The 144,179-nt window shown below is 44.6% G+C and overlaps 1 protein-coding gene across 1 annotated transcript; it reads left to right on the forward strand.

Moving 5' to 3' along the window:
• The first annotated feature begins 31,036 nt into the window (after window positions 1–31,036).
• On the forward strand, window positions 31,037–97,865 carry GCLC (glutamate-cysteine ligase catalytic subunit). Its single transcript, XM_038762233.1, has 16 exons — window positions 31,037–31,268; window positions 67,323–67,435; window positions 68,098–68,280; window positions 69,873–69,986; window positions 71,728–71,786; window positions 71,886–72,019; window positions 80,946–81,020; window positions 81,689–81,805; window positions 83,037–83,175; window positions 84,839–84,951; window positions 86,447–86,539; window positions 86,870–86,974; window positions 91,733–91,814; window positions 91,907–92,010; window positions 92,340–92,460; window positions 96,124–97,865. The coding sequence occupies exons 1-16, from the start codon at window positions 31,119–31,121 to the stop codon at window positions 96,333–96,335; spliced, it is 1,914 nt and encodes a 637-aa protein (XP_038618161.1). The 5' UTR covers window positions 31,037–31,118; the 3' UTR covers window positions 96,336–97,865.
• Window positions 97,866–144,179: the final 46,314 nt, after the last annotated feature.

A 144,179-nucleotide genomic window follows, 5' to 3' on the forward strand; every position in this document is an offset into this window, starting at 1 on the left:
AGTTTTGTCTGGCAGAAGAGAAGGCAGAGTTAAGGCAGGAAAGGATAAACTTAAAGTGAACGAGGTTGGCATGGTGTTTAGACTTTCGCCAGCAGCGTTCGGCAGCTCGAGCATAAGAGCGAAGGAGGCGGACAGTGGCAGTGATCCAGGGCTGTGGGTTAGTGGTGCGAGAGCGGCGAAGGGAAAGGGGAGCGAGTGAGTCTAGCTGAGTAGAAAGGGTAGAGTTGAGAGCAGTAATCTGATCATCAACACTGGGCAGAGAGGAGAGGGCGGCGAGGTGGGGTGTGAGGCGCTCAGAAAGATGGAAGGGGTCAAGAGAGCGGAGATCTCTGTGAGGGATTAATACGGATTTACAGGGGAAAGGAGTGTGAGTGAGGAGGCAGGTGAGAAGATTATGATCAGAGAGAGGGATTTCAGAGTTGGTGAGGGTGGACACAGTGCAGCGATAGGAGATGATGAGGTCGAGGGTATGACCAAGTTGGTGAGTGGGTGAGGTTAGGGTGGAGCAAGAGCTTGGCAGCGTCGAGGAGAGATAGAAGGCGGGTGGCAGAGGAGTCATCAGGGATATCCATGTGGATGTTGAAGTCTCCGGGGATCAGAGTGGGCATGGAGAAGGAGAGAAGGAAGGTGAGGAAGGGGTCAAAATCGTTAAAGAAGTTGGAGGTGGGGCCCGGGGGGGCGGTAGATGACGGCTACAAGAATCTGGAGGGGGTGGTAGAGGCGAATAATGGGGGCTTCAAAGGAAGGGAAGGAAAGGGAAGGGGGAGGAGGGATAGTGCGAAAGCGACATTCGGGGGCGAGAAGGAAACCGACACCTCCTACTTTTCCGGTGAGTCTGGGGGAGTGGGAGAAGAAGAGGCCTCCACTGGAGAGAGCAGCAGAAGAGACCGTGTCGTCCGGAGACAACCATGTTTCAGTTAGGGCGAGGAGGAGTAGTGCGCTGCAAAGGAATAGGTCCAGGATGAAAGGGATCTTGCTTAAAATGGACGGGAGGTTCCAGAGGCCACACTTGGCAGTAGCTGCCGAGGGAGGGGAGGGAGGGGGAAGGGTGCGAGGGGTGGGGAGGGTTTGGATTGGGATGAGTTGGCGGGGGCCTAGTCATTCATTCATTCATTCAATCGTATTTATTGAGCGCTTACTGTGTGCAGAGCACTGTACTAAGCACTTGGGAAGTACAGGTTGGCAACATATAGACACAGTCCCTACCCTACAGTGGGCTCACAGTCTAGAAGGGGGAGACAGAGAACAAAACAAAACATATTAACAAAATAAAATAAGTAGAATAAATATGCACATGCAAAATAAATAAATAAATAGGGTAATAAATGCATACAAACTGGCCTGGAATGCCCTCCCTCCACACATCCGCCAAGCTAGCTCTCTTCCTCCCTTCAAAGCCCTACTGAGAGCTCACCTCCTCCAGGAGGCCTTCCCAGACTGAGCCCCCTTTTTCCTTTCCTCCTCCCCATCCCCCCCGCCCTACCTCCTTCCCCTCCCCACAGCACTTGTATATATTTGTGCAGATTTATTACTCTATTTCTTTTACTTGTACATATTTACTATTCTATTTATTTTGTTAATGATGTGCATACACAGTAAGCGCTCAGTAAATTTGAATGAATGAATGAATCCACTTCCGCTCAAACTGATTCTTCTCACTATCAGCTTTAAAGACATACTCAGTCTATCACTAAATCCTGTCAGCTCAACCTCCATAACATCGCTAAAATCTGCCATCTCCTCCCCATCCAGACTGCTACCACATTCATCCAAGCACCTCTTCTAGACTGTGAGCCTGTTCTTGGATAGGGACCGTCTCTATATGTTGCCAACTTGTACTTCCCAAGCGCTTAGTACAGTGCTCTGCACACAGTCAGCGCTCAGTAAATATGATTGAATGAATTAATACACCTTTAATTCTATTTGTTCTGACAATTTTGACACCTGTCTCTGTGTTTTGTTGTCTGTCTCCCCACCTCTAGACTGTGAGCCCGTTGTTGGGTAGGGACCGTCTCTATTTGTTGCCTACTTGCACTTCCCAAGCACTTAGTACAGTGCTCTGCAAACAGTAGGCGCTCAATAAATACGATTGAATGAATGAATACACCTTTAATTCTATTTGTTCTGACTATTTTGACACCTGTCTCCGTGTTTTGTTGTCTGTCTCCCCCCCTCTAGACTGTGAGCCCGTTGTTGGGTAGGGACCGTCTCTATTTGTTGCCTACTTGTCCTTCCCAAGTGCTTAGTACAGTGCTCTGCACACAGTAAGCGCTCAATAAATACGATTGATGATGATGAGGAGGAGGAGGGCCTCAAGGGCAGCGTGCGCCTCTGCCCCTAAGCCCTCTCCCATCCGCCAAGCTAGCTCTCTTCCTCCCTTCAAGGCCCTACTGAGAGCTCACCTCCTCCAGGAGACCTTCCCAGACTGAGCCCCTTCCTTCCTCTCCCCCTCGTCCCCCTCTCCATCCCCCCATCTTACCTCCTTCCCTTCCCCACAGCACCTGTATATATGTATATATGTTTGTACATATTTATTACTCTATTTATTTTACTTGTACCTATCTATTCTATTCATTTTATTTTGTTAGCATGTTTGGTTTTGTTCTCCGTCTCCCCCTTCTAGACTGTGAGCCCACTGTTGGGTAGGGACTGTCTCTATATGTTGCCAGCTTGTACTTCCCAAGCGCTCAGTCCACTGCTCTGCACACAGTAAGCTCTCAATAAATACGACTGATGATGATGATGCTCTGCACACAGTCAGCGCTCAATAAATACGATTGAATGAATGAATACACGTTTAATTCTGTTTGTTCTGACGATTTGGACACCTGTCTCTCTGTTTTGTTGTCTGTCCCCCCCCACCCTCAGACTGTGAGCCCGTTGTTGGGTAGGGACCGTCTCTACTTGTTGCCTACTTGTGTTTCCCAAGCGCTTAGTACAGTGCTCTGCACACAATAAGCGCTCAATAAATACGACTGAATGAATGTGTGGGTGTGTGTGTATGTATACACTGAGGAGGGCCTCAAGGGCGGCCTGCGCCTCTGCCCCTGAGCCCTCTCCCACCCGCCAAGCTAGCTCTCTTCCTCCCTTCAAGGCCCTACTGAGAGCTCACCTCCTCCAGGAGGCCTTCCCACACTGAGCCCCTTCCTTCCTCTCCCCCTCGAACCCCTCTCCATCCCCCATCTTACCTCCTTCCCTTCCCCACAGCACCTGTATATATGTATATTTGTACATATTTAATACTCTATTTTACTTGTACCTATTTATTCTATTCATTTTATTTTGTTAACATGTTTGGTTTTGTTGTCTGTCTCCCCCTTCTAGACTGTGAGCCCACTGTTGGGTAGGGACTGTCTCTATATGTTGCCAGCTTGTACTTCCCAAGCGCTCAGTCCAGTGCTCTGCACACAGTAAGCTCTCAACAAATACGACTGATGATGATGATGCTCTGCACACAGTCAGCGCTCAATAAATACAATTGAATGAATGAATACACCTTTAATTCTATTTGTTCTGACGATTTTGACACCTGTCTCCGTGTTTTGTGTTTTGTTGTCTGTCTTCCCCCACTCTAGACTATGAGCCCGTTGTTGGGTAGGGACCGTCTCTATATGTTGCCAACTTGTACTTCCCAAGCGCTAAGTACAGTGCTCTGCACACAGTCAGCGGTCAATAAATACGATTGAATGAATGAATACACCTTTAATTCTATTTGTTCTGACGATTTTGACACCTGTCTACGTGTTTTGTTGCCTGTCTCCCCTCTCTAGACTGTGAGCCCGTTGTTGGGTAGGGACTGTCTCTATATGTTGCCAGCTTGCACTTCCCAAGCGCTTAGTCCAGTGCTCTGCACACAGTAAGCGCTCAATAAATACGATTGATTGATATTTGTTGCCTACTTGTACTTCCCAAGCGCTTACTACGGTGCTCTGCACACAGTCAGTGGTCAATAAATACGATTGATTGATATTTGTTGCCTACTTGTACTTCCCAAGCGCTTACTACAGTCCTCTGCAAACAGTAGGCACTCAATAAATACGATTGAATGAATGAATACACCTTTAATTCTATTTGTTCTGACGATTTTGACACCTGTCTCCTTGTTTTGTTGTGTGTCTCCCCCCCTCTAGACTGTGAGCCCGTTGTGGGGTAGGGACCGACTCTATATGTTGCCCACTTGTACTTCCCAAGCGCTTAGTACAGTGCCCTGCACATAGTAAGCGCTCAATAAATACGACTGAATGAAAGTGTGTGTGGGGGGTGGGGTGTGTATGTATAAACTGAGGAGGGCCTCAAGGGCGGCCGGAAAGTGCTGAGTCACGGAGAGGCGGCGAGGGGGGAGGGGCGGGGCTCCCCGGCTAGTCACGTGCGGCGGCCGCCGGCTCACCACAACCGGTGGAGTGCGGATCGGGCTAAGCCGTTTTAGCGTCCTACCGGCTCCCGCGCATGCTCCGTGGGGCCGCTCCGGACTCCGCTCCGGACGTAAATCCGTGCCGCGTTTTGACGGAGGCCGGGGAGGCGGGCCTCCCATCGACCTGTAGGGGGCGCTGCACCGGGAAACTCGCCTTTCAGAGTCATTCATTCAGTCGTGTTTATTGAGCGCTTACTGTGTGCAGAGCACTGGGCTAAGCGCTTGGGAGAGTCGAAGTTGGCAACATAGAGAGACGGCCCCTACCCAACAACGGGCTCACAGCCTAGAAGGGGGAGACAGACAACAAAACAAAACATGTTAACAAAATAAATAGAATAAATATGTACAAATAAAATAGAGTAATAAATACACACAAACATATATACATATATACAGGTGCTGTGGGGAGGGGATTCAATCGTATTTATTGAGCGCTTACTGCGTGCAGAGCACTGGACTAAGCGCTTGGGAAGTCCAATTTGGCAACATATAGAGATGGTCCCTACCCAACAACGGGCTCACAGCCTAGAAAGGGGTAGACAGAAAACAAAACAAAACATATTAACAAAATAAAATAAATAGAATAAATATGTACAAATAAAATAAATAGAGTAATAAATACGCACAAACATATATACATATATACAGGTGCAGTGGGGAGGGGGATTCAATCGTATTCACTGAGTACTTATTGTGTGCAGAGCACTGGACTAAGCGCTTGGGAAGTCCAAGTTGGCAACATATAGAGACGGTCCCTACCCAACAACAAGCTCACAGTCTAGAAGGGGGAGACAGACAACAAAACAAAACATATTAACAAACTAAAATAAATAGAATAAATATGTACAAATAAAATAGCGTAATAAATACGCACAAACATATATACATATATACAGGTGCAGTGGGGAGGGGATTCAATCATATTTATTGAGCGCTTGAGCACTGGACTAAGCGCTTGGGAAGACCAAGTTGGCAGCATATAGAGATGGTCCCTACCCAGCAACGGGCTTACAGTCTAGAAGCGGGAGACAGAGAACAAAACAAACCATATTAACAAAATAAGTAGAATAAATATGTACAAATAAAATAGAGTGATAAATACGTACAAACATATCTACATATATACAGGTGCAGTGGGGAGGGGATTCAATCGTATTTATTGAGTGCTTACTGTGTGCAGAGCACTGGACTAAGCGCTTGGGAAGTCCAAGTTGGCAACATATAGAGACGGTCCCTACCCAACAGCGGGCTCACAGTCTAGAAGGGGGAGACAGACAACAAAACAAAATATATTAACAAAATAAATAGAATAAATATGTACAAATAAAATTGAGTAATAAATACGTACAAACATATATACATATATACAGGTGCAATGGGGAGGGGATTCAATCATATTTATTGAGCGCTTACTGTGTGCAGAGCACTGGACTAAGCGCTTGGGAAGTCCAAGTTGGCAACATATAGAGACGGTCCCTACCCAACAGTGGGCTCACAGTCTAGAAGGAGGAGACAGAGAACAAAACAAAACATATTAACAAAATAAAATAGAGTAATAAATACGTACAAACATGTATACATATATGCAGGTGCTGTGGGGAGGGGGAGTCAATCGTATTTATTGAGCTGTTACTGTGTGCAGAGCACTGGACTAAGCGCTTGGGAAGTCCAAGTTGGCAACATATAGAGACGGTCCCTACCCAACAGCGGGCTCACAGTCTAGAAGGGGGAGACAGACAACAAAACAAAACATGTTAACAAAATAAATAGAATAAATATGTACAAATAAAATTGAGTAATAAATACGTACAAACATATATACATATATACAGGTGCAATGGGGAGGGGATTGAATCATATTTATTGAGCGCTTACTGTGTGCAGAGCACTGGACTAAGCGCTTGGGAAGTCCAAGTTGGCAACATATAGAGACGGTCCCTACCCAACAGTGGGCTCACAGTCTAGAAGGGGGAGATAGAGAACAAAACAAAACATATTAACAAAATAAAATAGAGTAATAAATACGTACAAACATATATACAGATATACAGGTGCTGTGGGGAGGGGGATTCAATCGTATTTATTGAGCGCTTACTGTGTACAGAGCACTGGACTAAGCGCTTGGGAAATTCAAGTTGGCAACATAAGGAGACGGTCCCTACCCAACAACGGGCTCACAGCCTAGAAGGGGGAGACAGAGAACAAAACATATGAACAAAATAGAATAAATATGTACAAATAAAATAAATAGAGTAATAAATACGTACAAACATATATACATATATGCAGGTGCAGTGGGGAGGGGGATTCAATCGTATTTATTGAGCACTTACTGTGTGCAGAGCACTGGACTAAGCGCTTGGGAAATCCAATTTGGCAACATACAGAGACGGTCCCTACCCAACAGCGGGCTCACAGCCTAGAAGGGGGAGACAGAGAACAAAACATATGAACAAAATAGAATAAAAATGTACAAATAAAATAAATAGAGTAATAAATACATACAAACATATATACATATATACAGGTGCAGTGGGGAGGGGATTCAATTGTATTTATTGAGCGCTTACTGTGTGCAGAGCACTGGACTAAACGCTTGGGAAGTCCAAGTTGGCAACATACAGAGACGGTCCCTACCCAAAAATGGGCTCACAGCCTAGAAGGGGGAGACCAAAATGAAACAAATAATAGACAGATGAATTACAGTGCCTGACATAGAGTTAGCACTTAAACACCACAATTATTATCATTATTGTTACAAGGAATGAAGGAATTTTAGTGTTAATCCAATTAATACAACACAGGCATAAACTCACAAGGAGTAACCGATGGAGTGGTCACCTCCCCTTCGAAGAAAGGTATAACAGATCTGGGGAAGGTAATGAGGTCTGGATTATAGAGCAGATCCGCACGGGATCAACTGAAAAGATTAGGCCCCATTATTTCAAATGCAGCCGGGAAACTTGGGCTAAAGGGACTCAAACTCAGCACTGGACTAAGCGCTTGGGAAAGTACAAGTTGGCAACATATAGAGACGGTCCCTACCCAACAGCGGGCTCACAGTCTAGAAGGGGGAGACAGAGAACAAAACAAAACATATTAACAAAATAAAATAAATAGAATAAATATGTACAAATAAAATAGAGTAATAAATACGCACAAATATATATATATGTATATATATATATATACATATATATATATATATACAGGTGCAGTGGGGAGGGGGATTCAATCGTATTTATTGAGCTCTTACTGTGTGCAGAGCACTGGACTAAGCATTTGGGAAGTCCAAGTTGGCAACATATAGAGACGGTCCCTACCCAACAACGGGCTCACGGTCTAGAAGGGGGAAACAGAGAGCAAAACAAAACATATTAACAAAATAGAATAAATATGTACAAATAAAATAAATAGAGCAATAAATACGCACAAACATATACATATATACAGGCGCAGAGGGGAGGGGGATTTAGTATTTATTGAGCGCTTACTGTGTGCAGAGCACTGTACTAAGCGCTTGGGAAGTACAAGTTGGCAACATATAGAGACAGTCCCTACCCAACAGTGGGCTCACAGTCTAGAAGGGGGAGACAGAGAACAAAACAAAACATATTAACGAAATAAAATAAATAGAATAAATATGTACAAATAAAATAAATAGATTAATAAATATGTACAAACATATATACATATATACAGGTGCTGTGGGGAGGGGGATTCAACTGTATTGAGCGCTTACTGTGTGCAGAGCACTGGACTAAGCGCTTGGGAAGTCCAAGTTGGCAACATACAGAGACGGTCCCTACCCAACAACAGGCTCACAGCCTAGAAAGGGGGAGACAGAGAACAAAACAAAACATATTAACAAAATAAAATAGAGTAATAAATACGTACAAACATATATACAGATATACAGGTGCTGTGGGGAGGGGGATTTATTTATTGAGCTCTTACTCTGTGCGGAGCTCTGGACTAAGCGCTTGGGAAGTTCAAGTTGGCAACATATAGAGATGGTCCCTACCCAACAGTGGGCTCACAGTCTAGAAGGGGGAGACAGAGAACAAAGGACTGTAATAGTAACATAATAATAATAATGATGACTTGTTAAGCGCTTACTGTGTGCCAAACAGTGTTCTAAGGCTGGGATACATACAAGGTGATCAGGTTGTCTCACGTGGGGTTCACAGTCTTAATTCCCCTTTCACAGATGAGGGAACTGAGGCCCAGAGAAGTTAAGTGAAGTTAGAGTTCACTTAACTTAGAAGTTAGAGAAGCAGCGTCGCTCAGTGGAAAGAGCACGGGCTTTGGAGTCCGAGGTCATGGGTTCAAATCCCTGCTCTGCCACTTGTCAGCTGTGTGACTTTGGGCAAGTCACTTAACTTCTCTGGGCCTCAGTTACCTCATCTGTAAAATGGGGATGAAGACTGTGAGCCCCCTGTGGGACAATCTGATCACCTTGTAACTTCCCCAGTATTTAGAACAGTGCTTTGCTCATAGTAAGCGCTTAATAAATGCCATTATTATTAAGTGACTTGGAAAGACCCACAGCTGACAAGTGGCAGAGCAGGGATTCGAACCCACAGTCTTAATCCCCATTTTACAGATGAGGGAACTGAGGCCCAGAGAAGTTAAGTGACTTGCCCAAAGTCCCACACTGACAAGTAGCAGAGCCAGGATTAAAACCCATGACCTCTGACTCCCAAACCAGGGCTCTTTCCACTAAGGAACGCTGCTTCTATGTGCCAAACACTGTTCTAAGTGCTGGCGGCGGATACAAGGTGATCAGGTTTTCCCACATGGGGCTCACAGTCTTCATCCCCATTTTACAGATGAGGGAACTGAGGCCCAGAGAAGTGAAGTGACTTGCCCAAAGTCACACAGCTGACAAGTGGCGGAGTCGGAATTCGAACCCACGACCTCAGACTCCCAAGCCCCAGCTCTTTCCACTGAACCACACTACTTCTCTGTAATAGTAATGATGGTATTTGTTAAGTGCTTACTATGTGCCAAGCACTGTACTAAGAGAAGGGGTGATTACAAGCAAATTCCCGCACAGTCTTCATTCATTCGGTCATATTAATTAAGTGCTTACTGTGTGCAGAGTGCTGTACTAAGCGCTTGGGAAAGTACATTACAACAATAAAGAATGACAATCCCTGCCCACAGTGAGCTCACAGTCTAGAGAGGGAGGCAGACATCAATGCAAATAATCAGACATCAATATAAATCAATAAAATTACAGATATGTACATAAGGGCTGTAGGGCTGGGTGAGGGGGGAAGAGTAAAGGGAGCAAGTCAGGGAGTGGGAGATGAGGAAAAGCGGGGCTGAGTCTGGGAAGGCCTCTTGGAGGAGGTGAGCCTTCAGTCGGGCTTGGAAGGGGGGAGAGTCATTGTAGGATTTGAGGAGGGAGGGTGTTCCAGGCCAGAGGTAGGACATGGAGCAGGGATCAGCAGGGAGACAGGCGAGATGGAAGCACAATGAGAAGGTTAGCACCAGGGGAGCGAAGTTTGCGGGCTGTGTTATAGAAGGAGAGAAGTGAGGAGAGGTAGCAGGGGGAAAGGTGATGGAGAGCTTTAAAGCTAAAAATGGCGAGGAGTTTTTGTTTGATATCATCATCATCAATCGTATTTATTGAGCGCTTACTATGTGCAGAGCACTGTACTAAGCGCTTGGGAAGTACAAATTGGCAACATATAGAGACAGTCCCTACCCAACGGCGGGCTCACAGTCTAAAAGGGGGAGACAGAGAACAAAACCAAACATACTAACAAAATAAAATAAATAGAATTGGATAGGCAACCATTGGAGATTTTTGAGGAGGGGGGTGACATCTTAACCCCCAGTTTACAAATGAGGTGCTGAGGCACAGAGAAGTGAGATGACTTTCCCAAGGCTGCCGTGCAGACAAGTGGCAGAGCCGGGATTAGGGCCCAGGATCAGCTAGAAGCAGTGTTGCTCAGTGGAAAGAGCCCGGGCTTTGGAGTTAGAGGTCAGGGGTTCAAATCCTGGCTCCACCACTTGTCAGCTGTGTGACTTTGGGCAAGTCACTTCACTTCTCTGTGCCTGTTACCTCATCTGTAAAATGGGGATTAAGACTGTGAGCCCCCCCCCGTGGGACAACCTGATCACCTTGTAACCTCCCCAGCGCTTAGAACAGTGCTTTGCACATAGTAAGCACTTAATAAATGCCATTATTATTATTATTATGACTCCCAAGTCCAAGTGCTTGGGAGAATATAGTACAACACAGTTGGTAGACCGTTCTCTGCCCTCATCTGAAATCTTGGAGGGGAAGACGGACTTTAAAATGAATTTTGGGCAATGCTGTGGGACTAAGGGTGGGGTGAATATCAAATCCGTGAGGGCAGGGATAAATGTTTGCTCCTTTCTATTGTACTATCCGAAGAGTTTATACGGTGCCCTGCCCTCAGTAGGCTCAATAAATTCGATGGATTAATGTGCCACACCATGGGAAATTATTTTTGTAAATACTACGGCATTGGTGATTTCACTGTAATCTTTATTAAGTGCTTATGGTGGGACAAGCACTGCTCAAAACTCTAAGTGATAACGCAAGATCATCGATTTAGGCATTTCAAAAAGAACTCACAATCTAAATGAAATCTGATGAAGAATCAGGGGAAACATCAAAAATCCATTAGCGCTCAATAAGGAAAAACAAAAGGAAGAAAAAAGTAATGGTAAACCCATCCCTCCAAGAAGCTAGGAACGCTTGTGAGAAACTGATAAAATGGAGCTGCCCTAACAATAATAACAATGGTATTTGTTAAGTGCTTACTGCGTGCCAAGCATTGTTACTAAGCACTGGGATAAGATACAAGATAATCAGGTCAGATCCAATCTCTGTCCCACTTGGGACTCAGTCTAAACCGGGGGATAGACTAGGTATTTAATCTCTGTTTTATAGATGAAAAAACACAGAGAAGTTAAGTGACCTGCCCTGGAGACTAATGGCAGATATAGAATCAAAACCCCATTCTTCTAACTTCTAGGCGCATGCACTTTCCACTAGCCCATCCTCAAGAAAGGATATGGAAGCGGCATGGCTCAGTGGAAAGAGCACGGGCTTTGGAGTCAGAGGTCATGGGTTCAAATCCCACTCCGCCAACTGTCAGCTGTGTGACTTTGGGCACTTTTCTGTGCTTCAGTTACCTCATCTGTAAAAAATGGGGATTAAGACTGTGAGCCCCCCGTGGGACAACCTGATCACCTTGTAACCTCCCCAGCACTTAGAACAGTGCTTTGCACATAGTAAGCACTTAATAAATGCCATTATTATTATTATTATATGGGTAAGGTCAAGGGGAAAAGTTGACAATGAGAGACAGGCCTGGGGGCTGTACATCTCTGCTCTTGGCAAAATGATTCCCCGCCTGTTCCTCCCCTCCCACATTCCTTGTAATCGATCAATCGGTAGTATTTTTTGAGCCCTTACTATGTGTGGAGCACTGTGCTAAGAGCTCACGAGAGTATAATTTAGCAGCATTAGCAGACGTACTTCCTACCCATAATGAGTTTCCATAAATATGGTATTAAGTGCCTACTTTGAGTACTGTGAGCTCACTGTGGGCAGGAATGTGTCTATTTGTTGCTATATTGTACTCTCCCAACGCTTAGTACAATGATTTGCACACTAAGAGCCCAATAAATACAATCGAATGATGGAGCGGATTCTATGTGCACTTAATACTGGGTAGATCAAGCTGGACACAGTTCTTATCCCACATAGGCTCAAAACCTATTTTATTCCTTTTAATATACGAGGAAACAGGCCCAGAGAGGTTAAACAATTTACCCGAGGTCATGCAGAAATACTGGTGGCCAACCTGGGAATAGAACTGAAAGTTGGGAGTTAGACGACCTGGATCAATCAATCAATCGTATTTATTGAACGCTTACTGTGTGCAGAGCACTGTACTAAGTGCTTGGGAAGTACAAGTTGGCAACATATAGAGACAGTCCCTACCCAACAGTGGGCTCACAGTCTAGAAGGGGGAGACACACAACAAAACCAAACATCTTAACAAAATAAAATAAATAGAATAGATATGTACAAGTAAAATAAATAAATAAATAAATAAATAAATAGAGGAATAAATATGTACAAATATATATACATATATACAGGTGCTGTGGGGAAGGGAAGAAGGTAAGACAGGGGGGATGGAGAGGGGGACGAGGCGGAGAGGAAGGAGGGAGCTCAGTGTGGGAAGTCCTCCTGGAGGAGGTGAGCTCTCAGTAGGGCCTTGAAGGGAGGAAGAGAGCTAGCTTGGCGGATAATAATAATGATGGCCTTTATTAAGCGCTTACTATGTGCAAAGCACTGTTCTAAGCGCTGGGGAGGTTACAAGGTGATCAGGTTGTCCCACGGGGGGCTCACAGTCTTAATCCCCATTTTACAGATGAGGTAACAGGCACAGAGAAGTTAAGTGACTTGCCCAAAGTCACCCAGCTGACACGTGGAGGAGCCGGGATTTGAACTCATGACCTCTGACTCCAAAGCCCAGGCTCTTTCCACTGAGCCACGCTGCTTCTCTATAATAATAATGATGGTATTTATTAAGCACTTACTATGTGCAGAGCACTGTTCTAAGCGCTGGGGGGGGATACAAGGTGATCAAGTTGTCCCACATTGGGGCTCACAGTCTCAATCCCCATTTTACAGATGAGGTAACTGAGGCTCAGAGAAGTTAAGTGACTTGCCCAAGGTCACATAGCAGACATGTGGCGGAGCCAGGATTCGAACCCATGACCTCCGACTCCAAAGCCCGTGCTCTTTCCACTGAGCCACGCTGCGGATGGGCAGAGGGAGGGCATTCCAGGCCAGGGGGATGACGTGGGCCCGGTGTCGACGGCGGGACAGATCCTAATCCAGATTCTGCCCTTGCCTGCTGTGTGACCCTGAGTGAGTTACTTCCCTGTGCCTCAGTTTCCTCAACTGTAAAATGGGGATTTCAATAGCTGTTCTCCCTCCTTCTTAACTAAGAGCCCCAGGTGTGGGACTGGGTCTATATCCAAACTGATTAATTTGTATCTACTCCAGTGCTTGCTTGGTACTTAGTAAGTGCTTAACAAATAATACAATTGTTATAGAGATTGTGTCTGATCTGATTCTCTTGCGCAGGCTCAGGAGCCAGAGGCCATGGGTTCTAATCCTGGCTCTGCCACTTGTCAACTGTGTGACTTTGCACAAGTCTCTGAGCCTCAGTTACCTCATCTGTAAAATAGGGATTAAGACTATGAGCCCCGCTTGGGACAACCTGATTACCTTGTGTCTATGCCGGTGCTTAGAACAGTGCTTGGCACATAGTAAGTGCTTAACAGATACCATCATTATTGTTCATTCATTCATTCAATTGCATTTATTGAGCGCTTACTGTGTGCAGAGCACTGTATTAAGCGCTTGAGCACGGTACTAATATTATCTTGTACATTCCCCGGCGCTTAGCCCAGTGCTTGGCACACAGTTAGTGCTTAATGTACAAGGGGATTAAGACTGTGAGCCCCACGTGGGACAACCTGATCACCTTGTATCCCCCCTCCAGCGTTTAGAACAATGCTTCGCACATAGTAAGTGCCTAATCAATCAATCAATCAATCATATTTATTGAGCGCTGACTGTGTGCAGAGCACTGTACTAAGCGCTTGGGAAGTACAAGTTGGCAACATATAGAGACAGTCCCTAACCCAACAGTGGGCTCAAAAAATACCATTATTATTATTATTATTATTATTATTATTGTTATTATTATTATTACATCAAAATTATTTCATTATTAGAACCCAGATCTCCTGACTCCCAGGTTCCAGATCTTTCCACTGTGCCATTCCTCTTACCTGAACCTACGTACCCAGGCAACAGTCACTGTGCATATCTGAACTGCAGCGATTGATGCAATTACCTCAGGTAAGTAATAACAACCATCTCACACAGCGTGGCTCAGGGGAAAGAGCCCGGACTTTGAAGTCAGGGGTCATGGGTTCAAATCCCGGCTCTGCCACCTGTCAGCTGTGTGACTTTGGGCGAGTCACTTCACTTCTCTGGGCCTCAGTTACCTGCTCTGCAAAATGGGATTAAGACTGTGAGCCCCACATGGGACAACCTGATCACCTTGTAAATTCCCCAGCGCTTAGAACAGTGCTTTGCACATAGTAAGAGCTCAATAAATGCCGTCATCATTTGGCCACACCCAGGAGGAAACAATTCAACACGGTTTGCACCTCTCATTGTTTCCATGCAGCAAACACATTCTCAAAATCTGAACGTTGTTTGCCTCCCTAAAGGCCTGAGTGAAGGCCAGTCGGCTGAAGGCCAGGGCCCCACACCTCCCTCCCCACCTTGCCCCCACCAAACTCTAGCTTGGGGGTGGTCGACCCTCAGCGTGGCTTAGTGAGCCCCCTGTAAAATGGGGATTAAGACTGTGAGCCCCCCGTGGGACAACCTGATCACCTTGTAACCTCCCCAGTGCTTAGAACAGTGCTTTGCACATAGTAAGCGCTTAATAAATGCCATTGTTATTAGAGAAACAGCGTGGCTCGGTGGAAAGAGCACGGGCTTTGGAGTCAGAGGTCATGGGTTCGAATTTCGACTCCCCCACATGTCTGCTGTGTGACCTTGGGCAAGTCGCTTAACTTCTCTGAGCCTCAGTTACCTTATCTGTAAAATGGGGATTAAGACTGTGAGCCCCACGTGGGACAACTTGATCACCTTGTATAACCACCCCCCCCCCCCAGCGCTTGGAACAGTGCTCTGCACATAGTAAGCGCTTAACAAATGCTATTACTACTACTACTACTAGTGGAAAGAGCCGGGCCTTGGGAGTCAGAGGTCATGGGTTCTAATCCCGACTCTGCCACTTGTCAGCCGTGTGACTTTGGGCAAGTCACTTCACTTCTCTGGGCCTCAGTTACCTCATCTGGAAAATGGGGATGAAGCCTGTGAACCCTACGTTGGACATCGTGATTACCTTGTCTCTACCCCAGTGCTTAGAACAGCGCTTGGCACATAGTAAAAACTTAACAAATGTGATCATTAATTCAGGCCCCGGGAGGCCAGAACGTCGGCCGGATCATGGATCTTTGTCTGGCCCTAGCATGGTCTAGTGGATTGAGCATGGCCATGGGAGTAAAGAGGACCTGGGTTCTAATCCCAGCTCTGCCGCTCACTTGTTGTGTGACCTTTGGCAAGTCACTTCACTTCTCCGGGCCTCAGTTACCTCATCTGTAAAATGGGGATTGAGACTAAACCCTAAATGGGACAGGGACTGTGCCCAACCCGATTTGCTTGTATCCACCCCCACCCTCATTACAGTACCTGGCACATAGTAAGCGCTTAAGAAGCAGCGTGGCTCAGTGGAAAAGAGCATGGGCTTCGGAGTCAGAGGTCGTGTGTTCAAATTCTGGCTCCACCAAGTGTCAGCTTTGTGACTTTGGGCAAGTCACTTCACTTCTCTGTGCCTCAGTTCCCTCATCTGTAAAATGGGGATGAAGACTGTGAGTCCCCCACGAGACAACCTGATCACCTTGTAACCTCCCCAGTGCTTAGAACAGTGCTTTGCACATAGTAAGCGCTTAATAAATGTCATTATTACAATTAATAATAAATGCCATTATTATTATTATTATTATTATTAAGCGATTAACAAATACCACAATAGACTGTAAACTCATTGTGGGCAGGGACTGTGTCTGTTGGACGAGTCACATCATTTCTCTGGACCTCAGCTTCCTCATCTGTAAAACGATGGAGACTGTGAGCCCCATGTAGTACAGGGACTGTGTCCAACCCAATTTGCTTGTATCCACCCCAGCGCTTAGTACAGTACCTGGCACATAGTAAGTGCTTAACTAATACCATCATAATAATAATTATTATTATTATTATATTGTCCTCTCCCATGTGCTTAGTACAGTGCTCTGCACCCAGTAAGCGCTCAGTAAATACTTTTGAATGAATATTATTATTTCCGTGTGACTTTGGGCAAGTCACTTAACTTCTCTGGGCCTCAGTTACCTCATCTGTAAAATGGAGATTAAGACTGTGAGCCCCCCGTGGGACAACCTGATCACCTTGTAACCTCCCCAGAAAATAGAACAGTGCTTTGCACATAGTAAGTGCTTGATAAATGCCATCATTATTATTATTATTAACTAGGCAGGCTGGCTGGGCTGGCTGCGGGCTTGGCCAGAGGGCTCCTGGACCCTGTGGGTTACTCACACACAGCCCACCTCCAGGAGCTCTGCACCCCTCCAGCCGGTGCCATCACATGCCCTGGTATTTTCGGTCCTCCAAAGTGGGTGGGAGGGTGGCATCGCCAAACCCCACAAGGAATGGGGCCGGCGAGAGATTCTGCACTGGAAACCAGATCTGCCAGAGCAGCGTGGCTCAGTGTCCAAGACTGAACTCCTTGTCTTCCCTCCCAAGCCCTGCCCTCTCCCTGACTTTCCCATCTCTGTTGACGGCACTACCATCCTTCCCGTCTCACAAGCCCGCAAACTTGGTGTCATCCTCGACTCCGCTCTCTCGTTCACCCCTCACATCTAAGCCGTCACCAAAACCTGCCGGTCTCAGCTCCGCAACATTGCCAAGATCCACCCTTTCCTCTCCATCCATACAGCTACCCTGCTCATTCAAGCTGTCATCCTATCTCGTCTGGACTACTGCATCAGCCTTCTCTCTGATCTCCCATCCTCGTGTCTCTCCCCACTTCAATCCATACTTCATGCTGCTGCCTGGATTGTCTTTGTCCAGAAACGCTCTGGGCATGTTACTCCCCTCCTCAAAAATCTCCAGTGGCTCCCAATCAATCTGCGCATCAGGCAGAAACTCCTCACCCTGGGCTTCAAGGCTGTCCATCCCCTCTCCCCCTCCTACCTCACCTCCCTTCTGTCCTTCTCCAGCCCAGCCCGCACCCTCCGCTCTTCCTCAGCTAACCTCCTCACCATGCCTCATTCTCGCCTTTCCCGCCATCGACCCCCGGCCCACGTCATCCCCCGGGCCTGGAATGCCCTCCCTCTGCCCATCCGCCAAGCTAGCTCTCTTCCTCCCTTCAAGGCCCTACTGAGAGCTCACCTCCTCCAGGAGGCCTTCCCAGACTGAGCCCCCTCCTTCCTCCCCCCCTCCTCGCCCTCCCCGTCCCCCCTGCCTTACCTCCTTCCCCTCCCCACAGCACCTATATATATGTTTGTACATCATCATCAATCGTATTTATTGAGCGCTTACTATGTGCAGAGCACTGTACAGATTTATTACTCTATTTATTTTACTTGTACAAATTTACTATTCTATTTATTTTATTTTGTCCACGTTTTGTTTTTTTGTCTGTCTCCCCCTTCTAGACTGTGAGCCCGCTGTTGGGTAGAGACCATCTGTATATGTTGCCGACTTGTACTTCCCAAGCGCTTAGTCCAGTGCTCTGCACACAGTAAGGGCTCAATATATACGATTGAATGAATGAATGAAGTGACTTGCCCAAAGTCACCCGGCTGACAAGCGGTGGAGTCGGGATTTGAACCCATGACTTCTGATTCCAAATCCCGGGCTCTTTCCACTGAGCCACACGCTTAACAAATGCCATTCTCATTAGAGCAGTGCTTTGCAAATGCCATTATTATTATGGTAGACTGTGAGCCCGTTGTTGGGTAGGGACTGTCTCTATATGTTGCCGATTTGTACTTCCCAAGCGCTTAGTCCAGTGCTCTGCACACAGTAAGCGCTCAGTAAATACGATGGAATGAATGAATGAATTATGGTAGGCTGTGATCCCGCTGTTGGTTAGGGACCGTCTCTATCTGTTGCCAACTTGTACTTCCCAAGCGCTTAGTCCAGTGCTCTGCACACAGTAAGCGCTCAATAAATATGATTGAATGAACTGGAGAAGCAGCACGGTCCAGTGAAAAGAGCCTGGGATTTGGAGTCAGAGGTCATGGGTTCAAATCCCGGCTCTGCCAACTGTCAGCTGTGTGACTTTGGGCAACTCACTTAAAGAGCCTGGGCTTTGGAGTCAGAGGTCATGGATTCAAATCCCCACTCCACCACTTGTCAGCTGTGTGACTTTGGGCACTTCTCTGTGCCTCAGTTGCCTCATCTGTAGAATGGGGATTAAGACTGTGAGCCTGATGTGGGTCAACCTGATCACCTTGTAACCTTCTCAGTGCTTAGAACAGTGCTTTGCACTTAGTAAGCGCTTAATAAATGCCATCATTATTATTATTATTCTCTGGGCCTCAGTGACCTCATCTGCAAAATGGGAATTAAAACTGTGAGCCCCCCCGTGGAACAACCTGATCACCTTGTAACCTCCCCGTTGCTTAGAACAGTGCTTTGCACATAGTAAGTGCTTAACAAATACCATTATTATTATGATAGACTGTGAGCCCGCTGTTGGGTAGGGTCCGTCTCTATCTGTTGCCGATTTGTACTTCCCAAGCGCTTAGTTCAGTGCTCTGCATGCAGTAAGCACTCAACAAATACGATTGGATGAATTGGAGAAGCAGCATGGTCCAGTGAAAAGAGCCCGGGCTTTGGAGTCAGAGGTCATAGGTTCAAATCCCAGCTCCGCCAACTGTCAGCTGTGTGACTTTGGGCAAGTCACTTAACTTCTCTGTGCCTCAGTGACCTCATCTGCAAAATGGGGATGAAGACTGTGAGCCCCCAGTGGGACAACCTGATAACCTTGTAACCTCCCCAGCACTTAGAACAGTGCTTTGCACATTGTAAGTGCTTAACAAATATTATCATTATTTATTTTACTTGTACATATTTATTCTATTTATTTTATTTTGTTAATATGTTTTGTTTTGTTGTCCGTCTCCCCCTTCTAGACTGTGAGCCCTTTGTTGGGTAGGGACCATCTCTATATGTTGCCAACTTGTACATCCCAAGGGCTTAGTACAGTGCTCTGCACACAGTAAGCGCTCAATAAATACGATTGAATGAATGAATTTTACTTGTACATATTTATTCTCTTTATTTTATTTGGTTAATATGTTTAGTTTTGTTGTCTGTCTCCCCCTTCTAGACTGTGAGCCTGCTGTTGGGTAGGGACCGTCTCTCTACGTTGCCAACTTGTATTTCCCAAGCGCTTAGTCCAGTGCTCTGCACACAGTAAGCGCTCAATAAATACGATTGAATGAATGAATTTTACTTGTACACATTTATTCTATTTATTTTCTTTGGTTAATATGTTTTGTTTTGTTGTCCTTCTCCCCCTTTTAGCTTGTGAGCCCGCTGTTCGGTAGGGACCGTCTCTAGATGTTGCCAACTTGTACTTCCCAAGCGCTTAGTCCAGTGCTCTGTACACAGTAAGCACTCAATAAATAAGATTGAATGAATGAATTTTACTTGTACACATTTATTCTATTTATTTTCTTTGGTTAATATGTTTTGTTTTGTTGTCCGTCTACCCCTTCTAGCCTGCGAGCCCACTGTTGGGTAGGGACCGTCTCTATATGAGGCCAACTTGTACTTCCCAAGCGCTTAGTCCAGTGATCTGTACACAGTAAGTGCTCAATAAATACGATTGAATGAATGAATTTTACTTGTACATATTTATTTTATTTGGTTAATATGTGTAGTTTTGTTGTCCGTCTCCCCCTTCTAGCCTGTGAGCCCGCTGTTGGGTTGGGACAGTCTCTAGATGTTGCCAACTTGTACTTCCCAAGCGCTTAGTACAGGGCTCTGCACACCGTAAGCGCTCAATAAATACGATTGAATGAATGAATTTTACTTGTACATATTTATTTTATTTGGTTAATTCGTTTAGTTTTGTTGTCCGTCTCCCCCTTCTAGCCTGTGAGCCTGCTGTTGGGTAGGGCCCGTCTCCATATGTTGCCAACTTGTACTTCCCAAGTGCTTAGTCCAGTGCTCTGCACACAGTAAGCGCTCAATAAATACGATTGAATGAATGAATTTTACTTGTACACATTTATTCTAGTTATTTTCTTTGGTTAATATGTTTTGTTTTGTTGTCTGTCTCCCCCTTCTAGACTGTGAGCCTGCCGTTGGGTAGGGACCGTCTCTAGATGTTGCCAACTTGGACTTCCCAAGCACTTAGTCCAGTGCTCTGCACCCAGTAAGCGCTCAATAAATACGATTGAATGAATGAATTTTACTTGTACATATTTATTTTATTTGGTGACTATGTTTAGTCTTGTTGCTCGTCCCCCTTCTAGCCTGTGAGCCTGCTGTTGGGTAGGGACCATCTCCATATGTTGCCAACTTGTACTTCCCAAGTGCTTCATCCAGTGCTCTGTAGACAGTAAGCGCTCACTAAATACGACTGAATGAATGCATTTTACTTGTACATATTCATTTTATTTGGTTAATATGTTTAGTCTTGTTGTCCGTCCCCCTTCTAGCCTGTGAGCCCGCTGTTGGGTAGGGACCGTCCCCATATGTTGCCAACTTGGACTTCCCAAGAGCTTAGTCCAGTGCTCTGCACACAGTAAGCGCTCAATAAATACGATTGAATGAATGAATTTTACTTGTACATATTTATTTTATTTGGTTAATATGTTTAGTTTTGTTGTCCATCTCCCCCTTCTAGTCTGTGAGCCCGCTGTTGGGTAGAGACCGTCTCTAGATGTTGCCAACTTGGACTTCCCAAGCGCTTAGTCCAGTGCTCTGCACACAGTAAGCGCTCAATAAATACTATTGAATGAATGCATTTTACTTGTACATATTCATTTTATTTGGTTAATATGTTTAGTCTTGTTGTCCATCCCCCTTCTAGCCTATGAGCCCGCTGTTGGGTAGGGACCATCTCTCTATGTGGCCAACTTGTACTTCCCAAGCGCTTCGTCCAGCGTTCTGCACCCAGTAAGCTCTCACTAAATACGATTGAATGAATGAATTTTACTTGTACATATTCATTTTATTTATTTTCTTTTGTTAATATGTTTTGTTTTGTTGTCTGTCTCCACCTTGTAGACTGTGACATTTATTTTATTTGGTTAATATGTTTAGTTTTGTTGTCCGTCTCCCCCTTCTAGCCTGTGAGCCTGCTGTTGAATAGGGACCGTCTCCATATGTTGCCAACTTGTACTTCCCAAGCGCTTCATCCAGCTCTCTGCACCCAGTAAGCGCTCACTAAATACGACTGAATGAATGCATTTCACTTGTACATATTCATTTTATTTGGTGAATATGTTTAGTCTTGTTGTCCGTCCCCCTTCTAGCCTGTGAGCCCGCTGTCGGGTAGGGACCGTCTCTCTATGTGGCCAACTTGGACTTCCCAAACGCTCTGCACACAGTAAGCGCTCAATAAATACGACTGAATGAATGCATATTACTTGTACATACTTATTTTATTTGGTGAATATGTTTAGTCTTGTTGTCCGTCCCCCTTCTAGCCTGTGAGCCCACTGTTGGGTAGGGACCGTCTCTCTATGTGGCCAACATGGACTTCCCAAGCGCTCTGCATACAGTAATTGCTCAATAAATACGACTGAATGAATGAATATTACTTGTACATACTTATTTTATTTGGTGAATATGTTTAGTCTTGTTGTTCGTCCCCCTTCTAGCCTGTGAGCCCACTGTCGGGTAGGGACCGTCTATGTGGCCAATTTGGACTTCCCAAGCGCTCTTCACACAGTAATCATTCAGTAAACACTACTGAATGAATGCATTTTACTTGTACACATTCATTTTATTTGGTTAATATGTTTAGTCTTGTTGTCCGCCCCCCTTCTAGCCTGTGAGCCTGCTGTCGGATAGGGACCGTCTCTCTATGTGGCCAACTTGGACTTCCCAAGCGCTCTGCCCACAATAATTGCTCAATAAATACGACTGAATGAATGAATATTACTCGTACATACTTATTGTATTTTGTGAATATAGTCTTGTTGTCAATATGTTGCCAATATGTGGCCATATAGACAATATGTCTATATGTTGCCAATTTGTACTTCCCAAGTGCTTAGTACAGTGCTCCGCACATAGTAAGCGCTCAATAAATATGATTGATGATTGATTGATTGATTGATTGATTGATTGATTGTCCGTCCCCCTTCTAGCCTGTGACCCCGCTGTCGGATAGGGACCGTCTCTGGATGTGGCCAACTTGGACTTCCCCAGGGCTCTGCACACAGTAATCACTCAATAATAATAATAATGGCATTTATTAAGCACTTACTATGTGCAAAGCACTGCTCTAAGCGCTGGGGAGGATACAAGGTGATCAGGTTGTCCCACGGGGGGCTCACAGTCTTCATCCCCATTTTACAGATGAGGTAACTGAGGCACAGAGAAGTTAAGTGACTTGCCCAAAGTCACACAGCTGACAATTGGCGGAGCTGGGATTTGAACCCATGACCTCTGACTCCCAAGCCCGTGCTCTTTCCACTGAGCCACACTGCTTCTCTGAATGTTGCCAACTTGTACTTCCCAAGCGCTTAGTCCAGTGCTCTGCACACAGTAAGCGCTCAATAAGTACGATTGAATGAATTCCTCTGTGCCTCAGTTACCTCGTCTGTAAAATGGGGATTGAGATTGTGAGCCCCATGTGGAAGAGGATCTTTGGGCAACTCCATTCGCTGGTATCCACCCCAGGGTTTAGTACAGTGCCTGGCACATAATAAGCGTTTCACCAATGCAAGTCCTTGTGAGAAGCAGCATGGGTTCGTGGAAAGAGCACGGGCTTGGGAGCCGGAAGATGCGGGTTCTAATCCTGACTCTGCCACTTGTCTGCTGTGTGACCTTGGACAGGTCACTTCACTTCTCCGGGGCCTCAGTGGCCTCATCTGTAAAGTGGGGATTGAGACTGTGAGCCCCACATGGGACAACCTGATTACCTGATCAATAAATACGAGCGAATGAATGGACAAATATTATTATTATCATTATTATTATCATCATTATTATTAATAATTATTATGATGATTATTATATTATTCTTATTACTCTTATTATGTATATTATTATATTATCCTTCCTCTCCCCCTCGTCCCCCTCTCCATCCCCCCATCTTACCTCCTTCCCTTTCCCACAGCACCTGTATATATGTTTGTACATATTTATTATACATATTTTTTACTCTATTTATTTATTTATTTTATTTGTACATATCTATTCTATTTATTTTATTTTGTTAGTACGTTTGGTTTTGTTCTCTGTCTCCCCCTTTTAGCCCGTGAGCCCACTGTTGAGTAGGGACTGTCTCTATATGTTGCCAATTTGTACTTCCCAAGCGCTTAGTCCAGCGCTCTGCACATAGTAAGCGCTCAATAAATACGATTGATGATGATGATGATGCTATTATCCTTCCTCTCCCCCTCATCCCCCTCTCCATCCCCCCATCTTACCTCCTTCCCTTCCCCACAGCACCTGTATATATGTATATATGTTTGTACATATTTATTACTCTATTTATTTATTTATTTATTTTACTTGTACCTATCTATTCTATTTATTTTATTTTGTTAGCACGTTTGGTTTTGTTCTCTGTCTCCCCCTTTTAGCCCGTGAGCCCACCGTTGGGTAGGGACTGTATATGTTGCCAACTTGTACTTCCCAAGCGCTTAGTCCAGTGCTCTGCACATAGTAAGCGCTCAATAAATACGATTGATGATGATGATGATGATATTATCCTTCCTCTCCCCCTCGTCCCCCTCTCCATCCCCACCATCTTACCTCCTTCCCTTCCCCACAGCACCTGTATACATGTATATATGTTTGTACATATTTAGTACTCCATTTATTTATTTACTTATTTTACTTGTACATATCTATTCTGTTTATTTTATTTTGTTAGCACGTTTGGTTTTGTTCTCTGTCTCCCCCTTTTAGACTGTGAGCCCAATATTGGGTAGGGACTGTCTCTATACGTTGCCAATTTGTACTTCCCAAGCTCTTAGTCTGGCGCTCTGCACATAGTAAGCGCTCAATAAATACGATTGATGATGATGATGATGATGATATTATCCTTCCTCTCCCCCTCGTCCCCCTCTCCATCCCCCCCATCTTACCTCCTTCCCTTCCCCACAGCACCTGTATACATGTATATATGTTTGTACATATTTAGTACTCCATTTATCTATTTATTTATTTTACTTCTACCTATCTATTCTATTTATTTTATTTTGTTAGTACGTTTGGCCCACGTCCTCCCCCGGGCCTGGAATGCCCTCCCTCTGCCCATCCGCCAAGCTAGCTCTCTTCCTCCCTTCAAGGCCCTGCTGAGAGCTCACCTCCTCCAGGAGGCCTTCCCAGACTGAGCCCCTTCTTTCCTGTCCCCCTCGTCCCCCTCTCCATCCCCCCACCTTACCTCCTTCCCTTCCCCACAGCACCTGTATATATGTATATATGTTTGTACATATTTATTACTCTATTTATTTATTTATTTATTTATTTTACTTGTACCTATCTATTCTATTTATTTTATTTTGTTAGCACGTTTGGTTTTGTTCTCTGTCTCCCCCTTTTAGCCCGTGAGCCCACTGTTGAGTAGGGACCGTCTCTATATGTTGCCAACTTGTACTTCCCAAGCGCTTAGTCCAGCGCTCTGCACACAGTAAGCGCTCAATAAATACGATTGATGATGATGAGTCACCCGGGGGCCTGTTGAGAGGCCTGGACGTTTGTATATATGTTTGTACATATTTATTACTCTATTTATTTATTTATTTATTTATTTTACTTGTACCTATCTATTCTATTTATTTTATTTTGTTAGCACATTTGGTTTTGTTCTCTGTCCCCCTTTTAGACTGTGAGCCCACCGTTGGGTAGGGACTGTCTCTCTATGTTGCCAGCTTGTACTTCCCAAGCGCTTAGTCCGGCGCTCTGCACACAGTAAGCGCTCAATAAATATGATTGATGATGATGATGATGAGTCACCCGGGGGCCTGTTGAGAGGCCTGGACGTTTGTATATATGTTTGTACATATTTATTACTCTATTTATTTATTTATTTATTTTACTTGTACCTATCTATTCTATTTATTTTACTTTGTTAGCACGTTTGGTTTTGTTCTCCGTCTCCCCCTTTCAGCCCGTGAGCCCACTGTTGGGTAGGGACTGTCTCTCTATGTTGCCAGCTTGTACTTCCCAAGCGCTTAGTCCGGCGCTCTGCACACAGTAAGCGCTCAATAAATACGATTGATGATGATGATGATGAGTCACCCTGGGGCCTGTTGAGAGGCCTGGACGTTTGTATATATGTTTGTACATATTTATTACTCTATTTATTTATTTATTTATTTATTTTACTTGTACCTATCTATTCTATTTATTTTATTTTGTTAGTACTTTTGGTTTTGTTCTCCGTCTCCCCCTTTTAGCCCGTGAGCCCACTGTTGGGTAGGGACCGTCTCTATATGTTGCCAGCTTGTACTTCCCAAGCGCTTAGTCCAGCGCTCTGCACACAGTAAGCGCTCAATAAATACGATTGATGATGATGATGATGAGTCACCCGGGGGCCTGTTGAGAGGCCTGGACGTTTGTATATATGTTTGTACATATTTATTACTCTATTTATTTATTTATTTATTTTACTTGTACCTATCTATTCTATTTATTTTACTTTGTTAGCACGTTTGGTTTTGTTCTCCGGCTCCCCCTTTCAGCCCGTGAGCCCACTGTTGGGTAGGGACTGTCTCTATATGTTGCCAGCTTGTACTTCCCAAGCGCTTAGTCCGGCGCTCTGCACACAGTAAGCGCTCAATAAATACGATTGATGATGATGATGATGAGTCACCCGGGGGCCTGTTGAGAGGCCTGGACGTTTGTATATATGTTTGTACATATTTATTACTCTATTTATTTATTTATTTATTTATTTATTTTACTTGTACATTTCTATCCTATTTATTTTATTTTGTTGGTATGTTTGGTTCTGTTCTCCGTCTCCCCCTTCCAGCCCGTGAGCCCACTGTTGGGTAGGGACCGTCTCTCTATGTTGCCAGCTTGTACTTCCCAAGCGCTTAGTCCGGCGCTCTGCACACAGTAAGCGCTCAATAAATACGATTGATGATGATGATGATGAGTCACCCTGGGGCCTGTTGAGAGGCCTGGACGTTTGTATATATGTTTGTACATATTTATCACTCCATTTATTTATTTATTTATTTATTTTACTTGTACATGTCTATTCTATTTATTTTATTTTGTTAGTATGTTTGGTTTTGTTCTCTGTCTCCCCCTTGTAGACTGTGAGCCCACTGTTGGGTAGGGACTGTCTCTATATGTTGCCAATTTGTACTTCCCAAGCGCTTAGCCCGGCGCTCTGCACATAGTAAGCGCTCAATAAATACGACTGATGATGATGATGATGTTGGGTAGGGACTGTCTCTATAATGTTGCCAACTTGTACTTCCCAAGCGCTTAGTCCGGCGCTCTGCACATAGTAAGCGCTCAATAAATACGACTGATGATGATGATGTTGGGTAGGGCCTGTCTCTATAATGTTGCCAACTTGTACTTCCCAAGCGCTTAGTCCTGCGCTCTGCACACAGTAAGCGCTCAATAAATACGACTGATGATGATGATGTTGGGTAGGGCCAGTCTCTATATGTTGCCAACTTGTACTTCCCAAGCGCTTAGTCCTGCGCTCTGCACACAGTAAGCGCTCAATAACTACGACTGATGATGATGATGTTGGGTAGGGCCTGTCTCTATATGTTGCCAACTTGTACTTCCCAAGCGCTTAGTCCTGCGCTCTGCACATAGTAAGCGCTCAATAAATACGACTGATGATGATGATGTTGGGTAGGGCCTGTCTCTATATGTTGCCAACTTGTACTTCCCAAGCGCTTAGCACAGCGCTCTGCACATAGTAAGCGCTCAATAAATACGACTGATGATGATGATGTTGGGTAGGGCCTGTATATGTTGCCAATTTGTACTTCCCAAGCGCTTAGCCCGGCGCTCTGCACACAGTAAGCGCTCAATAAATACGACTGATGATGATGATGTTGGGTAGGGCCTGTCTCTATATGTTGCCAACTTGTACTTCCCAAGCGCTTAGCCCGGCGCTCTGCACACAGTAAGCGCTCAATAAATACGACTGATGATGATGATGTTGGGTAGGGCCAGTCTCTATATGTTGCCAACTTGTACTTCCCAAGCGCTTAGCCCGGCGCTCTGCACATAGTAAGCGCTCAATAAATACGACTGATGATGATGATGTTGGGTAGGGACTGTCTCTATATGTTGCCAGTTTGTACTTCCCAAGCGCTTAGTCCGGCGCTCTGCACACAGTAAGCGCTCAATAAATACGACTGATGATGATGATGTTGGGTAGGGCCTGTCTCTATATGTTGCCAACTTGTACTTCCCAAGTGCTTAGCCCGGCGCTCTGCACACAGTAAGCGCTCAATAAATACGACTGATGATGATGATGTTGGGTAGGGCCTGTCTCTATAATGTTGCCAACTTGTACTTCCCAAGCGCTTAGCCCGGCGCTCTGCACACAGTAAGCGCTCAATAAATACGACTGATGATGATGATGTTGGGTAGGGCCTGTCTCTATATGTTGCCAACTTGTACTTCCCAAGCGCTTAGCCCGGCGCTCTGCACACAGTAAGCGCTCAATAAATACGATTGATGATGATGATGTTGGGTAGGGCCTGTCTCTATATGTTGCCAACTTGTACTTCCCAAGCGCTTAGCCCGGCGCTCTGCACACAGTAAGCGCTCAATAACTACGATTGATGATGATGATGTTGGGTAGGGCCTGTCTCTATATGTTGCCAACTTGTACTTCCCAAGCGCTTAGTCCTGCGCTCTGCACACAGTAAGCGCTCAATAAATACGACTGATGATGATGATGATGAGTCACCCTGGGGCCTGTTGAGAGGCCTGGACGTTTGTATATATGTTTGTACATATTTATTACTCTATTTATTTATTTATTTATTTTACTTGTACCTATCTATTCTATTTATTTTACTTTGTTAGCACGTTTGGTTTTGTTCTCCGTCTCCCCCTTTCAGCCCGTGAGCCCACTGTTGGGTAGGGACTGTCTCTCTATGTTGCCAGCTTGTACTTCCCAAGCGCTTAGTCCGGCGCTCTGCACACAGTAAGCGCTCAATAAATACGATTGATGATGATGATGATGAGTCACCCTGGGGCCTGTTGAGAGGCCTGGACGTTTGTATATATGTTTGTACATATTTATTACTCTATTTATTTATTTATTTATTTATTTATTTATTTTACTTGTACCTATCTATTCTATTTATTTTACTTTGTTAGCACGTTTGGTTTTGTTCTCCGTCTCCCCCTTTTAGCCCGTGAGCCCACTGTTGGGTAGGGACAGTCTCTCTATGTTGCCAACTTGTACTTCCCAAGCGCTTAGTCCGGCGCTCTGCACACAGTAAGCGCTCAATAAATACGATTGATGATGATGATGATGAGTCACCCGGGGGCCTGTTGAGAGGCCTGGACGTTTGTATATATGTTTGTACATATTTATTACTCCATTTTTTATTTATTTATTTATTTTACTTGTACATGTCTATTCTATTTATTTTATTTTGTTAGTATGTTTGGTTTTGTTCTCTGTCTCCCCCTTGTAGACTGTGAGCCCACTGTTGGGTAGGGACTGTCTCTAGATGTTGCCAATTTGTACTTCCCAAGCGCTTAGCCCGGCGCTCTGCACATAGTAAGCGCTCAATAAATACGACTGATGATGATGATGTTGGGTAGGGCCTGTCTCTATATGTTGCCAACTTGTACTTCCCAAGCGCTTAGCCCGGCGCTCTGCACATAGTAAGCCCTCAATAAATACGACTGATGATGATGATGTTGGGTAGGGACTGTCTCTATAATGTTGCCAACTTGTACTTCCCAAGCGCTTAGCACAGCGCTCTGCACATAGTAAGCGCTCAATAAATACGACTGATGATGATGATGTTGGGTAGGGCCTGTATATGTTGCCAATTTGTACTTCCCAAGCGCTTAGTCCGGCGCTCTGCACACAGTAAGCACTCAATAACTACGATTGATGATGATGATGTTGGGTAGGGACTGTCTCTGTAATGTTGCCAACTTATACTTCCCAAGCGCTTAGCCCGGCGCTCTGCACACAGTAAGCGCTCAATAACTACGATTGATGATGATGATGTTGGGTAGGGCCTGTCTCTATATGTTGCCAATTAGTACTTCCCAAGCGCTTAGTCCTGTGCTCTGCACACAGTAAGCGCTCAATAAATACGACTGATGATGATGATGTTGGGTAGGGCCTGTCTCTATATGTTGCCAACTTGTACGTCCCAAGCGCTTAGCACAGCGCTCTGCACATAGTCAGCGCTCAATAAATACGACTGATGATGATGATGTTGGGTAGGGCCTGTCTCTCTATGTTGCCAACTTGTACTTCCCAAGCGCTTAGCCCGGCGCTCTGCACACAGTAAGCGCTCAATAACTACGATTGATGATGATGATGTTGGGTAGGGCCTGTCTCTATATGTTGCCAACTTGTACTTCCCAAGCGCTTAGCCCGGCGCTCTGCACATAGTCAGCGCTCAATAAATACGACTGATGATGATGATGTTGGGTAGGGACTGTCTCTATAATGTTGCCAACTTGTACTTCCCAAGCGCTTAGCCCGGCGCTCTGCACATAGTCAGCACTCAATAAATACGACTGATGATGATGATGTTGGGTAGGGCCTGTCTCTATATGTTGCCAACTTGTACTTCCCAAGCGCTTAGCACAGCGCTCTGCACATAGTAAGCGCTCAATAAATACGACTGATGATGATGATGTTGGGTAGGGCCAGTCTCTATATGTTGCCAACTTGTACTTCCCAAGCGCTTAGTCCTGCGCTCTGCACACAGTAAGCGCTCAATAAATACGACTGATGATGATGATGATGAGTCACCCTGGGGCCTGTTGAGAGGCCTGGACGTTTGTATATATGTTTGTACATATTTATTACTCTATTTATTTATTTATTTATTTTACTTGTACCTATCTATTCTATTTATTTTACTTTGTTAGCACGTTTGGTTTTGTTCTCCGTCTCCCCCTTTCAGCCCGTGAGCCCACTGTTGGGTAGGGACTGTCTCTCTATGTTGCCAGCTTGTACTTCCCAAGCGCTTAGTCCTGCGCTCTGCACACAGTAAGCGCTCAATAAATACGATTGATGATGATGATGATGAGTCACCCTGGGGCCTGTTGAGAGGCCTGGACGTTTGTATATATGTTTGTACATATTTATTACTCCATTTATTTATTTATTTATTTTACTTGTACATGTCTATTCTATTTATTTTATTTTGTTAGTATGTTTGGTTTTGTTCTCTGTCTCCCCCTTCTAGACTGTGAGCCCACTGTTGGGTAGGGACTGTCTCTAGATGTTGCCAATTTGTACTTCCCAAGCGCTTAGCCCGGCGCTCTGCACATAGTAAGCGCTCAATAAATGCGATTGATTGATTATTATTATTATTATTAATAATGATTATGATGAGTCACCCTGGGGGCTGTGGAGAGGCCCGGTCGTTTGGCCCGCCCTCGGCTGGCCTCTCCGTGATTTTCCCCTCCTCCGGGCGGCCCCGCCCTCCGGTCGCCTTAAAACCCGGCGCGGCGGATCCGGGCCCGGAGTGGAATCCGGAGTGGGCCGAGCGTCCCGGGGCGCATGCGCGGCGGCGGCCGGGACCGGCTCCCTCCCTGGTGGGAGCGTCCTGAGCGTCCCCGGCGGGGCGTCCAGTACACGGTGGGTCCGTCCGTCCGGCCATGGGGCTGCTGTCGCAGGGGTCTCCGCTGAGCTGGGAGGAGACGCGGCGCTTCGCCCGGCACGTGCGGCGGCACGGGGTGCTCCAGTTCCTGCACATCTACCACGCCGTCAAAGAGCGCCAGAAGGACGTGCTCAAATGGGGCGACGAGGTAGGTGGGGCCCCCGGGACGGCCGGAGCCTCGCAGTCGTCATGGCATTTGGGAAAGCGCCTACTACGGGCCCGGCGCTGTTCTGAGCGCCGGCCTACGTACAAGGCCATCAGGTTGCCCCACACGGGGGGCTCACCGTCTTCATCCCCATTTTGCAGGTGAGGGAACTGAGGCCCGGAGAGTAATGGTGATGATGGCATTTGTTGAGCGCTTACTATGTGCCCGGCACTGTTCTAAACGCCGGGCTATATACAAGGCCATCAGGTTGCCCCACACGGGGGGCGCACCGTCTTCATCCCCATTTTGCAGGTGAGGGAACTGAGGCCCGGAGAGTAATGGTGACGATGGCATTTGTTAAGCGCTTACTATGTGCCCGGCGCTGTTCTGAGCGCCGGCCTACGTACAAGGCCATCAGGTTGCCCCACACGGGGGGCTCACCGTCTTCATCCCCATTTTGCAGGTGAGGGAACTGAGGCCCGGAGAGTAATGGTGATGATGGCATTTGTTAAGCGCTTACTATGTGCCCGGCGCTGTTCTGAGCGCCGGGCTCTATACAAGGTCAGCAGGGGGTCCCCCGTGGGGCTCACCGACTTCATTCCCATTTTGCAGGTGAGGGAACTGAGGCCCGGAGAGTAATGGTAGTGATGGCATTTGTTAAGCGCTTACTATGTGCCCGGCACTGTTCTGAGCGCCGGCCTACGTACAAGGCCATCAGGTTGCCCCACACGGGGGGCTCACCGTCTTCATTCCCATTTTGCAGGTGAGGGAACTGAGGCCCGGAGAGTAATGGTAGTGATGGCATTTGTTAAGCGCTTACTATGTGCCCGGCACTGTTCTGAGCGCCGGCCTACGTACAAGGCCATCAGGTTGCCCCACACGGCGGGCTCACCGTCTTCATCCCCATTTTGCAGGTGAGGGAACTGAGGCCCGGAGAGTAATGGTAATGATGGCATTTGTTAAGCGCTTACTATGTGCCCGGCACTGTTCTGAGCGCCGGGCTCTATACAAGGTGATCAGGGGGTCCCCCGTGGGGCTCTCCGTCTTCATTCCCATTTTGCAGGTGAGGGAACTGAGGCCTGGAGAGTAATAGCAATGATGGCATTTGTTAAGCGCTTACTATGTGCCCGGCACTGTTCTGAGCGCCGGGCTCTATACAAGGTCAGCAGGGGGTCCCCCGTGGGGCTCACCGTCTTCATTCCCATTTTGCAGGTGAGGGAACTGAGGCCCGGAGAGTAATGGTAATGATGGCATTTGTTAAGCGCTTACTATGTGCCCGGCGCTGGTCTAAGTGCCGGGCTATATACTAGGTGATCAGGTTGTCCCCCATGGGATGAGGGAACTGAGGCCTGGAGAGTAATAGTAATGATGGCATTTGTTAAGCGCTTACTATGTGCCCAGCACTGTTCTAAGCGTTGGGCTACATACAAGGTCGTCAGGTTGCCCCACATGGGGTGCCCACCGTCCGCAACCCCTTTTTACAGAAGAGGGAACTGAGGCCCGGAGAATAATAGTAATGATGGCATTTCTTAAGCTCTTACTATGTGCCCGACACTGTTCTGAGCGCCGGGCTACGTACAAGGCCATCAGGTTGCCCCACACGGGGGACTCACCGTCTTCATTCCCATTTTGCAGATGAGGGAACTGAGGCCTGGAGAGCACCTGTATATATGTTTGTACATATTTATTACCCAATTTATTTTACTTATACATATCTATTCTATTCTATTTTGTAGTATGTTTGGTTTTGTCTCCCCCTTTTAGACTGTGAGCCCACTGTTGGGTAGGGACTGGCTCTATATGTTGCCAATTTGTACTTCCCAAGCGCTTAGTACAGTGCTCTGCACACAGTAAGCGCTCAATAAATACGATTGATGATGATGATAATAGTAATGATGGCATTTGTTAAGCGCTTACTATGTGCCCAGCACTGTTGTGAGCGCCGGGCTACATACAAGGCCATCAGGTTGCCCCACACGGGGGGCTCACCGTCTTCATCCCCATTTTGCAGGTGAGGGAACTGAGGCCCGGAGAGTAATAGTGACGATGGCATTTGTTAAGCGCTTACTATGTGCCCGGCGCTGTTCTGAGCGCCGGGCTCTGTACAAGGTGATCAGAGGGTCCCCCGTGGGGCTCTCCGTCTTCATTCCCATTTTGCAGGTGAGGGAACTGAGGCCTGGAGAGTAATAGTAATGAAGGAATTTGTTAAGCGCTTACTATGTGCCCGGCGCTGGTCTAAGTGCCGGGCTATATACTAGGTGATCAGGTTGTCCCCCGTGGGATGAGGGAACTGAGGCATGGAGAGTAATAGTAATGATGGCATTTGTTAAGCGCTTACCATGTGCCCAGCACTGTTCTAAATGCTGGGGTATATACAAGGCGATCAGGTTGTCCCCCGTGGGGCTCACCGTCTTCATTCCCATTTTACAGATGAGGGAACTGAGGCCTGGAGAGTAATAGTAATGATGGCATTTGTTAAGCGCTTACCATGTTCTAAGCGCCGGTGATCAGATTGTCCCCCGTGGGACTCACCGTCTTCATTCCCAGTTTACAGATGAGGGAACTGAGGCCTGGAGAGTAATAGTAATGATGGCATTTGTTAAGCGCCTACTATGTGCCCAGCACTGTTCTAAGCGCCGGGCTACATACAAGGCCATCAGGTTGCCCCACACGGGGGACTCACCGTCTTCACCCGGAGAATAATAGTAGTGATAGCATTTCTTAAGCGCTTACTATGTGCCCAGCACTGGTCTAAGCGCCGGGCTACATACAAGGCTATCAGGTTGCCCCACACTGGGGGCTCACCGTCTTCACCCCCTTTTTACAGATGAGGGAACTGAGGCCCAGAGAATAATAGTAATGATGGCATTTGTTAAGCGCTTACTATGTGCCCGGCACTGTTCTAAGTGCTGGGCTATATACTAGGTGATCAGGTTGTCCCCCGTGGGATGAGGGAACTGAGGCCTGGAGAGTAATAGTAATGATGGCATTTGTTAAGTGCTTACTATGTGCCCGGCACTGTTCTAAGTGCTGGGCTATATACTAGGTGATCAGGTTGTCCCCCGTGGGATGAGGGAACTGAGGCCTGGAGAGTAATAGTAATGATGGCATTTGTTAAGTGCTTACTATGTGCCCAGCACTGTTCTAAGCACCGGGCTACATACTAGGCGATCAGGTTACCCCACACAGGGGTCTCACCGTCTTCACCTGGAGAATAATAGTAATGATGGCATTTGTTAAGCGCTTACTATGTGCCCAGTGCTGTTCCGAGCGCCGGGCTACACACAAGGCCATCAGGTTGCCCCACACAGGGGGCTCACCGTCTTCACCCGGAGAATAATAGTAATGATGGCATTTCTTAAGCGCTAAATATGTGCCCAGCACTGTTCTGAGCGCCGGGCTACATGCAAGGCCATCAGGTTGCCCCACACGCGGGGCTCACCGTCTTCACCCCCTTTTTACAGATGAGGGAACTGAGGCCCGGAGAATAATAGTGATGATGGCATTTCTTAAGCGCTTACTATGTGCCCAGCACTGTTCTGAGCACCGGACTACATACAAGGCCATCAGGTTGCCCCACACTGGGGACTCACCGCCTTCAGCCGGAGAATAATAGTAATGATGGCATTTGTTAAGCGCTTACTATGTGCCCAGCACTGGTCTGAGCGCCGGGCTACATTCAAGGCCATCAGGTTGCCCTACACGGGGGGCTCACCGTCTTCACCTGGAGAATAATAGTAATGATGGCATTTGTTAAGCGCTTACTATGTGCCCAGCACTGGTCTGAGCGCCGGGCTACATTCAAGGCCATCAGGTTGCCCTACACGGGGGGCTCACCGTCTTCACCTGGAGAATAATAGTAATGATGGCATTTGTTAAGCGCTTACTATGTGCCCAGCACTGTTCTGAGCGCCGGGCTACATACAAGGCCATCACGTTGCCCCACACACGGGGCTCACCGTCTTCACCCCCTTTTTACAGATGAGGGAACTGAGGCCCGGAGAATAATAGTAATGATGGCATTTGTTAAGCGCTTACTATGTGCCCAGCACTATTCTAAGCACCGGGCTACGTACAGGGCCATCAGGTTGCCCCACACGGGGGGCTCACCGTCTTCACCCGGATAATAATAGTAATGATGGCATTTCTTAAGCGCTTACTATGTGCCCAGCACTGTTCTAAGCGCCGGGCTACATACAAGGCCATCAGGTTGCCCCACACAGGGGGCTCACCGTCTTCACCAGGAGAATAATAGTAATGATGGCATTTGTTAAGCACTTACTATGTGCCCAGCACTGTTCTAAGCACCGGGCTACATACAAGGCTATCAGGTTGCCCCACACGGGGAGCTCACTGTCTTCACCCCCTTTTTACAGATGAGGGAACTGAGGCCCGGAGAATAATAGTAATGATGGCATTTGTTAAGCGCTTACTATGTGCTCAGCACTGTTCTAAGCACTGGGCTACATAGAAGGCCATCAGGTTGCCCCACACAGGGGGCTCACCATCTTCACCCGGAGAATAATAGTAATGATGGCATTTGTTAAGTGCTTACTATGTGCCCAGCACTGTTCTAAGCGTCGGGCTACATACAAGGTCATCAGGTTGCCCCACACGGGGGGCCCACCGCTTACTATGTGCCGAGCACTTTTCTAAGCACTGGGCTACATATCAGGTCATCAGGTTGCCCCACACGGGGGGGTCACCATCTTCACCCCATTTTACAGATGAGGGAACTGAGGCCTGGAGAATAATAGTAATGATGGCATTTGTTAAGCGCTTACTATGTGCCGAGCATTCATTCATTCATTGTCGTATTTACTGAGCACTTACTGTGTGCAGAGCACTGCACTAAGTGCTTGGGAAGTACAAGTTGGCCACATATACAGATGGTCCCTACCCAACAATGGGCTCACTGTTCTAAGCGCTGGGGGGGATACAAGGTCATCAGATTGTCCCATATGGGACTCACAATCTTCATCCCCATTTTACAGGTGTGGGAACTGAGGCCCAGAGAATAATAATAATAATGCATTTGTTAAGTGCCTACTCTGTGCTGAGCACTGTTCTAAGCGCTGGGGGTGGGGGGCAGAGATACAAGGTCATCAGGTTGTCCCATATGGGGCTCGCAGTCTTCATCCCCATTTTACATATGAGGGAACTGAGACCCAGAGAATAATAATAATAATGATGGCATTTGTTAAGCACTTACTAGATGCTGAGCACTGTTCTAAGTGCTGTGGGGGAGACAAGGTGATCAGGTTGTCCCCCATGGTGCTCACAGTCTTCGTCTCCATTTTACAGATGAGGGAACTGAGGCCCAAGGAATAATAATAATGATGGCATTTGCTAAGCGCTTACCATGTGCTGAGCACTGTTCTAAGCGCTGGGGGGGATACAAGGTGATAAGGTTGTCCCACATGGGGCTTGCAGTCTTCATTCCCATTTTCCAGATGAGGGAACTGAGGCCCAGAGAAATGACTTGCCCCAAGTCACGCAGCTGACAAGTGGTGGAGCCGAGATTAGAACCCACAACCTCTGACTCCCAAGCCCGTGCTCTTTCCACTGAGCCACGCTGCCTCACAAGCTCTCCCCGCCAATCAATCAATCATATTTATTGAGCGCTTACTGTGTGCAGAGCACTGTATTAAGCGCTTAATAATAATAATGATGCTATTTGTTAAGTGCTGTTCTAAGCGCTGGGGTGGATACAGGGTAATCAGGCTGCCCCACGTGGAGCTCACAGTCTTCATCCCCATTTTCCAGAAGAGGTCACTGAGGCCCAAAGAAGCTAAGTGGCTTGCCCAAGGTTACACAGCAGACAAGTGGCAGAGCCAGGATTAGAGCCCACGCGCTTAGCAAATGCCATCATTAATAGTATTCTCCCTTGCCTCAGTTTACCTCACCTGGAAAACGGGGGTTAAGACTGTGTGAGCCCCACCTGGGACAACCCGATTATTTTGTATCTGCCCCAGCGCTTTGGACGGGGCCCAGGTCCTCTGACTCCCAAGCCCACGCCCTTTCTACTAAGCCACACAACGATGGGTATTTGTTAAGCGCTTACTGGAACAGTGCTTGGCACAGAATAAGCGCTAAACAGATACCATAATTATTATGTGCCCAGCACTGTCCAAAGCGCTGGGGCAGATACAAAGTAATCGGGTTGTCCCAGGTGGGGCTCACACAGTTTTAAGCCCCGTTTTCCAGGTGAGGTAAACTGAGGCACAGAGAATAATAATAATGATGGTATTAAGCGCTGGGGTGGGGGATACAAGTTGATCAGGCTGTCTCACATGGGTCTCACAGCCTTCATCCCCATTTTCCAGATGAAGCAACTGAGGCACAGAGAAGTGACTTGCCCAGAGTCACCCAGCAGACAATTGGCGAGTGGAGATTTGAACCCTTGTCCTCTGACTCCCAAACCCGGGCTCTTTCCACTAAGCCACAGTGCTTCTCGAAGTAGCAGTGAGGTGCTTCTCGAAGAGAAGTGGAGTTATCCAAGGTCACACAGCAGACAAGTGGCAGAGGCGGGATTAGAACCCACGACCCTCCAACTCCCAGGCCCGCGCTCTTTCCACTAAACCACGCTTGTTTTGCTCTTGGCAGCCCTCGACTCACCCGTCCCTCCGCTTCCCTCCCGAAAGGTGGTCGCCAAGGGCTGGGGATGCACCCACCACCCCCCACCCCCAGCCCTCCAAACCCACCTCCTCAACCCCCCAACCCCTTCCGTGCCCAAAGTTTTCCTGGAACACAGTTGGAAGTGGGCGGGGAGAGTAACTTTTTGCAGGCATCGGAACCCCTTTGGGGCCAGAAAAATGATGCTTTTAAGTTCTTCCTGAATGCGTTCCTGTTGAGCAAAAATCTGCACCTTGACAGCTTCCCCTTTTTTTTTTTTTTGACTCCCCTGCATTCATTTCTCTCCCACCGTAGCTTTCCTGCAATTCCCCGGGGCTTCTCTTGCTCCACTGTAACTGGAAAGGAGAGCAGCATCCTTGGGAGTCTTCGGTTTTTGCATGGTCGCCGGTCGGGAATCCTCGCTGAACTTTATTCAGATGCCCCAACATCTATTTCTGAGGTTACTACTAAACCCATACTCGTTTTTCCCTGTAATATTTTCAATAGTGGCCCGGGAAGCCGTTCAATATATCATGCCCCTCTAGAGAACTTTTTTTTTTATGAAGTTTCCTCCTGATTTGGTTTAAAATGTAAATAAACTAGTAGTGAAGTCACGGCAGGTTTTCATATTGCAGAAGAATGATTTATCGAGTAGATGTTTGACTCTAAAATGCGTACTCACTCTAGCCTTTTCCATTAGGTCTGCTTTGGCTTCTGTGACATGTTCACATCGGTAATAACTAGCAAACAATGGAGTGAGTTTTTTGAGCCAAACTGTCATTCTTCCTTTTTAACTTTAGATATTTGTGGGTGAGGATTATTCTCGCCTTACCAACTGGAAGGTTTTGAGTATCTGCCTTGTCGAGAAACCTTAGCGTTGATTGGAGTTACTATTCTTATAGTTACTTTATTCTTGAAAAGGATAATGGTTTGTTGTATAAATATATCATCCAGATTATTGTGTTCTTAATAAATGAGCTAGGAGAGCTGTCATCTTTTTTTTCTGAGTAGAAAAAAAATCTGGTGTTTGTTTTAATTTGGGATTGCATTGGCTATTTGTAATGCTAACTGAAGTAAAGTTATAGACATAGAATGTCTTAACTAAATATTAAGCTTAGGTTTATTTCCAAATGAGTCGCCCAAACAACCCTAACCTCAATTAGACTCCGAGCTGATTAGTTTGTATCCACCCCAGTGTTTAGAACAGTGTTTAAGACATAGTAAATGCTTACAAATACTATCATCATCATCATCAATTTTTAAAAAATGCACCTCAAAATGCACCCCTTGTTGGAGGGGAAGGTGAGCGAGTTTTTTAAATTTGAAAGTTCATGTAATCTGAAGTGAATCTAAAGACATGTATATAAATTTTAATATGAAAATATGAATTCTACTCGTAGTTATTGTAATGGAATTGAAACTGAGAGCTGGCCCCTTGACATACTGCAGGGATTAAAAGACCTCAAGTAGGTTGTCACAGTTCCCTCAAAATACTTCCACACGGTTTCAGGTCAGGAATGTTATGATAATCTTAATAGTAGCTTTTATTTTTATATCTACTGGACTTTTTCTTAGCTGTGTCTTTTTTTAAAAAATTGTTTCATGAGAAGTCCTGGGTAATTTTCCTTGCTGTTACGGAAAGAACCAAGAGCTCACACTTTGTCTCTTCAGCAGTATAGCTATGAAAGTAGTTGACCAAGTTGTAGTCTGAAGAAAAGGGCATAAGCTATCATTTTAAACTTATAAAAAAAATGGAGCCCATCATTTATGCAAAAATCTTGTCACTTTGAACCGAAAGAGTTTGTCTTTTGAGGGCTAGGAAAGTTTGGGGAGAGCATTCTCTGAACAGCGTGGCTTAGTGGAAAGAGCACGGGCTTGGAAGTCAGAAGTCGTGGGTTCTAATCCCAGCTCCGCCACTGATCAGCTATGTGACTTGACTTCTCTGTGCCTCAGTTACCTCATCTGTAAAATGGGCATTACGTCTGTGAGCCCCACGTGGGACAACCTGATTACCTTGTATCTCCCCCAGTGCTTAGAACAGTGCTTGGCACACAGTAAGCGCTTAACAAATGCCATCATTACTGTATTGTTATGCCACTAAAATATCCAGGTATCTCTGCATTTAAAGTTGATGCTCCTATAGACAGTAGGATTTTACATCTGAAGGAAAGGACCGGTGCTCCACCGGCAATCCCTTCCGTGCCATGTCCTCATAAAGTTGACGAATGGATTATCCTTTACTGTACTTTGGCATTTCTGATTGCAGTCTATGGTCAATCAATTTTATTCATTGAGCATTTAGTGTGTGCAGAGCACTGTACTTGTACATATCTATTCTATTTATTTTATTTTGTTAGTATGTTTGGTTTTGTTCTCTGTCTCCCCCTTTTAGACTGTGAGCCCACTGTTGGGTAGGGACTGTCTCTATATGTTGCCAACTTGTACTTCCCAAGCGCTTAGTACAGTGCTCTGCACACAGTAAGCGCTCAGTAAATACGATTGATGATGATGACTGTACTAAGAACTTGGGAAAGTCCAAAATAACAGACACGTTCCCTGCCCACAACTAGCTTATAGTCAAGAGGGGGAGGCAGACATTAATAGAAATAAATTACCGACCTGTACATAAGTGCTGTGGGGCTGGGAGCGGGGGATGAATAAATCAGCTAGGCCTAGTGGAAAGAGCACGGGCCTAGGTGTCAGGACATGGGTTCTAATCCTGGTTCTGCTATATGTCTGCTGTGTGACCTTGAGCAAGTCACTTCACCTCTCTGTGCCTGTTACCTCATCAGTAAAATGCGGCTCAAGGCTGTGAGCCTCATGTGTGGAAAGGAACTGTGCCCAACCTGATTACTTTGTATCTACCTCAGGGGTTTAGAACAGTGCTTGGTGCATAGTGAGTGCTTAACAAATACCACAGTTATTATTATTATCAGTCACATTTATTGAGCGGTTACTGTGAGCAGAACATTATGCTAAGGGCTTGGGAAAGTCCATTATAACAGATGCATGCACTCCCTAGCCCTTACTGAGCTTACAGTGATTCTCCCTCTTGCTATCTTGGTCATTTGAAAAACCTGCTGTAAAGAGCCACCTGCTTTTGACTGCTAATAGTAATAGTATTTGGGTGCCCATTGGGTGTATTGCAGTGAGCTAAGTACTTGGGGAAAGTACAGCAGAAGCTGATAGTCTTCAGCTCTGCCCAGCCTGTCTGTCACGAGTCCTCAGCAATGCTACATTGCCCACTGCTGTTTTGTTGTGTGTGGGTTTTTTTTTTTTAAATGTTTCTTCCAACCATCGTGATTTCAGTTGCCCACATTTCATTGACTGCAAAAGTATCATCCGATTTCCTCGAGTTCCACCCAGTTTTTAGTGGAAAAGATTGAGAATAGTTTTGTATTAGCAATGGGTTTATAGAATCTTTCATCTCTAGGCAAGTAGAAATAATGAATTGTAGTTCGTATGTTCACTGGTAACTTATTTTCCCAGGGATGGGTATCCTTGTCTTTGAGACCACTTCTCTCGTAAGGGCTCCTTGGGAGATAAACAGGTGAAGGATGTTCACTGCATAATTCTTTTTTCCATTGATGTTTACTTTGATATTTTTTAATTGAGGCATTGTGTATAGAATTTTAGTTTCTCCCCTCTAGACTGTCAGCTCCTTATGGGCAGGAAACTTGTCTGCTGGCTCTGTTGTATTTTACTCTGCCAAGTGCTTCGTGCAGTGCTCGGCACACTGTAAGCACTCAAACGCCAATGATTGATTTCCCAAATGGCTTTTCCATTATGGAACAAGGACCATGTGTTAAATGAATATCTTATATACCCATGTGCCTAGTACAGCTTGCCCTCCCTCTGGACTGGAACTCTCTCCCCATTCATATTCCACCACTTCCCCATCTTCCAAACCCTCCTAAAATCCCATCTCCTCCAAGAAGCCTTTCATGACTAATCCTTCATTTTCTCTACTCACCCTCCTGCACTGCCTAGGCACTTGGGTTTGTATCCCCTAGGCACTTTGTTTGTTGCACAGTGTACTTATTCTGTCATTTCGCCTATCTGTAATCTATTTTAATTTGTCTTCCCCTCTAGGCTGTAAACTCTTTGCGGGCAAGGATCCTGTCTACCAACTGTTATAGGGTATTCTCCCAAGTGCTTAGTAGAGTGGGCTGCACTCAATAGATATCATTGATGGATAGAAAGATAATCGTGACTCTTGTGATATTTTTGAAGTAGTTTAATAAGTATCATTATTATAGGTTTAAAAAATGCTGTTTTCTTTGTTACTACATTTTGGCTTCCCTCGCTTCATACTCTTTCAAACTTGTTTCTACATACAGACTGATTCCGCAGCTTAATTTTTGTCTTCATGAGACAGATTTGCAAGTTACAAATGAAGCTTATAAGTGAGGTCACAAAATATTCCCAAGGAACTTTAAGCATAGGATAGATACTCCGCCTGGAATGGTTTTGGGGTTGTGCTGCCTACAGTTATAGACAGAGCTAAGTAACTATAAAGACAAAGTAATAAACACACACATCCCACTTTCAGCCAAAAAACTGAGCTCCACATGAGTTGACTGTGCAGCTTGGGATCAGACTTGAGTTGCAGGGAAAGGAAGAGATGCCTGGGGCCTGTTTTGGGGCCAAGGTGTGTTGTTTGGAGTTACAGGCGTTCCTCAATCATGCCAGTGGTTGGAAGCTGACCTAGCCTGCTTTTAACTACTTCCTTGTATATAAACGGCGATTCAGAAGCTAGCAGAGAAATTTGTGCCTGAAAATTGATTGGCGTTTGAGTGCTTGCTGTGTACATAGCAATCACTCAATCTAGCACTGTGTCAGGGATCTGGGACAGTACTATATAGTTAGTAGACACGATTGACGCCTTCAGGGAGCTCAGTCTAAGGGATCAACAAAATTAAAGGGGAACAACTGTGCAGAAAATGTTTTTTCATGTGACTAGATGCAGCAATACATCAACCCTGCTCAGACCGAGTAGTAGTGGATCTGATGGCAGTGCGTTGCTAGCAGTAGGTTAAAGAAGCTTCCCACCACCAGATAAGTAGGGTCGAGGGTGGCGGGTAGATTCCTTGTTGATTCTGTCTCATCTGACCCCAACAATTTCTGCCTTGTCTTCAGTCTCTAGATCGATTGGCTTGAACTAATTTACCTGGTGGCTTAACGGGATGAAAACTCTTGCACTAAACTAGTTTAACAACAGCTCTGGATGTTTAAACTGATGCTAGAACTGCAAAGTGAATTTATATTAAAACCCAGAAAAACATAGGCCAATTGGGTATTAAACTGTGAGCCCCTTCTAGACTGTGAGCCCGTTGTTGGGTAGGGACCATCTCTATATGTTGCCAACTTGTACTTCCCAAGCGCTTAGTACAGTGCTCTGCACACAGTAAGCGCTCAAATACGATTGAATGAATGAATTTAGAGAAACAACTGTATGAGTTTTCTAATAACAATGATGGTATTTATTAAGCGCTTACAATGTGCCAAGCGCTGTTCTGAGTGCTGGAGTAGATACAAGGTAATCAGGTTGTCCCACGTGAGGCTCACAGTCTTAATCCCCATTTTACAGGGGAGGTAGCTGAGGCACAGAGAAGTTAAGTGACTTGCCCAAGGTCATACGGCAGACAAGTGACGGAACTGGGATTAGAACTCATGTCCTGTAACTCCCAAGTCCCGGCTCTTTCCACTAAGCCGCTTCTCTAGGCCTTGCAAAGTGCAATTTGGACACTTGCAAAAGGTTTGCAAGAAATTCAGAATAATAATAACAATAATAATGATGGCATTAAGCGCTTACTATGTGCAAAGCACTGTAAGCGCTGGGGAGGTTTCAAGGTGATCAGGTTGTCCTCTGGGGGGCTCACAGTCTTAATCCCCATTTTACAGGTGAAGTAACTGAGGCACAGAGAAGTGAAGTGACTTGCCCAAAGTCACACAGCTGACAATTGGCAGAGCCGGGATTAGAACCCATGACCTCTGACTCCCAAGTCCGGATTCCTACCACTACCACTAAGCCACGCTGCTTCTGTAAGAGCGTATATGGAAATGTGGGGTGGTGGGGAAGAATCCTACCAGCTAAGTCACTGGGGTAATAGAACCATTGATCCGTGCTAGACAGTATTACTTAGGAATGATCAGAGAGGGACAGATTGAAGTGTAGGGAATAAGACTAGGAATTGAATTACATACTCTGAGGAATGTCTAGCAATTCTGATATTCGTGGGAAGAAAGAAGACTGGGAACTGAGGTGTTAGGATGGTAATAGATGGTAATAGTACATTGTGGGACATACTGTCCGAGCGCTTAATACAGGGCTCTGCACACAGTAAGCGCTCAATAAATATGATTGAACGAATGAATGAGCATCAGGAAGTACAGTAATAATAATAATGATGGTATTTAAGCGCTTACTATGTGCAAAGCACTGTTCTAAGCGCTGGGGAGGTTACAAGGTGATCAGGTTGTCCCACGGGGGGCTCACAGTTTTAATCCCCATTTTACAGATGAGGTAACTGAGGCACAGAGAAGTTAAGTGACTCGCCCAAAGTCACACAGCTGACAGTTGGCGGAGCCGGCATTTGAACCCATGACATCTGACTCCAAAGCCCGTGCTCTTTCCACTGGGCCAAGTAGCCAAGTACTTGAAATGGACTTTATTAGTTTTCGAAAGCAGTTGTTTTATGCCACTTAATCCACCTCAGTTTAGGAAGCAGGCAAGGGAAGAACAGGGTTGGTATTTAAATGACAAGCCATGGATTCTTGGAGCTCCAAGTGCAGAAAGTTAGTGGAACTGTAGAATGGTAGAAATACATTTTAGGAAAAACTTGTGTATTTTAAAAATTTTGATTCAGCCTAGACCATTACGCAGGTAAGCGGAATTCTGGGTGAATATCCTATGAAGTATGTTTTATTAGTGAAATGCCAGGACTCAAAATCATAGTCAATCAATGGTATTGAGCACTCACTGTGCACAGAGCACTGTGCTAAGCGCTTGAAAGAACAGTACTGCGGAGTTGGTAGTTGCTTCCTTTGCTCACAGAAGTTTACAACCCATAGGGGAAGGCAGACATTAAAAATAATAAGGAATATGCTCAGTGAACATTCTGATAGCAGTATACACCCTGATGAGTGTAACAGTTTCTCTGAACAGCTTTGTTACAAGCTTACATAGGCAAGCAACGCCTTTGAAAAAGACATCCCTGTTGGCAAATGCAAGAGGAGGGTGTTTTTTTTTTTTTAAATCTTTAAAATCAACAGCTGATTTCACTTGATAGATATTCAGACTTTGTAAAGTTCATGCACCATTGCCAGATACAAGATCAGATTGCAGCTTTGTGTACTGGCAATAGTAATTCACTCTTTTGTACTTCTGACGTTTACAGTATTTAATTCAAATGTCAGGGTTTGTGCCAACAAAGTTCTGAAAGCCCAGTGCATACTTTAAAAAAAAAATATGTTAAATTCCTCTTCAGTGTGATCTACTTTATCCTTCCAATGGCATGGTGTTTTTGTTGGATGACTTAAACTGCTATTATCTGGCACATTTTTCAAGGAGGATGGTAGATATGCTGTGGCAAGTTTGTACTGGATTCCTAGTCGATACCTTGGCAGAGCTTGCTGTGAATTTCTGGTCTATGGGGCTCCCAAAATTTATACTTCAGTATTATGTTTTTCTTCAGCCAGGTTTCCCAAGTAGTGCATATGTTGTTCAGTGGTATTACTTGAATAACATTTCTTCATTTCTCTAAACTGTACGCTTCTGATAGGTGTCTACCAATTGTGCAATATTGTTCTCTCCAAAGCACTTAGTGCTCTGCGTACAGTAAGCGCTCAATAAATACCACTGATTGATTCAAACCCATGCCTGCAAGTTTCGTGTCACATTCCTGGAGCTAATCTAGCTTGTTTAAGTGTAGTCTTCCTTTCTCATTTCCCATCTCGGTTCCTTGCTGGATAATTTGGTTCGTCCTTTTTAGCGGCTCACTTGTATAGTCTAAATGCCAAGCATGTAGAGCATTTTATTTATTTCTGGCTCATTTGTCCCCTCCACTGACGCTTAATCTTGAACAAGAGCACCTTCCAAGAATATACTTATAAGGGATGCATTTCTGGGCCATTAGCTGCTAAACTTGTGTTTGCTTAAGATATAAGGTGAAAAAGGGAGTGCCTCAACACACCCAGGGTGGTTTTTTGTTGTTGTTTTTTTAATCTGATAGTTGCTCAGTTTAGGGTGTGGTAGTGTGCCCACACAGAAATATTGCTGGTCAATAAGCATAAGGAAAATGGAAGAGGAAGAAGGTACAGGCGATATCGAGGCACTGTGAGAAGCCGACTTCTAGCCTGGAACACCCTCTGTCCTCAAATCCGCCGGACAATTACTCTTTTCCCCCCCACCCCCAACCCCCCCAGCTCCCTTCAGAGCCTTACTGAAGACACATCTCCTCCAAGAGGCCTTCCCAGACTAAGCCCCACTTTTCCTTCTCTCCCACTCCTTTCCACATCACCCTGACTAGCTCCCTTTGTTCTCCCCCTCGCCCCATCCCTCCTCCACAGCACTTATGTATATATCTGTAATTTTATTTAATTATATTGATGTCTGTCTCCCCGCTCTAGACTGTTTTCTCATTGTGCCCAGGGATTGTCTCACTATTGCTGTATTATATTTTCCCAAGCATTTAGTACAATGCTCTGCACACAGTAAGTGCTCAATAAATATGATTGAATGAATGAAAGGTCCCCCCCAAAAAACTTTTCCTTTTGTTAATGGGCTATCTTTCTCAGCAAAAGTAATGGGTACATGGCTGTGAGTCTAAAAATGGTGTATCAAAGAGTGTGGGGCTCAGGGAAAGTCACCTTCCAAAAAGTTAGAACCAGAGGTGATCCCAAACATTTTGGGAATGGACTTGCAAAGTGAAGCGTTGGTAAACTGGGCAGTTTGCATTGTTGAGATTTTCAGTGTACACCAATAGCCGCTTCTAAGTTTGCCAAATTTCTGTCACTACTTTTCTCTAACCAGTCGAGAAAGTGGAATTGCCTTCATTTCTTGGAAATTCAATCCATTTGTCCACACTTTGAAATAACACCCTCCCATAACTCATTTTTCCATTTTATATGGAAACCTAACCTAAACGTAACCTAAATTCTTCCAATACTTTTTTGGAAAAATGATTCAGTTTTAAGCCCAACTTTTCAAGGATTATTTAGTTGTTATACAAGTACCCCCCTCCATTTCACATAGCTGAACTGCTCAGTGAAATAAAACATTTGGTTCCCAAGCTCCTTGTGGACAGGGAAATCGTCTACCAACTCTGTTGGGTAGTACTCTCCCAAGTGCTTAGTACAGTGCTCTGCACACAGTAAGCTCTCAGTAAATACCTTAAATTGAATGAGGTGAGAATATGGCCAAGTTATCAATTTCTAAACTCAGTAATTTTCATAGTGGCATGTAGTAGAAGTATTCTGCCAGCTAAAATCTGGACTCCAAAGTGCTTTGGGAATTCCCCGCAACCTCTTGGCTCTTCAGAATGGAAAGTGTTCAGTCAGATTCAAAATGAAATATATCTCTCTGAGAAGTGTATCCCCTTGAACTGCTTGGGGATGCACAGCCTCCCTCCTCTTCCTGTGAAATCCTGAGATGGAAGTGGAAATGTACTTAATTCAATCATGGGGTCACTAGTAGGCTGGATTCTTTCTGCTCTCCGTAGCAATGTGGTCGGTAAAGGACTCCAGTAGCATCCACCTGGTGCAATCCACTGTCCTAGACACTACTGAACATCTGGTTTATTCAGTACAAAGGAGTTGCAGGTTTCCTAGCAACAGAAAGATTACACTCTGAGAAAGAAAGATGGAACAGTGTTTACAAATAATCACCAAAATAAATCATTTCTTGAGTGCTTGCTGTGTAGAGCACTGTACTAAGCACTTGGGAGATTACGATTTAACAGAGTTGGTAGATAGGTACCCTGACCACAGCGAGCTTACAGTCTAGAGGGGGAGGCAGACATTTTTAAAAATTAACTGCAGAAATGTGCATAAGTGCTGTGGGGCTGAGGGAGCGGTGAATAAAGGGTGCGAATCCAAGTGCAAGGGCGACGCAGAAGGGTGTGGGAGAAGAGAAAATGAGGGCTTAATTGGGGAAGGACTCTTGGAGATGGGCCTTCCATAGGCTTTGAAGGTGGAAAGAGTGATGGTCTGTCGGATATGAAGAGGGTGGGCGTTCCAGACTAGAGGCAGGATGTGGGCCAGAGGTTGGTGGAGTGTGTGGGTTTGTGTGAACATACGGGCTTTGGAGTCAGGGGGCAGGGGTTCGAATTCCGGCTCTGCCAATTGTCAGCTGTGTGACTTTGGGCAAGCCACTTAACTTCTCTGTGCCTCTGTTCCCTCACCTGTAAAATGGGGATTGACTGTGAACCCCCCGTGGGACAACCTGATCTCCTTGTAACCTCCCCAGTGCTTAGAACAGTGCTTTGCACATAGTGCTTAATAAATGCCATTATTATTATTATTTCATGAGTTCCAGCTTCTATCGATCCTTAGCACTTTTGTATACGTTTATACACTTGTATATTCAATAATTAATTTGATTACTCTTTCTTAAGTATTTTTATGTCTGCCTCCTCCAAAAGAGTGTCAGCTCCTTCCAAACTAGGAACGTGCGCCTCTTTATTCTGTACTTTCCAAGTGCCTGGTTTGGCGCGCAGCACCAAATGGGCACCCAACAAATACCAGTACACTAAATAAGAATGGAAGTGCAAGAGGTGACTGAAGTTTATATGACTTGGAATGCTGGGAAGACTTCCTGGAGGAGGTAGAATTTTCAAAGGGCTTTGAATATGGAGGAGGTCTGGGGTCTGTCTGACTTAAGGAGGACATTCGGAGACTGGTGAGCAGTGTGAACTAGGGGACGGAGGCGGGAGTCTAAGGTACAGTTAGACTGTTATCTTGAGGAGTGAGGAGAGGAGTAATGAGTAAAGGGGAGATATGAAAGGTGGGGTGAATTGGTGGAGAGCCATGAAGCCATATGTGAATTGTTGATGTGGAAGAGCACAAGGAGCCAGTGGTGGAACTTGAGGAATGGAGAGAGATTTGCCAAGCAGCACTTAGATGACTGGTGCAACAGTATATAGTTTATATTGGAGGGTGGTGGTGAGGCTGGAGGCTGGGAGACTAGTAAGGAGGTTAATACAGTTGTCTTTCCACAGTATAATCAGAGCTTGTAACAGGGGTGAGAAGACAGATCCAGGAGAGGATTTGGCAGTGGATTGAAGATGCACATTTAAAGTGCACTGAGAGGTTGAGGATGACCCTGGGATTGCTGCTTTTGGGATAGGGAATATAGTTGTGGTATTTGCACAACCACAGAGCAGCAGCATGGCTCAGTGAGAAGAACACAGGCTTGGGAGTCAGAGGTCATGGGTTCTAATCCCAGCTCCACCACTTGTCAACTGTGTGACTTTGGGCAGGTCATTTCACTTCTATGTGCCTGTTACCTCATCTGTAAAATGGGGAATAAAAATGTGAGCCCCATGTGGGACAACCTGACTACTTTGTACCCCCCCCTAGCCCTTAGAACAGTGCTTGGCACATAATAAGCACTTAGCAAATGCCATCATTATTATTATTATTTGAATACTTATGGAATTTAAGCGCTTACTCTGTGCCAGGCACTGTACTAACCACTGGGGTGGATACAAACAACTCACGTTAGACACAGTCCCTGTACCATATAGGGCTCACAGTCTTCATCTCCATTTTACAGATAAGGTAACTGAGGCACAGAGAAGTGAAGTGACTTGCCCAAGGCCACACAGCAGACAGGTGGCAGAGCCAGGACTTGAACGCATCACCTTCTGACTCAGGCCCGTGCTGGAGCCACTGGGCCATGTGCTTAGTATGTTAATTCATTCAATTGTATTTATAAAGCGCTTACTGTGTGTTGAGCACAGTATCAAGTTCTTTGGAAAGCACAGTACAACAATAAAGAGTGACAATCCCTGCCCACAACGAGCTCATAGTCTAGAGGTGGAAGACAGACATTATACAAATAAACAGGCATCAATAGAAATAAAATGACAGATATATACATAAGCCCGTTGTTGGGTAGGGACCTTCTCTATATGTTGCCGACTTGTACTTCCCAAGCGCTTAGTACAGTGCCCTGCACACAGTGAGCGCTCAAATACGATTGAGTGAATAAGGGTTGTGGTGCTGCAAGTAGGTGGAAGATCAAAGGGAACAAGTCAGAGTGGTGCAGAAGAAGGGAGTGGGAGATGAGGAAAAATGGGGCTTAGTCGCTTAGTCTGGGAAGGCCTCTTGGAGAAGATGGGCCTTCAGTAAGGCTTTGAAGTGGGGGAGAGTAATTGTCTGGTGGTTTTGAGGAGGAAGGGCATTCCAGGCCAGAGGCAGGACGTGGGCCGGGGGTCAGCGGTGAGACAAGTGAGATGGAGGCACAGTGAGGTTAGCACCAGGGGAGTTAAGTGTGCAGGCTGGGTTGTAGAAGGAGAGAAGTGAGGTAGGAGAGGGCAAGGTGATGGAGTGCTTTAAAGCCAATGGTGAGGAGTTTTTGTTTGATACCGAGGTGGATAGGAAACCACTGGAGATTTTTGAGGAGGGGGGGGTGACATGTCCTGACTGTGTTTCTGTAGAAAGATGATCCAGGCAGCAGAGTGAAGTATCGACTGGAATGGGGAGAGGCAGCAGGTTGGGAGGTCAGCAAGGAGGCTGATGCAGTAATCTAGGTGGGATAGGATGAGTGATTGTATTAAGGCGGTAGATTTTTAGCCATGTTGTGAAGGTGGCGCGGGTAGGATTTGGTGACAGATTGAATATGTGGGTTGAATGAGAGAGAGGAAGTCAAGGATAACGCCAAGGTTTCGGGCGTGTGAGACGGGAAAGATGGTGGTGCCGTCTGCAGAGAAGCAGCTTGGCTTAGTGGAAAGAGCACAGGCTTGGGAGTCAGTGGTTGTGGGTTCTAATGCCGACTTGTCAGCTGTTTGACTCTGGGCAAGTCACTTAACTTCTCTGTGCCTCAGCCACCTCATCTATAAAATGGGGATTAAGACTGTGAGCCCCAAGTGGGACAACCTGATTACCTTGTATCCCCCCCAGCGCTTAGAACACCGCTTGGCACATAGTAAGTGCTTAACAAATACCATCATTATTATTATTCATTCATTCAATCGTATTTATTGAGCACTTACTGTGTGCAGAGCACTGTACTAAGCGCTTGAGAAGTACAAGTTGGCAACATATAGAGACGGTCCGTACCCAACAGTGGGCTCACAGTCTAGAAGGGGGAGACAGAGAACAAAACAAAACATATTAACAAAATAAAATAATTAGAATAAACATGTACAAATAAAATAGAGTAATATGTACAAACATATACATATGTACAGGTATTGGGAGGGGAAGGAGGTAAGGTGGGGGGGATGGGGAGGGGGAGGAAGGAAAGAGGAAGGAGGGGGCTCAGTTTGGGAAGGCCTCCTGGAGGAGGTGAGCTCTCAGTAGGGCCTTGAAGGGAGGAAGAGAGCTAGCTTGGCGGATGTGCAGAGGGAGGGCATTCCGGGCCAGGGGAAGGATGTGGGCCGGGGGTCGACGGCGGGACAGGCGAGAATGAGGCACGGTGAGGAGATTAGTGGCAGAGGAGCGGCGGGTGCGGGCTGGGCTGGAGAAGGAGAGAAGGGAGGTGAGGTAGGAGGGGGCGAGGTGATGGACAGCCTTGAAGCTGAGGGTGAGGAGTTTTTGCCTCATGCGTAGGTTGATTGGTAGCCACTGGAGATTTTTGAGGAGGGGAGTAACGTGCCCAGAGCGTTTCTAGACAAAGACAATCCGGGCAGCGGCGTGAAGTATGGATTGAAGTGGGGAGAGAAAGGAGGATGGGAAATCGGAGAGGAGGCTGATGCAGTAATCCAGTCAGGATAGGATGAGAGCTTGAACGAGCAGGGTAGCAGTTTGGATGGAGAGGAAAGGGCGGATCTTGGCAATGTTGCGGAGGTGAGACCGGCAGGTTTTGGTGACGGCTTGGATGTGAGGGGTGACCGAGAGAGCAGAGTCGAGGATGACACCAAGTTTGCGGGCTTGTGAGACGGGAAGGATGGTAGTGCCGTCAACAGTGATGGGAAAGTCAGGGAGGGGGCAGGGTTTGGGAGGGAAGACAAGGAGTTTAGTCTTGGACATGTTGATTTTTAGGTGGCGGGCAGACATCCAGATGGAGATGTCCTGAAGGCAGGAGGAGATGCGAGCCTGGAGGGAGGGGGAGAGAGCAGGGGCAGAGATGTAGATTTGGGTGTCATCAGCGTAGAGATGATAGTTGAAGCCGTGGGAGCGAATGAGGTCACCAAGGGAGTGCATGTAGATCGAGAACAGAAGGGGACCAAGAACTGAACCTTGAGGAACCCCTACACTAAGGGGATGGGAGGGGGAGGAGGAGACTGCAAAAGAGACTGAGATCTGCAGTGAGGGGAAAGTCGAGGATAGGACGGGTTTGGATGGGAAGTGATGGGAGTTCAGATAGAGATGTCTTGAAGGCATCCTGCCTTCAAGAGGGATGCAAGCCTGGAGAGAGGGAGAGAGATCAGGGGAGGAGATGTAGATTTGGGTATCATCTGCATAGAGGTGGGAGAAGCAGCATGGCTCAGTGGAAAGAGCACAGGCTTTGAAGTCAGATGTCGTGGGTTCAAATGCTGGCTCCGTCAATTGTCAGCTCTGTGACTTTGGGCAAGTCACTTAACTTCTCTGTGCCTCGGTTTCCTCATCTGTAAAATGGGGATTAAGACTGAGCTCCCTGTGGGACAACCTGATCACCTTATATCCCCCCAGAGCTTAGAACAGTGCTTTGCACATAGTAAGAGCTTAACAAATACCATCATTATTATTAGTTGAAGTTGTGGGAGCAAATGAGTTCTCCAAGGGAATGAGTATTAAGCACTGCACTAACTGCTGGGGTTGATTCAAGATGATCAGGTCCAGCATGGGACTTACAGTCTCAGTAGAAGGGCGAACAGGTATTCAGTCCCCATTTTGCAGATGAGAGAACTGAGGCCCAGAGAAGTTAAGTGACTTGCCCAAGGTCACACAGCAGACAAGTGACAGATGAGGGATTAGAACCCAGGTCCTGTGACTCCCTTACTCACTGCATCATTACCATAAATACGGTAATGTTGACTGAAATGGAAAAATTAGTATGAGTGTGTTGAGGGGGAAAGCTAAGTATTTCTGTTTGGGTACTTACTGTGTTTACAGTGCCAATGGGAAATCCAAGTGGAAGATGTCCTGGAGGCAGGAGGAGATACAGGATTCAGTCATTCAATGGTATTTACTGAGTGCTTTTGCTGTAGGGCTTTAGCAGAGGCTTTCTGGAGTCCAAGGGTAGGCAAACATGGCTTCGTTACATATTGATTTTTATTAATGCCTGTCTCCCCCACCTAAATGGAAAGCTTGTTCTGGGCAAGGAAACTGTCTGCTAATTCTGTTGCATTGGACTCTCCCAATTGCTCAGTACAATGCTCTGCACATAGTAAGCGCTCAGTAAGTGCCATTGATCACTCTGTGCAGAGTACTGTACTAAGCACTTGGGAGGATAGAGCATAACAGAGTTAGTAGACACCTTCTCTGCCCACAACTGAGCTCCTTATCTTCCCTCCCAAACCCTACCCTCTCCCTGACTTTTCCATCACTGTGGATGGCACTACCATCCTTCCCGTCTCACAAGCCCGCAACCTAGGTGTCATCCTCGACTCCACTCTCTCATTCATCCCACACATCCAATCCGTCACCAAAACCAGCCGGTCTCACCTCCACAGCATCACCAAGATCGAGCCTTTTCTCTCCATCCAAACCTCTACCTTGCTGGTTCAATCTCTCATCCTATCCCGATAGGATTACTGCCTCAGCCTCTTACGATCTCCCATCCTCCTGTTTCTCCCTGCTTCACTCTGCTGCTCGGATTATCTTTGTACAGAAACGCTCTGGGCATGTTTTGTTGTCTGTCTCCCCCTTCTAGACTGTGAGCCCATGAATGAATGTCACTCCCCTCCTCAAAAATCTCCAGTGGTTACCTGTCAACCTTCGAATCAAGCAAAAACTCCTCACTCTCGGCTTCAAAGCTCTAATGCTTCGCCCCCTCCTACCTCATCTCCCTTCTCTCCTTCTCCAGCCCAGCCCACACCTCCGCTCCTCTGCTGCTAACCTCCTCGCTGTGCCTCATTATCACCTGTCCCGCCATCAACCCCTGGCCCACATCCTACCTCTGGTCTGGAATGCCCTCCCTATACACATCCACCAAACTAGCTCTTCTCTGCCCTTCAAAGCCCTATTGAGAGCTCACCTCCTCCAGGAGCCCCACTTTTCCTCCTCCTCCCCTCCCTCCCTCCCCTCCCCACAGCACTTGTGTATATTTGTACATATTCATTACTCTATTTATTTTATTAGTGATTTGTATATATAGCTATAATTCTATTTATTCTCATGGTATTGACACCTGCCTACTTGTTTTGTTGTTTCTCTCCCCCTTCTAGACTGTGAGCCCGTTGTTGGGTAGGGGCCGTCTCTATATGTTGCCGATTTGTACTTCCCAAGTGCTTAGTACAGTGCTCTGCACACAGTAAGCGCTCAGTAAATATAGTTGAATGAATGAGCGTTACAGTCTAGAAGGAGAGACAGGCACTAATATAAATAAATAAAATACGAAAATATACATTCGTGTTGTGGGGTTGAGAGGAGTGGCTCAAGGGTGCAAATCTAAGTGCAAGTACAACCCAGAAGGGAGTGGAAGAAGAGGGAATGAGGGAGGTCGGAGAAGGCCTCTTGGAGGAGATGTGCTTTTAACAGGGCTTTGAAGGTTGAGAAGAGTGATATGTTGGCTATGGAGGGGAGGGAGTTACAAGCCAGAGGCAGGATTTGTGCCAGGGGTCAATGGTGAATAGACAAGATCAAGATAGGATCGATAAGATCAGCTTGTGACCATGGCAAAACTCTTAACCTGTAGAACAAGCTGTCTCTAAATTTCTTTTGGACTAAATCCTTTTGATTCATTATCAGGAAACATACTAAAACAGTTTTCCTTGTAGTTATAGCGTGAGATGTTTACCAGGTACTCAAAAGTTTTGACCAGTTTAGTCATTTATTTTGAATGGCATACAACACTGAAGTTTGAATGTAGGCTAGGATTTCAAGGAAGTCAGAGCATTCATGCAAATGTATTTTTTGTGCTCTTCAGTATTTGTTCAAAAGCCCAGGATTTGCTTTTGTTTTGAGCTATTCAGCACTTATTGCACTTAAGAATCTTTTTGTACCTGTGCAGATACTTCTTGCCCAAGTACACATCCTTTGAAGTTGCTTAAAGACCATGAGTTGTAAGCCCCACCCTTATTTGAACAATGTCCATTCTACCCTGGGTTTATCTCTAGTTGCTTTGTAAAATAGATGCTAGACTGAGTGCATAAATAACAGATCCAGTATGACAACAAGATGCCAGTTGTAGTTTGAAACAACTGTATTTGAAATCAAGAAGCATTAGTTCTGGGAAGGTTGATGTTAAGCTAAAATTTCATTGTCCCACCCCATGACAGAAGTACTCTTCTATTAATAAAAGGAATGGGAAGGTTACTGTTTGTAGAAGATAGTTGTTCTGAGATTCAACTGATCTGATACTGAGTTTTTTCACAGTGTAGTGGATTATAACCTTCATTCTAGTGAAACTCACACTGATAACCTATGGGTTTGGGGATGTAGTTCAGGGGTCTGCAACCTTCTATACAGAAGAATCAAATCAAATGAAGACTATGATTAAATGGTGTTCAAAAAGACAATCATACAGTTTAAACAGAGGAAGAAAAGAAACGGAGGATGGGGAGTGGTGGAAGTAGGGGAGGGAGAGAGAGAGAAAATGAGAATTTGTGGTTCACTGAGAAGGGAGGAGGAGAGGTGCCAGGGTAGCAAAACAGAGTAGCAGAAATCCCCCCACACTCTTTTTCCCATGCCACCACTGCTCTGTACCTTTCTCAATTGTGGGATGAATCTTTTCATCCAGTGTCCATGTAGAGCTGGGCCCTCTGCCCCTGCCCTTCCCTGCTCACTGTGTAGCTAACTACTCCTGCTACCTTTTGTGTGTGGTGCCCAGTGCCCGTGGGGAGTTGGATACTGGTTCCCCTTCCCTGCCCAGCTTGTCTGGCCTATCTCTGCACTACTGCTGCTCGTGGATTGCATCATTTGACTCTCTCTGGTCAAAGCCCCATCTCCCTCTTCCCAGGTGCCTTTCCCCGCATGAAAAGTCCGGCACTTCATAATTTAAAATTTGGAGAGACCCAGTCGGGAAGTTTTTATGGAGCAAGACTTAATGGAATCCTCTTGAAGGATTTTTCCTGATTAACATTTCGTAGAACAAAATCTACCGATCCATTGCAGAACCTCGGGCTCACGCTCATCCTTGCCTACCATTTTCCCAAAGGGCAGTGGGAACAACAAGTGAGTAGGTGGGTAGGGATATAGCATAGTGGAAAGTACCCTGACTAAAGATTTGACGTTCAGAAGTGGTCATTGGTGGTTTGCCAAGGCAGCTTCACTCACGTTATAGCCAATTATTTTCAAGATTCCTATTGAACCTTGAGCGGTTATTTAGTCAGAAAATTTCCCCACTGATGTTCTCGTACTTTCTTGCTGCCACCGCCATAGGTATGGGTCAGGTGCAACTTTGTGTGGATCAGAATGTAATAAGCGCTTAAGAAATACCATAACCAGCTAGGAGTTGCCAGCACATTGCTAGATTTCATTCTGTTGAGCTGTGTTCTCCTTAGGAAGAAATTGGGCACCTACAGAGGGACAATAAATAATTGTCAGCCAGAGGCCTGCAACATGCCTCTGAACTTCCATCTTCTTGTTTTTATCTACCCCAGTGTTTATGCTTATTTAGTAAATTAAATTAAATTGAGAAGCAGCGTGGCCTAGTGGGTAGAGACTGAGCCTGAGAGTCAGAAGGACCTGGGTTCTATTCCTGGCTCCACCACTTGTCTGCTGTGTGACCTTGGGCAAGTCACTTCACTTTTCGGTGCCTTAGTTACCTCATCTGTAAAATGGGGATTAATACCGTGAGCCCCTTGTGTGACAGAGACCATGTCCAACCCAATTAGCTTGTTTTACCCGGTGCTTGACACATAAGTGCTTAATAAATGTCATCATCATTATTAAATGTCATAATTACTGTTACAAAGGAGTGATTTTTTAAGCGCATGGGAGAATGAAGTCCAATAAGGATATTGGATCTGTGTTTCCAACAATGCCCCTCATGCTAGAGATGATGGACTTCTGGAGATCTGTGATGAAATTTAGAAGGTCTACAAATACCAAGCAAAACAGTCAAACTAAAATGGGCTTTCCTTATCTTCCTAATATCAGGGCTCCAACCAGTCCCAACTAAGTCTGTGTCATGAATCCCACTCTGGGTGGCTTAGGGGACTGTAAACATGTTTTAATTAAAAGGGAGTCTTGGATAAAGTTTGAGAATGATGGCTGTAATTTCAACAAAGTACCCCACTGACATTTGACTAAATGTCATATACTCCTTTTCATTGTTTTGTATTAATTTCAACTTTCTACGTGCTGCACGCAAGTTACCTGGCCACTAAGTGGGCTCTGGAGACTTCTGACTAAATCATGAAGGAAGGCTTTCCCTCTCCCAACTAATATTTTTAGAGACAGCCTCTGGGGATACTCTATCCAACCTTTGGAAAAAAAAGCTCTGTTGAGCCCCAGTATTCCTAGGGTAAACCTTGAAACAAATGAATTGATAGTTATGGTAAAGGGTGAAAAGTACTGAATTACAGTGAAACTTTTTTTTTCCATCCAGTGATTCTTTTAAGCACTTACTATGTGGCAGTCACTGTACTAAGGGCTGGGGTAGATACAGGATAATCAGGTTGGACACACTCCATGTTCCACATGGGGCTCACAGTCTTAATCCTCATTTTACAGATGAGAGAACTGAAGCTCAGGGAAGCGAAGTGACTTGCCCAAGATCACACAGCGGCCAAGTGGAAGAGCCGGTGTTAGAATCCAGGTCGTTTTGACTCTCAGGCCTGGGATTTATCCAGTAGGTCATGCTGCGTCTCAGTTTACTTTTATTGATACCGTACAATCAGTTCTCTGATAATATGGGGACTATGTTCTTGATGGATACCACCTTAGAGAGCATGCACACAACCGTGTCTTGTAACATTGCATCCATTTTTTTGATGGTATTTGCTAAGTGCTTACTATGTGCTAGGCACTATGCTAAGCGCTGGGGCAGATGCAAGCTAATCAGGTTGGATACTGTCCATGTTCCATGTGGGGCTCACAGTCTTAATCCCCATTTTACAGGTGAGGTAACTGAGGCACAGAGAAGTGAAGTGGGTTGTTTAAGGTCACATGTGAGACAAGTAGGAAAGCCGGAATTAGAACCCAGTTCTAATTTATCTACTAGTTCACACTGCTTTTCTTTGTATTGTTGGAAGAAAAGTCCCAAACTCTCTAGCAGCATTCTTTCCAAAATGTGTAGTGTAAACATGCATTATGGAAGAACTGAGTGTACTATTTTCCAGTCATTAGTGGTATTTATCGAGTGATCACTGTGTGCAGAGCGCTGTACGGTACTTTGAGTACAATACAACAGAGTTGGTAGAGATAATTCCATACCCACGAGTTTACAGTGTGGATGATTAGGACTTTCTTGAATTCTACAGTGGGCCTTATTAACAATGTTGAGCTGGCTCAACAGCCACACAGAAGGTAGGTTCTCTCCTCTTCTGACTTTCTTTATTGATGTTGCTATGTATCTGTTTACATGTTTGACTTGTCTGTTTTAATCTTCTGTTTGATATCTCCAGCAGCTGGAAATTACATACTGTGTAGGATGAGCCCTTGATCCTCCCATTATTAATGGCTATATTTTATTCGTTCCTTTGTATTTACTATGGGCTTACTGTGTACAGAGCACTTTACTGAGCACCTGGGAAAGAGCAACACAACATTAAGATGGCTTACTGTGTGCAAAGCTCTGTACTAAGTGCTTGGGAGAGTATGACACATTTCTGCCCACAGTGAGCTCACAGTCTAGAGGGGGAGACAGGCATTATTCTATTTATTTTATCATATTTATTCTATTTATTTTTTTGTTAATATGTTTTGTTCTCTGTGTCCCCCTTCTAGACTGTGAGCCCACTGTTGGGTAGGGACCGTCTCTATATGTTTTCAACTTGTACTTCCCAAGCACTTAGTCCAGTGCTCTGCACACAGTAAGCGCTCCATAAATACGATTGAATGAATGAATGAATAAATAAGTAGATAAATTGCAGGTATATAAGTGCGTGGGAGAAGACAATACAACTGAGTCGGTAGACACATTCCCTGCCCACAACAAGCTTACAGTCTAAAGGGGGAGGCAGAGATTAATATAATAATGGAGAAGGAGGCATTCTGCTGTCAAGGGCAGCTGAGAAGTGGAGGAGAATTCCTCCCCCTCCCCCTCATCTCCCTCTCCACCCCCCCCCCATCTTACCTCCTTCCCTTCCCCACAGCACCTGTGTATATGTATATATGTTTGTATATATTTATTACTCTATTTATTTATCTTACTTGTACATATCTATTCTATTTATTTTATTTTGTTAGTATGTTTGGTTTTGTTCCCTGTCTCCCCCTTTTAGACTGTGAGCCCACTGTTGGGTAGGGACTGTCTCTATATGTTGCCAACTTGTACTTCCCAAGAGCTTAGTACAGTGCTGTGCACACAGTAAGCGCTCAATAAATACAATTGATGATGATGATGATAATTAGAACAGAGAAGAGACCGTTAGATTAGTCAAGAAGGAGGCTACTGACCTTGGACAGAGAAAAGTTTCAATGGAGTAAAGGGGGTGGGACCCAAATTCAAGAGGGTCTAGAAGGAATTGGAGAAGAGGAAGTGGAGGCAGTGGGTTCAGGGAGCTTAGGCAGAATGGGAGGAGGGAGGCTAGGTAGGGGAGACCTACTTGAAGGCAGAGAGGAGGGAGGGAAGAAGAGAGGGCACAAGTGCTATTAAAAAGCTTAGAAGGGTTGGGGTTGGGAGGCACAGACCCAGCAATTAGCTTTTGAAAGCAGGTGGGAGATCTCTTGTGAGATAACTGAAAAGGAAGAGCTAGAGGATGTAGGGGTGAGTGAAAGTTGAGGAGGTGAGAGGATGATTCTTTGGAGAGCCCTTGCCTGGTGGTTTCAGTTTTGTCACTGAAGTAATTGGCAAGAAAGGGGAGGTGGGGAGTTGAGGAAGGTGTTAAAGATTTGGAATAGTTCTTGGGGACTGCGGGCATGGGAGTTGACAAGGAAGATTGTCAGCCTGGTGCCTCGTGTTCTGCCAGTAGCAACTCGTGGAACAAGCCCAGGAGTGGAGGAACTGTACTGTGGAGGTGATCTGGGGTAGGGGGTTGATGCGAGATCAACAGAGGAGCAAAGGAGTTCAGTTCAATTGTATTTTATTACGCGCTTACTGTGTGCAAAGAACTGTACAGAGCGCTTGGAAGAGTACAACACAACAACAAATAGCCACATTCCCTGCCCACAATGAGCTCACAGTCCAGAGGGGAGGCACTGAGTTCAGTGGAGAGGGCAGAACGTGGATTAGTGCATCTCATTACTTTCCCTACCTGTAACTTATTTTAATGTCTGCCTCCCCAGCTAGACTATAAACTCCTTGCTGTGTGCAAAGAACTGTACAGAGCGCTTGGAAGAGTACAACACAACAACAAATAGCCACATTCCCTGCCCACAATGAGCTCACCGTCTAGAGGGGAGGCGCTGAGTTCAGTGGAGAGGGCAGAGCATGGATTAGTGCATCTCATTACTTTCCCTACCTGTAACTTATTTTAATGTCTGCCTCCCCAGCTAGACTATAAACTCCTTGAGAATAGAAATGGTTTCTACTTATTCCATTGTACTCTCTTAAGCCCCTGATTCAGTGCTCAGCACACAGAGTTCAAAAAATGCTGTTGATTGATTGGAGGCTAGTGATAGCCCTCTCTAGATCATAAGCTGATTATGGGCAGGGAACATGTTTATGAGCTCTGTTATATTGTACCCTCCTAAGCACTTAATACAGTGCTCTGCTCACAGTACATTTTCAGTAAATAGGATAGATTGATAGTCCAAATAAAGCATGATAGCCTGGGATAAATAGAGGGGTTCTGGTGATCAGAGGTCTCTGGTGGAGGGGGAGAGAAGTTTTTGAGGAGAGGGTGGATATCGGAGGTTGTGATCAGAGTGGGATTTCAGAGTTGGTGAGCTACCTAAATCACATCATCCATGAATCGTATTTCTCTTTTTCACCCTGAATTAGAGAAGCAGCGTGGCGTAATGGATAGAGCAGGGGCCTGAGAGAAGGTCATGGATTCTAATCCCAGCTCCACCACTTGTCTGCTGTGTGACCTTGGGCAAGTCACCTCACTTCTCAACCCGATTTGCTTATATCCACCCCAGCAGTTAGTACGGTGCCTGGCACATAGTAAGCGCTTAACAAATACCATTATTGTTAACCTCCTCACTGTGCCTCTTTCTCGCCTGTCCCACCGTCAACCCCTGGCCCATGTCCTACCTCTGGCCTGGAACGCCCTCCCTCCTCACATCCGCCTAACTAGTGCACTTTGCCCCTTCAAAGCCCTACTGAAAGCTCACGTCCTCCAGGAGGCCTTCCCATACTGAACCCCCTCTTTCCTCTGCTCCTTCCCTCCCCACTGCCCTGTCTCCCTCCCTCTCCTCTACCCCTCTCCCACCCACAGCACTTGTGTATATATGTACATATTTATTATTCTGTTTATTAATCATCAATCGTATTTATTGAGCGCTTACTATGTGCAGAGCACTGTACTAAGCGCTTGGGAAGTACAAATTGGCAACATATAGAGACAGTCCCTACCCAACAGTGGGCTCACAGTCTAAAGGGGGGAGACAGAGAACAAAACCAAACATACTAACAAAATAAAATAGAATAGATATGTACAAGTAAAATAAATAAATAAATAAATAGAGTAATAAATATGTACAAACATATATACATATATACAGGTGCTGTGGGGAAGGGAAGGAGGTAAGATGGGGGGATGGAGGGGGGACGAGGGGGAGAGGAAGGAAGGGACTCAGTCTGGGAAGGCCTCCTGGAGGAGGTGAGCTCTCAGCAGGGCCTTGAAGGGAGGAAGAGAGCTAGCTTGGAATATTTATTATTCTGTTTATTAATGATGTGTATATATCTATAATTCTATCTATATTGATGTTATTGATGCCTGTCTGCTTGTTTTGTTGTCCGCCTTCCCCGTTCTAGACTGTGAGCCCGTTGTTGGGTAGGGATTGTCTCTCTTTGTTGCCCAATTGTACTTTCCAAGCGCTTAGTACAGTGCTCTGCACACAGTAAGCGCTCAGTAAATACAGTTGAATGAATTACGTGGATATTTTTTGATCCATCACTGAATTTCTGTCTGGAATATAGATAAAGCCCAAAGTGATCTTTTCATGACAGCAGCCTCTAAATGCTCATGACTTTTTTTTAACAGAGATTATATTTTTGCTGAGTCACTTAATTAGTGGCTGCCAAAACAGCTGAACTACTACCCCTTTAGAGGAGCTTATTTTTGTTTTTTTACCTTTCACTCCTTCCTTGCCCCATCTTCTCCCCCTGCCCACCCCAAAGATGGTATTTTAGATCTTGGGCTGGAGAGACCATTAGTGTGGTCCAATAATACTGCTCATGTTGTTAAAATCAATACTGGCAATCTACTAGGCCATAGGAAGCAGTGTAGTCTAGTGGAAAGAGCAGGGTCCTGTGAGTCAGAGGACCCGAATTCTAATCCCACTCTGTCACTGCCTGCTGTGTGACCTTAGGCAAGTCATTTAAGTTCTCTGCCTCAGTTTCCTTATCTGCAAAATGGGGATTCAGTACCTGTTCTCCCTACTACTTAGACTGTGGGCCCAATGTGGGACTTGATTATCTTGTATCTACTCTAGCACTTAGTATGGTTCTTGGCAAATAGTAAGTGCTTAACAAATACTATTATTATTATTATAGTATTATTTTTGAGACTGTGGGACAGGGACTATGTCCAACCCAATTTGATAATATTTGGAGAAGCAGCGTGGCTCAGTGGAAAGAGCATGGGCTTTGGAGTCAGAGGTCAGGGGTTCAAATCCCGGCTCCGCCAATTGTCAGCTGTGTGACTTTGGGCAAGTCACTTAACTTCTCTGGGCCTCAGTTACCTCATCTGTAAAATGGGGATTAAGACTGTGAGCCCCCCGTGGGACAACCTGACCACGTTGTAACCTCCCCAGCGCTTAGAACAGTGCTTTGCACATAGTAAGCGCTTAATAAATGCCATTATTATTATTATTATTATAATATCTACCCCAGTGCTTAGAACAGTGCCTGGCCCATAGTGAGCACTTAACAAATACTATTATTATTATTATTGTTACTCTGACATTCTTAAAATAATACTCTTTTCAGCCTTAAGTCAGTTTCTTAACTCTACTTCTGTTCTACACCTTTTAAAATATTGTGTCCATGGGTTGAATTTTAGCCAATGTTTTAATCAGCCTTAAAGGTAAGATTTTTCAGAATGAACAGGCTGGACAAATCTTCCTAACTCACTGTGAGTTCCCGGGACCATTCCCCTGCATCTATATTAGCCTTCGTAGACCTTCTAGCTTGTGAGCCCTATTCGTGTCCTTCTAGCACTTGCCAAGATAACCTGAGCTCTTTTTTTAATTAACTGATAAGACCCATAGCATGGGCCTATTCATGCAAGTTATTCAAATAATTCACTCTAATGCATAATTTTAGGCTCTAATTATCAAATATTTCAAGTCACACACCAAAAAATTCATTCATTCAGTCAGTCGTATTTATTGAGCGCTTACTGTGTGCAGAGCACTGTACTAAGCGCTTGGGAAGTACAAGTCGGCAAAATGTAGAGACGGTCCCTACCCAACAGCGGACTCAAAGTCTAGGAGGGTGAGACAGACAACAAAACAAAGCATGTAGACAGGTGAATAAAGGGAGCAATTCAAGGTGATGCAGAAGTTAGTGGAAGAAGGGGAAGGGTGGGGTTTGGTCGGGGGCTTGGAAGAGATGATAATAATAATATTTATTAATAATAATAATAATGATATTTGTTAAGCACTCACTAGGTACCAAGCACTGTTCCAAGCACTAGGGGAGAGACAAGGTAATCAGGTTGTCGCATGTGGGGCTCACAGTCCCAATCCCCATTTCACAGGTGAGGCAACTGAGGCACAGAGAAGTTAAGTAACTTGCCCAGAGTCACACAGCTGACATGTGGTCGAGCCGGGACTAGAACCCATAACCTCTGACTCCCAAGCCCGTGCTCTTTCCACTAAGCCACACTGCTTTAAGCACTTACTAAGTGCCAGGCACTGTACTAAGTGCTGGAGTGGATACAAGCTTATGGGGTTGGACACCGCCCCGTCCCATGAGGGGTTCCCAGCCTCAGTTTCCATTTTACAGATGAGTTAACTGAGGCCCAGAGATGTGCATTCAATAAGGCCTTGAAGAGGGGGAGAATAATTGTTTATGGGATTTGAGGAGGGCGGGTGCTCCTGGCCAGAGGTTGGTGGCGAGACAGACACGATCGAGATTCAAGGAGGGGGATGCAGACAGAGAAGAGAAGAGGACCAGAATCGAGCCTGGAGGAGACCCCGCTCCCCATCTTCTGGTTAGAGGCCGGGAGGCAGAGGAGGAGCGTGGAGACTAAAAAGGAGCAGTCAGAGACCTAGGAGGAGAACTGATGTCAGCGAAGCCGACGGTAGATAAGGGGAAGCAGCATGACCTTCTGGAAAGAGCACAGGCCCGGGAGTCAGAGAGAAGCAGTGTGGCTCAGTGGAAAGAGCCTGGTCTTGGGAGTCAGAGGTCAGGGGCTCAAATCCCAGCTCTGCCACCCGTCAGCTACGTGACCCCTGGGTAAGTCACCCAACTTCTCCGGGCCTCAGCCACCTCATCTGTAAAATGGGAATCAAGACTGTGAGCCCCCCGTGGGACAACCCCATCACCTGGTAACCTCCCCAGCGCTTAGAACAGTGCTCTGCACATAGCAAGCGCTTAACAAATGCCATTATTATTATTATTATTAATCCCGGCTTTGCTACTTACCTGCTTAACTTCTCTGTGCCTCAATTCCCTCGTGCAAAATGAGGATTCATTCCCAGTTCTCCCTCCTGTATAGACTGTGAGGCCCAAGTGGGACCTGATTATCTTGCATCTAAACTTGTATCATGTATCTTAGTAATAATAATGATGATGATGGTATTTGTTAAGCACTTACTATGTGTCAAGCACTGTTCTAAGCACTGGGGAGGGTACAGGTGATCAGGTTGTCTCAAATGGGGCTCACAGTCCCAATCCCCATTCTACAGATGAGGGAACCGAGGCACAGAGAAGTGAAGCGACTTGCCCAAAGTCACACAGCTGACAAGTGTCAGAGCTGGGATTTGAACCCATGACCTCCGACTCCCAAGCCCGTGCTCTTTCCACTAAGCCATGCTGCTTGGCATGTAGTAAGCCCTAGAGAAGCAGCATGGCGTGGTGGATAGAATACAAGCCTGGAGTCAGAAAGTCAGGGGTTCCAATCCCGGCCTCGCCACGTGACTGCAGTGTGACCTTGGGCAAGTATATTTTGGACCTGCCTTATTCATATAACTTCCCTTCAGTAGGGGTCATGGCTATCAACTTTGTTATAGTTTCCCAAGTGCTCAGTACACTGCGTTGCACATAGTAAGTGCTCAGTAAATACCACGATTGATGTGTTGTTGATTGAAAGACTTTCTAATCTCCAAATCATCACCTACTGGTAGGACCACAATATAGCCCTTGCCTCCTTTTCTCTCCACTTCAGGCCTCACTTGATACCTGATTGCATATATTTCCAGAGAGCTAGATGCTTCTAAGAGAATTCCTTTGTGACCACAAAGATAACGTCATAGGAGAATAATGTCGCTAATCCTGTCAATTACCCAAGTTCTGGTTTAACTGACCTATCCTCCAACTTTTCATTTGCCACGAGCTACTCATTCCGTTCATAAAGTAGAATGGTATATTGGATCAGGCTTGTGTGGAAGAATAAACTGAGAACCTCTCATTTAAATTTTTTCTGTAAGGCACTGACTTCTACCCCACTTTTTATCTAATTGAATTCCACATGATTGAAAAATAAATGTTGTGATTTGAATTTCATTACAGGTTACGGTATAGTCAATGTCACTAGCAGCAACAACTCATCCAACCTTTCAGTTGTCCAGTTACGATCCATTTAGGAAGAATTTTTATCTGTATTAAGCCTTGTCACACATTGCAATGGCTATTTGTGAATGTATTTTTCCTCTTTAATTAGTTTCTCCAAATTTCAAAATAAGTGCAGCAGAAAGAGGGGACACACTTTCTGGAATAAATGTTTGACAAAAAAACCCTGAGCTCCTGAGGTGAATGATTGTTTCTAGTACAACAAACAATCGGTCTGTCCTTTGCCTCCTGGGTGTAACAAATCTGAAGTTAGATTAGGATGTAATGTTTTCTTGAATTAGACTTTGATTTCTAAATAGAAGCATACTTATCAGGCTTATCGGAAATTCCCTTGGGAGTTCTACCTGCTTCATTCAAATAATAATATTTGAAGGCCTACTCTCTGCACAGCACTGTTCTATGTGTTTGGGAAGGTACAATAAAATTGTAGGCATGATACTGTCTCCAGGGAACTTACAATAAAGGAGGAAGACAAAACATTAAAATAAAGTGTAGGTAGGGGAAGCAGCTGTGATTAAAGGATATGTGAGCCCACTGTTGGGTAGGGACTGTCTCTATATGTTGCCAATTTGTACCTCCCAAGCGCTTAGTACAGTGCTCTGCACACAGTAAGCGCTCAATAAATATGATCGATGATGATGATATGTACCTCAGTGCCGTGGTGGGATCAGCACTGACTGAAAGTTTACTATTGTAGAAGTAGCACCTGCATGATTAATTTTAGGGAGATATAGAACAAGTCATTTGAAACTGACATTCTGAACTTGGCATATATGTCTGTTTCTCCATTTCTAGAGTAAAGAGGAAAAATAATTTGAGGAATAAGAAAGCGTTCAGTCTTACTCAATTTATAGGTGCACTGTCATTAGTTTAGCTCAGACTTTACCTGCTCTTTCCCTTGTTCTAGGAGATCAATGGAATATTGTTTCATGATAGTGTATATTGCAGCTGTTGTTCCAAACTCTACTACCATAGCTCTCTCCATACCAACCAAATTTCAGCCTCTCTTGCCCTGAAACTTCAGCTGCGGAACATGCACACGGACTCTGTCATGAACTGAGGCAGGAAGAATGTGAATTGCTTTACCCTGACCCTTTTTGTTTTCTTTTTATTTTCAACAGGTGGAATACATGTTAGTCTCTTTTGATCACATAAACAAGAAAGTGCGCTTGGTTCTGTCTGGAGAGGAAGTCCTTGAAACACTGCAAGCAAAAGGGGAGAGGGCCAATCCAAAGTAAGCAGACTGAAATCCTAATTCCTCAAAGGGTTGGTAGGAGTACTCATAGGAGTAAAGTTAAAAGGTTGCTGTTCTGGGTTTTGAAAATCTAGTTAAGGTCACTGAGAATGTTGGTTAGTTGCCAGAATCACCTGTGCTTGCCTCAGGCCAACCCACAAAATCCTTCCTCTTTCTTCCCCAGGAGTGGCAAATTGAGGTAAATTTCAAGGTGGTGCCACAGGAAGACTAGAGCTAGCCTGGTTGAGTCTGGCTCTCTGGCTTCTGCCTCCCTCCTCCTAGGCCCCCTGGGCCAACTTTTTCTGATTATCTGTCCCAACGCTACTCCCTCCTTGCCTCCCTCCTCACACCCCACACCACTTCCTGTCACTTGAGGAAACCTACTAATGCTCAATACCATGAATCAGTCCTGAAGATAAGAGCCGTCTTCACTCTAATACAGGCTGGAACTATTTATTATGTGGTATGTGGATTTTAAAGGTCAGCTTGGGTTGTTAGATGAATGCTATGCGTAGTTAAGCATCTACTTTTATCGTAAACTGAGGATCTGTGACGTTTTTGAGTGGGTTTTAATATGGTTTTTTGTTCTGGCTTTATTTGTCTTTTGATAAACTGAGTGGGTATCACTAAGGGAATTTAAGCAGTATCTTTTGCTTCTTTAGCCATCCTACTCTTTGGAGACCAGAGTATGGAAGTTATATGATTGAAGGGACACCTGGACAGCCGTATGGAGGAACAATGTCTGAATTTAACACAGTTCAAGACAACATGAGGAAACGGCGGCTGGAGGCTTCCTCAGTGATGAAAGAAAATGAAGCTCTTTGCACTATCACATCATTTCCTAGGTTAGCCTCTAAATTAAATGCCTTAGACGATTTTTTTTTTAACTTTCCCCTCCTTGATTTTTAGATACTGAAACAGTGCAGAGGAAGGGGGCCTACAGCTGTTGGACATGACTGTTATTCTAAAAATCAAATGTTTTAAAAATCTCATTCTGTTAAAATAGGCTTGAGGATATTGGCATTTGACTCTTGATGTCAGGTGACAAAACACAGGTGTGTGAGACGTGCCTTATCAGAACAGTTGCATTGTTTAACCATCCAACAACAAAAGCAGCGAAGCAAAGTGGAAGGGACTGCTTTTCTTCTTTACAATGGGTGTGCACTATGTAGGAAGAATGATAAAATGTAGATATAGTGAATTTCAATCCCTGCAGAAATTTACATTCTATATTCAATAAAAGGGAATTAGAGAAGCAGCGTGGTTCAGTGGAAAGAGCACAGGCTTGGGAGTCAGAGGTTGTGGGTTCTAATCCCAGCTCTGCCACTTGTCAGCTGTGTGACTTTGGGCAAGTCACTTCTCTTCTCTGGGCCCCAGTTACCTCATCTGTAAAATGGGGTTTAAGACTGTGAGCTCCACGTGGGACAACCTGATGACCTTGTATCTCCCCCAGCACTTAGCACAGTGCTTGGCACATAGTAAGAGCTTAACAAATACCATCATTATTATTATTATTAAAAGGGATTAGGCCATTATGCTACTCTAATAAAACTATTATTTATACTGGATGGTGAAGCCCGTTTTGAAGACATGAAGTGTTTAGGGAAATTTTGTGTGGAGTTGGAGAATCTGGTTATAGAGCAGTAGCCCCTATACTCAGTAGCTGGGAGTACCCCACAGAGTGATTTCCTTGTGGCCTTATCCAGAAACAAGAGAAGAGATTTAGGACAAAGGCTGAAAACTTCTGGGTTGGGAGTGTCCAAACTTTTTGTTTCAGAGGGTGGCCACAGCTGTTAGTGTCATCTCCAAACTGAATCATACCCTGACCACTGCCATCTTGGTAGTGGCTCTCTGGTTCTATAATTAAAGTTAATTTGAGGTTGTTATGGTGACCACTTCCATAGTTGAGCAGGAAGCTTAGAAGGAAGTTTTGGGATTGTGCAATGGAGGAGAGATTGGATTAGACAAGTATAGTGTAAAGGAAGCAGTGTGGCCTAGTTGATGAAGTACTTCCCTGGGAGTCAAAGGACCTGGGTTCTAATCCCGGCTCTGACATTTCCCTGCTGTGTGACTTTGGACAAGTCCAGTAACTTCTCTGCCTTAGTTTCCTCAGCTGAAAAATGGGGAGTCGATCCTCCTCCTTCCTACTTAACTGTGAGCCCCATGTGGGACAGGGACTGAATCCAGCCTGATTAACTTCTGTCTACCCCAACACTTAGAACTGTGCTTGACACATAGTAAGCGCTTAACAAATAACTTAAAGGAACTACATAGTATTTTCTCAGAGAAGGAAACTGCAGTTGAGGGAATGCATGCGGTAGCCCACTCATCACATATTGGTAGAAACCACTTCTGCCTGGCATTCTTTTGGTCCAGGGGTACGTTAAGAAATTCTGACATCTATTGGAAGTTTTAGTTGATCATAAATTTCTTGTAGATTAGGCTGCCCTGGGTTCACGCTTCCAGAGCATAAACCTACACCAACTGAAGGAGGTGCCTCGAAGTCTCTCTTCTTTCCAGACGAAGCAATAAACAAACACCCCAGGTTCAGGTACGTATGCTGGTGGGTTTTGAATTTGTAGCTGCAGGTTAAATGACCAGATTTCAGAAGCTAATCTCTGTCCCCTCATAATAGCTGACTGAGTTTAGGGTTACTGCGGTTCCCACGCTATTGCTTTTCAGAGGCAATATCAACTTCTGACACTGCTTTGAGAAGCGGCGTGACTTAGTGGATAGAGCATGGACCTGGAGTTGGAAGAACCTGCCATTTGTCCTGTCTGTGACCTTGGGCAAGTTACTTAACTTCCCTGGGCCCCAGTTACCTCATCTGTAAAACGGGGATAGGGACTGTATCCCCTGATTAGTCTGTATCTACCCCAGCACTTAATATATTGTCTGGCACGTAGTAAGAGCTTTACAAATACCATTTTAAAAAAAATCCAAAAAGAGCCCTCCTCCAACTAATTCTTCACCTGGTTGCCGTCTGCTGTTACTGTTTCCATTATTACCATCCATTGTATCCATGGCTGCCTTCTTGCTGTCCTCACACTCTTCCACTTCCTTCCTGTTGTTGCCAAACCACACCCCTCCTTCCCTTTCCCTGAGCTCAAGGCCCCTTCTTCAGGAAACTTTTCTTGACTAATTCTGCACAATCTCTGACCCAACCCTCAATGTAGTCTTGAAACTCTAGCACTGGTATATACGTTTATATTGATTCTGAATTTGTCTTGGAAGGCAGGCACTATGGTCAATTCTTGCTCTGCTCCTAGAGTTAATTGGTTTCCTGACTGAAATATTCAGGTATTCCACTACTTGGTCCTTCACCTAGGATTGGTGGGGTTGGAGCTTCTGTCATGTTAGCAGGCACTGAGCCACAACAAATTCCTCTGAAATTGGGAAGCAGTGTAGCCTTGTGGAAAGAATATGGGCCTCGGAGTCAGGACCTGGTTTCTAATGAAGCTCTACTGCGTGTCAGTTGTGTGACCTTGAGAAAGTCACTTCATTTCTATGTGCCTCAGTTACCTCATCTGAAAAATGGGAGTTAAAGCTGTGTACAACCGAATTAACTTGTATTTACCCCAGGACTTAATGCGGTTCTTGGCACATAGTAGGCATTTAACAAATAAATCATAAAAAAAATACATCAACCTTGGGAATTACCAAGATTTTAAAGCTGCCCTCTTAAAGGCACAAGTGCCTATCTACACTAAATTATGTCTTTTCCTTAGTCTTTAATTTTACTAACAAGCAATTGCATTTTTTCAAAAAAAATTTTTTTAGGTTCCTTTGTTACTGGTACTTGTTTTCTAAAGTCACTTGTGCTTGCCATCTGTGAATAATTTACTAGGGTCATTTTTTTTTAGTCAAAACTTCACTTTCACCCTCAAACTTAAAAGCATGAATAAAAGAAGCTGACACTGGCTGCAGGTCAGTTGGAATCTCATCAGATTGAAGGAACAATGCTAATTAATGCATGTTATATTTCACTGCAGCACCTTGCCTCCAGGGCATAGTGATTTCCAGTTTGTGATTAATTGTAGCACTCTGCCAAATGTTCTTGCTCTTACCTGGTATCTCGGGGCGGGGTGGTGTTGTGGGGGTAAGGTGTTTGGCCCCTTTATTTTCCTGGCACTGAATTTAGACAGTGGGATAAACTTCTTGATGGTGTCTCCCTGATCTTATAGAAGGTGGTTTCTTTTTAGTAACCAAAAAGAATAGTGGTTGAAATGATTTTACTGATTTTTTTTGTTTTCCTTTTGCTTGATTTCATGCTTATTTTAAATTTTTATTAGTACCCTGACAAGAAATATCCGACATCGGAGAGGGGAAAAAGTTGTGATCAATGTACCAAGTAAGTAAATGGTGGTTTGGAGGATGTGGGGAATAGATTTCTGAGTAATTCATGTAGCTTCTGACCTCTTGATTTTTAACTCTCCCTCTTTCAATGCAGTATTTAAAGACAAGAATACTCCGTCTCCATTTATAGAATCATTTCCTCAGGATGATGAAGCAGCAAAAGCTGCGAAACCGGACCATATTTATATGGATGCTATGGGATTTGGAATGGGCAATTGCTGCCTTCAGGTATGATTTTTTAAAAATATCTGAGTTGAAAATGAGGTGGTGGCATTTGACTTCATCCATTCATGCTTACTAAACTTCTAGAGATATTAGGAGGAAAATATAGATTTTTAGAAAGCTCAAGAAAGGAATTGTTGATAGGTCCATGATGGGTTATCAGAGCGAAAAAGTTAAGGGGTTTAGAAGGCAAATTCCTAACCATGAGGTTGATTGGCAAGGCAGGCAACTATCATACTGTCCTTCCAAGTGTCTTTTGGTGCTGCTGTCCAAGGATTGACTCCTGGCTGGACCATCGAATTGACTCAGGTTGGTTCTTATTGCTTGGTGATCAGAGAGGGGGAGGTAAAGGTAAAGACAGGGGATGCCAACTTTATATTGTGTAGGTGGGGGTGATGGAGGGGCTTCAAAGAGTAGAAGCCTGCCTCTAGGGATGGGCCACTCAAGAACCCCACTTGGGCCCAGAGCCTGAAGGAAGAAAAAAAAAAAAGCGGAAGAGACATAGATGAACACAAGTCAGTATCAGAAGCCCTGTGGAATGCAGGCAGAATCCCTACTGAGCTCCCAAAGCTGGACCAGAAAGAAAAGTCTGTGGCTTGACTGCGGACCCGTGGGGAAGCGAGAGAAGTCCAGATTCACCTCTAGACTTCTACGAAGCCTGACTAGAGCCCCTGGAGCCTGGAGGAGTGAGAGGAACCCCACCAGATTCTGGAGCCAGAGCTCAGTGACCTGTTGATTGAGCAGAGGTCAACAAATATGAGAAACTATAAATTGACACATCTGTAGTGTTTCAGGATTTTTTTTCTTTGTGTGTTAAATAGAAAAAGACAACTGTTTTTGTGTCGTCTTGCCTTCACTTCTGGCTGTAAGAGACAAGCTAAGCTGTGAGGCAAAACAAATGGGCTCTCACTCTCGCTCTCCCTGTCTCTCTCCCTCTCCCTGTCTTCCCCCTCCCCACACAGTGCCCCTTGTCTTCCTGTAGGGAGCTGTCACCCTGGGTTCAGGACATGGTAGAAATATATATCTGAAACCAAAAATTCATTGAAGATATTTAATCTAATCGATTCCCATTTGCGACCTTTTGCCCCTTGGAAATCAAGTACAGGGTGGGTTTATTGGAGCAGAGCTCTAGGAAGGACATGGTTCTAATAAGCAGCACCAGGCTCAGCACAACAGCTCTGTCCCTAGAGGTGAAATCAATCAATCAATCGTATTTATTGAGCGCTTACTGTGTGCAGAGCACTGTACTAAGCGCTTGGGAAGTACAAGTTGGCAACATATAGAGACGGTCCCTACCCAACAGTGGGCTCACAGTCTAGAAGGGGGAGACAGAGAAGAAAACAAAACATATTAACAAAATAAAATAAATAGAATAGATATGTATGAGTAAAATTAATAGAGTAATAAATACACACAAACATATATACAGGTGCTGTGGAGAATGGAAGGAGGTAAGGCGGCAGGGATGGAGAGGGGGAGGAGGGGCAGAAGGAGGAGGGGGCTCAGTCTGGGAAGGCCTCCTGGAGGAGGGACTGTCATCTTACACATCCACCTGTCCAGTCGTGTAATCTCATGGATGCAGTCTCTCACCGTGTGGGAAAGACACTTTGTCCGATATGTGTACAAGATATCAAGATAAGCGCTTAGTAAAGTGCTCAATAAATACGATTGAATGAATATCTTAGCACTTACCACATAGTCAGTGCTTAATAAATACCATAAATTCCATACTCCAGGAGAAGTTTGTGGCCATGTTACCGCAATTTTAAGGAATTGGTTCCTGAGGAACCCAGAATCCAAAGGCCTCTCCTACCAGCTTCCTCTTGTTTTTGTGACATTCCTGGGGTGGTGGATAGGGTGTAGGCTGCATCTCTCTTTCCACTAAGTCCAGGGCCCCTGCTCATCTTCCCCCTACCTCCTGCATTTGTCCATTGGGCTGTTAAAAGACATAGGCAGATTTCAAACTGGTGTCATGAAAATATTCGCTTTAGGTCAGAAAATCACAGTAAATTTGTAATTAAGAATTTACTGGACTTCCCTTATGTTTTGTTTCCCAGGCTACTTATTTTGTTGTCTGTCTCCCCCTTCTAGACTGTGAGTCCGTTGTTGGGTAGGGATTGTCTCTGTTGCCGAATTGTACTTTCCAAGCACTTAGTACAGTGCTGTGCACACAGTAAGGGCTCAATAAATACGATTGAATGAATGAACTCACCTTCAGGTTTAGGTCACTTTGCTATCTAGACAGTAATCGGTCTAAATGTCCTGGCTTTTTTCTGACTTGAAAAGGCAGCCCCACTCCTATTTCATCTTGTGAAAATAGCTTGCATAACTGAATAGTTGTATCTGATGCACATTCCTGTTTAATGCTTGAAACTAAGGGAGATGTTAGAATTTATTTTCAGAACTTCTTGCTTAGCCCACGTTCCTGGCTTATTACATGGCAAAGCCTTTAATGAAAAAGGTCTGCGAGATCATAGGGGAGCAAAGAGGTGGAAACACTGTTTCATAGGGGAAAACGTACTATATAAACCAATTACGGTATTATGTAGACGTAAAGTTTTCTGAAAGCAAACAAATTCCATACTTGACTATGTTTTAAAGTGCCCCACTTGACTTACCCTCACTCTCCTAGCTGAGCTACTGTTTACTGTGAGGCAAGTGCAGTGAGGATTTGCCAAGCTGCCTCTATAATGATGGCAATATTTGACACGGAGTTTATCTTTTATATTTGTTAAAATCCTTGATTATCTAATCCAAACAAGAGTGACTTTGCCCAAAGTAAATTTTTGTGCCTGATGACCAACACATAGACTTATCCATTGACAATTAGTCAGGCAGGCAATGCACATCTTTTAAACATCTCTGAGTTCCGTAGCACTGTATTAAGTCACTGGGATGACTAACTGTAAAGCAACATTTCATTTCTCTCCCTCCCTCCCCACCTGAACATCCCCAAGAAAGGGACTTCCACTTAAAAACAATCATCTTTTTTTCTTTCCTCTTATTCAGTGTGATTAAACACAAACTGAGCAGACAAAAGTCCTGCAGATATGTCAGTTTATCATTTGTCATTGTTGACCTCTGCTCATCTCTGTAAGGAGATCTGTTAGTGAGTAATCCATTAACAGGCTTCAGACAATTTAAGACTTATTCAGAAAAAGTAACCTTCTCAAACATATAAACCTGTACATAAACACATAGACCTGTATAAATTTTGTGTCTTAGAAAAACAGTAAATTATAGAGAAACAGTAATTATATTGCTCATTGTACAATGAATTATGTTTTAAAATTTGTTTAACAATACATGGTTATGGATCTGAATGGTTTTTCTGTTTAATATTTTAGGGCATTTAGGAATAGCAAACTGGGGAAAAAATTATTTATTCTCATTTAAAAGAAACCTAAATACATTTGCCCCAAAGGCTGTTGATAAAAACATTTATAATCAACTTCCTTTCAGTTAAATTTATATCCATGAACTAAAATGCCACATTTTCAGCAACTTGACCCCATAGTTCACCTAGTTCAATTAAGAAAATGATTACTGTTATTTAAAAGAAAAGTCTGGTGTGAAGTGAGATGCTTGTAGCCCATGTTCATGGTCTAACTAGAACTAAGTGGCTGTCCTTCCAACTTTTAAAATTAGTGAAGCATAACTGCAAAACAGAATATTTTGGCCACACTCCAATTCCGTCCTAATTTCAACTTGGAAGAGCTGGTAAATCAGGCTTAGAAATCAATTCATGTACAGTTCAAGTTATCTTATGGTGAGGTCTTAAATAATTTTCTTTCTAGGGAAGTAGTCTAGCTTTTTAAAGTTTTTTGTTGTTATTTTCTAGGTGGTTATTTGGGAGTTTTACTTTTTAAATGAATTTTGCTCAGAAAACTTGGTTATTTTCCTTGGCCTTGACTTTTCCATCCATGTTTTTCAATAACCATGTCTGTCTCCTTGCCTGTTAAAAATGTCCTTTTAAAAATATCTGCAGTGCCAAAACTGCTCGGACCTTTTAAAGTGCAGAGGATTTTTTTTTTCTTCCCCCCTTCCCTTGCCTTCTTGGCTGATGGCATTCCAGTGCTGTTCTAGAATGCCCTGGATTAATGATCCCTAAACTGGCTCTGAGGGAAGGGGTCCATTTGTTCTTATGTAAGAGAAAAGGTAAATGGTAAGTTACCAAGGTTGAAACCCCTCCAGATCTTTTCCCGACTGGATGTTCTCAGAATTAGAATGTTGAATAAAACAGTTTCTCTTCACTAATTATTCAGTGGCATGCTTACTGGTAAAACTGTTCAAAATATTTTAGGCCATCTAAGACCACACATTTCCCACCTCCCACCCCCCCAAAAAATCCATTTTGTGGAAATACTAAATGGAGAACACAGGTAACTATACCTCATAATAATAATGATGCTATTTATTAAGCAATGAGCTTGTATCAAGAAAATCTCAGATCAGATGCAGTCCCTATCCTACAGAAGGCTCACCGCCTAGGAGAGAGGGAGTATATATTTTATCCCCATTTGCGTATGAGAAAACTGAAGTACAGAAAAGTTAGGTGACTTGCCCAAGATCACACATTAGGCAGGTGGTGGAATCAGGGCTAGAATCTGCATCTCCTGAGTTCAAATCCATGCTCTTCCACTAGAGTCTACTGCCTCTCAGATCTGCCTCCTAAGATCTTCAGTTTGGAATCACTTCCTAAAATTATGAATTGCTTTTTAAAGGGTCCTTTATCCATCAAGTCAAATTACCCTTTAGTTTTTACACAAAATCTCACCTCCCTTTTCATTGTTCTTCCTAGGGATATGTAAATATCCAACTTGCTGGTTGGTTTTTCCTCTTTACCTTGCTGTGAACATCCTTATTTACTGTTTAAAGGTGGTTCTTGCCATGTCTCATCAGCACCATCTACCTACTAGCCACTCTCACATCCTGGTAGGCCATGCATATGTCTGGTCAACAGAGGAAAGGGGAACTGGGAAGAAAGTCCTTGAACTAGGTCATGCAGAGGAGATATACCACTTATTGTCAGATTGTAGTTCCTGGGGATATTGAGTAGTGGGTTTTAGAAGGCAGGGTATACTGTAGTGCAGCTCCGGAGAATAACGTTGATTCTTAGTAGATATGAAAGCTGGGTTCACTGAGATGCAGTTGACACTTGGTTCCCAATTATGTGGATACTAGGAAGGATATGAAATCTTTGTAGCCTGATTCTCCTGCTTGTCATCAGTGGGCAGGGAACTCATTATCAAACTGGAGCTGGTAACTCATCCCTGGGAAGTTTTCTCGGGATCCACAGGAAGTCATTCATTCATTCATTCAGTCATATTTATTGAGCGCTTACTGTGTGCAGAGCACTGTACTAAGCGCTTGGGAAGTACAAGTTGGCAACATATAGAGACGGTCCCTACCCAACAACAGGCTCACAGTCTAGAAGTGGGAGACAGACAACAAAACAAAACATATTAACAAAATAAAATAAATAGAATAGTAAATACATACAAGTAAAATAGAGTAAGTCTGTACAAACATATGCAGGTGCTGTGGGGAGGGGAAGGAGGTAGGGTGGGATGGGGAGGGGGAGAGGAAGGAGGGGGCTCAGTCTGGGAAGGCCATTTGGAGGAGGTGAACTCTCAGTAGGGATTTGAAGGGAGGAAGAGAGCTAGCTTGGCGGAGGGGCAGAGGGAGGGCATTCCAGGCCCGGGGGATGATGTGGGCCGGGGGTCAACGGGGGGACAGGTGAGAACGAGGCACAATGAGGAGGTTAGCAGCAGAGGAGCGGAGGGTGCGGGCTGGGCTGTAGAAGGAAAGAAGGGAGGTGAGGTAGGAGGGGACTAGGTGATGGACAGCCTTGAAGCCAAGAGTGAGGAGTTTTTGCCTGATGCTTAGGTTGACTGGTAGCCACTGGAGATTTTTGAGGAGGGGAGTAACATGCCCAGAGCTTTTCTGCACAAAGATGATCCTGGCAGCAGCGTGAAGTATAAACTGAAGTGAGGAGAGACATGAGGATGGGAGATCAGAGAGGAGGCTGATACAGTAATCCAGTCAGGATAGGATGAGAGATTGAACCAGCAAGGTAGTGGTTTGGATGGAGAGGAAAGGGCCGAGATGAAGCCGGCAGGTTTTGGGGACGGATTGGATGTGAGGGGTAATGGAGAGAGCAGAGTCGAGGATGACACCAAGGTTGCGGTCTTGTGAGACGGGAAGGATGGTAGTGCCGTCTACAGTGATGGGAAAGTCAGGGAGAGGGCAGTGTTTGGGAGGGACGATAAGGAGTTCAGTCTTGGACATATTGAGTTTTAGGTGGTGGGCAGACATCCAGATGGAGATGTGTTGAAGGCAGGAGGAAACACAAGCCTGAAGGGAGGAAGAGAGAGCAGGGGCAGAGATGTAGATTTGGGTTTCATCAGCGTAGAGATGATAGTTGAAGCCGTGGGAGTGATTGAGTTCACCAAGGTAGTGAGTGTAGATAGAGAACAGAAGGGAACCAAGAACCGACCCATGAGGAACCCCTACAGTAAGGGGATGGGAGGGGGAGGAGGAGCCCGCTCCCCTCCCACCTCCACACAAACATAGATTATAATAATAATAATTGTAGTGTCTGTTAAGCACTTATTATGTGCTTCTCATTATGGGCAGGGAATGTGTCTGCTAATTTTCCTGTATTGTACTCTCCCAAGTGCTTAGAACAGTGTTCTGCACATAGTAAGTGCTCAATAATTACCATTAATTAGTGTGCCAAGCACTGTACTAAGCTCTGGGGGAGAGACACGATAATCAGGTCCTACATAGGGCTCACAGCCTAAGTAGGAGGGGGAACAGTTATTGAATCCCCATTTTGCAGATAAGGGAACTGAGGTACAGAAAAGTTATGACTTGCCCAAGGTCATACAGCAAGCAAGGGGTGGAAATGGGATTATAACCCAGTCCCATGCTCTTTCCATTAGGCCACGCTCCTTCACACTGATTATGTGGCCAGGATGGTGTAAATTCCTCTGAGGAGGCTCACTTTTTGACCCTGGCTGTCGGTTGACCCTGTGTTCTAAGTGGTTGGGTTTCTTTCGGGTCTTGGCCTATCCTCGTTGTAGATTAATACTCATTCATTCATTCATTCAATCGTATTTATTGAGCACTTACTGTGTGCAGAACACTGTACTAAGCACTTGGGAAGTACAAGTTGGCAAGATATAGAGATGGTCCCTACCCAACAGCGGGCTCACAGTCTAGAATGGGGAGACAGACAACAAAACAAAACATATTAACAAAATAAATAGAATAAATATGTACAAACATATATACATATATACAGGTGCTGTGGGGAGGCGAAGGAGGTAAGGCGGAGGGGATGGGGAGGAGGGGGAGAAGAAGGAGGGGGGGAATGACTGACTACCAATGACTCCGAGGTTTTTTTTTTTTAGGGAAATAAAAAACATCTTTGATCAAACCCTATCAATTTATCCACCTGGCCTAAATAATTGCTGTGCTAGTGAATACAAGTATGGCATTTAATCCCTAGACTAATGATAAAGTTCTTAAACTAGTTAATTGTACACTACTTAGGTTTTCAAGTCTCAGAGTAAACTTGACTTTGGAAAGGAAAACTTATTTTGAGCAGTCAATCTCAAATTATAGGACAATGATAGATTGATCAGGTATTAATCATTTGGGTTTGAAAGTTAAACACTGAGTCAGGTTATATGAAAGCAGAACACAAGAAATGTGGAGGGAGGTGCAATGATTTTAGGATGGTATCTTCCCTTATTTAACTCTAGGATCCGATGAGGGTTTTTTTTTGTTGTTGGTTGTGTATGGTATGTGCCAGGCACTGTACTAAGTGCTGGAGAAGATACAAGCTAATCAGGTTAGTAGCAGTCCATTTCATACATGAGGGTCACCTTTTTCATCCCCATTTTACAGATGAGGTATAGTTCCAGAAAAGTGAAATAACTTGCCCAAGGTCACACAGCAGACAAGTAGCAGAGACAAAATTAGAACTCAGGTCCTTCTGATTTCCAGGCCTGCATTCTACCCACTAGGCGATTAACGTCACTCTTTGGAGTAAAAGTAATATATTTGACACTTAGTTGAAAAACGCAGTATCAAGTGAAATTCCCAAGCTGATTGTATTTGGTGAATTGTTAGAATCTAGAAGAGAGCTGAAAAATTTTGTTTGAATGATGAAAGAAAAGTAAACTTAATTTAAAGGTAATGTCCTGATTTTGTAAAGCCAAGATTTCTTTGTGTTTAAATCATTTCGTTTGGATTGAGAGTGACTTTTGGGGAAGGAGGTATGCTATAAAAAAATTCTGTTCCTTTCTAAATATCTTTAGACATGAAGGGCCAGTTCTTTACGCTTTAGGAATTCTTGTAACTTTTTTTGATGTGGAGTTTTGGTGGGGTATTTTGCGGGGAGAGTGTTTATTTTTAAAGGTCTAATTTAATTTTCAGAACAAAGAATGTGCTTTTGACTCCATCATGATTGTTTCTCCCTGACAGTGTTCATTTTAAACATCTCCAAATTTCTCTCAAAAATTAAATTTTCCATTGCAACCTCAACTAGCGGGAGCGAGATGGTCCTAAAACCTGCTGACTTTGAACAAGTGAAATTCATCTTTCTGAGCCACTGAATTTAGATTAAAAGACTTGCCTCTCATTAATGCCTGAAGTGTGTGTTTTAAAATAGATGCTGTTTGTGAAAACCTGTTCTAGCATTAGCAACTTAAAACTTTTTAAGTTGGATTGCACCTTGTTTTTGTTACCACAAATATCATCAGTCAATTATATTTGAGTATTTACTGCTCTGCACTACGTTTGAGAGAGAAGGGGTATAACAGATTTGGTAGACATTTAGCCTGCCCACAAGAAGCATATAGGCACATTTTGTCTTCCGAGTCTGAGAAGATAGTTGACAACTCTGCTGCTTCTTTAACAGGTGACATTCCAGGCTTGCAGCATATCGGAAGCCCGATACCTTTATGATCAACTAGCTACTATCTGTCCAATTGTAGTAAGTAGAAAACTTTCTTTGAATCTATCAATTGTATTTGAGTGCTTACTGTGTGCAGAGCACTTGACTAAACTCTTGGGAGAGAAAAATGTGTCGGAGTTGGTAAGCACGTTCCCTGCCCACGAGGAGCTTTCAGTCTAGAGAGGAGCTTACTTTGAACAGGTAGTTTCACATCTGAAGATCTATCCTTCTGCCACGTAAACCTGGCAAAAGCCTCAGTTGAAAATTGGCTGGATAGCTTACAATTTAGTTCAAATTAAAATGTTTCTATTATTTATGTATCCCCCCAACAGTTAACTGTATTATAACCAAACTAACATACCTGTTTTGTTGCTTGAGTTGATGGCTAGTGATTAATGTTACAGTACCTGGTGCAACCATCAGCTTTTTTCTGAGACCTTACTACACTGCTTTTATTGGAATGATACAATGTTTGTTGTAAAAGTTTGTAATAGTTGATTGGATAAAGAGAACCATTATAAGAACATGTAAAAGAAAAATTACACTAAGCTTACCAAGTGAAAGAATCAACAACTTGAAGTGGGGTAATTTAACTAAGTTCCAGAAGAGTTGGTCTTGCCTAACGTAATTTGCCTGTTTATTTTTTTTTAAGCACGTAAGGTATTTTGACATAATATCTGTAGAAGCTAATTTTTATTTGTTTCTAGATGGCTTTAAGTGCTGCATCTCCTTTCTACAGAGGCTATGTTTCAGATATTGACTGTCGCTGGGGAGTAATATCAGCATCTGTAGACGATAGAACACGGGAAGAGAGAGGATTGGAGGTGTGAATCCTTTTACTTTAATAGCCTTTTTTAATTAAACAGGTAAAATGAGAATCACAATGTTTTAAGATATATTTTCAAGAGTCTTGCATTTTACATATTGAATATCAGTTGAAAGAAACCACACCTTGATAAAGGCTGTCAACTTTTTTTTCCCCATTGTTCTTTGCAACTTTCTAAGTTCATAAGGGGTGTTTGTGGTTGCCCGTGAGAGAAAAATACAGAAATAGAAAAACAGAAAATAGCAAAGGAAAACACTCTTTTGAAAACTTTACCCCATATAAAAACATTATTGGGTGGGGACCATCTCTCTGTGTTGCCGACTTGTACTTAGTACAAGTGCTTAGTACAGTGCTCTGCACGTAGTAAACGCTCAATAAATACAATTGAATGAATGAATATAAAACTGCGTATTTTAAACTCCTCTTTTACAAATATCCATGTTCCGTATTCTGGAAGTCTGTGGTAATTGTAATTACCGTCAAGCATTTAGAAAATTGTTTCACGCTGAAGATAAATTGCTCTATACTTTTAATAATAATGATAATAATAATTGTGGTATTAATTAAGCACTTACTATGTGTCAGGCACTGTACTAAGCCTTGGGGTGGATACACGCTAATCAGGTTGGACACAGTCCCTGTCCCACAAGGGGTTCACAGTCTCAAACCCCATTTTACAGATGACGAAACTGAGGCCCAGAGAAATGAAGTGACGTGCCCAAGGCCACTTAGCAGACAAGTGGCAGAACCAGGATTAGGACCCATGACCTTCTGACTCACGGGCCCGTGCTCTAGCCACTATGCCATGATCATTAACACAGTCACATTCTGTAGCCAATATAGAAGATTATGGGTGGTGTTTGTGTGTATAAACTGCAAATTCCAGTATAAAATGAGTTAAACTCATTTGTCTTAGACTGTGCGCACCATCTAGTTTTGGGGATGTAGCCAGATAAAATGGGGATGCAATGATGTAGCCCACCAGTCCTCTACTACTAGGACTGCATTGAAACCATCCCAGAGAAATAGTTGGGTTCCTTTCTCTTGACGATATCCAGAAAGACAGATAACGCAGTCTCCTGCTTGTCTACTGTCAGTATGATCTCCCTTTCTTTTTAAGTTGACCTCTAAGTGATAGCTTTATTTAAAGTGTTCAGACTTTTTGGAATGGCATTTTTTAAAGATTTTTTAATGCATGAGGCATTTTTAACATATGTGTTCAATTTTAGCCTCTGAAGAACAACATATATAGGATCAGTAAATCACGCTATGATTCAATAGACAGTTACTTATCTAAATGTGGAGAAAAATACAATGACATTGATCTGACAATTGATAAAGAAATTTATGAACAGCTATTGAAAGAAGGTGAGTGCTATACCGTATCCTCAGATTCACTGCTAGAATTGTGGTTCTTGTCATTTCTATTTTAGTGTGAGTCCTACTTTAACCTTTCTTGGGAATTTTCGTCATCCCCATCCAGGTAGAGGGTTTTTTTTTCATTCATTCAGTCGTATTTATTGAACTTTTACTGTGTGCAGAGCACTGAACTAAGTGCTTGGGATATTACAATACAACAGTAAACAGACACGATCCCTGCCCACAATAAGCTTACAGTGTAGAGGTGGGGAGACAGACATTAATATAAATAAATACATTTCAGATATAAACATAAGCACTGTGAGGCTGGGAGGGGGCAAGTCAGGGTGACGCAGAAGGGAGTGGGAGAAGAGGAAGGAGGGGCTTAGTCTGGAAGGCCCCTTAGAGGAGGATAAGGCTTTGAAGTGGGAGAGAGTAATTGTCTGTCAGATTTGAGGAGGGAGGGCATTCCAGACCAGAGGCAGGACATGGGCAAGGGGTGAGTGGCAAGATAGAAGAGATCAAGGCACAGTGAGAAGATTAGCATTAGAGGAGCAAAGTGTGCAGGCTCGGATGTAGTAGGAGCTAGGTGAGGTACGAGGGGGCAAGGTGATTGAGTGCTTTGAAGCCAGTGGAGAGGAGCTTTTGTTTGAGAGGATGTGGATGGGCAACCACAGGAGTTTTTTGAGGAGTGGGGAAGCATGTCCTGAATATTTTGGTTAAAAAAAAAAAAGGTCTAGGCGGCAGAGTGAAGTGGGGAGAAACAGGAGGCTGATGCGGTAATCCAGGTGGGGTAGGATGAGTGATTGTATTAACGTGGTACCAGTTTGGATGGAGAGGGAAGGGTGGATTTTAGTGATGTTGTGAAGGTGGGACCAACGGGACTTAGTGATGGATTGAATACGTGGGTTGAATGAGAGAGAGGAGTTAAGGACAGTGCCAAGGTTATGGGTGAAACAGGAAAGATGGTGATGCCATCTACGGTGATGGGGAAAGTCATGGGGAGGACTGGTTTTGGTGAGAAGATAAGGAATTCTGTTTTGGACATATTCAACTTGAGGTAATGGGAGGACATCCAAGTAGAGATGCTTTGAAGGCAGGAGAGAGATCAGAGCTGGAGGTGTAGATTGGGGTATCATCCTCAGAGAGGTGGTGGTTGAAGCCATGGGAACAAATGAGTTCTCCAAGGGAGTGGGTCTAGATGGAGAATAGAAAGGGACTGAACTTGAACTGAACATTGAGGGACCCCACATTTGGGGGGTGAGAGACAGAGTAGGAGCCCGCTAAGGAGACTGAGAAGGAGAGAGTTGTCTGACTTAGTGCTGCAGGTAGACTCATAGTGGATAAACCCGTACCAGGAGACTGAAAATTTTGATTTGGCTTTTAAGCCAAAGAAACTGACTTCTAAAAGTGCTTAGGCAGGTCTGTGTTTAAATCATCCATTCTATAGATTTGTAGTGAGTCATGGTGCCCCTCGGTCAGTAGAAATAAAAACCAAGACGGAAAGAAGGCATTCCAGAACCAAGTAGTCATTGCCTGAAAGAAATCTCTCTGATCACTTTGGAGTTCAACAGGCCAGCTCCTCATCCAGACTCTGCTCTTTCCTTGGGCCGTGCTCTCTGTCTAGGCTCACAAAATTGCCTTGTTTACCTGTGGATCCTTTTACTTTTAGGTATTGATCATCTCTTGGCACAACACATCGCACATCTCTTTATTCGAGATCCTCTGACTCTTTTTGAGGAGAAAATACACCTAGATGATGCAAACGAATCTGACCATTTTGAGGTATCATCCTTCGGTCTAAACACAATGACTTCGTGAAAAGCTGAGCGGGGAACAAGTAGTTTTCATCGTATTCGTAGGAGGGACATTTCGCATCTCAGTATTTGTGAATATCTGGGTCTACGATAAGGTACTGAGAATTGAGGAAAAATTAGAATAGCTTTAAAGGGTCCTGAGAGGGGATTTATAGTACACTGTGCCTAAATTTTCTCAAATAGACTATGGTAACTTCTACCTCCATGTGTGGTAATTGTTAGGGAAGCAGCATGGCCTAGTGGAAAGAGCACAGTCCTGGGAGTCAGAGGACCCGGGTTCTAATCCCAGATCTGCCACTTTAGGCAAGTCACTTAACTTCTCTGTGCCTCAGTTCCCTCATCTGCAAAGTGGGGATTCAAAATGTGTTCTCCTTCCTGGTTAGATTGTGAGCCATATGTGGGATCTGATGATCTTGGATCTTCCCCAGCGTTTCATACAGTGTTTGCCACATAGTCAGCACTTAACAAATTCCATTCTTAAGTATTATTTATTATTATCTCAATTAATGGTATTTATTGAGCACTTGTGCACATAGCTACCAAGCACTTGGAGGAGTACAGTACATTTAAGACCCCATCTCTGCCTACAATCTAGAGGGAAAGACAGACATTCAACTAAATTATAGGGAAAGAGCAGAATACAAGAATATGCATATGTTTTGTGGGGCTGAGGATGGGCTGAATACCAAATTATAGTGCCTTGATTGTACCCCATTGCAAATTGAAACTCATTCTGACAGTGAGTTACAGTCTGGAAAGATATTGTCGCCCTTTTCATCTCGACTAAGCGTGTGTTCACCGATAATGAAAATTACATACCAGTAAGTCACACTAGAACCATTTTTGTGTTTGGGAGACGGGTAACAAACTACTTTTTACACTTAATAATAATGATGGCATTTATTAAGCACTTACTATGTGCAAAGCACTGTTCTAAGCGCTGAGGAGGTTACAAGGTGATCAGGTTGTCCTACTGGGGGCTCACGGTCTTAGTCCCCATTTTACAGATGAGGTAACTGAGGCCCAGAGAAGTTAAGTGATTTACCCAAAGTCACACAGTTGACAAGTGGTGGAGCCAGGATTTGAACCCGTGACCTCCGACTCCATAGCCCGTGCTCTTTCCACTGAACCACGCTGCTTCTCTAATCATGGATATGCCCAATCAATCAATGGTATTTGAGTGCTTACTGTGTGCAAAGCACTGTACTTAGCACTTGGGAGAGTACAATACAACACAGTTGGAAGACACGTTCCCTGACCATAACAAGCTTACGGTCTAGAGGGCAACAACAAAATCTGCTTCTCAGGTATACTTGAATGTTGAACCGTCCTGAACCGTGGTTGACTTTGGAATTGAGGATCTAGTCAGACTCTGGTCAGCCTACTTGGAGGATATTTCATTTATTTTTTGGCGCACTTGTTTAACTTGGATGTCATTAACCTTCAAATATTGAATCTTCTAGAATATTCAGTCGACAAACTGGCAGACTATGAGATTCAAGCCCCCTCCTCCAAATTCAGATATTGGCTGGAGAGTAGAATTCCGACCCATGGAGGTAAGAAGGTTAATTAGCGTGTCTGTAGGAGTTAATAAATGAAGAAGGAACAGGTTTCTTTCTCTCCTACAAACAAGAGGTCTTTGTCAATATGTGGAAGTAAAGCTATCTATTAAAATACTTCTGTAGATTAGAAGAATATGCTCTCTGGTTTGTGGGAAATAATTGGGTGCCATTAACCAATGATGTTGATTAAAAACAAGTTTTAAAAACTGATACTATTTTGGATTAGAAGAAACTTAACTCCTTATTAATCAATCCTCACAAAAAAGTGATTTGGTTAATTTTCAAGATCTAGTATTTTAAAATTGTAAATCCATTGCTGTCTAGGTTCAGCTAACAGATTTCGAGAACTCTGCTTATGTGGTGTTTGTAGTGCTGCTAACCAGAGTGATCCTTTCATACAAGTTAGATTTTCTCATCCCTTTGTCAAAGGTAAGCGTGACGTTATGTTTGTTCTGATTCTGTTTTCAAATAGCACAAGATTCAGTGACTCGATGTTAAAACTGTATTTCCACTTCTAGTTAGAGAGTGATTTTCATTAAGAAGTTGCTTGTTTTTCCCTTAAACAATATCCATCTTAAGCTTCTGGTGGAGTAGCTGATGTTTTGCTTGTGGAGAATATTCTGCGGAAAAAATAACAGATGATGATGGAGCCTGTCATTACGAATGAGCCTCAGTCCTGCCTTGAGATTTCAGAACCGAGAACCTGTACTGAGGAATTGTCATGTTAGTGGTCTGTGTTTTCATGCTCTGTCAGTCAGTCATATTTATTGAATGCTTACTGTGTGCAGAGCACTGTACTAAGTGCTTGGGAGAGTAAAATATAACAATACAGCAGGCACATGCCCTGCCCGCAACAAGGGGGAGATAGACACCAATATAAATAAATCGATTACAGATACATACATAAATGTTGTGGGGTTGGGAATGAATAAATGGAGCAAGATAGGGTGAAGACAAGGAAAAGAGGGTATAATCAAGGAAGGCCTCTTGGAAGACATCCATCACATTCCCACCAGGGCAGAGGACACAATGAGCGTGTGGGTGGATAGAGGTGCATCCCATTATAAAGGGAATGCTAGAATTTTATGAACAAAAACCATTTAGGTATTATTATTAAAAGCATAATTTGTCTTTCCGTTGAGCTGAATCAGATCACAGAACATTGTGGGAACGATGCCCTTTCCTTCCTCTCCCCCTCGTCCTCCTCTCCATCCCCCCATCTTACCTCCTTCCCTTCCCCACTGCACCTGTATATATGTTTGTACATATTTATTACTCTATTTATTTATTTTACTTGTACATATGTATTCTATTTATTTTATTTTGTTAGTATGCTTGGTTTTGTTCTCTGTCTCCCCCTTTTAGACTGTGAGCCCACTGTTGGGTAGGGACTGTCTCTATATGTTGCCAATTTGTACTTCCCAGGTGCTTAATACAGTGCTCTGCACACAGTAAGCGCTCAATAAATACGATTGATGATGATGATGATTTAGGGCCAAAGTGACTACAGCTGTTTCTGAAGCTGGGCCATAACCCAGAAAATAATTGCTTTGGTAGTTGCTATAGTCTTTGCCTCCCCCTTTGACCAACTACTTTGAAGATTCCTCCTGAGCCAATTTTCCTGGAACTTATTACAGTTCTCTGCACACAATAGAGAAGCAGTGTGGCTCAGTGGAAAGAGCCCAGGCTTTGGAGTCAGAGGTCGTGGGTTCAAATCCCAGCTCCGCTGCTTGTCAGCTGTGTGACTTTGGGCAAGTCTCTTCACTTCTCTGGGCCTCACTTCCCTCATCTGGAAAATGGGGATTAAGACTGTGAGCCCCCCCGTGGGACAACCTCATCACCTTGTAACCTCCCCAGTGCTTAGAACAGTGTTTTGCATGTAGTAAGCACTTAATAAATGCTATCATTATTATTATTAATAAGTGCATAATAAATAATATTATTACTACTATTGTGGTGGTGGCTAGTTGTTTGCCATTTCCCCAGTCTGTTTTAAGACACTAGGTGAAAAAAAAATTGATAGTGTATTACTTACATTTGAAATTTTAATGGGTGGATTGCTAATGTAATTATTTTAATGATAGCTTTGATATTTTGCTGGACAGCCTAACTGTGTAACGAAGAACCCAGCGAACAATAGCATCCAGGCGGAGATGCAGCCTTATTGTTTATGGCTGTGAGCAGTCACTCTAAGTTTGAATCATTCCATTCTGGAGTCCATTGGCTTATTTTGAGCCTCTTGAAAGCATAATGTCAGGAATGTATTGTAAAGTTAAACCCAGGTTATCTCTCTCAGTTGGTTCCCTGCAAGAATTTTTCATTGGAAGTACTGTTAAGTGCAATAATATGTTCCTAGGATTCAAAGAAACCAATCAAACTTATATAAATGTATTTTTAAAGTGATTAGGAAGAGGACAGTAAGTATAGCTATGCGAGCAAATAAAAGTGTAAATACGTACTAAGAATTTGAATTGGATTTATGTTTACATAATGTAAATTCTTAACTCTTTAAAAACATTCCATTGTACCTAAAGACACCCCTTGCTAAGGGATCAGAAATCTGTGACTTTATGCTAAATAGTTCCATTGTCATTGTGCCAGATTAAAATAGGCCTTAATCACTCTATTCCAATCAATCAGTGGAATTTATTGAGGCCTTACTGTGTGCAGAGTCTTTACTAAGCCCTTGGGAGAGTACAGTGCAACAGAGTTGGTAGACACAGTTGTTGCCCACAGTGAGCTTACAGCTTATTCACATTAGTTGACATACCTCAAAGGAATTGGGGAGATGTTTGAGCCAAGGCAAATTTTGTGTGTGTGTGTGTGTGTGTGTGTGTGTGTGTGTGTATTTGTGTGTAAGCGATCTAAGAAATAAAAAAAATTTGCATTAAAATTCAATAGCTCTATCATTAAGGAGCACTAAAAGAATGTTATAATGGGATCACAGTACCCGGAATTTGACCCAAATGTACTCCTACTCTGCTGCTCCTCATTCTGCCCTAAATTTCACATTAATGAATTTGAACAGAGCAAAGAAACCAAAGTGAATTGTATAAACGGACCCCATTTAATGCTGTGTTAGGTTAAAGGAAGCTTGTTTTTTGTTTTTATTTTTAAAATGGCTCATCTTTGTAGCAATATCTGTTGCCCAATTTTCGAAACACTATTAAAAGTGTAACTGCTTCATTCAGGAAATAAGTCTGAGTGCTTTACTTGAACATAAGTACAAAAATGTACCCAACCATCAAATTCTTCCTGAAATGAATGAAATCAGCACATTCTTCTCCTTGCTGGGCATTGGTTATACCCATCTAAGTAGAAATAGTAGTAATATATTGGAGTGCCCTCTGAGTGCAATGAATTATACTGAGGATTTGAGAAGTGACACATTCCCTGCCCATAAGGCCCTTGCTTTCACTTTCCTGGATGGGAAGAGGCATTAAAAACATTTATGAACAACGTGGGTGAGGCGAGGGCAGGGGGAGGAGTGAGAATGAAGTACAGTTTAAAGGTTATCTTGGGAGGAGCAAAGAGAGTGAGTTGCAGTAGCAAGTGAAGAAAGCAAAAATGTAAAATGATGTCCAGTTGAGGGGCAGATGGACCCTGAAGTTGTGTGGGGAGTGTTTTGATTAAAAGTGGTGGGGCCCCCAGTGAGCATTGGAAGGCTTTTGAAGAGTGGGGAGATGTGTGCCATGCAACATGCTAAGATGATCCATGCAGCCTAGGTTGGTGGGGTGGGAAAGGATGGGCCAGAGGCCAGTACAGTAGTCTAGCCATGCTGTTACTAGATCGTGGGACCGGTATGGTCGTTAGGTGGGTGTATAGGAAGGAGCAGACCCAGGAGTTAATTCTGTAAGAAGAAACAGCAGAATTTGGCAGTCGATAGAATACAAGAGTCAAAAGACAGCAAGGAGCTGACAGCAGTGCTGACCTGCAGGCAGCTGGGACCAGAGACTTGGTGGTGGTATTGACCAAGATGGGAACATTTAGGAGAAGGGAGTGGAATGGGGGGAAGAATGAGGAAGAATAGTATTTATCTGCATGTTTGCATCAGGATTATTCCACTATCATCACTGGGTGCAGAAGGGTTGTTGGGGGTTGGGGAGAGAAGAGGGAGGGGAAACGTCTTTTTGGCAAGTAGTCAGAATTTAACTACTCTGCACTTCATCTCAGCAGGATTTCAGTTTCAGTGTTCCCTCCTTTAAAACAATAACAAAAAAAAATTTTTGGTGAAGATAGAGTTAAATGGCTGGGGGTTGTGTTCCTAGAAGGAGAGCAAAGGAAGTCTGATAACTCTTCTTACAAACCCACTAGCTGCTTGACCTTTCTTACGAATATTTTTCTGAGCCCCAGAGATTGATCCTGTTAGAAACAGTTACTCTTGCCCGTTAATTGCTAAACCCTGCACTAAATAACTCTTCTTTTAGGAATTACAGTTAAATTTATTTTTTGTTCCATAGAACAGAGACAGCTATTCACCTAATATTGAGAATTGACTGACTTCTCAGTTCAGCCTGTGTGCTAGTTGCCCTTTTTTTAATCTATTAAATCACAACTCTTTGGCAATTGCCAGCCAATGAGGCAAGGATTTGTTGATTCTGAATGTTTTCCTTCAGTCTCTAGGTGTTCCAGGTCTTGCCAGTCAGCTTCATAATCCTTTTTGGATGACAGATCAATCGCTTAAACAATCCATTACCTTCGTCATGCAAAGGTGGTTAAGTTTTTGTTAATCACATTTTTCAGCTACACTGATCAGCTCAAAGGATAGATGACTTTGAGCCGTTGATAGATCAAGACGAAGAAATCGGAGATGTTCAAGTTCTTGTCAGTTGTCCGGGTAGAGATTGGAAGTAGAAGCAGCATGGCCTAATGGCAAGAGCCCGGGCTTGGGATTCAGAGGACGTGAGTTCTAATCCCAGCTCCGCCACCTGTCTGCTGTGTGACCTTAGGCAAGTCACTTGACTTCTCTATGCCTCAGTTACCTCATCTGTAAAATGGGGATTAAGACCGTGAGTCCCATGTGGGACAACCTGATTACTTGGTATCTGCCCCAGCGCTTAGAACAGTGCTTGGCATTTAGTAAGCGCTTAACAAATACCTTAATTATTATTATTAAGTAGGGACTGGAGAATACTTTTATTTTTTCTTGAAGCCTGAAACTCTCTTCACTCTATTTTTGTGCTGTAGGTGGATGAAAACATGAAAGTGGCTCAGAAACGAGATGCTGTATTACAGGAAAAGTTTTACTTCAGGAAAGATATTTGCAAAGGTATTGAAATTTTTCCATCAATGGTTTTTAAACCTTTCTTTTTAAAATCACTCAAAATAAAATGGCCGTGCTATCTTTCCCCTCTTCATAAGGTGGCAATGCTGTGGTGGATGGCTATGGGGCAGCCCACAATGGCATGGAGACAGACACAGAAGAATACACCTTGATGACCATAGATACCATCATCAATGGGAAGGTAAAGTTAGCCTAATGAAGCTCACCTGGACCCCATGACCAGTCATCACTTGGAGATCGGTGAAGTGCTCTCCCATGGTCCCCGTTGGTAGGGAAATCAATCAATCATATTTATTGAGCTCCTACTGTGTGCAGAGCACTAAGTCAGTAGGGGAATCCTGCTTTAAGATGGATTGAGTGGGTTGGGACAGAAATTGAGAGTCCGGAAGTGTTATCGAGTGGTCGAGGAGCAGAAGTTCTTAGTACAGTTCACAATCCCTGGATAATAGTGTAATCATTGAACATTTCAGTATTCAGCAAAACAAATTAACTATACAATTATTCTTCTAGGAAGGTGTCTTTCCTGGTTTAATCCCAATTCTCAACTCCTACCTGGAAAACATGGAAGTTGATGTGGACACCAGATGCAGCATCCTGAACTACTTGAAGTTAATCAAAAAGAGAGCATCAGGTATGGAACCTCCAATTTTTGCCTGTCGATCCACAGAGGAGTCGGGCATTGAATCGCAGTTTGGAAGTCTATTTGTACTAGCCCAGCTAGGTGTTTTTCATGCCGTCACAGTAGTTAGTTGAAGCAAATAATAATAATAATAATGGTGCTATTTGTACCTAACGCTGGGGCAGATACAAGATAATCAGGTCCCACATGGGCCTCACAGTCCAAGTAGGAGGGAGAAAAGGTATCGAGTCCCCATTTAGCAAGAGGTAACTAAGACACAGAGAAGTTAAGTGACTTGTCCAAGATCACCCAGCAGACAGGTGACAAAACGGGGATTAGAATCCAGGTCCTCTGACTCCCGGGCCCATTCTCTTACCACTAGACCAGTCATAAAGTGTTGGGTAGAGCAGATGTGTCCATTCCAAAAGAGTTGTTTGGATTTTTTTTTTTTTAGGACTAACTATACAGTAAACTTTGATTGAATTTCACATTTTTTTTTGAGTCAAACTTTCAAAGTTTATACATTTTTCAAACAGTTCTGACATATGGAATAGTATGTAGGCTCCATTTGATTATCATCTAGTTTTTCTTTGTTTTACTTCTTGGAAAAACAGCAGCAGAAATAATCCATCTGTATTGGGCCTAAGCCGTATCGCCCTGTGTTCCCTGCACACAGCTTGTCCAAAGAGGAAGATTTAGTACTCTGTATTAAGGCAGCATTGAGGAGAGTTTTGTAGTAGTTAAATGCTCCCAAAAGGTTTTTAACCAGCAAATGGAATGTAAAGTGATATCCCCATTCCTGATCAGTAACCAATGAGTGAAGGCACTAGGAAGGGGACCGGCGGGAGGATTTGAAGTCTTGTTTTCAGTTGCCATTTATATGGATCAGTTGAACTCCATCTTGCGTTCCCCATTTAGATGAGGTTCATTCTGCCACCTCATCAGCTCTCCACATCTGTCTCTCCCAGTCCACTTTCCTCTCCTATTTAGAAAAGGAAAATTTAAAGCAGGTTTGTTTTGGTGTTTCTGCAATCAGCATACACACTGTATACAAAAATCAGCATTTCTCCAACTGGACCCTCAGGTTCCCTTGGTGACAGTCACTAAGACTAGTTTAGTCTGGAAGGTAAGTAATGGTGTCAAAGAGGTGTAAGCTCCTGGGGACGGGGAACATGTCTACCAACTCAGTTACATTGTACTCTCCCAAACATTTAGTACAATGCTCTGCCCACAGTAAGCTCTCAGTAAGTACTGTCGATTGATTGGTAATGGGGTGTTATTTAGGGTTATGCTCATTGGTTCAAAACCTTTAACCTTTCACTCTTGGCAATCCGGGCAGTCTTGCATGAAAGACTTTAGTCCCAACTCAGTGGAGGAAAACTGGTTTACTGTCTCAATCTGTGACCCTCTTACGAAATCCAACCTTCACACCTTTCTCCATTTCATTTGGGCTCCTGATTCCAGGGTGATAGGACCCAAATATGAGGGCAAGGGCAAGGAACCCGGTCAAATACTATCTATACACATTCTGGGGTTGGGCTCTGAGGCAGGGCTAGTAGTAAATGCCACTGAAAGCATCCCCCAAATCTGTGCTAGATAAAACACCTCCAGACCTTTAGGGTTAGAGTAGTTTGCTCTTTGGATTCAAAACCACAGCAGATGTTTCTGGAGGGAGCAGTCAAAAATGCGTTCGCCTCTTGCACATTCAACCGGTGGCCCACACTGATTTGCACCATGTAAACTGTGAAAAGCTCAACCAGATGATTGAAAAATCCTCCAGAGAAGAAACAGATTCGCATATGCATGTACCTCACCTCTCCTTGTTTTCCTTAACATGCGCTGTGGCTGCTCACTCCACCTTCCTGACTTTGGAGCACTCTGATCATGAATTGACCTTAGTACAGTGCCCTGCACAAAGTAAGCGCTCAGTAAATACGACTGAATGAATGAATAAATGACTAGGGCCACACACTGTGTCTGAGGTTTTATTCTGTGGGGCAAAACTAACAAGCTGTGTTTAAATGGTTTAGGCAGGGCTCGAGCTTCCCCTATCGATTTATTCTCACCAGGACAGCTGGGCCAGTGTGTACAGTCATTCATTCAATTGTATTTATCAAGCACTTACTGTATGTAGAGCATTGTACTAAGCACTTGGAAAAGCACAATACAACAACAGAGTGACAGTCCCTGCCCACAACGAGCTCTCAGTCTAGAGGGATGCTGCCTCGTTTCAGGTTTATCTCCCATCCTAAACGAGAAGATGCTTAAATGTCAGAGAAGCAGCGTGGCTTAGTGGAAAGAGCCCGGGCTTGGGAGTCAGAGGTTGTGGGTTCTAATCCCACCTCTGCAACTTGTCAGCTGTGACACCTTGGGCAAGTCACTTAACTTCTGTGCCTCAGTTACCTCATCTGTGAAATGGGGATGAAGACTGTGAGCCCCATGTGGGACAATCTGATTACCTTGTATCTCCCCCAGCGCTTAGAACAGTGCTTGGCACATAGCACTTAGCAAATACCAACATTATTATTATTGTTATTATTATGTCCATTAAGCACCCTTTCGTCCTCCTCTCCTCCTGGCTGATTAGTCTGCAGGATGACAGGCAACAAGAGAAAGGGAACATTCAGGCTGTCTGAACCCACCTTGGATAACAATAATAATAATAATAATAATAATAATGGCATTTATTAAGTGCTTACTATGTGCAAAGCACTGTTCTAAGCACTGAATATGGCTCTGTTCCAGCCTGACTCCCGTGGGCCCAGGTCCCAAGGTGAGGGTTGGGCCAGCCCAGCCACACTCTATCCTGACATCTTTTACATTCATTCAGTTGTATTCATTGAGCACATGCTTTGTACCTGGCATGAATTAAGCATTTGGAAGAGTACAGCCTTGGATCCCAAAGGTTTGGGTTGGGCCAACTTAGGCAGACTCATCCCTGACTTCTTCTGTATTCAATTGATTGTATTTATTGACTGCTTACCGTGTGCACTGTGCACTTGGGAGAGTACAATGTAACAGTTGGTAGACTCGTTCCCTGCGTAAAGAGAGGATGCAGTCTTGAGGAGGAGCTTTTGGTCTTAATTCTGCCCTGATGTCTTTGAAATTCAGTATTTGAGTGCTTACTGTCTGCAGAGCACTGCTTTGTGCTAGAGAGAGTGCAGTTCAGCAGTTGGTAGACCCATTCCCTGCCCTTAGGGATCTTGCAGTTTAGAGGAGAGGCTTACAGTCTTAACTCTACCTTGCCGCCTTTTATATTGCTCAAATTTTCTGGAACTGCTGCTCTGTGCTTCATCCTGCTGAAGGAAGAAAGGGGAACAGAAAAGGTCAACGGGGACCAGCGCAGTGGTCCAACCTGTTACCGTAAAATTATTGCAGATTCGTTTGCCAGGGGATTTTTCTTCAGTATCGATCAATCAATCAGTGGTATTTATTGAGCACTTTGTGCAGAGCACTGTACTAAGTGCTTAAGAGAGTACAATACAAAAGAAGTAGCAGACATGTTCCCTGCCCATAACGAGCGTACGTCTTTGGATGGCTTGATTTCTTAAGTTGAGCAAAAGGCAGATCTCACTTGTGTTCTGTTAAAGCATATGCATGAGTCCCCTCAGTTTGTCAGACAGTACATTTGTGTGTATTTGTAATGTTTTCTCCCCATTTCAAACACTTTCCAAGGAGAACTCATGACGGTCGCTCGTTGGATGCGGGAGTTTGTGGCGAACCATCCAGACTACAAAAAAGATAGCGTTATCACTGATGAAATGAACTACGGCCTTATTTTGAAGTGCAACCAAATTGCAGACGAATTAACAGAGTGCCCAGAGCTGCTGGGATCAGCATTTAAGAAAACAAAATATAATGAAAACCATACCGGCTCTTCAAACTAGGTAGATCGTGTGAGCGTTTTAGTCAAGAACTAGCTGCAGTACTGTGAACCCCATGCATGGTGTGAAGACCAAAAAACCAGTAATTCTGCACTATCACCTGGGCCAACCAGCCTGACATTCATATAAAGGCTTCCTAGATGGGCACCTTCAGAGTTTATACCGTGTACAATGTAAATAGTAAAATATTTTTATGATTAACATTGTATTTTATTAACACTGTACCTAAGTCATTGTGAACTGGCTTGTAAAATTTTTTTTACGCTTACTCTGGAGGAGCTCTACTGACCTGAATAGTTTTATAAATGTAATGTACTAGTAATTGTACTTTATATCTGCATTCCAGGGGTTGAATGTTTACTGTAAATTTTTGTCCTTCTAAAGAGACTACCTTGGTGAAAAAGAATCAGTTAGGGCCTGATTCACTGAATTCCCATGTCACTTTAAAAACACACTATCCGAGACTTTCCCACCTCTTTCCTTGGCACCTGGAAGGCTTCCTGTCTAAGCACCTTCCGTAGACTGATTCCTTTCCAGTATGGGCATTGTTCTTACAGGATCAGTTGAGCGGTCTGTGCCAGACTTTAGGATTGAACGAAGCCGCCGGGTGGACGTGACCTCATTTCTGTTCCGTTCTCCCCTCCGCCCCTTGCGCGTTCTCACGTTTAGATCCAGGGTCATAATGCCCAGGCAGTTACGGGAGGCTGGTATCTAAGACCTCTGGCCCGCGATCTTTTGTTTGAAACGCCTAGCGTGCTTTCTCAGCATATTTGTCTTTGTCCAAGATTTTCTTTTCCTTGTAAATACTAAGAGGACTGGAATTTAAATGGGGGCATAAGGGACAGGGAAAGGGGGTTGATGACTAGTCACTGGAAATGGCTTGAGTGTCTGCTATGTATACCCCATTTCCGATTCCACCCCTAACTGCTGCTTAATCTAGACTTGCACGCAATACCCAACCCAAAGCTGAGTGAATACCAAACCTTTTGGAGCTGTGTCCATATCCTTTTCCCCTCCCTCCAGTAAGCTCGTTCACAAAGACTTGTCAACTAAAAGCCATTTGCCCCGGTCTCTGACGGGGTAGCGTGCTATGCACTGCTTAACTTCCTATATAAAATTTACAGAGGAATCATGGATTGCACTAGAGTTTTGTGAATCAGGACCCTAAGTGGTGGGAGATTGTAAATAATTACAATTTAAGACAATTGAATTGTTAGATGTAGTCATTTTTGTGGGATTTTTCAATTCAGTTCAAATTCATTACTGCTTCTAAAAACTTTACTGTAGATTATGCAGAACTTAATATGCGCATATCTAAGATGTAATTCTAATTTTACAAAGAAATTGCTCCGAAGCTGTTTATGTATAGAGTTTGTGCTATATTCATAGGTGTGTTTTAGAAAATTTGGGTGCCTGTTTTTGTTTTTTTGGGTTTTTTTTTTCTCATTTGGCTTGTTTTAATCAGGTTGTCAATGACAAGAAAGATCAAATGGTTTGTGGTACAAGAAAATAAAACAAATAGAATTTGCAATATGTAGTGGTGTGGGTTTGTAGTAAGACTTCGATCTACTTCTAAAGCCTCCCCATCATGCACAAAGGATTTAGGGACTTTTCATTGATTTGGTTCTGAGTTTTGCGCACTTAAGGAGGATTTCCTTTAAGCACTCTAAATTCACTCATTTAACCTTATCATTACTAGCGGCCACAGCTTAGTGAAGGAGTTAGGGAGGTTTAAAAAAGAATTTTGGTGAGAGATAAAAAGGTTAAGAGCATTTTCTAGTCGTGACTCACTGCCAAGGCCCCTACTAGCAATGAAAGGAAGCTGGCGGGCTCAGGAAGTCCAGTGCTTGGGGAGAACGGAAAAGCCTGTGAACAGGCCTGGGAGGAGCCTCTGGGCACTTGGAATGCTAAGGCTCCAAAGATGACTGTGAGCCCACTGTTGGGTAGGGACTGTCTCTATATGTTGCCGACTTGTACTTCCCAAGCGCTTAGTACAGTGCTGTGCACACAGTAAGCGCTCAATAAATACGATGGATGATGATTATGATGACTGATGATCCCGATGCAGTTTTTAGGGCCCCAGTCACAGGTGAACTCCCCTGACTCATCTTGTTGGGAAAAGATCTAATCTCCCAAACTAAATGTAGCATGAAATACAACAGTGCCACCGCAAGTGATGCCCGAACATCCGTGTTCCTGTCATCTGGGTGTTTCCCAAGCAGGTGGGTCTGGCCAATCTCAATCATGCTCTTCAGTCAGTTCCTCACTGGCTGCTGCTGAGCTCCCCTTGTCCTGAAGTCTGAGAAGTCTGCGAGGTGGGCCTGGCCAGGTGGAGACACGGCCTTAGGCTGCTCAGGACGGGATGGAAGCCTTCTGAGGGCAGTTCCCTCTGCTTCCGTCCCAGCTGAAGCACGAACTGTGTCACACCTATGGCATTGAAACCATAGTGGTACTTACTAAGCGCTTACTCTGTGTCAGGTTCTGGGAGAGTTACAGTTTATACAGATCAGACACAGTCCCTGTCTTACATTGGAGAACACATGACATGCCCACGTCATCCCCCGGGCCTGGAATGCCCTTCCTCTGCCCATCTGCCAAGTTAGCTCTCTTCCTCCCTTCAAGGCCCTACTGAGAGCTCACCTCCTCCAGGAGGCCTTCCCAGACTGAGCCCCTTCCTTCCTCTCCCCCTCGTGCCCCTCTCCATCCCCCCCATCTTACCTCCTTCCCTTCCCCACAGCACCTGTATATATGTATATATGTTTGTACATATTTGTTACTCTATTTTACTTGTACATATCTATTCTATTTATTTTATTTTGTTAGTATGTTTGGTTTTGTTCTCTGTCCCCCTTTTAGACTGTGACCCCACTGTTGGGTAGGGACTGTCTCTATATGTTGCCAACTTGTACTTCCCAAGCGCTTAGTACAGTGCTCTGCACACAGTAAGCGCTCAATAAATGCGATTGATGATGAGAGGGCGGGAGAACACAAATCCCCAGTTTGTAGGTGAGGAAACAGGCACAGAGGAGCTGAGTGACCTGCTCAAGGTCTCCCGATTTCCAGTCTGAGCTCTTTCCACTAGGCCATGCTGCTTTTCCAGTCTCCCAAACTTTTCCCGGGATGTGTGAGATCAAATGTCTAGATTGAGCCAGACAAACCTCCGGTTGGGGGGAATTGCTGCGCAGCTGGTGACTAATGTGAGAGTAACACTGGGAACTGTGACTCTAAATGCACGTGTCACTGTTTTAGGTGGAGATTTTCCCACTTGTTGGAGTGTTTCAGATCTGTTTGGGAAGTGATATCTGGAATATATTTAGGTTCGGCTGATGGGCCCCGGGCGTCTTCGTAGCCGTGGAGGTGGCTGCAGCAGAGGAGTGGAAAGAGCCTCCTAGCTCGCCCTGTCTCTGGCCAGCCCAGGCCTTTGCTCCAAGCTGAGGAGGAAGTTGTGCTGAGGGGCTGCTCTCCAGGGTGCTTGGGGGGCAGAGGAGAGAGGGTATGGGGGGGAGAAAGGGCAAGTTGCAATTTTTTTCCTCCCCTCTGGACCCCAGCGAGCAGCCCAAAGCAGAAGCAATGATCTGATCTATGTGCCAGTGGGGGAAGGGTAACGGCCTAGGGGAAAGACCCCAGGTCTGGGAGCCTAATTCTAATTCTGACTCTGTCACTTGCCTGCTGTGTGACTTTGGGGAGGTCACTTAACTTCTCTGTACCTGTTTCCTCATCTATAAAATGGGAATTGGAATTCCTGTCCTCCCCCTTTTGACTGGTACCCCCATGTGGGATAGGGACTATGTCTGACCTGATTATCTTGTATGCTTGGCATGTAGTAAGCCTTAACAAATATCACTATCATGGTGTAGTGGCTAGAGCCTGGGCTTGGGAGTCAGCGGGTCATGGGTTCTAATCCTGACCCCACCACTTGTCTGCTGTGGGACCTTGGGCAAGTCCCTTCACTTCTCTGGGTCTCAGTGACCTCATCTTTACAATGGGGATTGAGATGGTGAGCCCCACGTGGGCTCCAATCCAATTTGCTGGTATCCACCCCAGTGCTTAGTACAGTGTCTGGCACATAGTAAGTGCTTAACAAATACCCTATCATCTTCAATGCTTGGCACATAGTAAGCGCTGAACCAATACCATCATTATTATGATTATCTTTATTAGGGATGAGAGGAGGGCACCTCAGATGAGACCTTGGTTTTAATTGGGAGAGTGGGGGCGTAAAAGGGATAGGGATTTTGAGTGTGTGGGGGGGGATGCAGACTGGAAGTCACCATTTGGGATCTATTCAGTAAATCAATCAGTGGTATTGAGTGTGTCCTTTTTTAAGGTATTTGTTAAGCACTTACTATGTGGCAAGCTCTGTTCTAAGCAGTAGGATAGATACAAGTTCATCAGGCCCTATATAGTCAAGCAGGAGGCAGAACAAATATCAAATCCTCATTTGATAGTTGAGGAAACTGAGGTAAAGAGAGAAGTTAAGTGACTTGCCCAAGGTTACGCAGCAGGCAGGTGACAGAGTCAGGATTAGAACTCAGGTCTTCTGTCTCCCAGGACCAGGCTTTAACCTCTAGGCCACGCTGCTTCTCACCATACATGTAATTTACTGTTCACGCCTTCTTTCAATCAATCTGTTGTATTTACTGAGCACTTACTCTGTGCACTGGGGAGAGTCCAAAAGCGTTAGTAAACATAATCCCTGCCTTCAAGGAATTTAACAGTCTACTGTGTGTAGGGCTCTGTACTGAGCGCTCATGAGAGTCCAATAGAGTTAGTAGACACGATTCCTGCCTCCAAGGAGCTTACAGTCTATTCTGCATATGGTAAGTGCTCAATAAATACTTTTGCTTGAGTGTACAAGCCAATAGAGTTGATAGGATCTCTATCTCCTAAAGGCACTTAACAATCTAGTGCAGTAGATGACATTAAAATAAATTACAGGGGAAAGAGCTGAATATAGGAATATGTACATAAGTGCTATGGGTTGGGAGTGGGGTAGCATAGAGAGCACACAATTGTCAGCTGTGTGATTTTGGGCAAGTCACTTCTCTGTGCCTCAGTTCCCTCATCTGTAAAATGGGGAATAAGTCTGTGAGCCGCAGGTGGGACAACCTGATCACCTTGTATCCCTCCAGCACTTAGAACAGTGCTTTGAACATAGCGCTTAACAAATGCCATTATTATTATTATTATAGGGGCAAGTATGAAAATGCATAAGGGGTACAGATGCCAATCAATCATTTATTGGTCTTCTGGCTCCCAGGCCCACACTTTATCCATTAGACCATTTCTCACCATTCACATAATTTAGTATTCACTCATTCTTTCAATCAATCCATACTATTTATTGAGCACTTGCTCTGTGCACTTGAGAGCATCCAATAGTTAGACAAAATCTCTGCTCTAAAGAAGCTTACAGTGTAGGGCTCTATACTAAGCACTTGGGAGAGTAGACATGTTCCTGTTAGACTATAATCTCATTATGGACAGGGAACATATCTGCTAACTCTGTTGTACTCTCCTAAGTGCTTAGTACAGTGCTCTGCACCTAGTAAATGCTCAATAAATGAGCACTTGATTAATTAATTGATGTTCCCTGCCCACAATGAGCTTACAGTCTAGTGGGGGAGGCAGACATTAATATAAATAATAAGTATATATGACAGATATGTACATAAGAGAAACAGCGTGGCTCAGTGGAAAGAGCCTGGGCTTTGGAGTCAGAAGTCATGGGTTTGAATCCCGACTCCGCCACATGTCTGCTGTGTGACCTTGGGCAAGTCACTTAACTTCTCTGTGCCTCAGTTCCCTCATCTGTAAAATGGGGATTAACACTGTGAGCCCCCCATGGGACAACCTGATCACCTTGTATCCCCCCCAGCGCTTAGAACAGTGCTTTGCACGTAGTAAGTGCTTAACAAATACCATTATTATTAGAGAAGCAGCGTGGCTCAGTGGAAAAAGCCCGGGCTTTGGAGTCACAGGTCGTGGGTTCGAATCCTGGCTCCACCACAAGTCTGCTGTGTGACCTTGGACAAGTCACTTAACTTCTCTGAGCCTCAGTTACCTCATCTGTAAAAATGGGGATTAAGACTGTGAGCCCTACGTGGGACAACTTGATCGCATTGTATCCCCCCCCCAGCGCTTAGAACAGTGCTTTGCACATAGTAAGCGCTTAACAAATGCCATTATTATTATTATAAGTGCTGAGGGGCTAAGGAAGGGGTGAATTAAGGTTGAAAATCCAAGTGCAAGGATGAAGCAGAAGAGAGGAAGAGGAAACGAGAACTTAGGGAAGGCCTTTTGGAGGAGATGTGCTTTTAATAAGGCTTTGAAGGTGGGGAGAATGATCATCTGTCAGATAAGAAGAAGGAGAGCTATCCAGGCCAGAGACAGGACACGGGTGCAGGGTCGGCAGCAAGAAAGACGAGATGGAGGAACATTGAGTAGGTTGGCATTGAAGGAGCTTAAGGGTGCAGGCTGTGATATAGCAGGAAATCAGTGAAGTAAGGTAGGAGGGGGGCAAGGTGATCGAGTGCATCAAAGCCAATTCATTCATTCAGCCATATTTATTGAGAGCTTACTGTGTGCAGAGCACTGTACTAACTGCTTGGACAGTACAATTCGGCAACAAGTATGGGTAAGGAGTTTCTGTTCGATGTGGAGGTAGATGGGCAACCACTGGAGGTTTCTGAGAGGGGGGAAACATGGACTGAAGGCTTCTGTGGAAAAATCATCCAGACAACAGAGTGAAATATGGGCTGGAGAGGGGAGAGGCAGGAGGCAGGGAGGACAGCAAGATGGCTGATGCAGTGGTCACGATGGAATTGGATCAATTCTTGGATTAACATAGTAACAGTTTGAATGGAGAGGAAAGGTGGATTTTAGCGACGCTTTGAAGGTTGAACTGACCATTGATTGATTACAGACCCAAGTGCATAGGCAATGCAGAAGGGAGGGCAAAATCAGATTAGTTAGGGAAGGCTTCTTGGAGATGTGATTTTAGGAGGAATTGAAGTTGAGGAGAGTGATGGTTTGACCGATATTATTATTATTACTATTATGGTACTTGTTAAGTGCTTCCTGTGGGCCAAGCACTGTTCTAAGCACGGGGGTAGATACAAGCTAATCAGGTTGGACGCAGTCTCTGTCCCACATAGGGCTCACATTCTTAATCCCCATTTTACAGGTGAGCTAACCGAGGCCCAGAGAAGTGAAGTGCCTTGCCCAAGGTCACAAAGAAATCATGTGGCAGAGCCAGAATTAGAACCCAGGTCCTTCTTATTCCCAGACCTCTGCTCTATCCACTAAGCTGCAATCCCACACTTAGTACATAGTAAGTGCTTAACAAATGCCATTATTATTATTATTGGTGATGATGATGATGATGATGATGGCATTTGTTTAGCGCTTACTATGTGCAAAGCACTGTTCTAAGCACTGGGGGAGATACAACGTTACCAGGTTGTCCCACGTGGGGCTCAACAGTCAATCCCCATTTTACAGATGAGGTAACTGAGGCTCAGAGAAGTGAAGTGACTTGCCCAAGGTCACACAGCAGACATGTGGCGAAGCTGGGATTCAAACCCATGACCTCTGACTCCAAAGCCCATGCTCTTTCCACTGAGCCACGCTGCTTTATATGAAGAGGGAGGGCATTCCAGGCCAGAGGAAGGATGTAGGTAAGTGGTCGGTGGTGAGTTAGATGAGATTGAGGTACAGGTGAATAGATTGGCAGTTTCCTGTATATATGTATATATGTTTGTACATATTTATTACTCTATTTATTTATTTATTTTACTTGTACATATCTATTCTATTTATTTTATTTTGTTAGTATGTTTGGTTTTGTACTCTGTCTCCCCCTTCTAGCCTGTGAGCCCACTGTTGGGTAGGGACTGTCTCTATATGTTGCAACTTGTACTTCCCAAGCGCTTAGTACAGTGCTCTGCACACAGCAAGCGCTCAATAAATACGATTGATTGATTGGTTGAGGAACGAAGTGTGCAAGCTGGATTGAGTAAGAAATCAGTGAGGTAAGATAGGAGGGGGCAAGCTGATTGAGTGCTTGAAAACCAGGGGTAATGAGGTTTTGTTTGATGTGAAGATAGATGGGCTAATAAGTGCTCCATAAATGCCATTGATTGATTGATTAATGAATCATCCTACTGTGTGCAGAGCATTGTACAGCACACACACTGTCTGCAAACAGTGTCCACTGAAGTCACGTAGCCGTGGGAACATGCCTGTGTAGATTCACATCTGCGTTTTGATTGCAGTGTTTCTGCAGCTGTCAGGCCTTTGGGGTTTGACAACAGCGCTTTGATAAGAAATATGTGCAGGCGAGCCCACTGTTGGGTAGGGACTGTCTCTATATGTTGCCAATTTGTTCTCCCCAAGCGCTTAGTACAGTGCTCTGCACATAGTAAGCGCTCAATAAATACGATTGATGATGATAAAACTGCTGCATGATTGGTTGTCCTCTCTGCCTCACACCCCTCTCCCCTCACCCTTATTCTGCTTTGCTACCCATGGAGCCTGTCTAGACAATAAGCTCTCTGTGGGCAGGGAATGTGTCTGTTATATTGATACCTTGTACTCTCCTAATAATAATAATAATAATAATAATAATAATGTCAACTTGTACTTCCCAAGCACTTAGTACAGTGCTCTGCACACAGTAAGCGCTCCATAAATACAATTGATTGATTGATTGATAATGATGATGGCATTTATTAAGCACTTACTATGTGCAAAGCACTGTTCTAAGCGCTGGGGAGGATACAAGGTGATCAGGTTGTCCCACGGGGGGCTCGCAGTCTTAATCCCCATTTTACAGATGAGGTAACTGAGGCACAGAGAAGTGAAGTGACTTGCCCAAAGTCATACAGCTGACAACTGGCAGAGCTGGGATTTGAACCCACGTCCTCTGACTCCAAAGCCCATGCTCTTTCCACTGAGCCACGCTGCTTCCCAAGAGCTTAGTTCAATGCTCTGCACACAATAAGCACTCAATAAATAGAATTGACTGACTGCTGCATTTGTTTCTCCTTCATGGTGTCCTGACTTTCCCCAAACCCCTGTTCTAGGATTCATTTATTCAATCGCATTTATTGAGAGCTTACTGTGTGCAGAGCCCTGTACTAAGCGCTTGGGAGAGGTCGATATACCAATATAACAGACACATTCCCTGCCCACAACGAGTTTACAGTCTAGAGAGGGAGACAGACATTAATATAAATAAATTACAGATATGTGCATAAGTTCTGTGGGGCTGGGAGAGGGGATGAATAAAGGGACTGAGTCAGGGTGACGCAGAAGGGAGTGGGAGAAGAATAAAGGAGGGCTTAGTCAGGGAAGGCCTCTTGGAGAAGATGTGCCTTAAAGAAGGCTTCAAAGGGAGGAGAGAAATTGTCTGTCGGATATGAGGAGGGAGGGCATTCCAGGCCAGAGGCAGGATGTGGGCAAGAGGCAGGTGGCGAGATAGACAAGATTAGGACTATCACTCTGCTTCTGACCTTGCACACCAGACTGAATTGTCCCACTGTGGTCATCTTCCAGCCATGACAGTTCAACCATGTATTCTGTGGCCTCACTAGGCTGTGCTGCCAAGTGTTTCTTTCTTTAAATGGCATTTGCTAAGTGCTTAGTATGTGCCAGGTAATAATAATAATGATGGCATTTATTAACTGTGCTGTACTAGGCGCTGGGGTAGATACAAATTAGGTTGGACACAGTCCAGGCTCCTCATGGGGTTCCCAGTCTTAAGCCCTACTGAAATTTCACCTCCTCCAGGAGGCCTTCCCAGACTAAGCCCCCCTTTTTCCTCTGCTCCTCCTCCCCATCTCCCCGACTCCCTCCCTCTGCTCTACTCCCATCCCCACCCCACAGCACTTGTGTATGTATGGACATATTTATTATTCTATTTATTTTGTTAATGATGTGTCTATAGCTATAATTCTACCTATTTATATTGATGCTATTGATGCCTGTCTACTTGTTTTGTTTTGTTGTCTGTCTCCCCCCTTCTAGACTGTGAGCCCATTGTTGGGTAGGGATTGTCTCTATCAGTTGCCGAACTGTACTTTCCAAGCGCTTAGTACAGTGTTCTGTACACAGTAAGCACTCAATAAATATGATCAAATGAATGAATCGCCGTTTTGCAGATGAGGTCACTGTAGCACAGAGAAGCTAAGTGACTTGCCCAAGATCACATGACAGACAAGCAACGGAGCCGGGATAAGACGCCAGGTCCTTCTTACTCCCAAGCCCGTGCTCTATCCGCTAAGCCATGCTGTTTCTTCTGTGCTCCCTGCCTATGATCTTCCCCTAGAGCAGCTGCCAAGGTGTCCTGTCACTATCCGTTCTCCACACATGCCTTCCCGATGACTGTGTGCATTGGCCAGCCTCCCGGGAGCGGGAGCCAATTCCTCAACCGGGCGGCTGACCACATCTGGACAGTCCAGGCCAGTCTGAGCCTCCCCACGTTGCTGGCAGAGTTACACAGGGCAGCACAGTAATTGCTCAATAAGTATGAATAATTGATTGATTGGTTCACCTTGCAGGGGGCGGCTGTGCTATAGGGCTCCATAAAGGAGCTCTAGGCTGATGCCCACCTGATTCCCGGGAATCTCCAAGCTTGCCCTCCTGGAGCATCTTCTCAGAAGCCTAGGATAAGCGGGTCTGGGAGCTGGGCCCAGCTCACCCTCCCCATGGAATGGGCACCAACTTAGCAACAGGTTCTAGAAAACCTTGGAAACTTTGGGCATAAGAGAATTCGACAAACTGCTGCAAAATTGACCTAATCCTTCCAGTCAGGATAAGTGGGCAAAAGATAACATCTCAATCACTCTGCAATGGTACGCGGGCTAGAGGGAATCCTGGAAAATTCAGCTTCAGAGGGAGTGTCTGAGGTATGGGAAGAGACTGTAAGGTCCCAGGGCCATGAAGGGAGAGGAGTGACAGTCCAGAGGTTGGTGGAGAGGTGAGACTGTTAGTTCAAGGGGCTGATGGAGGGCAGAGACTACAAAGTCCAAAGATTAGTGGAGGGTAGAGGGTTCAGGGGCCGGTGTGGGGGAGAATCTGTAAGGTCCCAGAGGGCAGTGGAGGGGAGAGATTGTAAAGTGCAGGGGCTAGTGGAGGGGACAGACTGTAAGGTCCAGTGGGGGCTGGGGTGGATGGAAGCATCTGTAATGTCCAGGGGTGGAGGCGAGAGATTGTAAAGTCCAGGGGCTAGTGGAGGAGAGAGACTGTAAATTCCCAGGGGCTGGTGGAGGGGAGAGACTGTAAGGCCCAGGGGCTAATGGAAGGGAGAGATTGCAAGGTCCAGGACTGGTGGAGGGAAAAGACTGTAAGGTCTACCGGGGGAGGGGGTGGAGGGGAGAGACTGCAAGCTCCCAGGGAGTGGTAGAGGGGAGAGACTGTAATGTCCTGGGGTGGAGACTGCAGCTGTTGCTTCTTTTGGGTGTTCCAAGTCGCCCTTACCATGCTCTGTGCCAAAAATGCTTCAACACAAGTTGGTAGACACAATGCCTGCCCTCAGAGAACTTACCACCAATTGAGGGAGACAGACATTAAAATAAATTACAGGTAGAGGACGTGGCAGAGTGTAAAGATATGTACATAAGTGCTGTTGGGGTGCTGTAGGCTGAATACCTAAGTGCTTCAGGGATATAGGTCCACATGCATAAGGGAAGCAGACGAGAGGGAGAGTAGGGTGGGGAGATGAGATGAAACGAGCCAGGGAAAGCTCTCTGGAGAAAATATGATTTTAATAGGACTTTGAAGATGAGGAGAGCAAGTGACCCGTTGGATACGAAATGGGAGAGAGCTCCAGGCAGGAGGGAGGATGGGAGCAGGCGGTTGTTGCCGTGAGAGACAAGATAGAGGTACAGTGAGTAGACTGGTATTAGAAGTGCCAGCTGTGCCGTAGTGGGAGAGGAACCAGCTTGAGAAGGGGAAGTCTTAGGCCTGAGTCCCTGCCCGCCTAGAAGCCCCGCTCACTAACTTCTATTTGCATGAAATCAACAGGAGACTGTAATGGGTGTTGTGGCAAAGTCGGCCATCTATGTAAAGCAAACCAAGAAGTTTGTGGGGTCAACATAATGACCAAGAGGACCTGGTGTTTTGCATCCAAACCCGATACCACGAACAATAACAAAGGAAGTATTGAAAATGTTCCGGCTGCCCTCTACGGAGCCAAGGGGCTGAGGGCCAGACTGAGCGGAGGCAGAGTTAGTGGCACCGTTAGTGGCACCTCAGCCCCATGATGGTGCCTGACGTTAGCATCGCCTCAGCTCTGTGAGGCCCTGCCGTTAGCGGTACCTCAGCCCTGTGATGGGGCCTGACGTTACTTCCTCTTTCACTCTCCGCTCGGACAGAGGCTCTCGTTCGTATCCACCTTCGTCCGTCACGGGAAAATCTTCTGGCGGCCGTTGGGGTGAACTTTAGCCGAGCCCAAATGAGGACATGAAACCCAACAGGGGAAGAGCCAAAGGAGCATCTGGTGCTGGAGGCCGGCCCGGTGCCAGAGCGTGCCGGCTCAATAAATAGCATTTGGCGTATTTTCATGTATTCTGGGTGAGTGCATTACAGTATCTCGGGTGCATCTCTGCTATTACAGATTACCCTCTGAATTCATTCATTCATTCGTTCAATCGTATTTATTGAGCGCTTACTGCTTGGAGAGCACTGTACTAAGCGCTTGGGAAGTACAAGTTGGCAACATATAGAGATGGTCCCTACCCAACAACCAGCTCACAGTCTAGAATCTAAGCAGAGAAGCAGCATGTCCTAGTGGAAAGAACATGGGCCTGGGACACAGAGGACCTGGGTTCTAATCCTGCCACCGCCACTGCTGTGTGACCCTGGGTAAATCACTTCACTTCTCTGTGCCTCAGTTATCTCATCTGCAATATAGGGATTCAGTACCTGCTGTCCCACTTAGACTGTGAGCCCCATGTGGAACCTGATTATCTTGTATCTACCTGGATTCTCATCCCGGCTCCGCCACTTGTCAGCTGTGTGACTTTGGGCAAGTCACTTCACTTCTCTGGGCCTCAGTTACCTCATCTGTAAAATGGGGATTAAGACTGTGAGCCCCCTTGGGACAACCTGATCTCCTTGTAACCTCCCCAGCGCTTAGAACAGTGCCTTGCACATAGTAAGTGCTTAATAAATGCCATTGTTATTATTATTATTATTATTACCCCAGCTCTTAGACAGTGCCTAAAATACGCTTAATGACAAATGTCGCCATTATTATTATTAAGCTTATTTTAGGTACAAGGATGCCATCGGGGATTAGGTGTCCCCAAAAGCCAAAAAGAGGGAACTTCTTAGTAGTGGCAGCACAAGAAACAGTGAGATGTAGCAGAAAGAACATGGGCCTGAGAGCCAGGGGGCCTGGATTCTCATCCTGGCTCCACCTGCCTATTGTCGAATCTGGAACAAGCCACTCAACTTCTCTGTGCCTCAGTTCCCTCATCTGTAAAATGGGGATTCATTGCCTGTTTTCCCTCCTCCTTAAATCGTGAGCCCTACATGTGACAGGGACTGTGTCCAACATGTTTATATTGTATGTATCCCAGTACTTAGTATGCCGCTTGGCACGTAACAAGCATTTAACAAATTCCACTCTGATTATTATTTTTGCTAATATTATTATTATTATTACTTGTATCTACCCCAGCACTTAGAACAGTGCCTGGCACACAGTAAGTGCTTAACAAATACCATTATTATTCTTCTTATTATTGTTAACAGGAGGGCCTGGCTGAATTAGAGTGCTTCCAAGGAGAGAATTTTTCTGCACAGGTGGCCTGTGGATTCAGAGGGAGGACAGATAGTGGATTAACCCACATGTTCAGAGCTCTCCTAGAGTGGTGGCCCCAGGAACCCCTCCTCTGCTCTCACACAGCACCAAACACCTGCTCTTGGCCCAAGGGGCTGGAAATGTGGGCACAGCAGGAAGCTTCACTAAAACATTGACTTTTCACAGGAAGGGTTGGGCTCAGCCAACTCCAACTAGTATTACTGTAAATTTGTTTAGCGCTTTTATTCTTTCAAAACACTCCCTCGATTACCTCCTTTTACCCTCATGTCACACTGAAATGGTGGGAAATAGTCTCAATTAGAGAAGCAGCATGGCTCAGTGGAAAGAGCACGGGCTTTAGAGTCAGAGGTCATGGGTTCAAATTCCACTCCGCCACTTGTCAGTTGTGTGACTTGGGGCAAGTCATTTCACTTCTCTGTGTCTCAGTTACCTCATCTGTAAAATGGGGATTAATCAATCAATCAATCGTATTTACTGAGCGCTTACTGTGTGCAGAGCACTGTACTAAGCGCTTGGGAAGTACAAGTTGGCAACATAGAGAGACAGTCCCTACCCAACAGTGGGCTCACAGTCTAAAAGGGGGAGACAGAGAACAAAACCAAACATACTAACAAAATAAAATAAATAGAATAGATATGTACAAGGAAAATAAATAAATAAATAAATAGAGTAATAAATATGTACAAGCATATATACATTTATACAGGTGCTGTGGGGAAGGGAAGGAGGTAAGATGGGGGGGATGGAGAGGGGGACGAGGGGGAGAGGAAGGAAGGGGCTCAGTCTGGGAAGGCCTCTTGAGGCCTGTACTAAGGATTAAGACTATGAGCCCCATGTGGGACAGCCTGATCACCTTGTAACCTCTCCAGAGCTTAGAACAGTGCTTTGCACATAGTAAGCACTTAATAAATGCCATCATTATCATTTTACAAATAAGGAAATAGACACAGAGTGATTAAGCAATTGCCTGAGATCTCACGGCAGGCCGGTGGGAGGGCTGAGACTTGAACCCAGTTCTCAGAAGTCTTTGACCCTTGCTCTTTGAACTAGATAGCATTGATGATAATAACTGTGGCATTTGTTAATATGTACCAAGCGCTCTACTGAGTTCTGGGGAAGATGCAGTACAATCAGATCAGACATGGTCCCTATTCCATATGGGGCTCATAATCGAAGCGGGAGGGAGGACAGGTATTGAATTCCATTTTTCAGATGAGGAAACTGAGGTACATAAAAGTTAAAAGATTTTCCCACGGTCATGCTAGCAGCAAGTGGTAGCACTGCAGTGTAGCTGTGCAAACACTTCTGCATTCATTCATTCATTCATTCAATCATATTTATCGAGCGCTTACTGTGTGCCAAGCACTGTACTAAGAGTTTAGGAGAGTACAGAGGCTGAGGTCCTTCTCCTGTGTGCAGGGTGCAATGGCCAGGGTCCTTGCTGGTGCAACCAGTGGAGTTGTCAAGGGACGTATCTCTAGCCCCACTTTGGGGACCTTTACATCACAGGAACATCAGCACTCATCTTTTTCTAACTCCGCGGCTGGCATTTAGGGGACCAAGAAGTCGGTGGAGAAAACCGAGACACCAAAAAGCTCCCGTGCAAAGCTTGGGAAAGAACGAGACCCACAATCCCAACTTTTCTCCTCAGGAGACAGTTCATGCAGGTGGATGGAGAGAAAGAGGGACAGGCAGCCAGAGAGGGAGTTCCAAACCCACCCTTCTGTAAACATTAAAATGTGACCATGGATGTGTCTGTCTCTGGGCCTGTTCTCAATCTGTCAGTGGTTTTCATGAATAATAATAATTATTACAGTACTTGTCAAAGGCTTACTATGTGCAAAACTCTGTTCTAAGCGCTGGAGTGCATACAAATTAATCAGGTTGGACACAGTCTGTGTCCCAAATGGGGCTCACAGTCCTAATCCCCATTTTACAGACGATGTAACTGAGGCCTAGAGTGGTGAAGTGACTTGTCCAAGGTCACAAAGCAGACATGTGGTGGGGCCAGGATTAGAACCCAGGTCCTTCTGATGCCCAGGCCCGTGCTCTATCCACTAAGCCAAGTGCTTACCATACCGAGCACAATTCAGTGCACACAGTACGAATACAGTTCATTCATTCATTCATTCAATTGCATTTATTGAGCGCTCACTGCGTGCACAGCACTGTCCTAAGTGCTTGGAAAGTACAATTCGGCAACATATACAGACAGTCCCTACCCAACACCAGGCTCACAGTCTAGAAGGGAGAGACAGACAGCAAAACAAAATAAGTAGACAGGCAACAATAGCACCAAAATAGATAGAATTATAGATTCTATAATCGATTAATTATAAATCATTAATTATTAATACATATCATTAATAAAATAGAGTAATAAATACGTACAAATATACACAACTGTAAGATGGGATGAAGACCATGAGCCCCATTTGGGACGGGGACCGGGTCCAACCCTGTTGGCTTATCTCCCTCAGAGCTTAGTATGGTACCTGGCACGTAGTAAGCGCTTAACAGATACCATAAAAATAAAAGTTAGTAGACACGCTCCCTGCCAGGAGAAGCAGCGTGGCTCAGTGGAAAAAGCCCGGGCTTTGGAGTCAGAGGTCATGGGTTCAAATCCCGGCTCTGCAGTTGTCAGCTGTGTGACTTTGGGCAAGTCACTTAACTTCTCCGGGCCTCTGTTACCTCGTCTGTAAAATGGGGATTAAAACTGTGAGCCCCCCGTGGGACAACCTGATCACCTTGTAACCTCCCCAGCGCTTAGAGCAGTGCTTTGCATATAGTAAGCGCTTAATAAACGCCATCATTATTATCATTAGTAGTCAGGGAGACGGACTATCCATCAGTCACTGGCATTTATTGAATGCTTACGGCATCCAGAGCACTGAGCCTAGCATTCATTCATTCATTCAATCGTATTTATTGAGCGCTTACTGTGTGCAGAGCACTGTACTAAGTGCTTGGGAAGTACAAGTTGGCCACATCTGGAGACGGTCCCTACCCAACAGTGGGCTCACAGTCTAGAAGGGGGAGACGGAGAGTACAATACAACAGAGCTGGTAGAGAAGCAGCGTGGCCTAGGGGATAATCAAGCCCCACTGGGGCTCCCAGGAAGCCGTGTGGCTTAGTGAAAGGGACACAGACCTGACAGACAGCAGATCTGGGTTCTAATCCGACTCCATCTCTTACCAGCTGTGTGATCTTGGGCAAGGCTCTGTCCCAGATCCCTTATATCTGCAAAACGGTGTTGAATCTCCCTCCTACTTTTTTTTATGGTATTTGTTAAGCCCTTAATATGTGTCAAGCACTGTTCTAAGCGCTGGTGTAGATACAGGTTTTGTCAGGTTGGATGCAGTCTCTGTCCCACATGGGGCTCACTATCTAGGTTGGAGGAAAGAGGATTGAATTGGAGGATTGGAGGATTGAGGATTGTGTGCTCTGCACACAGTAAGCGCTCAATAAATACGGTTGATGATGATTGAATCCCCATTTTACAGTTGAGGAAACTGAGGCACAGATAAGTTAAGTGCCTCACCAGTGTCGCATGGCAGACAATTGGCAGAGCCTGTATTAGACCGCAGGTCTTCTGAGCCCAGGCCTGCACTCTTTCCTCTAGGCCACACTACTTCTTGTGAGCCCCATGTAGGGCCTGATTATCTTGTATCTACCCCAAGCACTTAGTACCATGCTTGGCATATAGTAAGTGCTTAACAAATACCACACATATTATTTTTATTGTTACATACATTCCCTGCCCACAACCACAGCCTATAAAATAAACTACAGGTAGAACAGTAGTAAAGCGCTTGTACGTATTTATTCTACTTATTTTATTTTGTTAATATGTTTTGTTCTGTTGTCTGTCTCCCCCTTCTAGACTGTGGGCCCACTGTTAGGTAGGGACGGTCTCTATGTGTTGCCGACTTGGACTTCCCAAGTGCTTAGTACAGTGATCTGCACACAGTAAGCACTCAATAAATATGATTGAATGAATGAATGAATGAATAGTAATAATAATAATACTAATAATAATGGCATTTGTTAAGCACTTACTATGTGCAAAGCACTGTTCTAAGTGCTGGGGAGGATACGTGGTAATCAGTTTGCCCCACGTGGGGCTCAGAGTCTTAATCCCCATTTTACAGATGAGGTCACTGAGGCACAAAGAAGTTAAGTGACTTGCCCAAAGTCACACAGCTGACAAGTGGCGGAGCCAGGATTAGAACCCATGACCTCTGACTCCCAAGCCCGTGCTCTTTCCATTGAGCCACAGTGCTTCTCTAGTATTAGTAGTAATTGTAGTAGTACTTCCCAAGCGCTTAGTACAGTGCTCTACACACAGTAACGCTCAATAAATATGATTGAGTGAATAGTAGTAGTAGTAGTAGTCCCATCTGGACTACTGCATCAGCCTTCTCTCTGATCTCCCATCCTCGTGTCTCTCTCCACTTCAATCCATACTTCATGCTGCTGCCCGGATTATCTTTGTCCAGAAACGCTCTGGGCATATCACTCCCCTCCTCAAAAATCTCCAGTGGCTCCCAATCAATCTGTGCATCAGGCAGAAACTCCTCACCCTGGGCTTCAAGGCTGTCCATCCCCTCGCCCCCTCCTACCTCACCTCCCTTCTCTCCTACAGCCCAGCCCACACCCTCCACTCCTCTGCCATTAATCTCCTCACCGTGCCTCGCTCTCGCCTGTCCCGCCATCGACCCCCGGCCCACGTCCTCCCCCGGGCCTGGAATGCCCTCCCTCTGCCCATCCGCCAAGCTAGCTCTCTTCCTCCCTTCAAGGCCCTGCTGAGAGCTCACCTCCTCCAGGAGGCCTTCCCAGACTGAGCCCCCTCCTTCCTCTCCCCTTTGCCCCCCCCTCCATCCCCCGTCTTACCTCCTTCCCTTCCCCACAGCACCTGTATATATGTATATATGTACATATTTATTACTCTATTTATTTATTTATTTTACTTGTACATATCTATTCTATTTATTTTATTTTGTTAATATGTTTGGTTTTGTTCTCTGTCTCCCCCTTCTAGACTGTGAGCCCACTGTTGGATAGGGACTGTCTCTATATGTTGCCAACTTGTACTTCCCAAGCGCTTAGTACAGTGCTCTGCACACAGTAAGCGCTCAATAAATACGATTGATTGATTGATTGACTCCCAAGCCCTTGCTCGTTCCACTAAGCCTCGCTGCTTCTCTATGTGCCAAGCACCGTTCTAAGCACTGAGATAGATACAAGGCAATTAAATTGGGCACCGTCCCTGCCCTACAGGGACTCACGGTCTCAATCCCCATTCTACAGATGAGGTAACTGAGGCACAGAGAAGTTAAGTGACTTGTCCAAGGTCACACAGCAGGCAAGTGGCAGAGCTCTTAGTACACTGGCAAATGCTTAATACAGTTTCAAGTGCACAGAGCAGTGCTCTGCACACGGTAAGTACTCAATAAATGCGATCGATTGATAGAGCAAATGGGACCCTACCCTGGGCTCTATGACAGTAAACTCATTGTGGGCAGGGAACGTATCTGCCAACTCTGTTGTGTTGTACTCTCCCGAGCGCTTAGTACAGTGCTCTGCACATCATAAGCGCTTAATAAATATCATCGATGGTGGGAAAGTCAAAGCGCTTCATGCTCACCAGGCAGCGATTGTTCCTCGGGACAGCGCTTAGAACAGTGCTTTGCACATAGTAAGCGCTCAATAAATGCCCTTAAAAAAAAAATTCTTCCTGCTAAAATCTGGATTTAAGCGTTTCCCTATTTGGCTTTGGGTGGAGTGTCCTCTAGTGCAACATAATATTGTTGCAGCTCCAATTCCGGCCCTTCTCTCACCCAGTTCTATTTTTTGAGCGCTTACTGTGTGTAAAGCACTGGACTAAGCGCTTGGGAGAGTACAGTATAACAATATAACAGCCAAATGGGGTCTCCCGAAATCACAAGGCCGGGCAGGGTTTGAAATGTAAATGGGACAGAAAAAAGGAAACCATCTTGGAGAGTCAGTGATTAGTCATAAGTGAAACTGGGCAGCATTATTGTTACATTCATTAAATTCATTCATCAATCATCAATCAATCGTATTAATTGAGCGCTTATGGTGTGCAGAGCACTGTACTAAGCGCTTGGGAAGTACAAGTTGGCAACATATAGAGACGGTCCCTACCCAACAGTGGGCTCACAGTCTAGAAGGGGAAGACAGAGAACAAAACAAAACATATTAACAAAATAAAATAAATAGAATAAATACGTACAATGCTTACCGTGTGCCATCTTAATTATTAATAATAGTATTAATAATGGTGGTGGAGTTTGTTGAGCGTTTACTATGTGCCAATTGCTAGGGTAGATATTGTGGTTTAATGGAAAGAGCCCGGGCTTGGGAGTCAGATGTCGTGGGTTCTAATCCTGGCCCTGCCACTTATCAGCTGTGTGATATTGGGCAACTCACTTAACTTCTCTGTGCCTCAGTTACCTCATCTGGAAAATGGGGATTAAGACTGTGAGCCCCACGTGGGACAACCTGATTACCTTATGTCTACCCTAGGGCTTAGAACAGTGCTTGGCACACAGTAAGCACTTAACAAATACCATCATTATTATTATTATGCACCAAACAAAAACTCTCACCGTTGACTTTAAAGCACTCAATCACCTTGCCCCTTCCTACCTCACCTCACTACTTTCCTACTACACATTTCATTCCTCTAATGCTAACGTTTTCACTGTACCTTGATCTCATCTATCTCGCCGCCTACCTCTTGCCCACATCCTACCTCTGGCCTGGAATGCCCTCCCTCCTCATATCAGACAGAAACGTTCAAAACGTTTTTCCTTTAGTCATATTTATTGAGTGCTTCCTGTGTGCAGACACTGTACTAAGCTTGGGAAAGTACAATACAGCAACAAAGAGTGACAAACCCTACCCACAACGAGCTCACAGTCTAGAGGAGGGGAGACAGACATCTGGGTCGGAGACAACTTGACAACATAAGACAAGACAAGATACAAGGTAATTGAGTTGGACACAGTCCCTGTAGTTACGTGACTTGCCCAAGGTCACATAGCAGACAAGTAATGAAACCAGAATTAGAACCCAGGTCCTTCTGACTCCCAGGCTTGTGCTTTATCCACTATCAGTGATGACCTCACAGAGGGTGGTTTCTGGGAAGAAAATGCGTAAGAAACCAGAATGAAAGGGATCAATTAGAGGAGAGGAAGTGGAAGCAGTGAGAAGCAATGTAGCCTAGTGGATAGAGCACAGGCTGGGAGTCAGAAGGACCTGGATTCTAATGCCAGCTCCACTACTTGTCTGCTGTTTTTCTTTGGGCAAGTCACTTATTTCTCTGTGCCTCAGTTACCTCATCTGTAAAATGAGGATAAAGGCTGCGAGCCCTATCTATCCCAGCACTTCGAACAGTGCCTGGCACATTGTAAGCATTTAATAAATACCATTTAATAAGCATTGTAAGCATTTAATAAATATTTAAAATATAAAGAAAGGAGCAGTGGGGGTTAGACAACTCTCTCAAGGAATTTGGAGAGGAATGGTAGGAGGAAGATGTGGCAATAACTGGAGGGAGATGTGGGGTCAAGGGAGGGATTTTTTAAGATAGGGGCTATGTAAATGTTTGAAAGCAGCAGAGAAGAAGCTTTGGAAAATACTCCTTGGATATTGCATGAGGTCGATGGGACCAGTTGGAATTCCCAGGCCAACAAAGGTTACTGAGAAGCCCTCCTGACTAGGAGTTCAGTGAAGAAGAGCTTAAGCCACTTGACTGACAACAACAACACCTACAGGATAAATTCCCAATGCTTTCAACTACAAGAAGGGAAATCAAACAACTCATCTTTTGCTTTCTGCCGCTTGGCATTGATTCAACCCCTTCTTAAGCCCCAGCCTTCCCAGCTAAACCCAGGGACTAAAATACCTCAATTTGGTATTCGTTACTCCTGGCCCCAAGCTAGCACACTGAAATTAGATTCCTTCACTGAGTTACAGTGAATCCAGAGCAGATAGAATGAACCCTTTTTTTTTTTTCCAGAAACCGAAATTTAGGGCTTGAGAGTTAGCTTCTGGTACTAAGCACTCACTCTCTGCCCCATTTCAGGTCTGGAAACTCACTGATTCGGAACAACTGATGGGCTCACCATTTCCGTTGCGAAGAGACAAGCAGGTGCAGGAGATCTGATTTAGCTATAAGGGGATGCTTTCTAACCATTCACCTACCGTAAAGTTTCCATTTAGTTTTACTTCTGTTGGCCTGTTTACTGAGGGTGGTATACTTTATTTTTGCTCACGGCTGCACTGTAGCTATGGGTTAGAGATACTGAGAATTATTAGAAGTAGTCATACTAATAGTTGTAGTAGGAGTAGTAATGTTGTTTATTCAACGCTCACTGAGTGCAATGTACTGAACTAAGCAGTTGGGAAAGTACAACAGAAATGAAAGACTCATTCCCTTCCCACAAAGAGTTCTCAGTCTAATGGGGAAGGCAGACAGACAGGAACAGATATGCAGTAGAGTGCATTTTTTAATGGTATTTTTAAATGCTCACTAGGTGCCAGGCACTGTACTAAGCAATGGGGTAGATACAAGATAACCGGTTTGGACATAGTTCTTGTCCCATATAGGGCTCACAATCTTAATCCCTGAACCTCAGTTACCTCTTCTACAAAATGGGGAAGTCAAGTGACTTGCTCAAGGTCACACAGCAGACAAGTAGCAGAGCCGGCTTAGAAGCCAGGTTATCCAACTCCCAGTCCCCTGCTCTTTCCACTAGGCCATGCGGCTTCACCTTAGCATTTGCTAAGATGAACTATCGGAATATGCAAATTGTACAAATATATCTATTTATGCTCATAGATGTAAATTGGTAAAAATGCAGAAGTGCTAGCTGTGGTTATTAAATTGATATGACTTGAGTAAACTTGCCTGCTTACTTGTTTTGGTATCTGTCTCCCCTTTTCTAGACTGTGACCCCGTTGTTGGGTGGGGATTATCTCTATTTGTTGCTGAATTGTACTTTGCAAGCACTTAATACAGTGCTCTGTACACAGTAAGTGCTCAATAAATACAATTGAATGAATGAATAAATGAATGAACTTGAGGAGTTGAGAATTAATTGGGGAAGCCTTCCTGGAGGAGATGGGATTTTAATAGAGTTTTGAAGACAGGGAGTGCTGCTTGATTCTGACATCAAGCAGTGAGCTAAACAAGTTGGAGTAAATTTAATTTGTCTCTTTCCCCAGTGGATTCAGCCTCTGCTACTAAAAATAATTATGGTACTTGTTAAGTGCTTCCTATGTTCCTCAGATTCTTCATTTGTAAAATGGGGATACAATCCCTCTTCTCCGTCCTCCTTGGACTGTGAACGCCTTGTGGGGCAGGCACTGTGTCCGATATGATTACTTTGTATTTACCTTGGTCCTTAGACCGGTGCTTGAAACACAGTAAACGCTTTACAGATGCCACAATTATTACTGAATATAGTAAGTGCCTAACAAATATGATCATTATTACGTATTGGGTCACAGACCCTAGGTGATGGATCTTTCTGATGGAAGCTCCATGTTTAGCTTAGCATGGCATTCCTTGGATTTATCCTGCTCCGTTTTGCTTCCTGGTTGCAGTTGGAGTACAAGCCAGGTGTTTGAAGTTCCTTTCCAGCACACTCTGTGAGAAGACCCCCCCCACACACACACTGCTTATTTGGGAGAATTAGTGCTTCTATTGCAGGGCAGACAGCTGATGTATAAATACAGGTTCCCAAAAACACCAAATCTAAAGGAGGAGAAGCAGCTCCAGTACTCTTACTCTGTGAGTAAGAGTATATATGTATATATGTCTGTACGTATTTATTACTCTATTTATTTATTTTACCTGTACATATCTATTCTATTTATTTTATTTTATTAGCATGTTTGGTTTTGTTCTCTGTCTCCCCCTTTTAGACTGTAAGCCCACTGTTGGGTAGGGACTGTCTCTCTGTGTTGCCAACTTGTACTTCCCAAGCGCTTAGTACAGTGCTCTGCACACAGTAAGCGCTCAATAAATATGATTGATTGATACGAGGCTCAACTGTGAGAGGGAGAGTCAAGCAGAGCATACCCATTCCATTCCTAGCTTGGGCAGCAGTCAGCGAGTGGAAGGCAATTTGCTACAAGTCAAAACTCACCTGTGCTGGGCAGCAGAGGCAAGGGAGAGAGTCAAGGGAGGAGACACAAGTTTACTACATGGAAGGAGGCAATGGTAAATCACTTCTCTATTTTTACCAAAAAAACTGTATGGTTACACTACCAGAACGATTGCAGATGGAGATGGGGTGTTCTGGGAGAGATGTGTCCATGGTGTTGCTTTGGTTCGGAAACAACTCAATGGCATAAGACAAGACTGTTACTGCTGCTGGTACTACTTCTATTCTACGTGTAACATTTTATAAGCTGGGGTCGTGGGCAGGGAATGTACCTAATAATATGTGTGGCACTTGTTAAGCGCTTACTATATGCCAAGCATATAGTACTAAATGCTTGGGTAGATACAAGATAATCAGGCCCCACATGGGGCTCACAAGAAGCAGTGTGGTCTAGAGGAAAGAGTGCAGGCCTGGGCTCAGAGGACCTGGTTTCTGATCCCGACTCTGCCAATTGTCTGCTTTGTGACCTTGGGTGAGGAATTTAATTTCTCTGTGCCTCAGTTTCCTCAACAAGGGACAGGGACTGCATCCAACCTGATAATCATGTACCTACACCAGAGCCTAGAACATTGCTTGATGCATTGTAAGGGCTTGACAAATATGATAAAAATGTAGGAGGTAGAACACGTGTTGAATCTCCATTTTGCAGATAAGGGTGAGGCACAGAGAAGTTAAGTGCCTTGCCCAAGGTCACATAGCAGGTAAGAGATGGAGGCAGATTAGAACCCAAATCTGTTTGTACATATTTGTTACTCTATTTATTTATTTATTTTACTTGTACATATGTATTCTATTTATTTTATTTTGTTAGTATGTTTGGTTTTGTTCTCTGTCTCCCCCTTTTAGACTGTGAACCCACTGTTGGGTAGGGACTGTCTCTAGATGTTGCCAACTTGTACTTTCAAGCGCTTAGTACAGTGCTCTGCACACAGTAAGCGCTCAATAAATACGATTGATGATGGTGTCTCCTAGGTCTGACCTCTTTCCACTAAGCCACGCTGCTTCCTGGGAGCCCCAGTGGGGCTTGATTATCCCCTAGGCCACGCTGCTTCTCTACCACCTCTGTTGTACTGTACTCTCCTGAGTGCTAGGTTCAGTGCTCTGGATACCGTAAGCATTCAATAAATACCAGTGATTGATAGTCTGTCTCCCTGACTAGATTGTAAGCTTCTTATGGGCAGGGAGCATGTCTACTAACCGTATTCGTACTGTGCACGCTGAATTGTGCTCAGCACGTGGCGTAGTGGATAGACTACAGGCCTGGCAGTCAGAAGGTCATGAGTTCTAATCCTGACTCTGCCACTTGTCTGCTATGTGACCTTGGGCAAGTCACTTCACTTCTCTGGGCCTCAACTACCTCATCTGGAAAATGGGGATTGAGACTGTGAGCCCCACGAGGGGCAGGTGTCCAACCTGATTTGCTTGTAATCACCCCAGTGCTTAGTACAGTGCCTGGAACACAGTAAGCATTTAACAAATGCCATAATTATTAAGCACTTGGCTTAATGGATAGACCATGGGCCTGGGTGTTAGAAGGACTTGGGTTCTAATCCTGGCTTCACCACATGTCTGCTGTGTGACCTTGGGTGAGTCACTTCACTTCTCTGGGCCTCAGTTACCTCATCTGTAAAATGATGATTAGGGCTGTGAGTCCCAAGTGAGACAGGGACTGTGTCCAACCTGATTATCTTGTATCTACCCCCGCTCTAAGAACGGTGCTAGACACACAGTAAATGCTTAACCATTATCATCCTTATCATCTATTCCCACCTACTTCCTGGCTCCAAACCTGCTACATCATCATCATCATCAATCGTATTTATTGAGCGCTTACTATGTGCAAAGCACTGTACTAAGTGCTTGGGAAGTACAAATTGGCAACATATAGAGACAGTCCCTACCCAACAGTGGGCTCACAGTCTGGCCACCTGGCAGTAGCCATGACAACTTGTTACCCACTCGCTATCTCCTTCAGCCACATCTTCTGAGACTCTTCCTTCCCCAACCCTTCCCACAGACAACCCTCCACTCTAAACATCCACATCACTGACCTCAATCATTGGAGTTTATTAAGAGCTTAACTTTGATCAGAGCACTGTACTAAGGGTTTGGGAAAGTAAAATACAATAGAATTAGTAGATGCAATCCCTGCCCTCAAGGAGTTTATAGTCTACAGGGAGGGGCAGACATTAAAGTAGATTAGGAATAGGGAAAACAGTATAATATAAGAATATTTACATAAGTATTGTGGGACTGGGTAAGTATCAAAGTGCTTAAGGGATTCTATTAATGTCTATCTCCCCCTCTAGACTGCAAGCTCATTGTGGTCAGGGAATGTTTCTGTTGTTGTACTCTGATGTGCTTTGTACAGTGCTTTCCACACAGAGCTCAATAAACAGGATTAAATGAATGAATGAAGGGGGGAAGGTGGGGGAAAAGAGCTTACTCTGGGAAGGTGTCCTTTTTCATTCATTCATTCATTCAATCGTATTTATTGAGTGCTTACTGTGTGCAGAGCACTTTACTAAGCGCTTGGGAAGTTCAAGTTGGCAACATATAAAGACGGTCCCTACCCAACAATGGGCTCATAGCCTAGAAGGGGGAGACAGACAACAAAACAAAACATGTAGACAGGTGTCAAAATCGTCAGAACAAATTGAATTAAAGCTATTTGCACATCATTAACAAAATAGAATTAAAGCTATGTGCACATAATTAACAACAGAATAGTAAATATGGACAAGTAAAATAGAGTAGTAGTAATAATAATAATAATAATGGCATTTGTTAAGCACTTACTATGTGCAAAGCACTGTTCTAAGCACTGGTAAATCTGTACAAATATCTATAAGTGCTGTGGGGAGGGGAAGGAGGTAGGGTAGGGGAGAATGGGGGTTCTCTATCTACACTTATTCCCTTGGTGACCTCATTCACTCCCACGGCTTTAACTATCATCTCTACGCTGATGACACCCAAATCTCCATCTCCACCCCTGTTCTCTCCCCCTCTCTCCAGGCTCGTATCTCCTCCTGCCTTCAGGACATCTCCATCTGGATGTCTGCCTGCCACCTAAAACTCAATATGTCCAAGACTGAACTCCTTATCTTCCCTCCCAAACCCTGCCCTCTCCCTGACTTTTCCGCCACTGTAGACGGCACTACTAACCTTCCCATCTCACAAGCCCACAACCTTGGTGTCATCCTCATTATCAGCGCTTAGAACAGTGCCAGCGCTTAGAACAGTGCTTTGCACATAGTAAGTGCTTAATAAATGCCATCATTATTATTATACTCAACTCCGCTCTCTTGGTCACCCCACACAGTGATGGGAAAGTTGGGGAGAAGACAGGGTTTAAGCGGAAATTTTTATTCATGTTAAGTGTAAGGTGTCAGTGGGATACCCAGGTAGAGATGCCCTGAAGGCAGGAGGAAATACAAGACTGCAGAGAAGGGGAGAGATTAAGCAGATTGGGAGACCTTCAGCATAAAGATGGTAATTGAAACCATGGGAGTGAATGAGTTCTTCCAAGGAGTAGGTGGAGACGGGGAATAGAAGAGAATAGAAGGGGACCCAGAATTGAGCCTTGAGGGTAATCCACTGTTACCCACTGCTGATCCAGAATGGAGGGGGTTGAGGAGAGAATTGGAGGAGAGGATTTGAAACAGTGGGTGTAGATGACTCAGTTAAGGAGTTTGGAGAGGAATGGTAAGGAGGGAGATGGAGCAAAAACAGGACGGGGTTGAAGGCTCAAGGGAGGACCTTTTTTTGGGTAGGGGTTACATGGTCATGCTTGGAAGTAGTGGGGAAGGAACCACTGGAAGGTGAGTGGTTGAAGACAGTGGTCAAGGAGGGAAGAAGGGAGGGGGAAAGGGCTTTGATCAGCTGAGAAGTGATTGTGTCAAGCATAGGTAGAGGGGGTAGAGTTTGAGAGGAAGCGGGAGACCTCTTTGAGATACTGCTGGGAAGGAGGGGAGAGTCAAAGAGGGGGCTGGAGGAGGAAGGGACTATAGAAGAGCAGGAGAGATTTTAGGGAGACCACATCTAATGGTTTCAATTATATCGATGAAATATTTGGCCTGGTCATTAGGGGCATGTGGTGGGATAGGAGGAAGCGGGTATGAGGAGGGAGTAAAAAGTGGGAGACAGCTAGTGTGAGCAATTAGCCTTTTCCTCTCCAACCCCTCCTGCACCCGGCCTACTGCTCCGAACACCCACATTGCTGCCCTCCCCACTGCTCCCTCTGTGTCCCTCCATTTTCCAGATTAGTCTTATTGTTCCACTATTGACTTTTGTCCCAAACCAGACAGGCGGCCCTTTGTGTGATCCTAAATACCAAGGATTGAAATCAGGAGAGGAGGACGGAGGGGAGAGAGGCTGTTCACCTGAGGGAACCAGGATCTGAACCATGCAGACCAGGAATCTGACCTGGAATTGTCCTCTGAAAGAAGCCTTTCATTCATTCAATCGTATTTATCGAGTGCTTACTGTGTGCAGAGCACTGTACTAAGCTCTTGGGAAGTACAAGTTGGCAACATATAGAGACGGCCCCTTCCCAACAACAGGCTCACAGTGTAGAAGGGGGAAACAGACAACAAAACAAAACACATGGACAGGTGTCAAGTCATCAGAACAAATAAAGCTAGATGCACAGCATTAACAAAATAAATAGAATAGTAAATATGCACAAGTAAAATAGAGTAATAAATCTGTACAAACATACAGGTGCCGTGGGGAGGGGAAGGAGGTAGGGTGGGGGATGGGGAGGAGGAGAGGAAAAAGTGGGCTCAATCTGGGAAGGCCTCTTGAAGGAGGTGAGTTCCAAGAGCTGATTTGCAAGCAAAAAAGCCTCCTTCCTTAGGTGAGTTAGGGTCCAGCCAGCTTGGTCCCTGGAGTCTGAAAGGCTCCTGACATCATCTCCCTCCCCCCACAACCTCTGCCACTCCTAGGCATCCTTTCTTTCCTCGTCCACCGGCTGGCTCTGCTCCATTTGCAGGCCAGGACCTTCCTGGGGCATAGCTCTACCTCACTGCATTGGGTCTGGGGTCTTCCTTTGGTGGCCTCTGACGACCAACAAGACTATCACGCAGTCCCTCTTCTGTGTGACCTTGCCAGTCCCTCACAGATAGTGCCAGAAAGGCGGCTGACCATCGTAAAACAGACAAACGACAACCCTGTTTTCTCAGGAAAGGATCGGAAGTTTTGCCATCAGTCTAGAGAGCACAGCGATGCGTGAACTGAAGTAGTGTGACATAATGAAAAGAGCCCAGGTTTGGAAGTCAGAAGACCTGATATGAAACAGCGACTGTACGATCTGATAGTATTTTATCTACCCCAGGGCTTAGTGCAGTGCTTGGCATATAGTAAGCATTTAACAAATGTTATTATTATTATTATTGTACAATGTGCTTGGGAAAGCAGCATGGCCTAGTGGATAAAGCACAGGTCTAGGAGTTAGAACGAGCTGGGTTTCTAATCCCAGCTCCACCACCTGTCTTCTGTTTGACCTTGGGCAAGTCACTTTACTTCTCAGTGCCTCAGTTACCTCATCTATATAATGTCTACATGTTTTGTTTTGTTGTCCGCCTCCCCCTTTTAGACTGTGAGCCCATTGTTGGGTAGGGATCGTTCCTATATGTTGCCAACTTGTACTTCCCAAGCGCTTAGTACGGTGCTCTGCACACAGTAAGTCCTCAATAAATACAATTGAATGAATGAATGGGGATTAGGGCAGTGAACCTTATGTGGAACAGGGACTGTGTCCAAACTGATTGGCTTATGTGTACCCCAGAGCTTAGAACAGTGCTTGAAACATAGTAAGCGCTTAACAAATGCCTTCAATTTTTTTTTTCCTTGCAGCTCCAGGGGCTTGGACTTGGAATTTCAGTGTGTTCACAGTTTTTAAAGGAAAAGGCCAGAGGTAGGACGTATGCCAGGGGTCAGCGCCAAAACAGGTGAGAGGGAGGCATAGTGATAAGGTTGGCACCAGAGGAACTAAGTGTGCGGGCTGGGTTGTACAAAGAGAGAAGCAAAGTGAGGTAGAAGAGGGCAAGGTGATGGAGTGCTTTAAAGTCAATGGTGAGGTAGCTGAGCCTGGGTCAAGGAGGGAAATCAATCAATCAATCAATCAATCAATCATATTTATTGAGCACTTACTGTGTGCAGAGCACTGTACTAAGTGCTTGGGAAGTACAAGTTGGCAACATATAGAGACAGTCCCTATCCAACAGTGGGCTCACAGTCTAAAAGGGGGAGACAGAGAACAATACCAAACATACTAACAAAATAAAATAAATAGAATAGATATGTACAAGTAAAATAAATAAATAAATAGAGTAATAAATATGTACAAACATATATACGTATATACAGGTGCTGTGGGGAAGGGAAGGAGATAAGATGGGGGGATGGAGAGGGGGATGAGGGGGAGAGGAAGGAAGGGGCTCAGTACACATTATAGAGATTCAAGGAGCTTGGAGGAGAGACAAGTCTGTGCTCTTTCCACTAGGCCATGCTGCCTCTCAACTACTGTCTCTCCATCTTGCCCACCCTCTGCTTCCATGTCATCACCCTTGGGCAGGGGCAGGGAACATGTCTACCAACCTTGTTATATTGTACTCGCCCAAGTGATTATGTCAGTGCTCTGCACACAGTAAACACTCAATAAAAACCTTCAATTGATTGATTGTACTAGTCCCAAGGTATCCTAACCAAACTGCTTCCTATTATAGTGCCTCTGGGTTGTTGGGGTTTTTTAATGGTATTTGTTAAGCACTTACTATGTTCCAGGCACTGTATTAAGCAGGGGCAGACACAAGCTTAGCAGGTTGGGTGCAGTCCCTGTCTCACACAGGGTTCACAGTTCTAATCCCCATTTTAAAGATGAAGTGACTGAAGCATAGAGAAGTGAAGTGACTTACCCAAGGTCACACAGCAGAATAGTAGTGGAGCCAGGTAATAGTAATAATAATATTATAATTATAAGTGCTTAGTACAGTGTTCTGCACACAGTAAGCACTCAATATTTGTTTTGTTGTCTGTCTCCCCCTTCTAGACTGTGAGCCTGTTATTGGGTAGGGATCATCTCTATATGTTGCCAACTTGTACTTCCCAAGTGCTTAGTACAGTGCTCTGCACGCACTAAGTGCTCAATAAATATGATTGAATGAATGAATGAATATGATTAAATTAATAAATAATAATCATTATGGTATTTGTGAAGTGCTTACTATGTGCCAGGGACTGTACTAAGCACCAGGGTTGATACAAGCAAATTAGGTTGGATACAGTCCCTGTCCCACATGGAGCTCACATTCTCAATCCTCATTTTACAGATGAGGTAACTGAGGCCTAGAGAAGTGAAGTGATGTGCCCTAGATCTCACAGCAGACAAGTGGCCGAGCCGGGATTAAAACCGAGGTCCTTCTGACTCCCAGGGCTGTGCTCGATTCACTAGGCCACGCTGCCTCTCGGGCATTTCTGCTTTCCTCATGCCAGTCTGTTTCTTCATTTTCTTTAATACATATCCCCTCTCCCTGCTCACTTTGAGATGAGCATCAGCACCACTGCACCGCTTGGCTTGGGCTATATGAAATGGATGACAAACTTCCTACCAAATAAGTAATGAGAAAAGCACCTTGGAACAAAAAAATGCTAAATTAATTCAAGTTATTATTTGTCCCCTCCTCACCCCCAAAACCCTGTTTTGGGTCCAGCAGAAAGAGTACTGCCCTGGGCATCCTAGGTTCTAGAACCGGGGATGGAGGTTTCTGTCCAAAGAACCATTCAATCAATCAATCAATCAATCAATCGTATTTATTGAGCGCTTACTGTGTAGAGAGCACTGTACTAAGCGCTTGGGAAGGACAAGTTGGCAACATATAGAGACAGTCCCTACCCAACAGTGGGCTCACAGTCTAGAAAGGTGTTCAGTGAGTGGACAGGCCCAGCATCAGTCATGAAAAGAGACAGGCTAATGTTGGCCTGGGAAAATATAATAATAATAATAATAATTATAATAATAATAATAATGGCATTTATTAAGCATTTACTATGTGCAAAGCACTGTTCTAAGCGCTGGGGAGGTTACAAGGTGATCAAGTTGTCCCACGTGGGGCTCACAGTCTCAATCCCCATTTTACAGATGAGGTAACTGAGGCCCAGAGAAGTTAAGTGACTTGCCCGAAGTCACACAGCTGACAATTGGCAGAGCCGGGGTTTGAACCCATGACCTTTGACTCCAAAGCCCGGGCTCTTCTCCACTGAGCCACGCTGCTTCTCTATGATAGATAGATTGCTGTGACTCAACATCGGGCCTAGGTTGTGGTCAATTTGGCCAAGAATGGGACTTGTATGTGGTAAAGAAAGACGCTTTTACTTAGTGTGTATTCTTCACACCCCCGCCCCACTCACCCACTGAACTCCAACCCCTGGCGGGAACATGTGTGACAGGGACGCAGAGGATCAGTGTGGCTCTGCGCAAGCTGGCAGAACAACAATCATTCTGCTTGTACACAGGTTCTAGGACCTAAGACTCCACCGAACCTCATCCTCAGGCTCCACCCTTCTCCCCCTAGATTGTAAGCTCCCTGTCATCAGTGAATGTGTCTGTTATATTGTTACACTATACTCTCCCCAGTGCTTAGTACACTGCTTCAGTAGTTTCCCATCCAACTCTACATCGAACAAAAACTCCTCACCATTGGTTTTAAAGCACCCCACCACCTTACCATCTCCTACCTCACTTCATTTCTCTCCTTCTACAACCCAGCCCACACACTTAGTTCCTCTGGTGCTGCTAACCTTCTCACTCTTTTAGACTGTGAGCCCACTGTTGGGTAGGGACTGCCTCTATATGTTGCCAACTTGTACTTCCCAAGCGCTTAGTACAGTGCTCTGCACACAGTAAGCGCTCAATAAATACGATTGATGATGATGTGGCTCCATCTCGCCTGTCTCACCCCCAAACTCTTGCCCAGGTCCTGCCCCTGGCCTGGAACGCCTCCCTCCACAAATCTGACAAACAGTTACTCTCCCCACTGGCACAGCTTTATTGAAAGCACATATCCTCCAGAAGGCCTTCCCTCATTGATTCATTCAATTGTATTTATTGAATGCTTACTGTGGGCAGAGCACTATACTAAGCGCTTGGGAAGTACAAGGTGGCAACATATAGCGACGCTCCCTACCCAACAACGGGCTCACAGTCTAGAAGCAGCGTGGCTGAAGAGCAGCAGCGTGGCTCAGTGGAAAGAGCCCGGGCTCTGGAGTCAGAGGTCATGGGTTCAAATCCCAGCTCCACCACTTGTCAGCTGTGTGACTTTGGGCAAGTCACTTCACTTCTCTGGGCCTCAGTTCCCTCATCTGTAAAAGGGGGATTAAGACTGTGAGCTCTCTGTGGGACAACTTGATCACCTTGTAACCTCCCCAGCGCTTAGAACAGTGCTTTGCACATAGCGCTTAATAAATGCTATTATTATTATTATTAGAAGGGGGAGACAGACAGACAACAAAACAAAACAAGTAGACAGGTGTCAAAGCCGTCAGAATAAATAGAATTGTAGCTGTATGTACATCAGTAATAAAATAGAGTAGTAAATATGTACAAGTAAAATAAATAAAGTAATAAATATGTACAAATATATACAAGTAACTAAGTGCCCTCTTTCCTCTTCTTCCACTCCTTTCTGCTTTGCTCTGAATTACTCTCTCTGCTCTTCCCACCCCCCACCGCCACCATTAGCCCCACAGTATTTATGTACATATCTGTAATTTTTTTATGTTAATATCTGTCTCCCCCACTCTAGACTGTAAGATCATTGTGGACAGGGAATGTATCTGTTTACTGTTGTGTTGTACTCTCCCAAGTGCTTAGCACTGAGAAGCAGCGTGGCTCAGTAGAAAGAGCACAGGCTTTGGAGTCAGAGGTCATGGGTTCAAATCCCCGCTCCGGCACTTGTCAGCTGTGTGACTTTGGGCAAGTCACTTCACTTCTCTTTGCCTCAGTTACCTCATCTGTAAAATGGGGATTGAGTCTCTGAGCCCTCTATGAGACAACCTGATCACTTTGTAACCTCCCCAGCGCTTAGAACAGTGCTTTGCACAAAGTAAGCACTTAATAAATGCCATTGTTATTATTATTATTATTATTACTGTGCTCTGCACACAAAGTGCTCAATAAATACAACTGAATTAATGAATGAATACTCTGCACACAGTAAACACTCAATAAATATGATTGATTAATTGACTTACTCCCCACCTCTGATGCCAGTGACGGGCAAAGGGGACTTTGACATGAGCAGCCTAGCAGAAAGAGCATGGATCTGGGAGATGGGACCTAGGTTCTAATCCTGGCTCTGCCGCTTGCCTGCTGTGTGACATTGAGCAAGTCACTAAACTGCTCTATGCCTCAGTATCCTCATCTGTAAAATGAGGATTCAATCCCTGTTCTCCCTCCCACTTAGACTGGGGTGTGTGGGACAGGGACTGTGTCCACCTGACCATCTTTTACCTACCACGGTGCATTTAAAAACAAAAAATGGAATTTATTAAGTGTTTACTATGTGCCAGGCACTGTATTAAGCACTGGGGTAGAAACAAACTAATCAGGCTGGACACAGTCCCTGTCCCTCATAGGACTCACAATCTTAATTATTCTCCTCCTCCTCCTCTTCTTCTTCCTCCTCCTCTTCCTCTTCTTATTCTTCTTCTTTCTTCTTCCTCTTCTTCTTCTTCCTCTTCTTCTTCTTCTTCCTTCTTCTTCTTTACTTCTTCTTTCCTTCTCCTTCTTCTTTCCTTCTCCTTCTCCTTCTCCTTCTCCTTCTCCTTCTCTCTCCTTCTTCTCCTTCTCCTTCTCCTTTCTTCTTTCTTCTTTTTTCTTTTTCTTCTTCTTCTTATTATTAGGCTCCTGTTATGAGTTAAGCCTCTGCTTTTCTATGGCTATTTCTGGACAAGGTGACCTTGAAGGAAGTCTAGGAGCTGAGAATGTTTTTCTCTGTGGCTAACTTTGGGAGCTTGTTTATTTCTGCTAAAAGCTGCTTATTTATTTCTGCTAGAAAGAAAATGAAACAAAAGATTGAGGGTTTTTTCACCTTTATGAAGGGACTACGCTCCTCACACAAAGTTAGTACCAATTCAACTTCATTCTAAATCACTCTGAGACCCGCTGGGTGCTTTGTGCAGACGTCTGTTTTCAGCTCACTGATGGTCTCTGCAGGGAAGCTGCCTGTTTCCTTTCCCTTCTCAAGTTTGCATTTCAAAATCTCTTTCCCAGCTGAAGCATGCAGCTTTTCCTTCTCCGGATGGAGTTTGCCAGTGAGAGTTTTACAAAACTGACTCAGAAGGGAGCAAGTTAGCCATTCCTTCATTAAAATCTGCATAATCTCCCTAGCTTTCTTGCCTCAGTGGAAATAAGGGAAACAAACACAAAGGGTCACTGTTGACTTGTTCATTTATCCTACAGAGCCTCAGTTTCTCCAGACTTTCACTAAGTAGAGTTTCTGAATTTTACCTCGTCTTTAGAAAAGGAAATTTCCACCCCTTGTCATCAACTCCTAGTATAGATCCTGCTGTGTGCCTGAGCAATACTGGTGAGGGATTATTGCTTTTTCCTGAGGGTCTCCATTAGGGCTGGCATTAGAAATGGTAGGGGGGTGGGGGGGAGGTGTAGTAGGGGAGGTCTATCTGGGTGTATGTATATATGACGATATCCCTCTCAACCCTTCCACAAACCAACAAACATCCATCCAGCCTCATGTGTTCTTTCATAAAGATAACAATAATGATAACATGGCTTAAATTAGAAACAGCATGGCCTAGTGGAAAGAGCACAAGCTTGGAAGTCAGAGGACCTGGCCCACCACTTGTCTGCTGTGTGACCTTGAGCAAGTCACTTAATAATAATAATAATAATAATTTTGGTATTTGTTAAGCGCTTACTATGTGCAAAGCACTGTTCTAAGCGTTGGGGAGGATATAAGGTGATCAGGTTGTCCCATGTGGGGCTCACAGTCTTAATCCCCATTTTACAGATGAGGTAACTGAGGCACAGAGAAGCTAAGTGACTTCTCAGTGCCTCAGTTCCCTCATCTGCAAATTGAGGATTCAGTACCTGTTCTCCCTCCTACTTAGACTGTGAGTCTCATGCGGGACCTGATTATCCTGTATCTACCCAGCACTTAGTACAATGCTAGTGTCATAGTAAGTGCTTAACAAGTGCCACAGTTATTATTAAATCTTCTTCTAGCATTTCAAGGTAGGGGATCCTGGGGGCTCTTGAGACCACCTCTTCCACCCCTCATTTGTCCCACCAAATGGTATTTATGAAGCACTTACCTTGTGCCAAGCGCTAGGTAGGTACAGTACAATCATATCTGGCATAGTTCCTGCCCCCATGAGGCTCGTCGTCTCTGTGGGAGGGAGAAAGGATCTCAAATCCCCATTTTACAGATGAGGAAACCAAGGTCATACTGCTGTTTGACAAGTGGCAGAGAGGTGGTTAGAACCCAGATCCTTTGGCTTCCAGGCCCATGCTCTTTCCACTAGGCCATGCATCAACCTGGATTTCCAAGCTTTTGAGAAAAGGAAAAGAATAGGAATCGCTGTTGGTTTTTTTGTTCAAGCAGCATGGCTCAGTGGAAAGAGCCCGGGCTTTGGAGTCAGAGGTCATGGGTTCAAATTCCGGGTCCACCAATTGTCAGCTGTGTGACTTTGGGCAAGTCACTTCATTTCTCTGTGCCTCAGTTACCTCATCTGTAAAATGGGGATGAAGACTGTGAGTCCCTCCGTGAGACAACCTGATCACGTTGTTGCCAACTTGTACTTCCCAAGCGCTTAGTACAGTGCTCTGCACACAGAAAGCACTCAATAAATACGATTGATTGATCACCTTGTAACCTCCCCAGTGCTTTGCACATAGTAAGTGCTTAATAAATGTCATTATTATTATTATTATTATTATTATTATTTAACTCACAGGGTTGCCCCTGGGTGGTGCCCCAGGGGAAGATGGGGAATATGAGGGAAGATAGGAGATGTGACAGGGCGGCAGGCAGGGGACAACATGATAATGGCTCTTAGAACAGTGCTTGGCACATGGTAAGTGCTTAACAAATACCATAATAATAATAATGGGAACCTTTGTCAGGTGCAGAATAGAGGACAGTGCTCCTAAGAACATCAGCAATGTCTTAATGGATCAGACTGACAGAGCCTCCATCCTCTCCCAGTCAGTCAGTCAGTCAGTCAGTCAGCTAATCGTATTTACTGAAGCTTGCCAAGGCTCTTTGGAGAAACAGGCTGCTGCTGGCCGCCCACTAGCAGAATCGGGCCCAAACTGCCCAGGAATGGCTGTGCCAAAGCAGAACTGGCCAGGGCGGGTGCCACAGGCGACTCTGTCCTAGACGCAGAGGTTTTTCCAGCAGCACAGCCTAGTGGAAAGAGCACAGGTCTGGGAATCAGAAGGACCTGGGTTCTAATCCCAGCACTGCTACTCGTCTGCTGTGGGTCCCTGGACAAGTAACTTCTACAGTCCTCTAGACTGTAAACTCGTTGTGGGCAGGGAATATATCCGTTATAGTGTACTTTCCCAAGCATTGAGTACAGTGCTTTGCACACAGTAAGCATTCAATAAAAACAATTGGCTGACAAATACAATTGACTGACTTCACTTCTCTGTGCCTCAGTTGCCTCCTCTATAAAATGGGAATTAAGACTGTGAGCCCTCTATGGAACAGGGACTGTGTCCAACCTGATTAACTTTTATCTAACCCAGCGCTTAGTACAGTGCCTGGCACATAGAAAGTGCTTAACAAATACCATTTTAAAAAAACACATATTGGTGAGCAATGGGTAGTCAGGGGGAGAATATAGAAGTTGAAAAGGCTAAGAAACTTGGTCTTGCCCCAAATGCAAAAATCCCTAAATGCCAACCTGGAAGTTTCATGACAGTCCCTGTGTGCCACATTGATGGGAAGGGCTAATCAACATCGAGGTCCTGAAGCAGAGCCAGTCTTCTAGCACTGAGGAGCTGCTCAGTGTTGCATCTCAGTTCATTCATTCATTCATTCAATTGTATTTATTGAGCGCTTTCTGTGTGCAGAGCACTGTACTAAGCGCTTGGGAAGTCCAAGTTGGCAACATTGATTGGGCAACGCGTGTTCCCCTTCTAGACTGTGAGCCCGTTGTTGCGTAGGGATCGTCTCTATATGTTGCCAACTTGTACTTCCCGAGTGCTTAGTACAGTGCTCTTTACACAGTAAGCGCCCAATAAATATGATTGAATGAATGAATAAATGAATCAAACCGGGCATTAGTCAAGAGCCGCTTTTCATGTCCACAGAAAACATCCTTGAGATTATAAACTCGTTGTGGGCAGGGAATATGTCTACCAACTCCATTATACTGTACTCTCCCAAGTGCTTAGTACAGTGCTCTGCACAAGGAGAGTGTTTAGTAAATACCACTGATTGATTACAGGCATGGTGGAAACAAGGGTGGCTTGCCAGGATTGGCATGAGAAGATCCTTGTCTTTTCCCAAGAGGCAGCCATGGTGGTGAAGCAGGGAGAGTGAAAAGATGACCTCAGAGTCTTACTAGAGTCTAGAGAAGCAGCGTGGCTCAGTGGAAAGGGCACGGGCTTTGAAATCAGAGGTCATGGGTTCAAATCCCGGCTCTGCCAGTTGTCAGCTGTGTGACTTTGGGCAAGTCACTTAACTTCTCTGGGCCTCAGTTACCTCATCTGTAAAATGGGGATTAAGACTGTGAGTCCCCCATGGGACAACCTGATCACCTTGTAATCTCCCCAGCGCTTAGAACAGTGCTTTGCACATAGTAAATGCTTAATAAATGCTACCATTATTATTATTACTCATCCAGATCCCTACTTCAGTCCCATTCACGTGCAGATGGAGCATTCTTTACATCCCTTTTCTTTCACTGGCTGGACAGCCCAATCAGTGATCACTTTTTAAAAAAATGTTTTTTTATGGTATTTGTTAAGCACTTACAACATGCCAGGCACTGTGCTAAGTGCTGATATAGATAGAAGCTAGTCAGGTTGGACACAGTCCATGTCCCATGTGGGGCTCGCAGTCTTAACAATAATAATAATAATAATAGCATTTATTAAGCGCTTACTATGTGCAAAGCACTGTTCTAAGCACTGGGGAGCTTAAAAAAATACTGTTCTAAGCACTGGGGAGGTTACAAGGAGATCAGGTTGTCCCACAGGGGGACTCACAGTCTTAATCCCCATTTTACAGATGAGGGAACTGAGGTCCAGAGGAGTGAAGTGACTCACCCTAAGTCACACAGCTGACAATTGGCAGAGTCGGGATTCGAACCCATGACCCCTGACTCCAAAGCCCGGGCTCTTTCCACTGAGCCACGCTGCTTCTCTTAATAGTAATAATCAATTGATGGCATTTATTGAGCAATACTGTGTGCATTGCTTGCACTGTACTAAGCGCTTGGGAGAGAACAGTAGAATTGGTAGGCATGATCTCTGTTTTCAAGGAGCAATTAGTCTGGGGGAGAGACAGATGTTAAAATAATGGGACTGAAGTAGGGATCTGGATGAGTAATAATAATAATGGTAGCATTTATTAAGCATTTTACAGATGAGCCAGCTGAGGCCCAGAGAATTCAAGTGACTTGCTCAAGGTCACACAGCAGACAGGAGGCAGGGCTGGACTAGAACCCAGGTCCCCTGACTTTGATCCACTTTGATCCAATTTTATTCATGCTTTTATCCACTAGGCTACGCTGCTTCCCACACTGAGGCTGATCCACTGCTGGTGTCATAAAATATCCAGCTAGATAAAGAGGCCGAACTGAAATTTTGAACACTGCTTCCTGTTTTCTTGGATAATGTTACATGCATGTTGCTGGAAAAGGAATAAAGAGGATTAAGAGAAACAAAAAGGCTAACGTCGAGGATGGGAAACGCGGAGAAGAGGGGAGTTTGGAACTAATGGTTTTATGCTGAATAGTTTGCAACTGTATGCTGTGCTTTAGGGAGTGTTGGGGCTTAGACATCCAGAAGCACTCAAAGATAAGGGTGACATTTCTAGCATAAAGGAGGGCAGCAACTTGGTCTTGGGTTCTCATCCCAAGGGGACTCGGGTTCTCATCCAGGCTCCACTACTTGTCTCCTGTGTGGCCTTGGGAAAGTCACTTAACTTCTCTGGGCTTCAGTCACCTAATCTGTAAAATGGGGATTAAATTCTACTCCCTTCTATTTAGACAGTCAGCCCACTATGGGACAGGGACTGTGTCCAACCTGATTATCTTGTATCTACCCTCAGGCTTAGCACAGTGCTTGGCAAGTAGTAGAAGCTTAACAAGAACCATAAAAACAATGCCATTGATTGATTACTTGATTGACTGCCACTTGTCCGTTATGTGACCTTGAGGAAGTCCCTTCACTTCTCTCTACCTCAATTATCTCATCTGTAGAATGGGGACTAAGACCATGAGCCCCATGTGGAACAGGGACTGTGTCCAATCTGACTACCTTGTATCTACCCCAGCGCTGAACAAATACCATTTTTTTTAAAAAAAACGAGCTAACAGACTAGAGGGGAATGCATATTAAACATTTAATAATCAATTGATGGTATTTATTGAGCACTTCCTGTGTGCAGAGAAGTGTACTAAGCACTTGGAAGAGTACAGTATATTAGAGATGGTAGAACGTGTTTCCTCCCCACAGTGAGCTTACAGTCAAGAGAGGGAGATAGACAGTAACAGAAATAAATTAATTACAGATATGTAAAAAAAGTGCAGTGTGGATGAAGGAGGGGTAAATAAAGGGTGCAAATGCAAGTAAAATGGTGAGGCAGAAGGGAGTGGGGGTAGAGGAAATGAGGCCCTAGAAGAAGAAGGCCTCTTGGAGGGGATGTGCCTTCAATAAGGCTTAATAAGATTTTAACAAATATCGTAATATAATAGTAGTAATCAATTGATGGCATTTATTGAGCAATACTGTGTGCATTGCTTGCACTGTACTAAGCACTTGGGAGAGAACAGTAGAATTGGTAGGCATGATCTCTGTTTTCAAGGAGCAATTAGTCTAGGGGGGAGACAGAGGTTAAAATAATTACAGATAGGGGAAGCAATTGAGCATAATGATATGATTGCAATTGAGAAGGGCATTCTTGCTATAATTTTCTTTAAGGGAGGGATGTTCTTGAAAACACAGGAAATATTGCAACAGGAGCTAGTGAGAAGAACGTAGAGTACATGGAGCTCATTAGTTGACAGAGATTTACTTGTAAACAGTTTAATCATAAAAATAATTCTTTGTTTCATAAAATCTGAAATGCTTGAGTTGCTCCTCAGGGAAGACATGCCACAAGCACCAGTCAGGGTTACTTCTTGGAAGCTAATGAACAAACATATAAAATGACTGGAAGTAGTCAATCAATCATTCAATCAATCATATTTATTGAACACGATGTCTGTCAGTTATGTGACTTTGGGTAAGTCACTTAACTTCTCTGTGCCTCAGTTCCCTCATCCGTAAAATGGGGATTAAGATGGTGAGCCCCACGTGGGACAACCGGATTACCTTGTATCTACCCCAGCACTTAGAACTGCGCTTGGCACATAGTAAGCGATTGACAAATAGAGAAGCAGCGTGGCTCAGTGGAAAGAGCACGGGCTTTGGAGTCAGAGGTCACGAGTTCAAACCCTGGCTCTGCCACTTGTCAGCTGTGTGACTTTGGGAAAGTCACTTAACTTCTCTGTGCCTCAGTTACCTCATCTGTAAAATGGGGATTAAGACTGTAAGCCCCCAGTGGGACAACCTGATCACCTTGGTACCTCCCCAGCACTTAGAACAGTGCTTTGCACATAGTAAGCGCTTAATAAATGCCATTATTATTATTGTTATTAAATACCACCATTATTATTATTATTATTAGGGCCCTGTACTAAGCACCTGGTAGAGTACAACACAACAATAGAACAGACACATTCCCAGGCCACAGTGAGATTACAGTCTAGAGGGGGAGACCAAAATTAATATAAATAAATAATTGATTGCCTTTTCACTTGTTTTGATGTCTGTCTTCCCCCTTCTAGACTGTGAGCCCGTTGTGGGCAGGGATTGTCTCTATTTGTTGCTGAATTGTACTTTCCAAGCACTTAGTACAGTGCTCTGCACACAGTAAGAGCTCAACAAGTACAATTGAATGAATGAAATTATGGCTTTGTACGAAAGTGCTGTGGACCTGGGCAATGCAGAAGGGAGTGAGAAAGAGGAAATGAGGGCTTAGTCAGAAAAGGCCTGTGCCTTCAATACGTCTTTGAAGGTGGGGAGAGTTATTGTCTGTCGGATATGAGGAGGGAGGGCATTTCAGGCCAGAGACAGGATGTGGGCGAGAGGTTGGCAGTGAGATAGATGAGATTGAGAAACAGTGAGTGGTTGGCATAAGAGGAGCTATGTGAGTGGGCTGGGTTGTAGTAAGAGAGTAGTGAGGTGAGGTAGGCGGGGGCTAGATGATTGAGTGTTTTAAAGCAGATGAAAAGAAATTTCTGTTTGAGGTGGTGGTGGATGGGCCACCACTGGAGGTTCTTGAGGAGTGGGGAAACATGGACTGCTCATTTCTGGAGAAAAATGATCCGGACATCAGGGTGAAGTATGATCTGGAGTGGGGAGAGACAAAGAGGCAGGGAGGTCAGCAAGGAGGCTGATCTAGTAATCAAGGTGGGATAGGATTGCTTGGATTCACGTGGTAGCTTTTGGGATGGAGAAGAAAAGACAGATTTTAGCGATGTTGTGAAGATTGAACCAACAGGATTTAGGGATGGATTGAATATGTGGGTTGAACGAGGGAGAGGAATCAAGGATAATGCCAAGGTTACGGTCTTGTGAGACAGAAGGGATGGTGATGTTGTCTACATTGATGGGAAAGTCAGTGGGAGGAAAGGGTTTTGGGGTGAGATAAGGACGTGTTAAGTTTGAGATGATGGCAGGACATCCAAATAGAGATATCTTGAAGGCAGGAGGAAAAGCAGCATGGCCTAGTGAATAGATTGTGGATAGATTAAGACTGTGAGCCCCACGTGGGACATGGACTGTGTCCAACTAACCTGACTAGATTAGATCTGACCCAACCTTAGTATAATGCCTGACACATACCAAGTGCTTAACAAATACCATAAAAAATGTTGTTAGCTTCTGTTTGCATTGTTTCCTGTGGTAACATATCTCATAAGCTTATCACCTGCTGCGGAAGAAAGGGGTTTGTTTGTTTTGAATTGAGCTCATGCAGGCATCCACCCCGTGCTTCTGAGATTTGCTGAGCAATTCTAAGTTGACTCTGCATGAGTTTGAAGAATTCGGGATTCTCTCCCATTTTAAGTTGCATTAGTTCAGATGCATGGCTGTGTGAGGAGCAAAAATGTCATAAATCCAGTTGCAGCATGCTATTGGAAAATACTTTGATACATGCAGGCAGGCCCTGCTTCAGACAGGGAGAGATTGATTGATTGATTTGGAGAGTTAAGCAGTGAAGCCTGATGGATAGAGCCCAGTCCTGGGAGTCAGATGAACTGGATTCTTATCCCGGCTCCACCACTTGTCTGCTGTGTGACCTTGGACAAGTCATTTCATTTCTCTGTTCCTCCGTTACCTCATCTATAAAATGGGTTTAAGACTGAGCCCCAGGTGGGACAGGGACTGTGTCCAACCTATCTTGTATCTACCGCAGCACTTAGTACTATGCCTGGCACATGCTAAGCACTTGACAGGTTCCTTTTAAAAAAAACCAAAAAAGCCAACAACTATTTCACACAGAGTGCACTGTCATCCTCCAGGGCAGCAGGAGTTAGAAATTTGAAGGCACCCAGCCTCCCTCCCCACATCAGCAATGTCCCCTTTGTGAAGGTGGGAGGGGATGCAATCACTGTGAGGTCAGGGGCATCAGGGTCCTAACTTTCATTCATTCAATCAATAGTATTGATTGAGTGCTTACTGTGTGCAGAGCACTGTACTAAGCGCTTGGGAAGTACAAGTTGGCAGCATATGGAGACGGTCCCTACCCAACAGTGGGCTCACAGTCTAGAAGGGGGAGACAGAGAACAAAACAAAACATATTAACAAAATAAAATAAATAGAATAAATATGTACAAATAAAATAAATAAATAGAGTAATAAATACATACAAACATATATACATATATACAGGTGCTGTGTGGAAGGGAAGGAGGTAAGATGGGGGGATGGAGAGGGGGAGATGGGGGAGAGGAAGGAGGGGGCTCAGTCTGGGAAGGTCTCCTGGAGGAGGTGGGCTCTCAGTAGGGCCTTGAACATGTTCTAACGCTCAGAGCTTCAGACCAAGCCCTGTACATCATCACTACAGGAGAAGCAGCGTAGTCTAGTAGATAGAGCACAGGGCTGGGAGTCAGAAGAACCTGGGTTCTTAACCCTGCTCCACCACTTGTCTGCTACCTGACCTTCGGAAAGTCACTTGACTTCCTCTGTGCCTCAGTTCCCTCATCTGTAAAATGGATATTAAGACCGTGAGCCCTTATGTTGCCAATTAGTACTTCCCAAGCACTTAGTACAGTGCTCTTCACACAGTAAGCGCTCAGTAAATATGGTTGAATGAATGAATGAATGAATGACAGGGACTGCGTCCAACCCGATTTCCTGGTATCCACTCCAGAGCTTAGTACAGTGCCTGGCACATTGTGAGCATTTTACGAATACCATAATTATTAGTATTATTATTATTACAATACTCTGGATGTGACGATGGAGTTCAGCACGCTGCATGTGTCTGTGGCATAGGAGAGTGACATCGTTAGAGTGGGAAGGAGGGGTAAATTTTTCCCTGTCTCAGGTCAGGCAGCCCAAACTCCAAAGGCGTCCTGGCACATAACCCCCAAACTCACAGGCTTTTGGAAACAGGGATAATTTTCCTCAGTGTGGGCCCCAGCCCAGCATCACAGCAGCATATGGTGCCTGCCACATAGTATGAGCTTAACAAATACCATAATTATAATTATTATTATTATTATATCTGAGGCAGATGTCACTCGTAGGGGAGGCGGCACCATATTGAGTCGTAGTTCAGCCCCTTCTACATGGGCTTGGCAGAGCTGAGAGTCATTCAATCATATTTATAAAGTGCTTACTGTGTGTAGAGCACTGTAGTAAGTGTTTGCTACAATATAACAGACACGTTCCCTGCCCACAACAAGTTTAAATTCTAGAGGGTTAGGACACCCGGACACATTCATAAGCCAACCAAATGTTTCTTATGCCAATAACACCTCCTACATGGTTCCAGTAAAGGCAGGGATTGTGTATCCTAACTTTCTCTCTCTGCCTCTGTCTCTGTCTCTGTCTGCATCTCTCTGTGTCTGAGAATTCTCCATGTACACCACTGCTTGACTCTTCCTCCCATAGCCAAGACTGGAAGAGTACTGGAAACTCTCCACATGTCATCCCGAGAGGGGATCTTAACAAGTGCCACAATTATAATTATTACAGGGCTCTGCACAAAGTGCTTACTGTGTGTAGAGCACTGTAGTAAGTGTTTGAGATTGTATAATACTACAATATAACGGACACGTTCCCTGCCCACAACAAGTTTACATTCTAGAGGGTTAGGACACCCAAACACATTCATAAGCCAACCAAATGTTTCTTATGCAAATAGCATCTCCTACACGGTTCCAGTAAAGGCAGGGATTGTGTCTCCTAACTTTCTCTCTCTGCCTCTGTCTCTGTCTCTGTCTCTGTCTGCTTCTGTCTGTGTCTGAGAATTATCCATGTATGCCTCTGCTTGACTCTTCCTCCCATAGCCAAGACTGGTAGAGTACTGGAAACTCTCCACATGCCATCCCCTAAGAGGGGATCTTAACAAGTACCATAATTATAATTATTACAGGGCTCTGCGCAAAGCAAGCAGTCATTGACTGATTGATTGATTGATTAAGGGTGCTACCAAATGGCCTTGCTGTCTCTCCCTCAGCATGAGGCCCGAAGGGAGCTATGCCTCGGTCTTTACCGTAAGTCTGGGAGAAGCAGTCAGTAGTACAGCCCTACCCCCAGCAAGGAAATGCCTCTGAATTGATTTTGTGGCAGTGGTCGTGGCTTGGGCCGAGCTATCCATACTGCGTCCCACACACACCTACATATATATGTGGCTATCCGTCACATTAGGTGGTGATACTTCTGACACGGGTGTGTGTATGTGTGTGTGTGTGTGTGTGCGAAAAGACCACCGTGCCACCGACCTGACATTCTACAGCATGTGCATAAACAGAGCAACCTAGTCTTACTGATGGATTTGCCTCATTCAGTGCCTATCTCTGTTTCTAAACCTGCCCCTTGATCTCCCGATTGATTAATTAATTAAGTGGGAGATCAATCCATCAGTGATATTTATTGAGGGCTTATTGTATACAGAACACTGTCCTGAGAGCTTGGGAGATTACAATAAAGTTGGTAGACACAATCCCTGCCCACAGGGAGTTTATAATCTCATAGGGGAGATGGACATTAAATAAATTATATGTTGGGGAGCAACAGAGTATAAGGATATGGACGGAAGAACCTCTGCTCAAGGAGCTTAATCGCTCATGATCTGCTCACCCCAAGTCCATACACTGACAATGACTGGAAGGCTTTGGATATTTCATTAAAATGTCCATTAAGCAAACTTTAGAACACGTTTCATTCCTCTCCCTTTGTCTCTGTCACCGGCTCTTTGGCCCGGAGAAGTCTCCATCTACACCCACTTGCTTGGAGAACTCATTCACTCTCATGGCCTCTGCATGAGAGTGCACTCTCAGTGCTCTGCACATAGTAAGCGCTCAATAAATACAATTGATTGATTGATTGATGGCCTCATCTACCAATTCAATGTGGGTGATTCCCAAATCTATACCTCCAGCCCTGAACTCTCTCCCTCTCTGTGGTCTCACATTTCTCCCTCCTGTCAAGACAGCTCTACTTGGATGCCCTCCCATCACCTCAGACTTAACATGTCCAAAACAGAACTCCTCATCGCCCCTCCCAAACCCTGTCCTTCCCCAGATTTCCACATCACAGTAGACAGAAACACCATCCTTCCTGCTATTATCCTTGACTCATCTCTCTCATTCAATCCATGTATTCAATTTATCACTGAATCCTGACAGTTCTTCCACCTTCACAACATTGCTAAAATCTGCCCTTTCCTCCCCATCTAAACTGCTACCATGTTAATCCAGGCACTTATCCTATTCCTCCTTGATTACTGTATCTGCCTCCTTGCCAACCTCCCTGCTTCTTGTCTCTCCCCACTCTAGTCCATACTTCATTCAATCATATTTATTGAGCACTTACAGCATGCTGAGCACTGTACTAAGCGCTTGGGAAGTACAAGTTGGCAACATATAGAGATGGTCCCTACACATTCTGCTGCCTGGATCATTTTTCTAAAAAACATTCAGTTCACGTTTCCCCACTCCTCAAAAACCTCTAGTAGTTGCCTACTCACCTCCACAGAGAGCAGAAACTCCTCACCATTGGCTTTAAAGTGCTCAGTCACCTTGCCACTTCTTACCTCACCTTGCTGCTCTCCTACCACAACCCAGCTCACACACTTCACCCAAATGCCAACCTACTCACCATACTTCGATTTCGTCTATCTCGCTGCCAACCTCTCCCCCACATCCTGCCTCTGGACTGGAACGCCCTTCCTCTTCATATCCAACAGATGATTACTCTCTCCACCTTCAGAGTCTTATTGAAGGCACAGCTCCTCCAAAAGGCTTTCCCTGACTAGACCCTCTTTTCCTCTTCTTCCACTCCATTCT

This window comes from Tachyglossus aculeatus, chromosome 1 (genome assembly GCF_015852505.1).
Source record: "Tachyglossus aculeatus isolate mTacAcu1 chromosome 1, mTacAcu1.pri, whole genome shotgun sequence".
NCBI classification, from domain to species: domain Eukaryota; kingdom Metazoa; phylum Chordata; class Mammalia; order Monotremata; family Tachyglossidae; genus Tachyglossus; species Tachyglossus aculeatus.

Bases quoted from the DNA above. Each gene is read 5' to 3' on its own strand.
- GCLC (XM_038762233.1), top strand. From the start codon at position 31,119: ATGGGGCTGCTGTCGCAGGGGTCTCCGCTGAGCTGGGAGGAGACGCGG. The intron at 31,269-67,322 runs GTAGGTGGGGCC...TATTTTCAACAG, and splicing joins TGCTCAAATGGGGCGACGAG to GTGGAATACATGTTAGTCTC. The intron at 84,952-86,446 runs GTATCATCCTTC...TGAATCTTCTAG, and splicing joins ACGAATCTGACCATTTTGAG to AATATTCAGTCGACAAACTG.